Source organism: Erigeron canadensis, chromosome 8 (assembly GCF_010389155.1).
Source record: "Erigeron canadensis isolate Cc75 chromosome 8, C_canadensis_v1, whole genome shotgun sequence".
Taxonomy (NCBI): Eukaryota; Viridiplantae; Streptophyta; class Magnoliopsida; order Asterales; family Asteraceae; genus Erigeron; species Erigeron canadensis.
This window is the reverse complement of record NC_057768.1, coordinates 42,598,863-42,740,670: the sequence shown is the minus strand read 5'-3', so window position 1 is coordinate 42,740,670 and position 141,808 is coordinate 42,598,863. Positions and strand designations below refer to the sequence as shown.

Genomic DNA, 141,808 nt, shown 5'->3' with positions numbered 1-141,808 from the left:
AATGTGTACTTCCCTCTAATCTAGTTATGGGTGGCTTAGGTCAAGTCTTGTTAGACATTTTATTCAATAAATTTCGACTAATAGTTGTCTCTTCTTATTTCCATTCGCGACTTTATGAAACTTGGTGGTTGTTGCAGATGGGAAATAAGGGCGCTTTTATTCGGTTTGAAGCCCCTACCATGGAGCCCAAGATTGTCACATTTTCAGCTGTGGTTAGTCTTTTGTGCATATCTTTTATTTATACAATTCTTGTTGATGCATCACTATCTTTGGTATTGACTACAGGTGGATATTTTTATTTTGTTTTAATCTTGTACTTTGTGTAACATTCAGCCACATCCTGATGTGAAGCCAATGGCATACGCCAGCAATTTTCTCCGCATGTTTAATTAGTCTTTGTTGAATGTCGCATTTGGGTTCTACTTTTGCTGAAGATGTTGAAGTCGGGTGTTTTCTCTAATCTACAACTGCACATATCGCGTAAAATCCCGAGACATGTCCGCTGTTGCTTTTATGCTCAGACTTAATTTATTTATAGTTTTATGTAACCAGAACTGGAATCAGGGTGGCATAATTATAGTCCCCTGTAAAATGTAGTTGTCCTTTTGTTTTACTATGTATCTACCATTTTCTACACATTTTCTTAGAAATATGCTTTGTGTGCTTCTTCGTTTGAATCTGAAGACACCAACTTAATTGTGAAGAACAATAAAGAAATTATGAATTATACCTCTCTGAAACACTTGTTCCTCTAGAGTTGAGTGTCACCGGACACAGACAGGTTTTTGTTATCTTGCAAATCTCACTTTTTTTCCCCTTATAGACACCGAACAATAAAGTGTCATGTACTATAGACACGAAAATAAATGGAGGTCTCACGCTGTCCCTGACATGGTTCTCCGACAATGCCCCCACGAAATCAAACTTTCGTCTTCTTTAAAAGGGATTCCCAAATGCATCTTTGATGCCAAGTTCATGGTATGTCTGTGGTGATTTGGTAAATCATTATGGACTTGCATGTTTTATGCAAGTTGATGAAAGTTTGTTTATAGCGTATAAGTTAATGAGATACATTCTAAACTGAAAATTTAAGACCTTTTGTAAAATTAGTATAATTAGACATTTAATGCCTTTTTTTCCCCTTACAGAAATAAAGTGTCATGTACTATAAACACGAAAATAAATGGAGGTCTCACGCTGTCCCTCACATTGTTCTCCGACAATGCCCCCACGAAATCAAACTTTCGTCTTCTTTAAAAGGGATTCCCAAATGCATCTTTGATGCCAAATTCATGGTATGTCCGTGGTGATTTGGTAAATCATTATGGACTTGCATGTTTTATGAAAGTTTGTTTATGGCGTATAAGTTAATGAGATACATTCTAAACTGAAAATTTACGACCCTTTGTAAAATTAGTACAATTGGACATTTAATGTCTTTATGTTTTTCAGCAACGGTTGGTCATAGGGTTGAAACTTTATTGGGAAATCCTTGCCAATGAGATGGGGTATGAGAGTTTTCTCTAGCATTTAACTGGTTTCCTCCAGAATGATAGTGGGACTTCCACTATCAGTCATGTCCTCGGATTGACTGTGTTGGTGACGTGATCGATCTCTACCGGACGATGAAGAGACAATGCCACTGAGTTCAATCACCACTGCTATTAAAAAATAAAATAAACGATATAAAGAGAAAACTGGTGGATATAAACTTGTAATATCAGTATATCACAAAGGTTTTGAGATACGTTTTTTTAGATTTATTTTTTGAAAGGTATTATTTTTTATTATTATTTTATTATATGTACCTTTAAGGTCACATGATCTAATGTTACATGAAGTGATAAATACTAAAGGTGTCTAAAGTCATTATTTTAAAAAAACTTAAAAAATTTATTATTTAAAATGTTTAAAAAGTTTATGGTGAAATTTTAAAAGCTTAAAACTATACTATTCATTTCTTTTTATCTTGATATAGAAAGTAATGTTTAAATAGGCTCGCCTTAAATTAAAAATTAGTTTTGATTAATAAAGACAAGCATAATACATACGCGTTGCAACGGATACTATGTATAAGGTTTCTCATGTCACGATTATCTTGTTTTTGATTATTGATTTTTGGTCAGTTTATGTATTACTTCCTTAATTGTTTGCCAAAAAAAATAGTAGAGTGTTTTCCAAATAAAGAGAATTATAGAATATGGAAGAATATGGGTAGAGAATAATAGGTGTATATGGACAAATAAGTAATTCACATGTTTTGAAAATTTTAAATTTTCAATACCACCAGTAATTTTTATAAGGTAGGATATATGAAAGAAATTACTTCTTTTTTAATTTAAATCTCTTATATTAATAAAACAAAATTGTGATGATGTCATTTTACTTGAAAAGAAACTTTCATAACATGTTAATATATGATCTTGATATTTTTATGACAACAACAACAAGACCCAATCCCTGCGCGGGGTATGGGGGAGATAAGCTGTAGACAATCTTACCTCTACACAAAGGTAGAGAGACTGCTTCCATATGGACCTCTGGCTACAAAGGAGTGCAAGACGGAAAATGAGAAATGTATAGAAAATCATACCTGTCTGCCGAGAATCTAAAAAGAAGAAATACCTGTCTGGGCGACCTAGATAGTCTTCTTTTCCCATATTGCCTTGCCAAAGGAGGTGTGTGAGGGTTTGGCCTAGAGAAGTGGCTTAGCTACGCTACAGAGGACTTTGACGTGACAGGAAGAGTGGTAGGTAGATGGAGGTGGAAGTACGGAATTCCGTATGCGTTTGAGGAGCTTCCAGGTAGAGGTCAGTGGAATGCGAGGGTAAGGCATATGGGTTTTAGATTAAGTAGACTTTTTATTTAGACTTTGGTTCTCTTTGACCTTTCGTAGGGGTTTTTGGCCTTGAGTCTAGAGAGGCCTAAACCGAGGGGGGAGGTTACTCTTGTGTTTGTTTCCCCCAAGATGGCTGTCGAAGGACATGACCAATGAGAGTTTATCTAGAGGACTAGAGGTTTAGGACTAGTTTATTGGTTTTGAAGAGCAGGTGAGAGGATTAGGATTAGGATAGCTAGGTGGCGTAAGGTAATTTTTTCCCGAAGTTGTTTAGAAGTAGTTATGTTTAGAAGTAGTTACGGTGAATTCTTCAGAAAAAATTATGTCTTCCACAATGGAATCTGATAAGTGAGATTTCGAGTAAGTGTTTCCATAATCTTCTTATGTCCGAAGAAATAGTCTTGGCTCAATCGGGATCTTTTTAGGTTTTGTCATTTCTTATTTATTTGTATGTTTGTCTTGGTGTTTCCCACTACTTGTTCGAGTTAAGTATTAGTTTGCTACTTTTATGTTGTTTAATATGCCCAGTATGGTTGCTTTTGTATTTGTATTTGTATTATCAAACATGTTTCTAAGATATCGGTAGGACGCATGAGTGATGTTTTTATGACATTACCATAAGATAAAAAAATGAACAAAATAAAAAAAAAATACTTATTTCAAGATATTTTTTAATAGCTAATCATGAAAAGTTTCTATTAAAAACATTGTGTTATTATATATTAAAAATTTTTAAATTGTATTCGTCTGTACCCATATTATGGGGGTTAATTAGTTAGAATACGAGTAATAAATACGTTGCTTTACATATACGCGGGTTAACCGACTTAACTTCAACTTATATATACTGCTACTAATGCTGATGTGATATTACATTATTCCATACAACAATTCGCAAATACAGGATTCTCTTTTTATTTCGATTTTATAACTCTCTGCTTGCGTTTAGGGTTTTTCCTTCCTAAGAAATAATTGCATTTAGGGTTTGCGTTCTCCAATTTGGTTTCGTCAAGTAACTGTTTCTTTATTCTTTTTTATCTTAATTAAAATTTTTCATGATTTAGGGCTTGTTTCGTCTAAATTTTGTTTCTCAATCTTCATTCTTCACTCACCGTTTATGTTATATATATACATATAAACCATCATCGATGTGCAGCGGCGGCCGCCTTTAAATCTCAATAGCTTTCGATAGTTGATTGGTTATCTTGGAATAAGTGGCGGTATTTTTTTTATTTTTTTTTGTAAATCGGCCCTTTTTTTTAGCATGCTTTGATGTAAAATTGTAAAGTAATCGATCCTTCTGCGAATGAACTATTATATTTTATTTTTAACATATGGTAGGATATCCGTGTCCACATTCTGTTATTTTTGGCTTGTAAACCTTTTGTTAGTATGCTGTCCAATATAGTCTATGGACCCTTTATACCGGTATGCTTTTCGTGGCATTGATGGACCCTTTATACCGGTATGCTTTTCTGCCACATTCTGTTATTATGGACCCTTTTCGTCGTTATGCTTTCCGAAGTTGACCCTTTCCTGTCAGTATGCTTTACGAGGTAACTATTGTACCTTTCAGTCAGTATGCTTTTCGAGGTGACTATGGACCCTTTCCATAAGTATGCTTTCCAAGGTAACTATGGACCCTTTCAGTTAGTATGCTTTCCGAGGTAACTATGGACCCTTTCATTTAGTATGCTTTCCGAGGTAATGTGGACCCTTTCAGTCAGCATGCTTTCCGATGTAACTATGGACCCTTTCAGTCAGTTGCTTTTCGAGGTAACTATGGACCCTTTACATAAGTATGCTTTCCGAGGTACTGTGGAGTGTGGACCCTTTCAGTCAGTATGCTTTCCGAGGTAACTATGGACCCTTTCAGTCAGTAAAAGTAACTATGGACCCTTTACGTCAGTATGCTTTACTATGGACCCTTTCCGTGAGTATGCTTTCCGAGGTACTGTAGTCTACATATCTTAGACTCTATGAATATCATTATATCACCTCTTGCTGCGTGTTGTTTTTGCTCCTCAAACTAACATTATTTATTATTTAAGTTCAGAGTAATTTGCTAATTGTCTGATTTAGTCCTTGCCCACTGTGACTCTTAGAATTTGGCTTGATTGATTTCGGGATTGTAGAATGCTGTCAGATAGAGTAGCTGGTCATGTTTGGTCAGTGGCATTTTATGTAGTTCGTATAAGTTTGTGTCAAACGTTGATGCTTATGCATTTTAGGGACGGGAACAGGCTCATTATATCATTTCCCTTAGGTTAAAGCTGCAGCTGTGGCAGTAGCATTAGTGGCTATGTTGATGCTGGTGGTGGGTCCTATTGGCCACTTTGGTGGCATTTGAAGCACTAGCAATGTATTTGGTGGTCAAGAAGACTGCTTGGTGGGCTGGCTTTACTGATGGTTTCTTTATGAACATAGGTTTGAACTTAGCAAGGATCATAACGAATCACAGATCTAATTAAAATACGGGTATAGAAGCTCTTAAATTATTAAAAGTTACCGTATAAGAATAAGTAGCAAATGAAGTACGTGAATAAATTAGATGTTTTGAGAAATTTGTGGAGCTCATTGCTAAAGTTTTCTGCCATTTATCTGTTGCTCATGTTATTAAGAAGAAGATATTTGTGGTTCATGGGGGACTTTTCAGAAATGCCGTGGTGATTGAGCAATTGCACGACTTTGTGAACCCCCAGAAGAAGGTACGGATTGAGGGTCCGAGTTTTCTGGACTACTATTCACAAACCTGTAATTGTAGGTTTCATTAAATTTAATTTAATGGATGTGCTAAACCATAATATTAGTTTTATGTTTCAGGGTTAATGTGTGAGATATTATGACGTGATCCATTCCCTAATCCTGGTAGAGGACGAAGCAAGCATGGCGTGGTCTCTTTTGGCGGAGATGCTACCAAAAGGTTTCTGAAAGATAATAATCTAGGTAATATAATATTCTTCATCCCATAGATACCTTCCTATGATGACTAACAGGGGTGCCTGATGACCATGTCTGACTAGTCAATGCGTATAATAGCAAATTTAGTACCCTTCAACGGATTTTGTGGCTGTTTAATAACGTTGAGGACTTCCTTTTTTCTATATATGTGTTTGGCTGGTGTTACATTCTCATTGAATTTTGTGGTTCATTTTTCGTTTTTAGTTGTCTGATCTCATGAGGTCAAAGATGAAGGCTAGGAAATTGGGCATGATGGGAAATTTATCACTGTTTTCGATTTCCAAACTGATCGCAGAGGTCAAAGGTAACTAATTTGATTCCTTTTTAAGTGTATGGATCTTCAAAGTTTGTTAACTTGATTTATTGTTGTCAAATTTTCATCATTTAGGGCTTTTTTAGTCCAAATTTTCCTTTTTAACTGTTCCCTCACCATCTATGTGTTATAAGGAATGAGAATATGTGGTTGTCAGATACCAAAGCTTGGGTGTAGAACTCCTCACAACTTATTTTTTTAATCTGTAAAAAACATGGGGGGCCAATCATTTATATATTATACAATGAGTTTCAAACAATCAGTATGTGAGGGGTTCTACACCCAAGCTTAGATATCTATCATCCATATATGTATTCACTTTTTCATATATATATATACAAACCATCAAAATGTGTAGCAGCGTAGTCGCCAAATCTCCAAGGCTTTCGATAGTTGATTGGTTATTTTGAAGTTAATGGGGTATCTTGTTTTTATCGGTCCATTTGTAGTAGTCAGTATATGCTTTGTTATATATGCTTTGTGTATAACAGTCGACCCTTTTTTCTTGATGGTGTTTACTCCGTAATCACGCTAATGAAGTGTTATATTTTATTATTAACTGGTGGTATGGTATCTATGTCCAAATTCTGTTATATATGGCGTGTAAAAAATCGACCTTGTTGTCAGTATGCTGTCTAATACTCTAATATAGTATATGGACTCTTTATATCAGTATGCTTTTCCAAAGTATTTATGAACCCTTTCCATCAGTAACCTTTCCGGTGTAAATTGTTAACCCTTCCAGTCTTGTATGCTTTCTGATCTGCCCCTTTCGATGCTTTCTGGTGCAACTATGGACCCTTTTTGTCACTATGTTTTCCGATGTAATTGATGACCTCTTTCTGTTAGCACGCTTTTTCAATATAATCTATGAACGGCATCCTTTCCAATTTTTAACAGTGAACTGTTTCTGTTGGTATGCTTTCGTGAAAAAGGTTTGATGATTATACTGGTTATCACATTGATAATTTACTTGATACTGTTCCGATGGGTTCGTATACGCTTCAACCTTCTGCTAAACATTCGACTTGTAAATGATCACCCCTTTGGCGAGTATGTTTTATGATGTAAACGATACTCCCTTTTTGTCATATGCTTTATGATATAAGAATTGACCTCTTTTTCGCGAGCATGCTGTATGATGCAAAGATCCACCTTTTTCGTCAAAAAATGATCTTTACAGCATCATAATCAGAATGATGATTTATTTGAAATGATGGTATGGTAGCTTAGTCAAAGTTCTGAAAATTTGATCTGTGAATTATCTACTCTTTTTGCCATTATGCTTTCTGGTGTAAGTAGTCGTCCCTTTTTACCAGTATGCTTCTGATGTAAGCAGTTGACTCGAGACTGTCAACACTTCCTGCTAGTATACTTCTAAAGATCATATTTAATGGACTTTACACCATGTAATCACATTGATGATTCACCATATCTTTTTGACTATGTATATTGAAATTTGGAGATGTAAAATATTGACCCTTTCTACCTTTCTGATATTAAATATCGACCTTTTTTGCCAGTATGCATCTTGAGGCAATTATTCAATTCCTTGATAGTATACTCAACCGATGTTGTGGTTGTGGTCAAAGTTCAATTGGAAAATCTGGTACGAATATTTTCTGGTGTTTCATTTTCATCTTTTTTTGTTATGATATATAGACATGACTAGTTTCAGTGTTGTGTTCTTTGAAATGATGTAGGATATTTTTCATGAAACTACAAAGATAATATATACATGTCAGGAAAATTGAGTCGCCGTACCTGAGACTCTATCCTATTCCTCTTTGATTAGTTTCCTGGATTATTTTTCTACTTTTGCCAATGATAATCTCTTTAGCTTGGTTTACAAAGTTCTGTATTGTTTAGCCACATGATGCAATGTATGATTATTTTATATAATCTCTTGTGAAGTACTAGATGAAGAAGTAGTCTTATATGTGTACACATCTGAAAATCCCAAAGCCTTAATCATATGGTCTGGCTGGATGAGAATTGCACCACAAAAAGCCCTCTTTCTATAGTCGAGCTGCTTCTCTTTCTTTAGTCGAGCTGCTTCTGGTCCCCTATCGATAGATAGTTTATGGGGTCTCTGATATTCATGTCTTAGGACAACTGAACAAAACCCTTCTTTCCCTGCGGAGCTTGCTGGTGTTGTAACCTCGTTCTTTTAGACCTGTTTCCTTAAATTTGCAATAAGCTGACGTACTGATGTCCTAAAATGACCTTTTTTTTTTTAATTTGATACCATTCGGCTCAAGGCCCCTTGGTGCTTCTACTACAGATATGTTGCATTATACTTTTCTGCTCTGATGCTGTTCTTCTCGCTTCTAGTGCCTTCAACTTGGTGTTTGTTTGTGTATGAACAATACGAAAGACAAATTTGGCTCCTTCCTCATCAATATATATTATTTAACTTTCATTCTTGTTAATAGTTTTGTAATTCAAATTGTTACCTATGATTTCAATATTTTGATTTCTCCATTGCCTGAGCTGCAAAATTCCATAAGCAATTTGAATTGCACAGAGGGTGATTATTGTGAGCATGACTTGGATGGCAGTCAACAGAAGTCATTAACAATGACACTTTCTCGAATGGAATTTAAAATATGAAAATGTGTTTGGTCTCTACGATTGTTCAGAATTTCTTGGCTTGCCACCAATTATCACAAGGTTAGACATTACTTGATATAAATTGTCTGATATTTGGCATTCCAGTGAAATATTTATACAGATCTCTTATCGTGAATTTATTTTTATTTAAAGAAATAGGTTATCTGCATAGATGAATTGAGTAGTGGACACTCAAATGTCCGTTGGTGGCCTCCATCCTTTTACCTCCTCTGTTTCCCCTGGCACCGCTCAGAATTGCCTACCTCAAACATATTTGATCTGCTAAATATATGGAGATAGTTCTTATGATTATCTGTTAGAAAGGTGTTCTGGCTTAAAGGCGAATAGTAGAATATTTTGTAGGTCGTGTTTGGACTTTGAACAGAGTAGTCCCCTCTATAACTTTGAAACCTTTAAATCAACACTGGAAACATGTTATGGGACTGTACTACTATTACCTCATTTTGCAAAATTCGGATTTCTCTTATTAATTGTATTTTGATTTGAGGTGGATTGCTAGTTTTCTGAACTGAATCAATTGTGTGGGCGGTTCAGTAATAGTTGATCTTCCTTTTGTTTCTGTAAGCCTGGGTAGAGGTTCAATAAGAGAGCTCTCTTTGGTCGACTAATCATACCCACTAGGAAGGCTCTTTTCACTTGGGGTTTGTAATTACTAATGATGTCAATGTTTCTGACATGTCTATGTTGGATGACCAACAAAATTCAATACACATTGGAGACTAAATCTTCGAGTATTGCATTCAATGCACAAGTTTGGATTATGGATGTTAGCTCAGATACCTGTTTTCAGTGAAGTCAGTATCTCTTTATGGCATATGTTGATTGAGTAAAAATTCTAAGCTGTTACTAATCAATGAAGAACTATATTTTACCACAAATTATCTTTAAAAATTGACTTTAATTTATTATGTGGTTATATAAGGAGAATTTTAGTGTCTGAACCTCCGGTTAAAAATTATCGTTGGTCTTTAAAAATTGACGAGTTGGTATTTTATTTTATTTAGGTAATATTTTGTTGATAGGTATGGTCGTTATCTTAATTTTATATTTGGTGTTTTTTTTTTTAAGTATGGCTCAACCCGGTATTTGGGCAGGTAAGATTGTGTACATCGAACATTCGCGCCTCCTTCATTCCTTTCTCTAATAAGAGAATAGGATGTGAATGGTGAAAATTTTGTCTTTAGGAATTGAATGTGAACCGTAAAAAGTCAAAAAAAGCTTACGGAATGGATATGTATACAGTATAGCAAAATGCAAACAAAGTTCCCTTTGGTAGGGGTGGTAATTACCTTGCTTTTTATATTTATGATCAGAGAATAGGATGTGAATAGTGAAAATTTTGTTTTTTTTGTCTTCAAACATTCAGGATATATAATATATTCCTTTTTCTAATAGGGTGTGAATAGTGAAAATTGTCTTTTTGTGGTCTTCAAACATTCAGGATATATAATATATTTGCAAAAATATCAACATAATGTAGTGTAGATGAAATGGCTTGATTGTTATTTGTTATAGGGAAGGTGGAGAGTTCAAATCCCATTACTACCTTTTATCCCATTATTTTTTTCTTTCTTTAAATCAACTAATAAATCAATTTTCATTTATCCTCATTTTGGACCTACAAGATTTCATTGCTACATATGTTTTTTAGGCCCATGAGAAATTTGAACCAATTTTTTTTTTTTTTCTAAAAATATTCTTGGATGGTTTTGGTATTGCGTTTAGTTCGACTTATATATAGCAACACGGTGAAAACATTTAAAAATTACATTTTGATGCGTTAAAAGTTCATAAAACTAACATAGTGTATAACTAATTGTTATTATTTAAGTGTTTAACAACACATTGTTGTGTCAAAATCGAGAAAATCATGCTTTTTATCCATCTTGGATGCTATCAAAATGATGTTTTTAAGTGTTCTTACCGGAGTGTTATATATATTTTGGAACCTTTTATTTTACATTTCATGTTCTCTTATAAATAGCTTACCTGTTTGATTTTTCTATTTTATATTGCGTACTTATTAGTGTGATTGCTACAACTCATTTTGGTTTTTTTTTACATGTATTCAATATTACAAGCAATTCATTTATATATAGATAGTGTAGCGGGATCGCATCAATACAAATCATATATGACAGTTTTAAACCCCCTAGTTATAAATACAAGTCAGGTTTTGGTACAGTCGTAAATATTGAAGAACCAAATTTTCGAGAGTATGCTTAAAGAATATATATATATATATATATATATATATATATATATATATATATAGACTTCTTATTTTAAGAACTATTTTTTTGTAAGAACCAGGACTTTCAAATTATGTATTAGATCACATGTTTTTTTGTTCATTAACATGTGAAATAATATAAAAAAGTATCTTGTAAAAAAAACTTTTTTAAAAAACTTTTAAATAGCTTTTCATGAATTTGTGAATGAATATGTTTACGTTTTCGTTCACATGTTAACAAATGGGTATGTATATATAAGGTTTTAAAAAAACTTTCTTCTACAACATATATTTTTATAATGTTTCACATATAAATGAAAATAAAATAAAATGTGATCCAATACATAATTTTAGAGTTTTTAAAGTTCTTAAAAAAATTGGTTTTCAAAATAAGGTCCCATATATATATATATATAATATAATGTACTTTGTCGATGTACAACTATATTTCAATCTTTTGAATTTAGCATGTCACAAAATTAGTCTATTTATAAAAACCCCATGTTTTCACTAATAACGATATGTATTATAAAATTTTGTTAAAACAATGATTAATTTGATAGGTCTGAAAACATGTGTAAAAATTTACTGTTGATAAATGATATTATTCATTTTTTCTGGTAGTTTTACCTCTTGATATACTATGTCATATATATTTATATCACATTTAAATGGTGTTTGATAAACTCTTAATTAAAAAAACATGACTTAATTTTAATTGTCTTAATCCATTAAGTCAAAAAAATATGTTTGTTTTTGACTTAATAAATCAAAAAATAACTATATTGACTTAATCTATACATACATTGTATATCCATTCAGTCACTTTCTTCATTCAGTTACTTAAAACAAACAAGCCCTTAAACATTTATATCAGAATTAATATTAAATAATTGGTTGAATGGAACTAAATGTATTAATGTAATTAATTTTGTGTATTAAAGTATTTTTATCTGTTAGATTATATTTGGACAGAGATTGTAAAATCTTTGCATTTTCTCACATTTTGCCTCCTTTTTACTGTTTTTAATCACCCACGACCACGAGGCCACGATAGTACAATTATATTGGGCCAGTGCATATGTTTTGGTAATGAGAAGTTCAAATTTTCGACTTGAACAATATAGTACAATTCATGTATACAACCAATCCTTCACGGGATCTGAAGACACGCACACACACTATTCTTTGATGGGATGTTTCCACACAAGAAGTAAACTCCAACTTCTTGTGATTGAGGCCTATCAACATAACTCTCACTACCAAAACACCAAATATATAAAGTCACTCATTCCCCAATAAACACAAACACAGACACCCACTCTCTTGACCATAATGTTTATTTTCCTCTTATTCTTCCTCCTCTTAACATGCACTTTTCATCATGTCTCCACCACCACCAAGAACCACAACCAAACTCACCTTCAACCACCACATACCATGGATCCACTAGAGTTACAAACCCTTTATACCATCATGGAAACACTCTCTTCTGACCAAAAATGGAGACTCAACTATCCAAACCCATGTAAAGCCACAACTACTTGGGTTGGGATTGAATGCAAACAAGGTGTTCAAGACTCTCATTTTCATGTCACAAGACTAGATTTTGGTACACTACCAAACCCTACTTGCAAAAACAACATTGTCTCTTTCCCTTCACAAATCTTTCAACTTCCTTACCTTCAATCTATCTTCTTTTTTCAATGTTTTACCAAGAGCAAAACAACACTTTCTTTCCCAAAAAGCCCCAACAATCTTGTCACACCTTCTTCTTTGCAACAAATAAGTCTTAGATCAAACCCCAATCTTGTTGGCACAATTCCATCTCAACTTTTCACTCACTTGCCTTCACTTCAAATCCTTACATTGTCACAAAGCAAGCTCTCCGGTGAGATCCCACCAGAGATCTCGAAGTTGGGTTCACTTGTTCATCTAGACTTGAGCTATAACCACCTCACCGGTGACATACCCAGTGAACTATCCAACCTAAAGAACCTAGTGGGACTTGACTTAAGTTACAACTCACTCAAAGGCTCAATCCCAAACACAATTGGACAACTTAGTATGCTTCAAAAGCTAGACTTGAGTTCAAACTTGCTCACCGGAAGTATCCCCACCACCATTGAAAAGTTAACATCTTTGGTGTTTATAGAGCTAAGCAACAATGGCTTTCATGGAAAACTACCACTTGGGCTAGTAAACTTAAAGGGCTTAGAGTACTTCATCATGGAAAACAACCCAATGTCAATCCAACTTCCCATTTTGTTTGGCCAACTTCCAAAGTTACAAGAACTCCGGCTAGCGAACTCCGGCTACTCCGGCGAGATTCCGGCCAGTTTTTCACAGTTGTCAAATCTAACCACATTGTCCTTGCAAAACAACAAGCTAACAGGAAACATTCCGTTGGGGTTTGGAAATCTTTCACATATATATCACTTGAACTTGAGCAAGAATTTGTTGAGTGGAGAGGTACCATTTGATTCAAGTTTCTTGAAAAGACTAGGGAAGAATTTGGACTTGAGTGAAAACACACAGTTGTGTGTGAATCCAATGCAAGCATATGATAGTGCCAAACTTGGAGTTGACGTGTGTGATAAAAGAAGTACACGTGTGGGTAATAATAATAATATTAGTAGCAATTCGATGGTGAAGCCATTGAAGAAATCTAAAGGCCGGGTAGTTGGATTCAGCAGGCCAACTTTATTCTTTATGTTTCTTATTGCTTTGGGTGTGTACGTTAGAATTTAAAAGTTTATATATTTCTTTGTATTAATTTGTTATCCGTGATTATAATATTTCCTAGATCATATATATAAAATTTTGTTTTAATTGAGTTTATATATATAGTTGTGCATATATAATGAGTTTATATATATAGTTGTGCATATATAATTCAAATAAATATACATGCCTTCGTCAAAGATGGTAAGCTTATTTGGCTCATGGGTACTTTTCATTATAGCTCAATGGTTGAGCATCAATTTTTATTGCTAGAGTTTTTGTGTTTGAGACATGGAAATGACATTTGAAAGAATTTCATAATAAAGTCCTGCAGTGATGCAAGTTTGAGTCTTGCAAAGGGACAGAGTTTTGTTAGTAAAAATTTAAAATATATGGTAAGCTTTGTTTTAACCTAAAAAAATACAGTAATATATCCACATGCCTAACCCCTTCCATAAAATTCGAACATACCTTATTGTACGAATATGCCATTTTGAGTATACTTATCAGACAAGAGGTTATATTGATCAACTAACTTAGAAGGAGAGCTATCAAAGAATATAATATTAATCCTTGTGATGAAGACACGAAATATAAAAGTGGAGATTGAAATCTCAATTTCATGTCCTTTTGAAAATAATATTACAAGATTTTGAACTTTTAGCACTCGATCGGTAGTTGGTGTCCACAACATTATGATGCTCACAATTTATGCCAAAGCCGTATCAGTCATGTCCAATCCTTACATTTCATCAATTTGTTGAGTTTACATGGTTTTAATAAAGGAATCTTTAGTGTCCGGCTCTTGGCTCTTGCATTTCCATTTTTGATTAAGTTTCAAATACAAATTCCCACCTTCAAGTGAACTAGACTCAACATCACTACCACTAGATGTTTGAGCGATTTTGAGCTTATTAAAAAGTAAATTAGTTAGTCCCTTTGGAAACATTCGATAAAGTTGAAACGATACAAATCAAAAATATATCTTTATCTTTACTTCTTTATAAAGCATTTTGTGTTTTTATTTATGGTATGTCTTAAAAAATTAAACATATTTGTTTTTTTTTCCCAAAAAACCTCTTTCAACATATCTGTGGTTCTCAAAATGCCCCTTCATACAGTACAACACTAAATTACCGTATCTACCCTTATAACAAATTGTCACTCCTAAAACAAAATCATGTCGCGACGCACGAGTATTATGCTCGTTACTTAAATATGTTTTCAGTATTTATGTTTCACATTTTTAAATTTAATTAATTACAAGTTATCAGCTTCACATTGCTATTACACTAATTTGTCAATTACTCTAATATATACACTTGATCGACATACAAATTTTTTTATATTTATTGTATGATGAATAAATGATTGTGTTCCCATATTTTTTTATGGATTTAAAAAATTAAATTCTAGAAGCTCTATACCAAGTTTAAATATCTTGCAATCACATATTCTCATTGCAATCACATAAGGATTTTCATCTCGTGTTTCGTTTACTAGAAGAGTGTTCCCTGTTTATTTTATGTGCAATTATTAAATAGTTTTGAGATGAATCGAAGAAATATACATATCTGGAGAAACATTGTATTTACACAAAATTACGGTAACTAATTTTTACTTGAGTCTGGATAAAGAAGACCGAGAATCATATTTGAAAAGAAAAAAAGCGCGTAAGGCCTATCCTTATAACATCTCATTTGTAACCCACGTCTAACATTATTCATCAGTTTCTCTCTCTTGTAAACACACCAAGAATAACCCTCTCTTTATAACCTCCACTTCTAACTCACTTTTTTTTCCTATTCTTCCCCTCACATCATCTTTTCGGACCCCACTTTCCTTCACAAAGCAGACTTCTAATACTAGAACAAACCCTCTAGACGCGGGCTAGACACAGCAGCTATTTATAGCATCTTCGAGGATGGCTGCATCGGACGCGGGCTTGACAACCTATAAGGAGCGGCCTAAGCTTATGAAAGGTGAATAATGATATGATGTGACAAAAGAAGGCCTTGTTTGAGAACAAACTTACAATGAATACGAGATTTATATACTACTCAGTTTTTATTTTGTACATAACATCTGACTCTATATATTGGCATTATTTGATTGGACAGCACTACTAACCCATATAAATTACCCATATAAATTATTTGGTGTGGAAAGGAAACACCTTTTTTAGCTCATTTAATTTTTATAATGAAATTCTTTTTAAATGAACTATTATACGGTTCTAAATGGGACGTGCTATATGTACCCAATATACTATTTAAACACCTATATAATCATTAATAATGTCATTAAATACCTTTTTATTTTTCTTAATCATTAGATATCGTTTTAAAAACCCTCATATACTACCTTTTTCTCTCTAATTATTACATAAAATATTTTTTTATAATTTATTTCATTAACATAATATATCTCATAATAAATTTATTTTTCTTAATAGTTTATAGATATGTTAATCTATATATATAGTTGTGTTAGTGATATTATTAATAAAAAAAACTTATGTCTTTTATAAAAGTCTAACAATAAAATAAATAAAAATGAAATATTTCAAAAACAATAAAATAAATAAAAAAGCAATATTTCAAAAACAATAACAAATATAATGACATTAAAATATATAAGTGAAATATTTATTTGAATTGTTTTTGAAATATTTCTTTTTATTTATGTTATTATATGTTATTGTTTTTGAAATATTTCATTTCTATTTATTTTATTTTTGGATTATTATAAAAGACATAAGTGTTTTTTATTAATAATATCACTAACTCAACTATATATAAAAATTAACATATCTATAAACTATTAAGAAAAAAAAATTAGTATGTGATATATTGTGTTAATGAAATAAATTATAAAAAATGTTTATGTAACGATTAGAAAGAGAAAAAGCTAATAAATGAAGGTTTTTAAAGAGGGATTCATATCCCAACCAAGCTTTTTTGGTATCTAGAACACACCCACTATTTGCAGTGACAATCGCTGCAAATAGTGCAGGCCTACCTTTCTGTAATAACAAATCTGGCAAAAAAATAGCAGGCCCCCTATCAGTAATCGTTGCAAATAGTTGGATTTGGACAAAAACACCACTATTTGCAGCGATAATCGCTGCAAATAGTCTGGTTTAATTACCAAAAAAGTGGTCGGGATATCAGTCGCCTTTTAAAGAGATATTTAATGATTAAGAAGAATATAGAGGTATTTAATGACATTATTAATGATTATATAGATGTCTAAATAGTATATTGGGGTAATAGTTGTGTAAAATTGGAGATTAAAGGTCATTACATGGTTGAGAATGAGTAGTTTAGGATTAAAAGTCATGATAGTTTTAAAAGATTGGAAGCTGTGATAGATTAAAAAAATGAATATTATACTCACTGTTGTAAAACTTACTGAGTAGAGCCGAGTACTTTCCAAGTACTCGTTACAAGGTAGGATGTCGAGTAGACCCGAGTCGGCCGATTATTCCGAGTACTCTCCGACTTGGCCACTTTGACCCCCCGAGTACTCACCGCATTATACCCAATTACTCCCAACTCACTTGTTGACCGACCTGGGAACGATTAGCGTCTTCCGCAACCTTGATTATACTCGTATTTAATTTTAACACTTTTAGAATCTAACGGCTTAGATGATTATATATCTTGTTTAATTTCATATCTTAAATACATTAAAAATTAATAATTTTTAATTTCAAATCTTAAATACATTAAAAAAATTTTAAAAATTCTTTTAACTTTAGTAAATTACGTACATCAATTTTGTATACTCAGGTTCAAGTCTGAGGAGGCAGGGTTTACCCCTATTGATCGTTGTGCCTTCGAGCGGATTAGTAGGGGGTTTTCCCCATCGGGTATTTAAAATAGGCATTTCTACTTCGAGGGAGCTCTCTAACGCGGACCCGATTAAGACAACGTATGTTAGACCTCCCGTTGTCAAATCACGACACGATTATCCAAAGCGAAATTCATCTTTAAAAAAAAAACATACATCAATTTTGTCAGCAACTAAGACCGAAAATATTCATCAATTTTAAATTGCATGGTTAATATACTAGTTGTTAGTAGTTTCATTCTCGTTTTAATTTGAATGTTCATCCCAAGATAACATTATACTATATAGATAGAATACTTATTTACTTTTATGCGGATAATGCGGTAGTTGGTAGGATTTTATTTATTTATTTTTTTTGCAAAGGTCTTTAATTTGTTTTAGGGATAACTGCAGAAAATAGAAAACACTTTTCAACCAATTAACGAAAATAGCAGTCACCTTTAAAAGTTTTGTTTTTTAGAAATGAACTTTCATTTATTACCCAAAATAGCAACATTTGACACGTGGACAAGGTGACGTGGACATTTTTTTGATTATGTGACATTTTTAATGACGTGTCATTTTTTATAACACAGAAAATAGAAAGGACCTTTCAAATAATACGAAAATAGCAATGACATTTAAAAGTTAATTTTTAGCAATGAACTTTAATTTATAGTCGGATTACTAGAACACCTCGTCAGTATTGGATGTGGAGATGGTTTTTTCTTCGATTTCTTCAACTAACTTAGAAACCGTCGATAGTTTGTTCGAGTTCGAGAAAACCTCTGGACCTTCGCCATTTGGATCTATCTTATGTGCGGACAAACTCTTCTTAAACGAACCAAATATGGCCTATGAAACTCTCGTCTCACCTGAACATCCGCATGATCTCTCTCCGACGAAAACAAAGACGTTTTGACATCTAGTTTTAGAGATTTTAAAACTCGAGATAGACGAAGAAGATATAGATCTATGTCTCCTTTATGATCTTCATACACAATTTCTCAATGCTTGAAAATGGAAGAGACACAACAAAAATAAATAAAAAGAAGGTGAAATTAGCTTCAGAATATAATGACGAGAAAAAATACCTTGCCGGAACCGAAACTGAAACGAAACCATTTTGGGGGGAAATGACATGACTGATAAAAATTAAATAGTAAATAAATAAAATATAATGTCACGTCATTAAAAAATGCCACTTAATAAAAAATGTCCACGTCACCATGTCCACGTGTCAAATGTTGCTATTTTCAGTAATAAATGAAAGTTCATTTCTAAATAACAAAACTTTTTAAGGTCACTGCTATTTTCGTGAATTGGTCGAAAGATGTTTTCTATTTTCTGTAGTTATCCCTTTGTTTTATTGTTAAAGTTTTAGCATTATAAGTTATGTTTGTATATTGTTAAAAACTTTACACATTTTGAAAGTATTCTGAACTCAAATGTAAAATGTTTGTATAAACTAAAATAGAAAAAAGAATCTTTATAATTATTATGAGGTGGGGTTAGTGAAGCGACAACACCTAAAAATGGTACTAGATGTGGGTTGGACCCACCAACTTCTTTTACTTTCAGGTTTGAAATTACTTGTCAACTTTACTGCACAGTAATAATAGTACTAATTACCCCTTCCTTGCATACAAGATGCTTTTACTCATGTATCATCGTTCATACAAATTTGGTTTACAAATCCATTAATCGTTCTACATAATATAGTACAATGAAATTATAAAAGTAAATCTTGCAAATGTAATAAGCGTATATACTACGGAGAGTGATAAATCTGCTATAATTATTAGCCATTTACAACAAATATACATATTATATAACTGTATAAAATATATATTATTATAAATAGTTAAAATTTGTTGCAGGTTTATCATCTCCCATACACTACTGGGGTGGATAAAAAAGGATTAAGGAATCTTACATTCTGAATTCCTATTAAACATAAGATGTCATTGTCATAATTTAAGTGTATTAAATCTTTTGTTCACATACATATACACAGTACTATATATAGACACAGAAACAAACTTTTGAAATGGGACTTTCTTGATTTAATTATTGCATATTAAGATTAGATTTTACTAAAGTTTAGACATGTTTTTGGTTTAATTTTATAATAACTCACCTCATATTTAAAGTATAAATTATGGGAAGTGATTTCTCTACCATACTATACAACTTTTATAGCATACTGTACAAGTCAGTAATATACATGTGTGGTAGATATATCAACTGTTGTGGTATGAATATCACTTCCCATAAATTATCATGGTCGTCCGTCGTAACCATATATCTAAAAAGGAGACACAAAGATCTTATTCGATCGAGTTATAGACACAACCACCTAGGTGGATTGCTATCGAGCGTAGTGGTTTACCCTCATAGTGTGAAAACTGTATTTCTCCACCTCTTTCACTCCAAAAACACTACTTCACTTAGACTAAAACGTATTACTTCACTTAGACTGATTTGGTCATAGAAGGTTAAAATTAGTTTATGCATCATCGACAAGACCAAATACTTCAAATAATTAACTTGATAGTTTTATTATCATAAAACAAACAAGCTAGTTATTAAGCCTAAAGCCTAAGTAAGACAGGCCATTTTTTTTTTACTTTAATTTTTCTTGTTGATATCTTAGGTACGTAAATCGTAATTAAGCAGATCTCTAAGCAGTCTAATTTTCTTAACCAACGGAATTACAAAGTCCCAACAAGCGGAGTAGCTTGATTGATGGAGTGTTTGCATCCAAGAGGACTACATTTTTTAATTACATCAACCATCAATATATACCATACAAGTATATTAGAGATATTGGGGTTGAGTATTATAAAATAAGTATTAAAGTAAAATAAATAAGACAAGAACTTGACCCTTAGATCATGATTAGATTGATGCACGAAGATTCACGAAACAATTGATACAAAACGATTTTAATGATGCACGGTGATTTTCCGTGAATATAAACTTATTGTTTTATTTATTTTACTTTAATACTTGTTTTATTTTACCTAAAACCTAGAGATATATACTTCATAAGTTATATGTGATTTTTAGAAAGGGACTAGTCGGACTACTATAATGACAAAACACAGTTTTTAGACCATTTACATGACATATTTCATCAATTGAAGAGACAGTTACCGTGAGAAAATTGGAAAAAGGTCAGAGAGAATTTGGAGAATGATAAATTTCATTGACTTCAAAGTGAAACCATAAGTGGCTTAAATACAATGGAAAATAAACAAATTATAATCTAAGTCTAACAATTATTAGCTAATGATAAAAAGGACCCTACATTATGCATATAATATACAAACATATCTCTACAACCCCCCCCCCCCCCTTCAAGATGGAGGATGGGATTTTGACATCCCCAGCTTGGATAACAATTGTTGAAACTAGTTTAAAGGCAAAATCTTAGTAAGAACATCAGCCAGTTGATTTTGTGTTGGTAGGTAGGTGAGCTCGATTAATCATTCCATGACTTTTTCCCTTGTAAAGTGACAATCAAGCTCAATGTGTTTCGTATGTTCATGAAAAACAGGATTCTTCGCGATGTAAAGAGCAGACTGGTTATCACAATGAAGAGTGACTGGTTTTAAATTGGTTACACCCAACTCTTCCAATAAACGAACTAGCCATGTAAGTTCAGCAGCAACATTGGCCATGGCAAGATATTCAGCCTCTGAAGAAGAACGAGAAATGGTAGACTGCTTTTTGGACTTCCAACTAATTGGAGAACCTCCGAATAAAATAACATAGCCTGTGATGGAACGACGAGAAATAGGGCATGCTGCCCAATTAGAATCTGAGTAAGTATGAAGACTCGGGTTCGTTGAACCGTTAAGTAAAATACCTTGACCGCTAGTGCCCTTTAAGTATCTTAACAAATGGTGAACACCGTCCATGTGAATCTGTTGTGGATTTTGCATGAATTGACTTAAAGTCTGAACAGCGAAAGAGAAGTCTGGACGTGTGTGAGTCAAAAAATTAAGCTTACCTATCAATGATTGATAAGTAGACCGGTCTTTTAGATAAGGGCTACAAGGGTCAGAAAACTTCATATTTTGAGGAAGAGGAGTAACAACAGGTTTAGCATCCAAGAAACCTGTTTCAGCAAGCAATTCTTGAGTAAACTTCCTTTGAGTCAGAATGATCCCATCGTCAGGATAATGAACCTCCAAGCCTAGAAAAAAATTTTAGAAAACCCAAGTCTTTAATGGTAATTTGTTGATGTAGAAAATCCTTGAGTTAGGAAACAGAAGTAGAATCTGAACCAGTAACCAAGATGTCATCAACATACATTGCAACAATAGTCATTTGACCTTTAACGGTCTTGAGAAAAAGGCTATAATCAATTTTGGACTGTGTAAAACCTTGATCTTGAAGTGCAGTGGAAAGCTTCTGAAACCACTGTCGACTTGCTTGTTTGAGACCATAAAGAGATTTTCGAAGTCGACAAACCTTATTTTCAGGATTAGGAATACCAAGAGGCATCTTCATATAAATCTCTTTAGAAAGATCACCATGGAGAAAAGCATTGTTGACATCCATCTGATGTATTTTCCAATGCTTAGAAGCAACAATAGCAAGGATACTGCGAATAGTTGCCATTTTGACAATGGGAGAAAAAGTATCAAAATAATCAACGCCCTCGCGTTGATGGTTACCCTGAACGACCAATCTGCCTTTGAAACGTTCCAATGAACCATCAGATTTGAGCTTAACCTTGTAGACCCAACGATTACCCAATGCTTTCTTGGCGGGAGGAAGATCACATACTTCCCAAGTGCCATTAGCTTGAAGAGCATCAATTTCTTTATTAATTGCTTGTACCCAATCAGGATCTTTGGAAGCCTCATTGTAAGTTCTAGGTTCAGTGAAAGTGCTAGCATGAACTGAAAAGGCTTGATGTGAAACTGGCAAACTAGATAAAGAAACCAGATTACACCAATGTTTGGGAATGGTAGATTTGGGACAGACAAAATCTTTTAGATGAGCAGGTTGCATGAGAATTCGCTCAGAACGATGAACGGGAACTGGCTCAGCATTAGTTTGACTGAGTGGTGCAAAAGTAACAGGTTCAGAAGTAACAGGTGTGAAAGCATTTTTGGAATCTAAAGTAAATACAGCAGGATTATCTAAAACAACGGGTGCAGAAAGTTCATCTTGTAAAGGGGAATTATCGAATATTTGTGGTAAAACTGAATCAGAAGGTACAATAGGGGTAGTGCTTTTAGGGATAAAATTGTGAGAAAGGTCCTCAAGTTTGTATCGGGATGCTTTGGTAAATAGTGAAAAGGAAAGTGTTGTTCATGAAAAACAACATCACGGGTATAAACAATTTGACGTGTTTGAAGGTTAAGGCACTTGTAGGTTTTCTTACCGAAAGGATATCCCAAGAAAACGCATGGGATAAAACGAGACTCAAATTTAAGTCGGGCATGTTGAAGGGTAGAAACATAGCAAAGCCAACCGAAAGAGCGAATGTGCTCATAAGAAGGCACTTCGTTTGTTAACATCTCATAGGGTGTCTTGTTGTTTAGAACGGACAAAGGAAACCGGTTAATTAAATATGAAGCAGTCAGAATGCAATCTCCCCAATATGAGATGGGCAGGTTGGCCTGGAAGAAAAGAGCTCGTGCAGTTTCAAGAAGGTGTTTGTGTTTGCGCTCAACTACACCATTCTGTTGTGGTGTGACATTACATGAAGTTTGATGTATAATTCCCTTATTTGAATAAAATTCATTTGCTTTCGTATCTTTGAATTCAATTTCATTGTCTGTTCGAATGATTTTAACTGTTGTCTGAAAATGGTTCTCAATATAAGCAATGACACCAACAAGAGTCTGAAAAGCAGCGCTCTTTGTGGCAAGCATATGAGTCCAGGTGGAGCGAGAAAAATCATCAACAATGGTTATGAAATACCTAAAACCATTATGAGTAGGTCTAGAATAAGGACCCCATATGTCAACATGAATTAATTTGAATATAGCAGATGTTTTGATAGAACTGAAGGGGAACGAAAATCTGTTCATTTGTGCTTTCGGGAAAGTAGTACAAATATCTAAAGGCACAGAAGAAGAGTACTACAAAGAATCAATACATTTGATTCGATCAAAAGGCAGATGCCCAAGACGGCAATGCCAAAGTTGAGTTGAACACTTGGTGTTGGAAGCAACAAGAGAAAGCGCCGAAGTGGAGGTGACCTTGTCAGAAGGTGCTATAAAATATAACCCATGTTGAACATTCCCAAGAACAAGAGGTTGTTGCATCGTAGGAATATTAAGAACACAACAAGCAATAGTAAAGGTGATGGAAACATTATACTGATGTAAGACTTTGTATACAAACAAAAGATTGAATTGAAAGTCTGGAACATGAAACACATTTTTTAGAATGACATGTTCATTTAGACGAATAGAACTAATGTGATGAACTCTTGCCTTTTGACCATTCGACATTTCAATGTAACATGGTTCATCAAGAACTGTGTATTCAAGAAACATGTGAAGATCTGGTGTCATGTGATCAGTAGCACCACTATCAACAACCTAACTCTTTTCCAAATAAGATGAAACAAAACAGAATCGTTTACCAGCTAGATATGCAGCAGACAAATCTACTCCTGTGCCAGTCCTAGGAGTTAAATTATGTTGTGACATCATAGCAATTAATAGACGCATCTGCTCTTTGGTAAATACCGGAGCAGCAGGAGAAACAATTCCAGTAGCAGCGGGTGGTGTATCAACTAGAAGAGTAGAAACACATGGTGTATCTTTCTTTTCATGATTATTGGGATGAAGTTTGAAACATCTTTCAATACAGTGACCCCAAATACGACAATTTGTACAGAAAAACTTTGATGTCTTCACCATTGTGCATTATCTGACATATTGAACGAATTTTAACTCCACTGGGAATATAACTTCAATGCAATTAAGTCCAATGGATTAAGTTCAAAGAAAATTAAGTTCAACGGATTAACTCAAAGAGATTAACTTCAAGAGAAATAAGGTTTAATCAAGGATAGTGAATACAACCTCAACCAAGAGAATAAGGTCAATGAATATAACTCCAATGGAATTAAGGTCGATGGAAATAACTTCAATTGAGATAACGAATATGATAGAAATTAATCTCAATAGAAATTAAGGTCAATGAAATCACAATGGAATAAAGTCTACGAAATTAATTTCAACAGAAATTAAGTTCGAAGAAAATTAAGGTCAAAGGAAATTAAGATCAAAGGAATTAAGCTCAAAAGAAATTAAACGGGAACAACTTTAATGGAATTAAGTTCAATGAAATAATATCAAAGAATTAAGTTCAATGAAATAAGGATATAGGGTTACGAAAGTGACTGGTGGCTAAGAACAAATCATGATGGCTAGAATAAAAATCTGAAACAATCGAATCTAAGGTGATAGATAGTGGTTTAGTGTTGAATTAATTTGTATGCAAATGGTAGCAAGCAAATAAATAGAACCGAATAAGAAAAATAGATTGGAATAACAAAAATTGATGCATATAATTAATAATTTGGTCACAAGAATGAAAAAGATGAACAAAACAAATATACTAATGAATGGAATGAACAAGAAAAGGAATTAGTTTAGAAACAGGAATTGAGAATGAAATTGAAGTGATGAATTTAAGAAAAAAGGATGGATCAAAATTGTGGCTCTAATTCCATGAGAAAATTGGAAAAATGTCAGAGAGAATTTGGAGAATGATAAACTTCATTGACCTCAAAGTGAAACCATTAGTGGCTTAAATACAATGAAAAAAAAACTAATTATAATCTAAGTTTAACAATTATTAGCTAATGATAAAAAGACCTTACATTATGGATATAATATATATACAAACATATCTCTACATACCGTGCTGATGTCAATTATCTCATCAACGATCTTCACTTCCCACCTCTTAGCTTCCAATTAATAATTACAAAGATTCAAATACATAGTGTTTGACGAAAGGATTCTATCAGTTGTGTTGACTTCAATATTTATGGCTAGCAACCAAATACAAAAGGAAGGTGGAGTTTATAATCTATCCATGAACTCATGATCAAGATCCCCAAGCCAAACATGGAATTGGATACCTGAGGTTTACCTGCAAATGGGCACACATTGATTGAGTAAACACATACATTAATTGGTATTGTGTACCATATAGATAGAATACATAAGAGTTATAATATACAATGCTCATAACTTGATATAATATGGGTAAAATGGGGGGAACCCATATGATGAGCCACATGATGTTGGTATCACAATTGGATGGATACCTATTGACTCACCTATATGAGCCATATGATGTCAGTTCAATACCTCCATCCTAATCCCCACATGATAGGGCACCCCCAAGGATCGAACCCTGTCTTTAAAACTTCACATGTGCGCCTAGGATTCATTAGTAACAATTACCTTAAAGAAATTGTTTTTTTGTGTCAAACGGGGATCGAACTTGGGATCTTAAGGTGAGCAAGTGCTCTCTTTACCGCTAGGTTAACTCCTTGTTGGTATAACTTGATAATATATATATATTAGGGTTTCTTCCATAAAAAGGTAACCTATTTACACGAATTTCCTATTAAAGGTAACCAATTTTGTTTTCGTCTATTTAAAGGATCCTATTTTCAAAAAATTCATAATAAAGGGTATATCGTTAGTTTTTGACAGACGGAGCTCGTGAAGTGCCACGTCACCGATGTCACGTCATCAGTTTTGATGACGTGGCACTTGACTTTGACCGGCCTAATTTCGATATATATATATATGAGTCGGTCAAAGTCAAGTGCCACATCATCAAAATTGATGACGTGACATCGGTGACGTGGCACTTAACGAGTTCCGTCTGTCAAAAACTAACGATATACCCTTTATTAGGAATTTTTTAAAAATAAGATCCTTTAAATAGACGAAAACAAAATAGGTTACCTTTAATAGGAATTTCATGTAAATTGGTTACCTTTTTATTGAATTTTCCCTATATATTACTTACATACAAGTTTATACGCTACCCGAAATCGTATTTTGCCCATTGAAGTATGAGAATAACACGAGTATAATTTATTCGATCTTAAGTAGGTCACCAATAAGCACGACGGTATATAAACATGATTTTAATATAAATACAAGGTCTTTTTGTGAGTCAGTCATAAATACTTCAATCTCTAAGTAGTCAAGTTCAAATAGTATGTTTAAACATAACAAAAAATTAAAGTTTAGTGTTAAAAAGAGGGATGGATGACTTTTGGTGAAGAACCCCATTGGTTCATCATGTAATTAAGTTCAAGTAATTTAGGAGTTAACCATTTTAACTCAACTATTCATTCTTGCTTCTTGAGTTCTCATGTTGTGATTTTATTATAACATGTACAATGATGTATATACATTTTTTCTCTTGTGATATAGACTTTTTTTCCATTATCTATAATGTTTGCTTAAGGCAGTGTGCGCATTTACTAACATCACTTCAAGGACAACCAATAACACAAATGTCGTCATCAAGAGTGGCGCATGCGGGTATTTTTAAGCTGTTGTCTTCTTCAAATTCTCGACGTTCATGAGTAGGTACATTTTGTTTAATTTTTATGGCAAAACAAACTAAAGTTGCAAACATTATACTATTGTTGAGTTTAGCTTAATATTCTTAGCTAAATAATGGACCCTTGCTATACTGTCAGGGATTCCTCATAAAACTATGACGATTTGCGGCCCTTGTCACCCATTCATTGGGAAAAAGAGACCAACTATCATGCAAGATGTTGCATGGACAATGTGCAACCTCTGTAGAGGCAAGCTTCAGCGTTCTCTTGAGATGGTAAGTTACCAACAAGTACACGACAGTTGTATATAAGAAGTAAAAATGATTTTGTTATTATGCACCTATTAATAATTTACTCCTTGATATTATACTGGATTTTCAACTTCAACAACCAAGAACATAATATATGTTGATTTATTTTAATAGATAATACCAACACTAAATAAATTCCAACACCTTATCAACTGGGTGATATAGATATATTGGTCAATGCTTGTTAGGCACTCTCATATCTTTGAGAAAATATCAAACTTGAATTTTAAGATGTTATTGTTGCTAGTGTGTTGCTAGACTTGTTAAGGTACGAAACTTGAAGATCTCGAGGCACACCAATAACATATTATGTTTTTTGCTTGTTGAAGTCGAAAATCCGATATCAAATCAAAGAATAAACTATTATCAGGTGCATAATAACAAAATCATATTTATTTCATATATACAAGTGTGGTGCTTATTGCCTTATTGGTAACCTAACATCTCAAAAGCATGACAATGGTTTACTCTACAAAGTTGCACATTGTCCATTCTACCTTTTGCATGATAGATGGCCTCTGTTTTTCAATGAACTGGTGGCAAAGATAGCAAACGATCACGTTTTTTTGAGAAATCTCCAACAATATTGCCAAGGGCCCACACACCCTAAATTTGCATTATTTAGCAAAGAATATTCTGCTAAACTCGACAATAGTATGATGCTTGCAATTTAAGTTTGTTATACATATAAATTAAACAAAACACACCTTCTCACGGACACCAAGAATAGAAGAAGACAACAACCGCTGTTTAACAAGTATCCGCACCACACAACTCTCGATGACGACATTTATGTTATTGGTTGTCCCCGAAGCAATGCTAATAAATGCGCACGCTGCCATAAGTTACAAACATTATAGGATGAAGAAAAAAATCTATATAAAAATGGAAAAAAAGTATATACATCATTATACATGTTAGAATAAAATTACAACACAATAACTCAAGAAGCAAGAATGAATAACTGAATGAAAATGGTTCACTCACAGATTACTTGAACTCAATTACAAGATTAACTAATCAGGTTCGCTACTAAAAGTCACATAAACAACACTTCCTTTGAACACCTATGACAATAAAACCACAACTCATATAAACAAACACCAAAATTTCGCTTAATAAAACAACTATATCTATTACTTTATCCAAAATAAAAATAAAATTAACAAAACACTAGATCTTTAAAATACACAGAAACATATAATAGTTTTTTTCTAAAGCTTGGAATGTAAATAAATATTTGCAGCAATTAGAACAAAAAAGAGGTTGTCGAAGACTTTTATTGAATCTTCTTATATAAACAAAAGATAAATGTTTTTAAAAGATTTTTGTGAAAAAAATTCATTATGTGGCAAACTCACAATCTTTCCTACTAATGTTTTTATAAACCATGACATCATATTTTAATTTTAAGTAACCTTTTTTTTCAATTTTGATAGTCTTTATGAATTTACCATATAGTTGTATAAATTTTTTTTTAAGTCTTGATAAAATTGTCCTAAATATAAATCAATAACATCTCATATATCCATCTCCAAGTAAAATGAATATTATAAAGTTATACATAACTATATATTGTTTTTTTTTACATAACAAGTATTTGATAAAAAAAAAAAATCAAATACAAAGTAACTTGAATTAAGAATCAACCTTTATGGTTACCTATTTTATAATGGATCTTACTTGGGATAACTGGGATACTGGATCGTTGACCCGCTTTATAATGGTTAGTTGGATGTACGTTTTATGGTTACCTAGTTTCCCTTTAGATTGGTATTGTTCTTGGTTGCTTTGGGTGTCCCCGTAACTTGTTTGAGATTGCATCAAAAACATCACGAAGTGAAAACTGGTGGTTTTCGTTGATGAGGTTTTTTCTTGTGTCTTGTAATTGGCACAAGTTTTTTCAACCTATTTGCAATCTTATCAGTTAAAGTTACTGGCAGGTTCTAGATAAAGTTCTTTGTTATTTATCTAGAATGTTGTATCTTTGTTCTTTGTACTTTAACCTCTAGTATCTTACTAGTTGGTTGTTGTTTTAATATATAGATATTGTTTCTGTTGTTAAAAAAAAAAAACTTGAATTAAGAATCTTGAATTAAAAAAAAAGACTCATCATCAAATATATTTATGTTTGTTGTTTACTCAAACCAGGTATATTTGATACAAAAAGCTTGAAGTTAGCTATATGTATTTTGTTAATCAAAACTAAAAAATGCTTTAGTAAGTTATCAAATAGATATTTGGGAATACACTCACTCCATTTCGTCGCAACTTCAATGACGAAGATACGCTTTTACCAAACTTTTATTAATATGCCCGGGTTAATTAACTAGTGAATAAATAAAACAAAACAAGACATGAACATAAAGAAAACAACCAAGTCAAAATAAACCAGCTATTAACTTGCAAAGACTTTATAAGCAACGATGGTTTATTCAAATGACAAACTTAAACTCGCACATACATGCAATCCAAACTGTATCTTTAACTTTTGATTCAATCCAGATTTGGATTAAGGGATATATATAGAAATGGTGGAGTTTTTGTAACTTGTAATGGTGCATGTGTTGCCTTGTGTTTATTCTTGATAGGCCATTTAGAATATGATGGTGATGGATGAATGGTGATTTAATGGAGGAAGATAAGGTTTGAACACAAAAAACAGGAATAACCAAATTTAAGAAACCAGTGATCAAGCAAGTCTTTTTTTATACCCTCTTCATTTATCATTCTTAAAACTAGTTAGAGGTAGTAGGTGGATTGATATTAATTGATATATAAATTCAAAAAAAGATGGAGTTATGAATGAGTGAGAATGGGTAGTTGAATGTGTTTAAGACACCAATAAATACACACCAAGTTCATTCAATTCACTATATTTTTTTTGGAATTAATCACTGAATGACTAACGTACTTTCTTTCTTGTACATGGTTGCCCATTAAACCCTAAATATAGATGTGTATTACCAACAAACTTTTCAACTTTGTATATGGTTGACCAAATCTTCATGTCACCTTCAAAACTGCTTCTCTCTCTCATAGAAATCTTCAAAACCGCTTCTCTATCTTTTAAAAAAACCCAGAAATTAAAAGAAAACCCATAAAAAAATTTTAAATAAAAAAACCAACAATTAATCAACCCTTTTCCATAAATATGGTTACAAAGACCACTAAAAGTGTAGAAAAACTCGGTTATGGAAAACAATTATACATGTTACTTGAGCATATAAGAATGTACAGTAAATGGAAGATTTATAATACGGTAACCCCCTTCCTCTTTTCCCTCTTACAAAACTGAATTTTATCATCAAAGTTCAACTTCTCCATCTCAAATCTTGGTAAGGAATTGTTGGGGTTTTAACTTTAAACTCTTTTCTTTGTTATTACACATTTATATGCTTACAAAATCGGTTTAAACCGAAATATATATGCAAAATAAACATAAAAATCGGTAGATCTATGATAGATCTGAGTAGTAATTGTTTTATAAATCTCGAAAACATATGCATCTTCTTGTTTCGCTTCAGATCGAGCCATGGCAGCCTTTTACACGCCGGTCAACGACCGTGTTCTTCTTCTTATCTTTCTTTCAAAGTTATGGTTTCTGATTGGTCAAAGCTGGTCAATCTCGGTGTTGATGTTTCTTTCAAAGTTAGTCGTTTACATATAAAGGGGTAGTGGTCAGAATGGTGTTGGCGACAGTGGCTGGTATGTTGGCGTTGGGAATGGATATGAGTTGTGTACAACTATATATGTGTTTGACAACTGTTTGATCAAATAATTGCACTATGGCTCAACGGAGGTATGAGTTGGGTTGTGGGTGTTTATCGGCGGTTCCATTACGGTCAGAGGGTCGGAGAGACCGCTTTACGCCGGATGGTTTGATGACTAAGTCGATTCGTTCGACTTAGGGTTTTGATTAGGGTTTGTTTAGGGTTTATCCGGAGGTCGAATAAACTCGTGAGAGGGTTTTAGTGTATAGTTCGTACGATGTATACGAATTGTGTGGATGAATATGAATATGCCGTGAGGCTCCTCCTCTATTTATATAGAGGGTAGATAACTTGGAGAGGAGGGTAAGAGAATTAGGGTAAATCTCTTCCTCTTTTGTGAATATCTTGTTTCCTTCTTGAGGAGATTTGTGGTAATCTTGTTACCAAGCTGTGTCCGAGTATATCGGAGCTTCGATATATATTTAATAGATTAATTACGGAATAGATTGTATCCGTCCTTTGTTGTATATCTCCTCGGAGCTAGGTAATTATTTCCTTTAGAGCTCCAGAATGATTATGCTGAACGGAGGTCGAGCTCCGTTATGTATATAAATCACTTTACCTGTACGAAAATGACTTCGTATTCTGCTTCTGCTTCGGGTACGGAGCTAGAGCTCCGTATGGGTATATCATCAACAACAATGGCCGGAATCTGGGTATTTTTTAAGAGAGAGAAACGGTTTTGAAGACTTGTATATGAGAGAGAAACAATGACTTGAAGATTTGGTCAACCATGTATAAATCTGAAAAGTTTTTTGGTAATACACATCTATATTTTGGGTTTAATGGGCAACTATGTACGAATGAGAAAATACATTATTCATCTAGTGATTAATCCCTATTTTTTTGGTTGTCTTTGTTCAAGCTTTTGAATTTGAATGAACTATACTAAAATTACCATTGATAATTCAGGCAAGAGAAATGGTAATTTACAACTAAACTAAATAGTTTTATTATCGAGCAAGAGAAATTCAGGCACTTTGTTTTCTTTTGGTGTTATATATAACTTGGGGTTGAGTATTTATAAAACAAGTATTAAGGTAAAACAAATAAGATAAGATCTTGATCTTTAGATTATGGTTAAATTGATGTACGAAGATTCATGAAGTATTTGATGCACGATGACTTTCATGATGCACGGTGATTTTCAGTGAAGAGAAACCTATTGTTTTATTTGTTTTACTTTAATACTAGTTTTATTTTACCTAAAACCTATATAACTTATGTATCTTATTAATAAAAGATTCTTAATTAGTTGATTCGATAAGCATATGTATTGTTTCAAGTCGACTAACATGTTTAATTACTCATATTAATGTTGGTTTATCACAAGAGCTATAGATATAGGCTACGAAATCATTTAAGATCAATAATTATTATATATAAATACCTTTTGTTTTTTTATACCGTAAGTTTTTGTTATCGAAATTTCATAAATTATTGGGGTGCATATTGATTTCATTTTTTAAACGGAAATGGTATACTCAACGTCATTGACTCTTCATATATCTACCTTTAATGTCAAAGAAAATGCATTCTAAGAAAACCTATGTGTCCATCTATATATGTACAAATATATACAATGTGATATACTTAGAAATGTTAAGGGTCTATTTTTTTATTCGAAAATGTTAGCCAGATTGTCTCATATTTAAATATGTTTGGTGTTGGTACTTGGTACGGTGGATGCACAATTATCAACTATAGGTAAACACTTATTGTCGTCTTTTATAAGTTTTGGGTCTTAATACATCGATGATATATGAGGAAGGTTGAGATGTAGAAAATCTTACTTTTACCTAAATTAATAGACTATACTTCTAGTTTCTATCGAAATAGTAATACAAAAAGATCTCTAGCTTTTATATAGGGTGAGATTAAACTTTTAACTTGTGTCTTGGGAATAGGATTTAAAGAAAATAATAAAATAGTAGCCCAATAACCTATTGGGCCAAGTCCCAAATTTGTTTGTGATATCGGGTTGGCGCCTTCTTACGGTTTGCTCCAAATTGTGCCCCAATTCCAATACCCACATTTTCATTTTCATCTCTCTGCAATTTCAGCCCTCACACAAACATCCAATTTTATCGCTATTCATCCGTAATTTTTTAAAACCCTAATTAAATGAATTGTTAAGAATATAACCCAATAATAAAAATAATAATAATAATCTCTATGCTTTTCATATTCTTATCTGCAATTCCAACTTCCTTCACTCTCTTTCTGTATGTTTTCTCTACAACCTTTTTTATTTGTTTATATATAATTTATCTATTTATATATTGTGAATTGTTTGTATATGAATTATAATCATGCGTTTTGTTCATTATAAGTTCATCAATACTTCTTTAATTTCATATGGTAACCAGAAATCCGGATTTTTCGAATCGGACTTTTTTCTCAATTCTATTTTTAATAAGTTTGTATTTAATTAATTTTTTAAAAAAGCCCTTACCCGAGCTATCGGGTATTTTCGGATCCGGGTCGGGTCAAGATTTGGTTTCTAACATACTTGTCGGGTCAAGTTTGGGGCTTTAACATCTGGGTCGGTTCAAGTTTGGGTTTTAACATATGGGTCAGGTATTTCTTGGGTTTTTGGGGTTCTTACTCTTTCAAATTAGTTCTTTCCATTTTCTAATATGTGTTTTTTTAAGATATGTTATTAATGTTTATTATTTGCTTGTTAGATAATGCTGGTGAGTATGAGTTGGGATTAAAGTGTTTATGTTTTGTATAAATTTTAATCTTTCGCTTATATACATACATATATACTCAATCCAATGCAACATCTTTATAAATTTTACCATATTTTGATGGCCTTAATATTGAACCATACTTTGGTTTCATGGTAAGTAGAAGAGGTTATCTATTAGTGTTTCAATTTGCTGCATAAAATACCAACATACTTTTACAATTGCACACCTGTTTAAAGATGGCTATCTATTCCATTTGGGGTACTGTAACTGTGAATTTATCATTTATGTATAAGTTTGAACGTTTATATACTCCCAACAGTTCTATACATGGATTTACTGTCTTTTGAATTAAAGAGTAACATTTTCAAAACCAGCGCATTGTTAATAAAATGAACAAAAGCGTCAAATAATCTTTTAATGATTTGGACTTACACTAAAAAGTACAATGACTGTAATGAGACCAACGAGAAAGTAGTTTGTTATTTATGCAAACAACCTTCTATGTTGTCCATTGCTCTTTTTCTTTAGTGTACGGGATCTTTTTCTTTGACTGGTCGTTTATGTTATGAATAGTGGCAAAATAGCATCCCACTATTATCAATAAATAGAGTGGCATCTTCTAGAGTTCTAGGGTCAGTTGGATTATATTAAATATTCACATATGTGCTTTTATTTGGATGAATATGCAGTTTCAATGGAGTTGTCTGAGGAGACTATACTAATTGATTGTAGTAGATTGAAATCAGCAGTATGGAAAGATTTTGATCGTGTGAAAAGAGGTGATGCATGTGTTGCCGTTTGTAAGCATTGTAAGAAAAAACTCAGTGGTTCAAGTACCAGTGGAACATCACATCTAAGAAATCACTTAATCAGATGTCGCAGAAGAACAAATCATGACGTATCTCAAATGATACTATCAAAAGGAAAGAAAAAAGAAGCATCTTTAACCCCAGTAACTCTCACGTACGACCATGATCAAATAAAAACTGAAATCCCCAACCTGATTACTCCTAAATATGAACAAAGCCCATTAAAAGAGGGTCTTGTTAGTTTGGCAAGTGGTCACTTTGATTACAAAAGGAGTCGATATGATCTTGCTCGCATGATTATCTTACATGGGTATCCTCTGGCTATGGTGGAGCATGTTGGATTCAAAGTATTTGTTAGGAAACTTCAACCGTTGTTTGAGCTCACTACACTCGATGGAATAGCGGCTGACTGTAAGGAAATTTACATAAAAGAGAAACAAAAAGTGTGTGAAATGTTTGATAATCTTCCCGGAAAAATCAGTTTGAGTGTTGACACATGGGCTGCAAAAGGAGAGGCTAGGTACTTATGTTTGACAGCACATTCAGTTGATGATACTTGGGCTTTAAAAAAGAAGGTTTTGAGTTTTGTACAGGTTGACCCTTTTCAAACGGACGACATGGTCTCTGAAGCTATAATGTCAAGATTAATGGAATGGGATATCGACCGAAAGTTGTTTTCAATGACTTGTGATAGTTGTCCAGTTCATGACAATATTGTTTGTAAGATAAGAGAACACTTAGCAGAAAATCGCTTTCTTTTATGTAATGGTCAATTATTTGAAGTCAGATGTGCAGCAAATCTCATCAAAATAATGGTTAAAGATTGTCTAGAAGCTTTTAATTCAGTAATCTGCAAGGTCCGGGAAAGCATAAGGTACATTAGAAGCTCACAAGCAATCAACGAGAAGTTTAATGAAATGGTTCAAGAAGTTGGAGCTAACAGCCAAAAGCCACTATACCTGGATAATCCGCACCACTGGAATTCTACCTATATCATGCTTGGTGCTGCTGTGGAATACCGAGAGGCGTTTTCCCGTCTCCAAGAACAGGACACTTCTTACACAACTTGTCCATCTGATGATGAATGGAATCAAGCTAGCACCGTAACTAGTTTCTTGAAAGTTTTCGTTGATGCTGCTACAGTTTTTGCAGCAACCAAAATTCCAACTGCAAATATATATTTTCCAGAGGTTTGTTCTATCCATTTAAACTTGATTGACTGGTGTCAGAGCCGAGATGAATATATAAGCTCGTTATCAATGAAAATGAAAACTAAATTCGACGAGTACTGGAAGAAATGCAGCCTGGCATTAGCAGTTGCAGCAATTTTAGATCCTCGATTTAAAATGAAGCTAATAGAGTATTATTACCCGCAAATCTATGGGGGTGATTCTCCAGATTGTGTAGATATTGTTTCAAATTGTATGAGGGCACTTTACAATGGCCATGATGTGTACTCTACATTAGCTTCACACAGCCAGGTTGGGGGAAGTAACGGTGGGAAGGATACTCGAGATCGTTTGACGGGATTTGACCGTTTCCTTCATGAAACGTCACAAAGTCAAAATGTTAAATCAGACCTTGATAAGTACTTAGAGGAGCCATTATTTCCTCGTAATGTTGATTTTAATGTACTAAATTGGTGGAAAGTACACACTCCTCGCTATCCTGTGCTATCTACGATGGCGAGAAACATTTTAGGAATTCCAATGTCGAATGTTTCATTGGATTCGGTTTTTGATATCACTGATAGAGTTCTTGATCAGCATCGAAGCTCGTTAAGTGCAGATACCTTGCAATCATTGATTTGCACACAAGACTGGATAGGTTTAGAAGGTATGTGTTTATTCTTCTGTTTTCTCTCATTGTATGTGTTTGGTTACTCTGTTCTGGAGGGGTTAAAATGGGTGGGCTGAGGAATGTTAGGTAACAGGTCAAAACAGGTTAATGTTAGGACTGATAATTGTTTGGTACACTGTTGTGGTCTGTGTTGGGTTGTTCATAAACACTTCTCACATTTTATAAATAATTTGTGTGATATTACAAATTCTGTTATATTACATCAAATTGTCTAATTCTGTTGAATAGATCGAGTTTGGAGGTTGTATGCTTTGAAAATACACTTTAGGGAGACTCATAATCCATTAGACTCGATTGAATGACCTATTTGAGCTGTCCTTTTATAGCCGAATTTCTAAGTTTTACTTATTTGACCCTTTATAGATAGAACATATGACTATTAGTCAACTCATTGATGAGTAAATGACCTGAAATTGGCACTCATCTATTTAGAGGTTGACTAACAGGTGTTTGGTTGTTTTGTTTCAGACTCAAAATCGTGTTCAAGCTCCTCAGCTTTAGCCATCTGCTATGATGCAAGTTAGAATGAAGTTGGTAACTAGTTCCGCCTTTTTGATAGCCTCTGTTATAAGAATGACTCTATCATTTAACTGTTTTTTGGGACTTGTTCTTATATAGAGCTACATTTGGGATTTTGGGATATATATCAGCATGATGGATGCAGTAATTTTAGTTTTAGTTTTACTAATGTGTGGTTCACACTTAGTATCTGGGAATGGGAGCTTAAGAGAAGAAGAACCAGAGTGAAAGTTTGTCCTACTTTGGTTTCTTGCTTCACTTGAACAGGATCTATTGATACTCACACTTAAATCAGGTGATTTGATAACCTATGAAAGGAAATGTGATTTTCTTTACTCTTTATTTTGTAAGAATTACTTTTTGAGTTGATATAATTGATTGATTGCCAATATATTTGTATGGGTTCAGTTAATCGCCAGTTTAAAAGAGGTCGATGTTTCCCCTTTAGCCTTACGGCTTTGAGGGGATTCATCTCAAGTCTTTGATGCATGTAAATATTGCTATTTAATTACCGCATTACTAAACTATTGCTGAGTTACTAAAGGACTTGTTTTGTAAATCTTCTCCTGTCCCAACTCCCAACTCCCAAGTCTTTGGGGCATTGTTGGATGTTTTGATCTTACACATTGTCTTGCTTATGTATCGTTTCAAATCAATGTGAACTTGGGATTTAATGTGCAAGCCTGATAGCTAGGTGAAAATTATGTTTTGCCACGACTTCAAACACATCCAAGGGATGATTGTTTCAAGTCGAAACTAAAATGTGGGGAAATGCTGAAATTTAAGCAAATAGTTTGAAGACCTTGCACAACGATAAGAAAAGATCAAGTTTTATGTATAATTCGGATGCAATAAATGATTTGCTTTTATACGAAATCAATACAAAATGACCTAATAAAAATTTGGGGGAAAGATCAACAAGAAACACTCACCTCAAGATGGATCAGTCCACCCAACGAGTAAAAATTTGGAGGTGTGACTTGCTTTCGTGCTGGACTTCCCCTAAATGCCACTCACCTCTCTTTCCCTTGTTCGCTCCTCTTTCTCTTCTTCTTTTTCTAGCTTATGCTAGGATTTTGTCCCGATGGCACCGTGCTTGTTCAAGAAAGAGAGAGTACCCTTGACGGAGAGAAAGACTTCGAGGATAGATAGTCAATGACATGTGAGGAAGGCATCTCCTCTGTTTTATGTGACATTAGTTAGCGGCTCGTTTTGTTAGATAACCTGGACATCTAGATTTTATCTGTTTACGTAGTAGTTATATGAATTATTATCTAAAAAGATGAGTGTGATATATAATAAAGGTATATTGATTCATAATTACGATAAATATAATTAGTTTAATTATTTATAACACCCTCTTAATATATACAGTGTAATTTTAGTTAGAAAACGTTTAATGACTTTTGGTAAAGTTATAATTCAACCAAGTAGTTGTATGTATGTCAATTATGTAATCTATTAAACATTAGATTAAATATGTTTATTTATTCTTCTAAAAAAAGGTTAAATTGGAGGAACCCTTTGATCTCCGATACCGCATACCAACATGTACATGCCATACAACATATGTTCGAGTTAAGCACCTCCACCTAGTACTCCACACTTGAGCAAAAACTTGAATGTTTCTCAATCATGCTTGCAAGCAGTATAAAACCTGCGCCACTTAAATAGATATTTGTTTTTTAATGTGTACAAACTTCGGGGTAAATGCACATCAACGTTCTCCATATCAATGGTTGTGTTATAATTCAAAGTCGCTCCACAGTCACACGACTCATGTCTCCTTGTATAACTTATTGCCCATGCCCGAAGCCGTTGATTATGCTTCTATTAAACAATATGTATTGATTTTAAGTTATTTTTCTACACATTTTCATTTTAGGTGATTTCCGTTGCCTTTCTATCATATAAGAAAGATATATGTTGTTGATATATGGGGAAGAGAATATGAGGCTGTTAGGCATCTAAGTTGGGTGAAAAATCCCTCACATACCTACTTTTAAACCATAAAAGTCATAGGGGTCAAACATTTATTCAAAATATTAAAATATTGATATGTGAGGGGTTTTTCACCCAAGTTAGGTGTATAACAGCCCCATACTTACTTTTTTAATATATATATATGAAACAACATGTATCTTTAATGTCGTACTCAACATCTGTACAACACACACTGTTCCCATAATACGGATATAACTTATATGTTTATAGTAAGTTAGTAACATATAACTTGAGTGCATGCTTCCAAGACAAATTTATATAAAACAAAGTTAAAGCTATTTTAAACATACACATACGATCATTAATTTACCTTTAGAAGTACCTAAGTTATATGCTACTAGGTTATTCCTTTGTTTTTAATTAACATAAATAAAGAGATTCCACAAAAAAGAAATATGGTTACTGAACAAGAGATCCATAAAAAATCTTTTGCTATGTATATCCTAACTTAGAAGTCAGGACTCTCCTGATTTGTAGATCCCGTTGTTGTGGATCTTCCCTAGCTTTTTGTCATAACTTAGAGATTCCATGTCATTCACTTTACAGTATGCTTTATAATTAAACTGATACTATATTCTATTTATGCAGTTGCAACGGCTCACTTGCCTATACATTTTGTCCTAATAATTGTTGTAGGATCAGATTATGTATATATCTATATAATTAAAAAGAAAAGGCAAATGGGTGGTAACCTTCTGGTCAGCGCACACTGTATAGAACTTAACTAATTATACGGAACATGATGAAAAGGGAATATAAATTATGCCAAAAAAGATATTTTTATGACAGGTAACTAGTGTGGTCTTAGTCCTTAAAACCCAACATCTATATATATATATATATATATATATTCGAATAAAGTTTGAAAACACATATCAGGCCTAACTTCCAAATCTTTATCTATTATGGCCAGTAAAACCACATGTTCTCTATATATCAGTCTGCATCCCTTGAGAATCTATATTATATTATTGCTTTATGTTCAGTCACCATTTGTTAAACCTTTTGTTAACAGGTGGCTGATTGATGATAACTCAAAATTGATGATCTGATACTGATAGGAAAGTAGTTAATTCTAACTTTAAAGTAGCTAGTTTCATATTATGAGTTCAAGTTCACAAAGCAGTACAGGTGCTAATTATCAGATTTTGGAGAGATTTTTATAGGCATTCCTTTAGAAGGAAAGGGAAGAGGGTCCATAACTATTGGCTCGTCGGGGTAAACTAATGACCAATCATATCGTGTGACGACATAATGCATAAACACGAGAATAATTAGCTTTGCCAGTTGATACCCTGCACATAGCCTTGGCCCGCCGCCAAATGGTATAAAAGCATAAGCTTGAACCAGATCTGCAAATCTACTTGGATTAAAACTCATTGGATCCGGAAAATATTCTTCATCATAATGTGTTCCATATGTTGTCCAAAGCACCTTCCATCCTTTAGGAATAATAAAACCTTCAAACTCAATGTCGGTTGTGGCTTTTCTGAATGAGCCGAAAATGGGAGGGCAGAGTCGCATAGTTTCACGTGCTACTTGCCAGGTATACTCCATTTTCTTCACATCTTCAAGATTTAAAGTTTCACCTGGTCTTTTTGCTCTAGCAATTTCTTCATGTTCTGGTAATTAATCATGAGGATAAAACATTAAGCAGTTAATGAGATATTATATATACATACTAAAGTATTGCTATTAGTTTGAGACTTTGAGGTATGAATTGGAATGCTACCTTTTAGGAGAACAGAATAGCAATCCGGGTGGTTAGCTAGCATCTTGAAAGTCATTGAGATCGCATAAGAAGTTGTATCGTGAGCTGCAAAAACTAACAAAACAACGTTATCAACAACTTCTGCTTCTGTAATTTCACCTCTGATCAAAGCTGCAACTAAATTAGAAAGTAGCATGCCGTTTTCTTCATCTTTTCCACTTTCCATGGCTTCCTGCTTCCTTCTGACCTCATCAACGAGTACCTTCTCTATATCCGCTCTAGCTTTCTTAGCTCTTGAGAATTTAGTCCACGGGAGATTGATTGGAGCAGCTAAAACACCTTCTAGAACACACTCAAAGATTCCAATCATCGTCTCTTGCTCTATCCCAATCCCAAACAAGCATTCAAGAACTATAGTGAAAGTAAGTCTTTTGGTAGACCGATGTAGACTAATTTCTTCATTGTTTTCCCAGTTCTTTTGTAGGTGTTTCTGAATTGAGATGCACGTTTTTGGCATCATCATTTGCATGCCAGTAGGGCCGAGCATTGAAGCAATGATCCCACGAAGACAATGGTGTGCATCTCCTTGTTTCTCCATAATGGAGTTCTTCCCCATCATTTCTACTGATGAAGTTGGCCATGAGCTAACCACCAATTTAAACTCGTTCGACATGAAGAACTTATTGGCCGCAGCCCCATTTACCACCACGGTCGGTGATCCCATCAATTTAGTCTTAAAGATTTTACCATGTTTTTTTATTCTTGGCTGAAAAAAGTTAACGAAAAGTTGGTTTTTTCGTTGAGCTCTATAGAACAGGATTGTTTCTCCTATCCAAGGGAGACCCATTTGGCCCGATGGTAGTTTGGTGTCCTGTTTTGGTTTATAGAAAATTATGTAAATGAGAATGATGATAAAGAAAAATGAAGGTAATAGTGAGTATATGAAGGTTGCCATTGATGAATGGTTACTTAATTGGTTTATAAATTAAAGGGAGAGTTATAATTAAGAGTTTATATAGACACACATATAAAAAACAAAGAGAGAATTTGTGTAATTGGTCCTATCGAGTCAAGTTGTGTGGAGTCAACTAATTGTTTATGCATACAAATAGCTGTTTTTTTGGGGTGGCGGATGTAATCTGCAAGTCGGGCCGACTAAAAGATTCATGTTAATACGTCATAATAAGCAACATGTGCTCCTTTCTTTGGGGAAAACTATTTTTCTACATACCTATTTGCTGGCTTTGTTCCACTTCCACTCCCTCACTTTTTACAAACATTTTTAGTTTTTCAACTTTCATGTGTATAGGGTTTGGACTAGGCATTTTGGTCCAGACCTAAGTGGACTTTCTTTTGGTCTGGGCCTTCAAAAGACCGTCTGAGACCCGACCGATCTTTAATCCAAAAAATAGGCTTTTTTGAAGCCCATTGAGACAAACCTAGCTTGGGCGTGGTTCTTTTTGAACCTAGTTTAGGTTAACATTTAATTAATTACTTTGCATTTGTTGAAAGATAAATATTATATATAGAATTAACACTTAAAGACCAATTAACAAATCATACTAGGCTAGGACCGATCCCAGGCTTTGCCTGTTCTGTCATCTCTAAACTAAAGTTTTAAGGTTTACTCATTAGCTATTCTAAATAAAAAAGTTCAAATCAAATCAACCTCAGAATCTTATGAAATTACGTCGATCATAATGGTTGTTGTTATTGATGTTGTTGTTGTTGTGATTAGAGATATTTTAGGTATGTTATCATAAGAGATAAGAGATCTTTTAGGTACGAGTATTTGTTATCATGAGAGATATTATAGGTATCTAAACTATAATATAAACATGATTGGCATCTTTAATGATAACAACAATACATATTTAGACTAAGTCACTAAAATGCTACTGTAATAAGTATTTTGTTATCTGTTGCATCAAGGCTTCAAGCACATGGGGTTATGTATGGAGTTGACATCAATTATATATATGTTATCATAGCAAAGTTAAGCTAATTAAATTCAAATGATCAACTAACACAAATTAACCACGTCAAGACTCAAGATTTTTCCAAGTGTTTCCAGTTAACTGAAATCCTAAGAATCTTATTCAGACAAATGAATTATGAGTCTTGAACCCCATCTCCATCGTATTAGTGACTAGGCTAAAGACTTTTCATTGGCAATAAGAGCATCTCAAGATCTGAGCATATGGATTATCTGTTTTATCAACTGTTAAGTATCTTCATCACTAAAAATATATTCTTTTGAGTCATGATAATGACAACCTCAAGGTTATGTTTAAAATGATAGTACATTATTTAAAATGATAGTACCACCATTCTTAACATATACACTAATAACTTCTGTGATAGTCTTAAAAACAACTGTCATTAATGAAATCCTACTTCTTTTTTTCGTTCCTGGAAAGTGTCTGATTAGGCATAATTACGTACTCAAAATGTAACTAATAATAAATATACTTGTGGCATCCATAGGAAATTTCAGTTTCTAAAAGAATTATAACATATATAACTTCAAAAAGAATAATAATGGATCTTTACAATGGGGGTAAATGGGTTAATTATCTGATTATTTTGGAGAAATTTTTATAGGCATCCCTTTCGAGGGAAAGGGTAGCGGATCCATGAGTATTGGCTCATCGGGGTAGACCAACGACCAGTTATATCGTGTCACAACATAATGCACAAGTACTAGAATGTTGAGCTTTGCTAACTGGTAGCCTGCACACAACCTTGGTCCTCCACCAAAGGGTATATAAGAGTAAGATTGAACTGGATCTGCAAATCGGCTGGGGTTGAAACTCATCGGATCTGGAAAGTAATTTTCATCATAATGTGTTCCATATGTGGTCCAAAGCACCTACACAAAACAACATTAAGATTATTGAATGAGTGCAAGTTGGATAATGGTTGTGAAGAGATGATCGATCCTTCAACTTGTGTTTGTAAATTAATTGAAGTATAAATTAATTTTGTTATCATTAGTACCTTCCAGCCTCTGGGAATAGTAATCCCTTCGAATTCAATGTCATTTGTGGCTTTTCTGAAGGATCCGAAGATAGGAGGGTTTAGTCGCATGGTCTCACGAGCTACCTGCCAGGTATACTCCATTTTTTTCACATCTTCGAACGTCAAAGCCTCACCTGGCCTTTTGTTGCTAGCAATACCTTCATGTTCTGCAAGTGAGTTAAGATCATTTTAGTGTTAAAAATTGTTAAATCCGTGTTTGTTACTTGGGAATTGCAACTTAACTTGATGGTACTATACCTTTTAGTATTACTAACAGCTAGCATTTGCAGTTGAAAAAAAACCTCTAAAATTAATAAAAACAGAAAAAAAAACCCGCATATATACCTTTAAGTAACAGAGAGTAACAGTCAGGGTGATTTGCGAGCATCTTGAAAGTCATTGTGATGGCGTAAGATGTCGTATCATGAGCTGCAAACACCAGCAAGACGACGTTATCAACAACTTCGTCCTCAGTGATTTCACCTTTGATCAAAGCAGCCACCAATTTAGAAAACAGCATGTTGTCTTCTTCATCTGTCCCGCATTCCATGGCCTCCCTCTTGCTTCTGACTTCAGCCACCAATATCTTCTCTATCTCCGCTCTTGCTTTCTTTGCCCTCGAGAATTTAGTCCCTGGGAAATTCACCGGAGGAGACAAAACGCCTTCCAAAACACGCTCAAAAACACCAAACAACGTCTCCGGCTCAATCCCAATCCCAAACAAGCATTCAAGGACAATAGTGAAGGTAAGCATTTTGGTAGACCTATATAGACTGATTTCTTCACGGTCGTCCCAGTTTCTCTCCAAATGTTTTTGAATGGAGCCGCACATTTTAGGCACCATAGCCTGGAGGCCTGAAACGTTGACCGTGGAAGTAATGATGCCACGTAGGCAACGATGTGAGTCTCCTTGTTTCTCCATGATGGAATTCTTTCCCATCAATTCAACCGAGGAAGTCGGCCACGAGCTTACCACCAATTTAAACTCATTCGACATAAAGAACTTATTAGCGTTCGCCCCATTCACCACCACAGTTGGCGAACCCATCAATTTTGTCTTGAAGACATTGCCATATTTATTGATTCTGGGTTGGAAAAAGTTTTCATACAGCTGATTCATGCGTTGAGCATTGTAGAACTCGATCGTTTCTCCGATCCAAGGAAGACCCATGTCCCCAGATGGTAGTCTGATCACCTTGTTGGTTCGCCTTTTCGAGTTTTTGTAGATACAGAGTATGATTAATAAGACAATAGTAAGAATGTAGGTGGCCATGTTGATGAATTTGTTGTTGTCGTTGTTTGTATATATTTGTGGGTTGTGAAGATGATTGAATAGAGTGGAGTGTCCAAGTGTACATATAGAGATTGAAAGAGGAAAGATTGAACGAATTTAGTCAGATGGAAAAGTCAACTAATATAAAAATGAAACAGTTAGTTGTTTTTATTTGGGGGGTGGCTGATGAAATCTTAAAGTCGGGCCGACTAAAAGATTCAAGTTTTATTGGCTTTGCATGTGACCAAACGTCTGCGTACGCTGACTTTGTTCCAACCCCTTTCAAAAAGATTCCCCCAGCCCCCAAAAGTTTATTGTTCTTTTTCTTTTTTTTCTTTTTTTCCAATATACACTGTAGTATCAAATCACCAATCCATGCGCCATTCCTTTTCCTTTTTTAAAATACATTAGATATCGATTTTACAAATATATTCGGTTTATTACATATAACTATAACTTAAAAAGTTTATAGTTTAAAAACAAATTCCTAAGGGCTTTCGTTAAGCTGTATTAAATAGTTGTACATTTATCATAAAAATCAAGAGGTGGGCTTTTAATATGGAAACGTACAACCTTTTTTATGCATGTTAAGTAAAGCCCTAAGAACTTTATTTAGCATTTTCTTTTAAAAAATAAAAGTACTGTGGAAAAACTTTAGAAACCCGAAAAGGCAACTATTCATTCCTTTTGCTTTAAATAGAAGACGATTATTCACTTCATCCTCTTTGAAAAGATGAGTGTGAATAGAAAAAAATTTTCCGTTAGGAAAAAAAAAGAGTGATACTTTTCCAGAAGCTAGCATATTATGTCACAATATTGAAAACGTGTGTGTTACATGCTAGCATTTCATTCATTTCAAGTACAATGGGCCCAAGTAGCCATAAATGTTGCTTCATGTATTATCTTATGTTGTAATCTTTCAAAAAGTGATCATGGTAGCTAATTTATCGAAAGTGATCAACATGTAACTTGTAGATCTTAATTTCTTGAATCCGTAGAAAGTTGAATCGTCTCGATCGTAGTCCGAATGAATAAATTACGGCCAAACAATGAAGAACTTTTTTATTGTCTTTTTTAGTGCATTTTCTCATCAATTTAACAATGTAACCTATAAAAACACTTATGAAAGTAATAAGTAACTAAAATGCATTAATTTACATTCAAATGGGTAATATATATACGCTAAATGACACAAAAACGCTCAAACAAATATGCATAATTTGAGCGTTATCACCAAACATTGGAAACATTATCATTTCTTTTATTTACTTTTCTTTATTAAATATTCTTTAAGACAATGGTGTCAATATATATATATATATAGGGTAGAGATCCGAGAAGAAGATGTCTTAGGGAGAGAAGGTCCTATAGGCCAATTAGAACGCGACATGTGTCAAAATGAAAAAAAATGCGCGGTGGCATTTTAGTAAATAAATCAAACTTTTTTGAAGCTTGATCAGCCTGGAATCTGGGTCAGCTTGGGTCTGGGTCAGCTTAGGTTCTGATCAGTTTGGTAGGTCAGCTTGGTCAGCTTAGTTTGGTCAGCTTGAGTTCTGGGTTAGCTTGGTTGGTCAACTTGGTCTGGGTCAGCTTGGGATCTGATCAGCTTAGTTGGTCAGCATGATCAGTTTGTTAAGATTGGGGTCAGGGTCTGATTGGGTCAGGTTGGGTTAGCTTGGGTTGGGTCAGCTTGGGGTCAGGTTGTGTCAGCTTGGGGTATGGGTCAGGTTGGGTCAGCTTGGTTAGCTTGGGTTGGGTCAACTTGACACAATCTACACAAATGTAGATTATGGGTGTTGAATCTGCTTGGGGTCAGGTTGGGGTTGGATTGAGTCAGCTTGGGGTCTGGTTCAGGTTGGGTCAGCTTGGTTAGCTTGGGTTGGGTCAGCTTTATACAATCTATACAAATGTAGATTATGGGTTTTGGGTCAGCTTGGGGTTGGGTCAGGTTGGGTCAGCTTGGTAAGCTTGGGTTGGGTCAGCTTGACACAATCTACACAAATGTAGATTATGGGTTTTGGGTCAACTTGTGGTCAGGTTAGGTCAGCTTGGGGTTGGGTTGTGTTAGCTTGGAGTCTGGGTCAGGTTGGGTCATGTTGGTTAGCTTGACACAAAACTACACATAATCTACACAAATGTAGATCCCAAGCTGACCCAAATTGCAGGCTGACTAAGCTGACCCATAACGCAGGCTGACCAATCTGACCCAACGAAGCTGACCAACCAAGCATATCAAAACCCAAGCTGACCCAGAACCCGAGCTGACCAACCAAGCTGACCTAGAACCCAGGCTGACCAAGCTGATCATAACCCAAGCTGATTCAGACCCAAGCTGACCTAGAACCAGGCTGACAAAAGTTTGATTTATTTACAGAAATGCCACCGCGTTTTTTTTTTTAAAAAAAATCCACATGTCACGTTCTGATTGGTTCATAAGACCTTTCCCTTCTCTCCTTAAGACCCCTTCTTATTTGATCTCTCTCATATATATATATATATATATATAGTCAGTATGAGCTTGTTTTTTTGGTTCGATTCGATCTATTAAGGTGTTGTTTACAATTAAAAAAGATAATATGTAAAAGCATAAAAAAATATCTGTGTTGACAGGTCAACTTGAAAACCCAAAAGTCAAGTCAAAACCGACTTGAAAAGATAAAGTTGATGGATTGACATGTTAAAAATCTTTGACTCTAACTCTGTTTGTTCAGGACGATTATGATCAGGTGGGATTTCAAGTAGGGTTTAGTATTGACGGTCTAGACAATTCTAGTTGGAACATGATTATATCTCTAAAATTCTTAGTTCAGAGAAAAAATGAATTTTAGAAAGATGGTTAGAGACTTAGAGATAGTCTTACAACTGGGAAGCACAGTCAGCAAATAGGGAAAGGGTGGGGATCACATGCTGCGAATAAATATGAATCTTTTAGTCGGGCCGACTTTCGATTACATCCGCCATCCCAACAATTTACATTAACAAGTGTATTTGTTAATTTATTTATTTCTAATAGATAATAATCAGTTGACTTTGGTAACTGACTAAATTCAACTAACCTTTTCCTTATGCATACCTATATATACTCTTTCAATTCTTTCCATCTTAACACATCCATCTCACAAACACACGTTACCAAATAAAATACTCGTACAAAGACTCAAACTCCATCAATGGATTCTTTCATGACTCTTCTTTTTACACTAACCCTCACCATCTTCTCTATTATACTCTGTATCTACAAAAACTCGAAAAGGCGAACCAACAAGGTGATCAGACTACCATCTGGGGACATGGGTCTTCCTTGGATCGGAGAAACGATCGAGTTCTACAATGCTCAACGCATGAATCAGCTGTATGAAAACTTTTTCCAACCCAGAATCAATAAATATGGCAATGTCTTCAAGACAAAATTGATGGGTTCGCCAACTGTGGTGGTGAATGGGGCGAACGCTAATAAGTTCTTTATGTCGAATGAGTTTAAATTGGTGGTAAGCTCGTGGCCGACTTCCTCGGTTGAATTGATGGGAAAGAATTCCATCATGGAGAAACAAGGAGACTCACATCGTTGCCTACGTGGCATCATTACTTCCACGGTCAACGTTTCAGGCCTCCAGGCTATGGTGCCTAAAATGTGCGGCTCCATTCAAAAACATTTGGAGAGAAACTGGGACGACCGTGAAGAAATCAGTCTATATAGGTCTACCAAAATGCTTACCTTCACTATTGTCCTTGAATGCTTGTTTGGGATTGGGATTGAGCCGGAGACGTTGTTTGGTGTTTTTGAGCGTGTTTTGGAAGGCGTTTTGTCTCCTCCGGTGAATTTCCCAGGGACTAAATTCTCGAGGGCAAAGAAAGCAAGAGCGGAGATAGAGAAGATATTGGTGGCTGAAGTCAGAAGCAAGAGGGAGGCCATGGAATGCGGGACAGATGAAGAAGACAACATGCTGTTTTCTAAATTGGTGGCTGCTTTGATCAAAGGTGAAATCACTGAGGACGAAGTTGTTGATAACGTCGTCTTGCTGGTGTTTGCAGCTCATGATACGACATCTTACGCCATCACAATGACTTTCAAGATGCTCGCAAATCACCCTGACTGTTACTCTCTGTTACTTAAAGGTATATATGCGGGTTTTTTTTCTGTTTTTATTAATTTTAGAGGTTTTTTTTCAACTGCAAATGCTAGCTGTTAGTAATACTAAAAGGTATAGTACCATCAAGTTAAGTTGCAATTCCCCAAGTAACAAACACGGATTTAACAATTTTTAACACTAAAATGATCTTAACTCACTTGCAGAACATGAAGGTATTGCTAGCAACAAAAGGCCAGGTGAGGCTTTGACGTTCGAAGATGTGAAAAAAATGGAGTATACCTGGCAGGTAGCTCGTGAGACCATGCGACTAAACCCTCCTATCTTCGGATCCTTCAGAAAAGCCACAAATGACATTGAATTCGAAGGGATTACTATTCCCAGAGGCTGGAAGGTACTAATGATAACAAAATTAATTTATACTTCAATTAATTTACAAACACAAGTTGAAGGATCGATCATCTCTTCACAACCATTATCCAACTTGCACTCATTCAATAATCTTAATGTTGTTTTGTGTAGGTGCTTTGGACCACATATGGAACACATTATGATGAAAATTACTTTCCAGATCCGATGAGTTTCAACCCCAGCCGATTTGCAGATCCAGTTCAATCTTACTCTTATATACCCTTTGGTGGAGGACCAAGGTTGTGTGCAGGCTACCAGTTAGCAAAGCTCAACATTCTAGTACTTGTGCATTATGTTGTGACACGATATAACTGGTCGTTGGTCTACCCCGATGAGCCAATACTCATGGATCCGCTACCCTTTCCCTCGAAAGGGATGCCTATAAAAATTTCTCCAAAATAATCAGATAATTAACCCATTTACCCCCATTGTTTACATCAATTTAATTTTTTCCCCTGTAGTCAGTCCTGTTCAATTTTAACATAAATTCATTTCTTTTTCAGTCAAATAATTAATTAGCCACTACTGGACCAAATGCAATATACTCACCATGATCGAATTGCCAGCTTTTCATGTTTGAGCACACCGGCCTTAAATGTATTTATGTAGAATTGTAGATCGATTCAAAAAGAACAAAACCAATTAATGTTATATATATATATTCTGAAGTTTGTTAAAGGTGTTATTTGCTTAAAATGTTTAGACAGTACGTATAAATTGGGTATATTATTGTCCTTGTGTTTTATCAAATATGTGCCCGAAAGTTGAAGCCTTGAAACGTACGAGTAATATTAATGTTAAGCAGTAAAGGCTTGAGCCAGCCAACCTATACTATGAAGGTATGCTTAATATTATTTATATGTCAATTTGTTCAACAAATACATATTTCTCCGGTTTTATTATTGTAATTTTTTATATCCCCATGTTTGTTTGTCTCAACTTTCACAAAAACATATTCAATTAATACATGCACATGTACAAGGATTATATCCTTAATTATTTACTCGTAAATTATTGCAATCTCTCATGTCAATTATAAACTAGATTTAAGGATAAAAGTGATTTACTATCCCCTAATAACTTAAGTTTTTACACGTTCTAATTTCTATTATTTGTTTGTGGACTATAGAGTAGTATCTATAAGATAACATGCTTCTTATATATAATTTAGATTAGTATAATGATACTATTAAAGTTAAAACTATAATCAAGTGCACAAACCATAAGTTAGTGAGTATATAATTGTTAAGGGCAGGGGAGTATCCCTAAAAATCTGGGTTTGAGAAAAAATTAAGTGAAACAAAGGCTGCTGCAAGTCAACAAGGTGGAATCTAAGTATACCGCCCACGGTTGCTTCTTTCGTGCGCCGTCATAATCTAAGAAGAAGAAAAAAAGTTAACCAAAAGGCGTTAATTAAAGATGATATATATATATACAACGTTCTTTTTTCTTTTTTCTTCCCCATAAAATGCTTTAACAAAATCACAACGCCCGAGCATTGAAAGCCAAAATCGCAATATGAAATACAAAATCAAATGTGAAAATCCAAAATCTTAATGTAAACATTCAAAATCACAGTATGAAAGCCAAAATTGCAATGAGAAACTCAACAATACATCTTTCTCAAGTTAATTATCTTCATATGTATCCAACTCAACAATACATCCTTTATATTATGTTTTTTAATATTTTATTAGCTCATAGAATCATATGACTCATATAGAATAAGTTAATGGGTATCCAATATATTACATGGTTTGGATTCCTCATTATTTTTTATTTTTTATGAACCTTGATTTATATATTAAAATTTGAGAAATTTCATATCTAATTTTAGATGTCCAAGTCTTAGGCCTAGTTTGTTTTCACCTCTAAACTCTCTTACAGTGCATTCTTGAGTTTTATTTTGAAGAGATAAGAAAAGAAAGGGTAAGAAACTTTTAATTTTTGTATTCTTGAGTTTTTGTTTTAAAAGAAAGGGAAGAGAAATAAAGGGAAAAATATGATGTTTTGATCCCAAAACTTTCTTGCCACTTTTGGCAAAATTTAGAAGGAAAAGTGATGAAATTATTATTATACCCCTTAAATTTATATAAAGGTTTTAATTACTACAAGATTATAAATGTAAAATTGTATCTTTTTATCCTTTTCTTTTTTTCCCTTCTAACGCAAGAATACATTTAACTATCAACTTTCTTTTCTTTTCTTTCAACTCGAGAATGCCTCTTTATTTATGTAATTATTTATTCTTTTTTTTCCTATCTAATCTTCTCCTTTCTTTTTTTTTCTTCAATAAAAACTCGAGAATATAGTGTTATCAACCTCTCGTCTCTTTTTCACTCATAAGTTTTCAAAGTTTGAGGTGTTTGTTTTTTACTCAGATCCAGAGCCATAAACTTCTTAACATACTCTTTTTCGGTCAGACTTGGAATTACCCCTTTTTTACATCTGAGTATATGACTTCTTCATTTTTGTTAAAGGAAAACATTACTTCGGTGGTAACACCAACAACCACTGTCGAGACAGTCGATCGAAGTCACGGTTCAGCCACCAACCACCTATCGAGTTCAACCCCTTGCTGCTCAGGGTTTACCCACCCACTTACCATCGATCGAGTTCAGCCACCAACCATCATAGACGGTCGATCGAAGTCGGGATTGTTTGAGGGATTTTTGTTTCTCTGGGTGTCTAACAAAAAAAGATTTGACATTTAATAAAATCGAATTAATAACAATCAAAGTGTTTGTATGTGGATTTTGATGGGCGAAGTGGTTTTCATATGTGTTTGTCTGACCGTGGAGTGGATTTCGATGGAGGATATGAGAAATAAAGATAAGCACGTGGGAGTAATGTAGGGGAAGAAAAAGAAGAAATTGAGATAGGATCAAATGGGTTTTTGGTTTTTGAGAACAAAAGAATGTGAACAAAACAAACGTAAACTTGTTTGGATATTTAATTAATATTAATTTTTTCTTATTATTTTTTTGCTATATTACGGTTTTACACTATTTATCTCCTAATACTACTTCAGGAAATTAGAGCATGACCTCACAAAAGTGAGGTGTCAAAGCAACTAGCCTAGCCACATTAGTGTAAAGTGCATTTTTAATGACATAAGATTTTAGTTAGAACTTAGTTAAGAGGTTAGTTTGGTTTAAACTATTTAATTAGCTTGGTTTTTGTAATAAGTTTTGAAAATGTTGACTTTTTTTGTCGTTGAAGTAAGCGATAAGTACACCTGTATATGTTTGTATATTTGAATCCTTCCTCCATAAGCTTTCCTATTTTTAGATTTGTATAAACATAAGTCATTTCAATCAAACTAAGAATTCAAACTTTAAAACATGGCTTCTCCACATCCCACAATTTTATTTTTCAGGTCTATTTTTTAATTTCTTAATAAAGTTTGCTTAATTTTAGTTTTGAATCTGTTGGGTATGTATGAATAAAAGAAGTTTCAATATTACCTTAGTATCTATTCGGTACATTACACGAATGTGAATATGGTTAAACCACATTAACTTAGAGCTTGGTTTTTGATTTCACAGGTTTATCATCATTATCATTATCATCGTCGTCTTCAATAACAATCTCGGAAAAAAGTCACAAACGGGTTTTTGATTCTTGTACTCGGGTTTTATTATTTCTATTTGAATCCATTCGTCTCGGTTAGCTTTCTCTTTTATTATTAATATTATTAGTTAAATAATTATTATAATTAATAATATATATATATATATAGCTTACGGTTAACCAAAATCTCTTTATGAAAATCAAAACCGATGAATTTGGGTTTTGGTATTTTAGGGGCTTTATTTACTTTCTAATATGGTTTCTCTTCAATCTCTTTCTTTATATACATACACATATTTGTTTGATACATGTGATGATATTTACTTTTGTTTTATCAAAGTTTATTAGGGTTTTTTTTTCGATCCACAATGGAGGAAGCAACATTACAAATTCACAATATCAACAACTTAAGCAACATCACAAAACCTTTTACAGAGTCACAGGTGTCTTTCACCTCTCCTAAGTTTCAATAAAATTTCCACTTTTAACCCCCAAAGTCTTGATTTTGTCTATTTTAGCTATTATATTTATATAATTTTAACATTCTCTTTAAATGATTATATAAACTTATAAAATTTATTATTTTTATTATCACCGTTATACCGCCGCTATAACCGATATCTCAAATACCGGTCCTCAACCGTTATAACCGATATTTAAGTATTAACAACATAGCTTTAGATAATGATGATTTTTGCTATGTTAAGTGTTTGATATATTGTTTTTATTGAAATAATTGATTTCTTATTAGCTTATGTATTTTTGATAAATTCTCTTTTCTTCTTCCATTATATTGACTTCAACAAGACTTCAAGGCCAACAAAGAAACCCAAAGAGACATTAGAAAATGGATAAAAACCGGCTGGAAAAAATAATTGCAAAGAAAAAGGACATTAGGAAAGAAGAGAGCAGTCCATGATGAAGATGATGAAAAGATATACTATATTTTATAGTTTCATATGGTTTGATGTTATGTCTCAAAGATTTTTGTAGAAAAATTTTAATTTTAGATGTACCCAAGTTATATTATGTTGATTAATGGTAATAGTAGCTACAAATAAGCCTTTTTTCATTTATTATTGAAACATATACAAAAAATATACATAATAATTTAAAACTTAAATCTGGATCAATGAACATATGAATATTGTAAATCTTTCTTGAATATACGAACATATGAATGCTAATCTTTTTCGGTTTACAATTTGTTGCAGGAAGTATATGTGGATTATTGCTAGATTTTAGCTTGAAGTTTGAGGATGATAGAGAATATAAATTAAAGGTGCTCTTTTTTAGTCTATCAACTTTATTATATTGGTCAAGTTTTAATTCAAGGTTTTTCCTTATATGGGTATTTTAGATCTTGCTTGAATCTATGATATGAATGCTAAATTATTTCGGTTTACAATTTGTTATAGGAAGTAGATATGGATTATCATGATGGATCATAGCTTGAAGTTTGAAGATGATAGAGAATATAAGTTAAAGGTGCTTTTTAATCTACTTATTTTTCAATATGATTATATTGGTCATGTTTTAATTCAAGGTTGTTCCTTATATGGATATTGTAGATCTTGCTTGAATCTATTAAAAAAAATGAATGTTAAATTGTTTCAGTTTACAATTTGTTTAAGGGTAGGGAACTTATTGATCAGATCATTGCTATCTACTAATAATTCTACTAAATAAAACTATATGATGACCTAAGAAAATTATGTTGTCAAGCAAGTAGGACTATGATAAGAAAAAAGATGATTCAGGTGAGAAGATTGATGTTGTTGTCAAACAACTTAGTACAACAGGTTTCTAGGTTCATTTTCCTAAATTTTTCCTCATTTATTCTTAAGCTTTCATATGTGTTATCTTGATGATTTGACTTTTTAGAGTCAAAGAATATGGTTCTGAAGTACAATGTCTATAAAAATTCTATCTCATGTGTGTGTTGTAAATGAAAATCCTGTTATACTATGTAAAAAATGATGATACAAGGTTTACTATAAACTCTATAACTATCAATTTAAATTTTGAGTTTTGTAAGTACTATGCATGAAGTTAAAATCGAGTACAAGATGGCAGTGTATTTGTTGTGCATTGATTTTGCTTGAACCATTTGAATGTGTGTAACAAGGAGTGTATAACTTGGGGAAAAGGGTAAGCATGGAATTCTATTATTAATCCCAACTAAATGTATGCTCCAATGTTGGAGACCAACTCTCAATAATGCTTACTACATATATATTTTATTTTTAGATGTTAGTCCGTTTGAAAATTAATTATTTGATTTTTTTTTTGTTGATTGTTCTTTGTAGATTAGTTAGCTTATGTAACAAACATTTATAAAGATCATTTAGTCTCCAGGAACAATATTCAAATTTTATGTTTTATGAAATAGTTGATATTAAAATGTTATATTGTATTGCCATTTCTGCTCAAATAGTTGATATTAAAATGTTATATTTTAGGGTTTAGGGGTGGTTTAATGGATAGCTTCAAGACATTGATATTAATATTACGTATTTTTTAATTTGTTGCAACAATGGTTTTTATGTTTAGACCGTCCGGAGTAGCCCATTACTTTTCGAAATTACCATCCGGAACGCCCCCGGAACGCTTGACATCGGTCCCGGGGGGGCGTTCCCTAGGCGTTCCAAACGTTAGAAATTGAAGCCTTCGGATTTTGAACGGGCTCTTTTATTTGTTTTTTTCCTCCTTTTCACCTTCCCAATGCCACCATAAAGGTTTTTTTTTTTTTTAAACTCTAATATAAACAATATATATACATACACATACCACTATCAAACCAATTCTCATTTTATCTCCAAAAACTTCTTATTTCTTTCATTCATTCTTCTAATATTTATACACTCATACAACAAATGGCTAGACCTTGGACAGCAGATGAGACTATGAATTTAGCGAGAGTTTGGCTTGACGTAGCCGAAGATCTAAATGTAGAGGCTTTCCAACAACAAAGAACTTTTTGGAGCCGTGTAAGGGAGGTATTTATTAATCTCCAAAATCGTCAAGGCGAGCAAAGGAGCCTTGAGAATGTGCAAGGAAAATGGCGGAAGATGCGCCACTCTATTCACGAGTTCGAGCACATCTATGCTCGTTTGCACAATGAAGAAAATCCGAGGCGTGCCGAACTTGCTTTAGAGGAGTATCGTATGACGCATCCTGATTTTCTCTACCTCTCGGAGTGGCACTTGCTACGAGCTAGTGCAAGATTTATGATGTGATTTTATTGAATATGTCTTAGTTTCATATCTATCTATGTGTATTCGGTTTTACGTTTTATGTGTCTTTTAAAATAAATGTATGTTTTATGTGTGTTTAATCTATGTTTAATGTTTAAAATAAAATAAATGTGTGTTTAATGTATGTTTAATGTTTTATTTGTTTTTATTTGATTAAATATGTCACCAATTAAACACCAAAAAAATTAAAACATTACATTTATTTTAAAATCCAAACATTACATTTATTTTAAAAACACAACACACGAAATTAAAACATTACTTAACACGAATACATTAAATAAAAATTAAACATCAGGAGAGAGTGACGGGTAAAGCCAGCCATAAAGGGAATCGGTTGAGGAAATGTCACTGTTACCGTCATTACGGCGCTGGTACTCGTAGTGATATTCCTCTTCCGATTGGAAATCGTTCACGTACTCTTCACCAGGATTAGTCTCGTATCCTTCGGGCCTTTCGTCATTGTGAATGCGGTTCTGCCCTGGAATGCATGGCCTAAGTTGTCCGCTTTCGATTTGAGCCATGGTAGAATCCCATACCGCGTTCAATTCTTCATCAGTGAAGTCGTCTGTTGATTGCAGGTTTACGCGGGTTGAAAACTGCGCCGTCATCCTGAACTCCAGACGACGAGGATGCAGTCCTTCAGGTTCACCTCGGCGTTGAACAGGTGGTGGAATGGGTGACTGAACAGGGGCACGAGTTGCTCCGCCTCGTGCTCTTCCTCGTCCTCTGCCTCGTGTGGGTTGCGGTTGTCCAATAGGACGAGTTGCTTCATCTCGTGCTCTTCCTCGCCCAAAGTTCATCTCCTCTGTGTGTGTTTTTGAATTTTTTGAAATTTTTAATTGTGTTTTGAGAATGAGAGGATGATGGGGTATTTATAGATGAAAATTAAGAATTTGAAAAGTAGTCGTTACTGTTCAATATATCCATTAATATTCAAATTCTGTATTTATTTTTATATTTAAATTCAGTTTTTTAAAAAAATAAAAAAAAAAAAGAATGCCCTTGGAGGAAATGCCTCCACTCCAAGGGAATGCCCCAAAAGCAAATGAATGCCTTCAATCATTGTAAAGTGCCACGTATCATGCTCTGAGTGGTGAAAGGGCATTCCCAAAAGCATGGGAGTGCCTCCACTCCTAATAGTCTTAGGTTCCGTGATATATGGTCAATGAACTTGAAGGTTTTATTTCAATATATGTGTAGGTTGTAGGTTATGAGTATATATGTCTGTGTCAATCTGTGTATGTACTACCTATATATCTATATCTATAAAATATATATAAATCTGTGTATAATCTATACATATATGGGCATGATTTTTAAAGGCATGGGTGGGAGTTTGTACCATTTAGTATTGGGTGGTTTTACTATTTGGAAATTGGAAGAAAAAGTGGCTAAAAGTTGGCTGTGCAGGTTTCATGACTAGGGGAAAAGAGTTGAATGTAGTGCTAGGGAATCATATGGTGGATATTGGAGGGAAATAGGACTTTATTGTTTTTCAAGGATTCTGAAAGCACAATTGGGATAAAGTTGTGTTAGGTGTATCGACAATACAATGGTACTTGAGATTTACTATGGTTTTGTAATATGGGATGTACACTACAAAGAATTTAATGATATAGTTATCTTAAAATGCAATCTTACTTCTGCTCAAATTTAGATTATTTGTATGCTATTTATCTATTTCACATGGAAAAAGGTATTTGGTTCAGGTATAGTAACTGTTAGAAGTGGAAATTTCACCCATCTACTTAGCAATGTATTTATTTGGGTTATCTTTGTGATGAGTTAAACCGGTGTTAAAACTTATTGTACATATGTGAGTTAATGGTTAAGGTTTTGGGGTAAAATATATATATATATATATATATATATATATATATATATATATATATACTAGGATTTTTTTACCCGCACGATGTGCGGCTGCTTTAAAAGGGTGCTCGATAAAGTGAGATTTGAGTTAAACTTGCTTAAAAAAACATTTAATGGAACGCTTAATATGTGAACAAATGTGTTAATGGAATGAATCAATAATGATCGTAAAAAAAACATATGGACGAACAATCTATTTAGTTTCACTTAATTAAATTAGCAATAACGTATTCATTATCCAATCATTAAACTAATTGTTATATACACTTGTTTTGAACTAACTCTTCGTCTACCATCATAATATTTTTCTCATCATCACAATGAAAAATTGCATTGTTAAAAAACAAAAGAAAAAAGAGTTTATATTAACCATTATCATAAAATTCAAAAAAAAGATAAAAGAATTAAACCAAAAATTGTACATAATTTCCATAGTGATATGAACGAAAGAATTAACATAACTCTTTCAGAAAGTTATGATATTATACAAAACTCTTAACTCATATAAGATGAATATAATTTAGTGGTGATAAAAAAGCTTATAAACTTTAAATATTGCCACTAATGATTAATGCGATGAGAGTTCCAACTAACCAACGGCTTGAGCAAACTTTCATATAATCACCATAAAAAAAACGAAATGAACCTCATATAAATGTTGAATAAAAAAGATAATGAAATATCATTAGGTATATTCATCTTATTTTTTAAACTAAATAAAATATATCATTTTATCTAATGAAAAGATGTTAGATTCTTACAATATATATATATATATATATATATATTTATTTTAACATATATACGTTCATTTGTTTTTTAAATATATAGTTTATTTAAAGAAAAATATGGAGTTGACACATAGGATAAAATCTTATGTGGCAATTTTTTAAGTTAGTTTTAGATTGCAAGAGGGCTTTAAAATGCTTGATTAACTATTGTTTTATAAGAGTTATAGATAGATAGATATATATTAAGAGTTAATTATTATCTTCCCTCTCAGTTAGTTATTATTATTCATCGTCATATTTCAATCCGATGTTCATGAATTTTCCATTTAATTTATAGAAGGTGTATTGATTGTCCATGTTTTTACATATACAAATGGAGGCCCAAAAGTTCTGTAACCTAAAATTATTCAACAAAGTATAAATTATAATTAAAGTCTATACATGGTATTTTTATGTGTGTGTAAATAGTGAATGATTTTTTGTAAGTATGTAACAAAGAAAATAGCAACAAACAAGTTCATGAACAAAATAAAAAGTAAAAACGAACAACTGAAAACAGTAAAAAGTAAAAACTGTGGATGATGGTTGATGAGAAAGAAAACAGAAAATTTATAGAGACGAATTGAAGATATGGAGTTTCATTCTCTGACGCTTGTCATCAGTCTTTGTCAAGTCATTAGCGTACTCTAGTACTCTAGCTGTGTGGACCGATGAGATGCTTAGATAATAAGGTTCAATGTTACAATCTATATTTACTATATATGTTTAGCATTTACGATCAGGTCATAGTTGTTATACTTTTACAAGTCATTAGTTAGACTCTTACGAGTCAAGTATATTTGTTACATTTTAAGTTATAAGTTACCTTATAATTTTCAACATTTTTTTTTCATAACAAATGATTAATATAACCAATACATGTAAGTAATTAAATTTATTTTGTACATCGTTAGCTAAATATGTAACCTTAACAAAAATTTATACCAATGCCTATCAATTGTCCGTGTTTTTATACGGGTCTAAAACTAATAATTAATGAAAGGAAAAATCTTATATGATGTTAACTTTATGGTGATGCACTCACATCAATTTCCCACATGTTAAATTGCCCCTCATAAATTTTATAGTTTTGTAAGGGAAACATCATCTAACTAGATGATGTTAACATCATATAAGTTATCCTCTTAATGAAATTGTAAAATTGGAGTGTATAACGTTAAGACGTTTCTAAAAAACAATTAACTGTAGTTATTCAGATTTCAGGTATTTAAACCACCTCTTAACATTCAGAAATGATATTCAGATTCGGATATAAATCTCTTGCAGAAAACGACCCCTTATATTCTCATTCCCACTTAGTAAATAAATAAACACAATATCTATGCATGTGGGCACGAAGCCCACGATCAACCTCTCCATCCCCTTCATCATCTATCAAAGGCCAACATGGTTCATAATGGGCCTCTTTTGCTACCCATTAGACATTGGGCTTGAAATATGACATGTCTAATCACGTCCGTGTAAACCATTAATGGATTTTACTTTATCATAAAAACTAGTGTTGTAAGCTATATTCTTATAAAATGCTAGCTAGTATAGCTTTTTCTAAGATCTTCTTGAACAAAATAACCAAATGCGATTGCTAGTTTGCCACAACTAAGGTGGCCGAGAACGGCTCATATATGTGTGGGTTATCTTTGTTTCGAGCTGTATATGTGACCGAATTGAAGATCGATCATGTTAAGCTTAGAGAATAGAATTAAGTAGACATTTAAATGATTAGTATCACCATTCATAGATTAATTATTAATAGTTCTAGCTTAGTACGTATCTTTTTCGCATTCGTAATTTCGTATTAATTTTCAAGTATATATATGCATGCGCGCGTGTGTAGTTGGGGATAGGGGCTTCCATTAAATACAGTAAATGCTTGAATTGTATTTTTTTTAATATATATATCTATATCTATATAATTATTAAAACAGTAAGAATCCGAATAATTTTAGAGGGTCTAAAAACTAAAACCTATTTTATAAAATTGCCACATAGGATTATAATCTATGTGGCATCCTCTTACTTTTTCTGATTATATTTATCTTATTTATTCATATTTAAGGAAAATATTACAATGAAAACTTTAAATAATTTTTAAGTTCGGCAATCTATATTGTCTTTGCGATATATATGCCAAAAAAATTTAGTTTCATATTTTATCATCTTATTTCAAATCTTTCTTGAATAATAACACAATATTTACTTATTTATATGATTTACAACATGACGAGGTATTCAAGCACAAACCATCTCTTTGGCAAATACATACCATCATGACTTATTTCACCATTTATTAAACATTAAATTAAATATACTATTGTGGTATCTATTTTCTTTTCATTCTGAATGAATCTTAAATCTCCTTTCCAAAAGTTTTTTTTAGGCCTCTTATATTATCTTCTGATGACAGATCCATTCTCTGTACTATTAATAAGATCAATTATAACAAGTCACGGTATAGCTTTTGTGGATTTGTCAATGTTTGGTTATCAACGTAATAGTGATAACTGATGATATTGTTGACATTTTGATTAAAGATACGTTTCATAGTTAGTTTATGTTGATGTTAATGATAAGATATAATATAAATTAAGTCAAAATAATAGTGATTCTTAATGAGATATTAGAAGAGTGTCCGCGCGTTGCAGCAGCAACGATTTATAACGTGTGAGATGCTGTAATGGTAGTACAAGTTGTTTAGGTTACTTTCATGAAATGCGACGATGATGCGTCTAACCGTGGTTATCATTCTAAATATAAGTCGAGGATTGGATGCAAAAAGTAATTAGGTGAAAAAATTGACAACTTTAAATATATTTGTTAGGGTTATTTAGAGGTAGTTTGGAGATATTGAAAAAAGTACTGAATTTCCTAAAATAGGAAGGCCAATTTGTTTTATAAGGGATTATTGATATGTTTCATTTTTAATTTATGTAAATATTGGTGATAAAATGTAATATAATGTAATTCAAAGTAATATTGATCTAGGAATTGAACATGAACTACATATCAATATTTACATAACAATAAACTTATAGAATAATTCATTAAGCAATTATTAACTTTTTTTCCCCAACAAACCTTTTCTATGTATTAAACAATTTTTTTAATTGCCGCACATCGTGCGGGTAAGATACCTAGTGTATATATATATATATATATATATATATATATAGGGTGACAATCAAATAAGAACGAAATTAAAATGAAAACACTTGAAAACTATGTTTTGATGCATTAAAGGTCCATAAAACTGATATAATGCATAACTAATTATCATTATTTAAGTGTTTAACAACACATTGATCCGTAAAAATCGAAAAAATCTCGTTTTTTGTTGGATGCATCATATTGATGAATATGCATCCAACAAAAAACATCTTGTATTTTGATGCATTAAAAGTCCATAAAACACTGTGTTAATTTTATGAACTTTTAATGCATCAAAATGATGTTTTTAAGTAATCTCACTATTCTTATTTTTAAAGTGTTCTCACCGGAGTGATATATATATATATATATATATGGGGGATGAGAATATAAGACTGTCAGGTTTCTAAGCTTAGGTATGGAACACTCACATATTGTTTTTTTAATCCATAAATATCATGGGGCCCATACATTTATTCATTAAACAAGAAATAATAAAATATTAGTATGTAAGGGGTTCCACACCTAAACTTAAGTGTCGGACAGCCTTATATATATATATATATATATATATATATATATATATATATATATGAGGGACCTCTTCAAGAGCAAGAGAGATCTTGTATTTCAACATTAAAACTGTTACAGCAAAAGTAGTTCGGTTACAGAGAGCCATTATATATAGATCAGTTGGCACATGAAATTTCCAGCAATAGTAATAATGCCAATGCCAGCATGCATACACTCCTTGCAATCTGCCATATCTAACATCTTTTAAAACCGGCTTTGAAATTTTTGTGATTAAATTTATTTCTCACGAGACACGACTCCTAAGAGATCAACTTGACTACGCCAACTGAGTTTTAGTATTTTGAGTGAGTTTTAGTATTTTGAGCCGAAAGCAAAATGAGTTCAGTGTATTGGTTTAGTGTGCTATAACAAAAATAATTAATTAATTTAATAATGAACCTAACAATATAATGATGACATTTGACATAATTAAAGAAAGAGATTAAAAGAAAGCACGAATGAATTATACTTTTAAATTAATCAATTATTAGGTTGATTACTAGGTTTATTCATAATTTTGTATTTGTCATTGAATTGAAGATAGCATAGACTCTAGAGTCTAGAGTCTAGACTATGCATTTCTTTTTCGTTCTTCCAATCTCCGTACTACAATTTTAACTTGCTTGGTTGGACAGCTGTGCAAACTTATTAATTTACCATTACAACATTGTTGGTAAATTAATCTTTACTCGGGTAATTTGTCCATGTACGTCTTCAATCCAATAAACCCAACATTTATGGTTTGTCTAACAATCGACTTACCAAGGGACCACTCAATGTTTACCTTCATTCGAGACCTACAATTTTAGACTCTTCATTTACATTCATATATCTAATCTAATTTAAAGAATAATATATATTGTTTCAACTAAATAGAGATCGAGTAGCTGTCGGTGATTGTTTTCTCTTTACAATTACACTGTACGTGTCTTTGTGTATAATCTGATCATAAAGCAAGCAGTCCTATTATATATGTGAATATGTCTACATTGTTACTGTTAAAATTGTTAATCATTGATCTATTTTCCTTCATTTTGCATATATACATGATCGATACAACTAGCTACGAAGTTAACTACATACAAAGGCCTACTATATACCATCTCATATTATATGTGTACGTAATATATTTTGACTTTTCAAAATCTTATTTTTTTATTTTTAACCATAGATATTTTTGTTTGTGCTTTATAATAGTTGATAGAAATTATATCAATGAACATCATATTTAAAATTCAACCTGTTCATATATTTATATATGAAGTGTTATATAATACGTACCAACAAGAAAAATTACGGTCAAAATTGAAATCATAAGACACTACAAATAATGTTGCATTTGTTTACACTTTTAATTAGCGTGAATAAATTACTCATAAAAATTGTCACGTTTTTATGTGTATAAAAATATGTAGAATTAAAAGTGTGTAAAAAGTTATTCACACTAAAAAGTGTGTAGAAAAGTTCACACTTTTTAATGTAAACATTCATGATTAATTTGTAACACCCTATTTGTTCATACTGTTAGTGTGAACAAATGAAAATTTAAATTAAAAAGTGTGAACTTTTAATTATATACACTTTTTAGTGTTAATAAATTTGTTAACACGTAGGGACCGACCAACAATGTTTATATATCTATACCAAATCCCATATAATAAATGAAACGTTTGTCAAGTCTTCATATGGTAAAGTTTGTTTTGATCTAATTAGTATCATATACGAGTACTTGTAATGTAATTTGGTTAATTATGTTATTTCAAATGCAAGTTCTGAAAAAAATTAATATATCTACATAAATATTCTTAATTAGAGAATGTAAAATGTTTTTAAATAAAAAAGCGTTAGAAATTCGTCTGAAAAATAACATATGTAATTTCATTAATCTTTCAAAGTTAACATAACATCCAAAATGCTTTTAAAAAATAACAAATGATCCAAAGTTTCGATGAGCCAAATCGTTTAGTGTTTAAAAAGAAAAATTGGAGTACTTCTTTTCTAATTAATTAAATTATGCTTTTTATTCAAATATATTTTATACACGTTTGTATTATTATTATATATTTTAAAGTTTTGCTAGTAGAATATTTGGTGTATAGAATAATAAGCTTTTTTTTTTTAAAACAAAATTAAAAAAAAAAAAAGAAAAAGAAAAAAAGAAATTGCCTAGTTTTTCTGTGTAGATTCAAACATTTCCATGCATTGGAACCCGATATTTTCTAAATATATACACATAATAATATATTACAGAAACTATTCGATAGTGGTAGCATATAAATGTGCATCCATCATGCAAGTACCAAGATCAAACATATCTAGATATGAAATAATTTTGACTCAAACAGATGTGTAAACATTTCCGAACCGAAAAGTAGACCCCTAACATTTCTAAATATATCACAATGCACATATATATCAATTACAGTAATACACTGGCACGTACCCCCATAATTTTTATAAAATTACGATAACAAAAACTAACACTAAAAAAAAAGCAACAAGTAATACTCTCTCTCTCTATAAAATAAATTGATCTCTGTCTATATATATAGCTCTTGTAATAACCCAACAATTAATAAAAACGATAATTTAATATATGTACCATATTATACCTTAATTACATATTTACTCAACTTAAATTAATAATTACATATTGACACTACCTTAAACATGTAATCAGTAGGCAGTACTTGAGAGTTGATCGAGAGGATACATTATTTTAATCAGCTAATAAGATCAAATTAATCTGTAATTGAGTAATTGGTGAAGAATGAGCATCATGACCTGTACATATTGAGTTATATAACACACTACAAAAAAATGTCAGGCACACAAAAAGTGTCACTAAATATCACAAAAATGTAACTAAAGTACTGTTGAGTAATGGATGACAGAAAAAAAAGTGTCACTAACAATGATGCCACTAAAAGGTTTTAGTGGTGTACACCAAAAGAATTCGAACAGCCTGATCGAATTTCTCTTGAGCTTTATTCAGTAATATATAAACTAAATAGTTTAATGGTAATTAAATCTTCCCATGTATCAGTACTCTGCTTCATTCAAATTAAAATTTAAAAAAAAATGAACAAAGACAGCCAAGAGAAGTATTAGTGAATTGAATGAATTGTGTTGTGTGAATTAGAGAGAATTGGAAAAATGGAGATCGAGCAATGAATGAATTAGAGAGTCTTAAATGCATACTGCAAAACATCACCTACCCATCCAGCATAATTAACTCCCATCTTTTTTTTCTATATATCAATATCAATCCAAAACCTTACTCCCTCATTACTACTAGCTTATTCTACCATATCATCTCTACTACTACGGTACTACCTGTAGCTAGCTTGCAGCTAGTAATTTCAAAAATGGAGAGATCAGTAATAGAAACAAGAAGAAGTTGTTTGATGCTTATTTGTGTTGCATCTTTGCTTTCTCAAAACTTGGTGTTTTGTGCTAATTCAAACAACAATAACCATGATGAAGATCAAAAGAACATCTACCTTCCTCCTTTCTTCCCTAGCTTTGGATCTCCTCCTCCACTTGTCCTCACTCCCCCTGTTGACCCTTCTACCCCTATTGTCCCTTCTCCACCCATTGGTAAAATTTACTCATATCATAAACTACAATATGTAAGTATTAATTTGTACATATATGTCTATATTTGCATGCTTTAATTAGTTAATCTTGATTACATATGCAGGTTACTACACTAGCCCACCACCGAGTTATGGAGGTACACCACCTAGTCATGGCTCAGGAGGAAGCACACCACCGGTTCACCACACACCAACACCATCTCATGGTAGTGGCGGTGGCCATCACCATGCGAAAACCCCACCAACTAACTGTGGTAACCCCCCAAAACCTCGTTCACCACCCAAGCGTAGTCCTGTAGACCCATCTCCACCTCCAACATACCACTACAGCCCCCCAATCGGTGGCAGCACACCACTTCCTCCCATCACCCCTGGCGTCCCATTTCCATCACCTCCAACTGACCCTAACTCGCCTCCCATTGGTGGTCCTTGCGAGTAAGTCACTACGTACTCGTTTAATTTCCGTACTACTACTACAACGTACAATTAATTATGCGAAATATTCGTTGATTACGCAAAGAAATGAATATTTGTCGCACTTATAAATGCGTACAAGTACTGTTAGGTGTAGTATACTGTTACATTATTAATTACACCTTTCCATACGTATGAAATACGAGTAATTAATCATAGTAGTACGTACTGATGGAGATTAATTGAGACAATGTACGTAATTTGTGTGTAGAAATTAACTAATTATATAATATAAAATAAAAAATTTGTATGTATATATGGTTCCATTAATTAACCGGATTTTTTTATGTGTTCAAAAATCTAGCTAGATCTAGTTTAACACACACCTATATACCATATATGTTTGCAGTAGTATACAGTACTGTTAATTAAGTGCAAGTAGGTAAGCTTAAATATCCTTAGATTTTTTTTTTTAAAAAAAACAATGAATATATATATATATAGATCGAGAAAAACTACATCTGAAAATTAACCTATTTTGTTTTAAATATATATAAATATATATAGTTTCTGGAGGAACCACCCAACGATTATATGGGGACTATTTGGATGGTACGGGACGACTCTCGGCTCAGCCTTTGGCATAGGTACTCTTCCCGGATCCGGAGCAAGTCTCAACTTAGTGCAAGCACTATCAAACACCAGAAGCGATGGGATCGGTGCACTCTATAGGGAAGGAACCGCCTCCCTACTAAACTCAATGGTTAACAAGCACTTTCCATACACAACCACCCACGTGAAAGATAGTTTCTTGGCTGCAGTTGGGTCAAACAAGGCTGCCGCGGCTCAGGCTAGGGTGTTCAAGCTAGCCAACGAGGGTCATATGAAGCTTCGAGTTTAATTAATTAATTATTAATTAAGATATATATAGATTATTTAATTTGTGTAAGTCTTTATTTGAAGTTTAAATCGTTGTTAATTAGTATCATATGCATGCACTACTTGTTTTATGTTGAGTCGATCGTCATTTAAGTTTGTAAGGTACGTACGTTGTTATGCAGAATTTTCTTAATTGTTTATTGTGTTTGTTCGAGGGTTTGATTTCCTCATTATTTGTGGTCACTTCAATTATACCATATATATTATATATTATATATATATGTCATGAAAGGTATGCGCGTTTTGATTAATTAATCTCTGCACATATAGTATTTCTTCCGTCCTATTAAATATAATAATATATAGTGCAACCGCGGCTCAAAGCGTGAACCCAAGGTGCAGACGGTTTTCTGTAACTATATATGTTCCACCAATTAATTCATCAATAAATAGAAAACTTGTTAGTAATTAAGACCATTTTTTTGGATGAAAATCCACACCGGTAATTAACCACACTACCACGTACAGCTACATATATATATAACTAACCCGTTATAACACAATCTTACCCAATCCGTAATGTATAAATTATGGAAAGGTTAGATATAGACAGTCATAGCTAGACTTAATTAACCCCCGTTATAAAAAGATATATCAAAGTAAAGATATTAAAACAAACCGTGTCAAGGGTAGCACGCCTACCAACCCATCCAACATGAATTAATGCTTTTGATGGTATTTTATATATCAACCATGCATGTCATCATGTTAAAATGGAAACCGGTTCTAATTTCTAATTGCTCTTATAACCTGTTGAACTACGTACAAACCGTGGCCACTAAACCGATTTAACATTTAATCCGGTTCTGCAAGCATTGATTTAATTAAGGACTAGCTAGCATTTAATTTGATCATAGACATACTTAAGCTGATCAAGATACCTGCAATACAAATATCTAGATATACTACCTATATATATATTTTATGTAAGTCTGATAGTATTCTGTCAGCATCTTCATTTTCATTTGTTAATATTATTATAAATAAAGCTTAAGTAGATAGCTCAAATTCTTTGGGAAAAAAAAATGTAGATAGCTCAAATGATTAATCGAAGGAAGAAGCCAAAATAAATTAACACATTAACAAAAGTTCGGTGAGCTTTAATTTGTCGTCAAACTAAAATAATCTATGTATATGCATGATTAAGATTGAAACACTACTTTATGTTTTAATGAGTGACCTTTAGCATGACATTAAATCTGAATCTAAGTGTCACATCATTTGTAGCTAGCCATATATATCCCCTAACCTCGAACATAATATAAGATCAAATAATATGCATATGCTTTCATAAACATAGATCCGATTGAGCTAGCTATATATATAATTCATATAATATAGAAGAAGTAAATGCATTGAAAGCTGCTAGTTGATGAAATAATAGATATATCAAATATTGAGTGACATTTATAACAAATAGCTAGCTTGAACATGTCTTTGTCGACTCATCATGCTTATATAATTATCATATTATATTTACATGGAGTACGTATCATATAACAACTCTTTATATATAAAATATAAATATACTCGATCCATATATTATCAGATCGAAAGCTTTATGTTTATGTAGTTGGAGGTTGTCATGGGTTTGACTAAATTGGTTGACTATATGCATTTAAAGGTGTTATAAATAAATGTTGTCTTGTTCAGTGCCAATTTTCTGATGGTTTGGTAGAATAACAACTAAAGGGTAAATGTCACCATGCATTTTTGCAGTAGCACTACTGTCAATATAATAATGCTGTTGCCAAAGCTAGCTATCTATCTGGCATATATAACATTCTTTTATGAACCATTTTTATTTTTCTTTTTATATACTTTTATTTATATTTTTATTTCTAAAAACTATAGTATATATATGTTATACGGTCATAAAGTAATATTAGTATGTCCATCGATATTTCACTATCATGATCGTAATCAGTAAATTTCTTACTAGATTTAGTTATCTGTACCTCTTCTTTTCAACTGTACTAATGTTTGAAGAAACTTGAATTTCTGTTTACAACTAATATAACTAAACTTATTATTAAAAGCTGTCTATCTTATGTATAGCAATAACGTTTCTCCATAAACAATGAGATGCATGGCACTATGGCATGTGAATGATCAATGAAATATCATATCATATCATATATTGGAATATATTACTCGTTTTGCGGTTTTTTATTTCCTTGTTGTCAATAACATATAACTGATTGAATTAAAATTAATTTGTAGTTTATTGTTAGAAAATTTAGGATATTGATGTTTTTAGTTGTATTACTACACACATCAGATAACATGATGTCATCGCATGACCATTAAATTCGAATTTGTCACCAGTCGCAAAGTTTCTAACTAATTATATACAGACTGTAAAATTTAAGGAATTTACTTTGATCTGAAAATATACAAATTTTTTGAACACGTTAAGTAAAACCCTAACAGTTTCGTTAAATATTTTCCTTGATTTTAATCTTTGATGTGATGATTACGTTTTCAATATCATATTTAATAATCTTATCTCTGCAATTTTCTATATATACATAGCTAGATGTGCACAAAAAAATCGGTTAATTAATCTAACCGACTCGTATTCAAAAACCGGTTAACCTAACCGGTTACAAGCCAATTTATATATAGCAAACACCACACTGTCTTGTTTCCATGTTTCTGCTAGGTTTTTGTTTCGTAATGCTACTGTTGTTAGGTTCTGCGTGTTTATGTTTTTGGACCAATTAGCTTTCTCTTTAATTCCTGTCTTGTTTTTGTTAGTTTGACGCTACTCCTGCTACTTTTTCTAGGACCAAGAGGCCTGACAAGCCCCTGCAACTCAAATATTTTCGATCAAAAATTCCGATTATCGTCATTTGATTCTTAGTTTATGTAATAGAAGTTTAAAGCAATTTACAGTTCGTCATTTGGTTGATTATAGCTCTTGTTTTATATCTTGTATAGAAACTTTAAATCCGTTGTTCGTGAAATCCTTACGTCGAAATCTCATTCTGAAAGTTGTTACAAGTTTACTATTGATTCATCTAGTATTGTGCTAAGTTTCATAGCGATTCGTTACCTTTCATTTTTGGTGATTTAGTTAGCTATTAGTTTCATCGTAAGGTTTTCGATATAGTTTACTGGTCAATCATTAAGGTTATTAAGTTGTTACAATAGTTACATTAGTAGATTGAGGTACAAAGAATTCGGGTGTGACAACCGATTCATTGGATCTCGTTTCGGTTATAAGTTATTCGCACTCAAAGTTGCCAGTTCGTACAAGTTCCATGCTAGTTTGTTGAGTTTTTTGGTCAACTAAGTCTTGGTTACAATTTCATTTACGATGCTTTTCATTAATATTTCATGAAATATCGGCATTTTAAGATTGTTTTTGGTTAGGATTTGTACGGAAATTAATTTTGAGAAGTTTGGTGGTGGTTTCATGGTCTAATTCGAAGAAACGAGTGAGATATCGGTATTTTAAGTTTTCTGGCGAATTTTCCGACGAAAGTCAGCCGAAAAAGATGAAGATGATGACAACAGAAAAGTAAATTTCAGTTTTAGTCCTTTAGCTCATTTTTTGCAGTTTCGGTCCCTCACGTGTCTGACTTAACGGCTAAAACTTAACGACATTTGGCGAGGGACGATGATTGAAAAAATCTGCCAACTTTAAGGTCAAAATTATAATTTTTTCACTTAAGGGACGAAAAGTGAAAAACGTGCCAACTTCAGAGACGAAAAGTGTAATTTACTCTAAAAATTATATTCTCATGTTGAAAGTTAAAAAAATAAAACATGCGAATTGACCAAACTGCCTTGATGAATCAAATTTCCACCATCTCTTAATATTAAATTACACTATTAGTCTCTTATATTGTAAAATATCTATACTATTCTCTTTAACTTAAATACCTTCATATTAATTACCCACACTATTTGATGACTCTACCACCATCATTATCCGTCTCTGTCATCACAACTCCGTTATCGCCGTTATCTACTCATGTATATGGTATTTTTTGTTTCAAAATAAGAAGATATTTATTTTGCAATGACAAATTATTTAGTTTCTAATTTTAAACAATTTTGAAAGTGAAAAATTGAGCCCAAAACTTTTTAGATATGTGAAATTTGAAGCCGGATGGTTGATGATATAAAAACATAAGAAAGAAGCGGCCGTCATGACGTGTCTCTCTCTTTTTCTGTGTGTTTCCTCGGCGGACGAATTGTTGTCTTTGTTTTATACTTTCTCCACGTTTTTTTAATCGACCAACAACCAAACAAAGAGAGAAAAGCCGGCGGCCAGTCCTCTTCTTTGATCTGATATCTGATAACATGGCAGCGGCTACCAGTGAACGAGATGTTTTTGTTTACACTGCTAAGCTCGCCGAGCAAGCCGAACGTTATGACGGTAATCACTCCGTTCTTTTTCTTTTATTTTATTTTTACTTTTCAAAACTACAGATCCATCCATCCATCCAACTCCTTTTACTTTGATCATCCTTAGTCCATCCGTAACCATGCCGCCGGCGTATTCACCTCCAACACGCCGACGGTCTCTACTTATCATAATCAACGCTACAATTGGTAAAATACTAGTTGAAAATCCTAATTTTTTTATAATCGATTTATCTACTACATAAATAAGCTAATATAAAAAATTGAAAGCTACTAAAATTTTTTTAATCCAAATTCACATATGAGCACGGCAATTTTCACATAGGTGTTGACTTAACCATACCTTCTATCTAGTAAAAATTTGGATATTTTAGTTTTTGTGTTGCATTAATTGTTGTGTGTCGCCACCACAAACCTTCTCGCCCTTATGAGTTTAGATCAAACTTAACCTGGAAATAAGGGGGGGGAAATGGAAATAGAAAATAATAGGAAGGGCTAAAAGCGGATGATCAAAAATGAACAATCAGTCAATCACATGCGAAGAGATTGGTCATGTGATTACTAACCATCTGTTTTGCATTCTCATGGTGTTCATGTTTTGTTGGTTTAATTTCTTTGTTCTTGTGATTGACAGAAATGGTGGAAGCAATGAAGAAGGTTGCAAAGCTAGGCGAGGAACTGACTGTGGAAGAGAGGAATTTGCTCTCGGTTGGGTATAAAAATGTGATTGGGGCTAGGAGAGCTTCATGGAGGATCTTGTCATCAATAGAGCAAAAGGAGGAGTCGAGAGGGAATGATGAGAATGCAAAACGTATCAAGGAGTATCGAAAGAAGGTTGAATCAGAGCTCGATACTATATGCAATGATATCATGAATGTGATTGATGAGCATCTCATACCTTCCTGTGGTGGTTCTGGCGAATCAAATGTCTTCTACTACAAGATGTGAGTTCGGCAATTATATAACTTAGCGTGTCATATATAGGTCCCTTATCCAACTAACTGATGCATAAAATCCATGTTCTTGACTGGAATTGCAAATATTTGCGTCTACGAGAATTAATTAATATATCTTATATGAAGAAATGAAATATATGATGTTGTCCTTTTGGGATTTGTGAAGGCCAAAATGGGATTAAAAAGGCAAAAAAATATTTCATTAGTTTTAGAAAACTATAACTGCTGTGTATCTTTGACAATACTACTTCTGTACCTCTGGTTTAATGAGTTTGTAATTTAATTGTTTGGGTAATACTTTTATGCAGGAAAGGGGATTACTACAGATATTTGGCAGAGTTTAAGTCTGGTAATGACAAGAAAGATGTTGCCGATCTTTCAATGAAAGCATATGAGGTACACTAGACACACGTTGCTTTGTTTCTCACTTAAATTCTGAAATTTTATTACTTGTGCTAACTGAAAGATCGGGACATTATACTTGTACTCTTGGTCTGAATATAGCCTATTGATCGCTTATCACTTATGTGGTGTACTATGATGCACTTTGATTTAGATATCATTATGATTGTCTTTAGGTTGCATCCATTTTGGTACATGACTTACACCATTTGAAGTTTAGCTTGTTTCCTACCTTAGGTTACATCAATTATGTTGCTTCCTACACTAGTCATTGTGTATTGTTAGTTTTTACTTGTATAGGTCACTGCCTTTGAAAATTTCCAACAAACCAGATTTGGATGCTAAAATTCTCTCTGCCGTACTTTTCTCTGATTTCTGCATTATCTTGTTAACGCTTTCAGGCAGCTACAAAAACAGCAGACGCTGAATTACCTTCTACACATCCCATTCGGCTGGGACTTGCTTTGAATTTCTCTGTATTCTATTATGAAATCATGAATTCAGTTGAAAGGTTTGCTCTTAATGTTATATTATGCAGAATTTACACCAACATAAAATTTGAATATTAGTTAATAGGTTCTCTTCTTTTTTAGGGCCTGTCACTTGGCCAAACAAGCTTTTGATGATGCAATCTCAGAACTTGATACCTTGAACGAGGAGTCCTACAAAGACAGTACATTGATTATGCAACTTCTGAGGGACAATCTCACCTTGTGGACCTCCGACATTCCAGAAGAAGGAGGTATGTGTTCTTTTATATGACCTCGTTAAACATTAATGTTTAAAGTCATTTGAAGTTGCAGAAATTCCACATTATACTTTAATAGCTTCAACGATTAATCTATGTTTATGGCGTGTATAGATTTAGCAACTCCTGATTTTGGTATCTATGTATTCAGTTTTCATTCTTGGATGCTGGCATATTAAAGTTGTACTTGATCATGTTCTCAGGCACGCCAAATCTGTACCCTAATGCTACATTTGCTTAATTTTATTTTACAGAAGATTCACACAAGCCGGATGGAGGTAAAGCTGGTGGTGAGATTGAGAATGCAGAGGTAAGTGCCCTTCACTGTCTCTGTTATATTCATTTTCCCCTGTTGCTAAAAAGTCAAATGTCATTTGACTTTATGAAGTCCATATGGATACTTAAATCTCAAATTATATATGAGAAACCCTTGGATTGTGCTTATTTTGATGCAAGTGTTTTAACTATTCGTCAAAGATATATATAATGCATCTCAATAACCAGAAAACAGATAAAGCTGATTTGAAAAGTGAATCACTTATATCAGTAAATAATAGTGTTTTTTTTTACCAGTGTGTACATGTCCATCTGTAATTTTACATTCCTGTAATTTGTTATCGTAAAGTACATAATAAAACCAATAGATGATGACTCCCGTATTACAAAAACCGCATACTATTTTAGTTGTAAAACATATCAAATTGACAATATCGAATATTATTGTAAAGTATATTAAATAATTAATGAATGTTGAAAACTATAAATATAGTAGTATTAACAGTATAACTAAAATCAAATAGATATACTGATGACGTGCCACCCTATAAGCTCCGGACTCTCCGGCAATGGCAGTTCGGAGACTGAAACAAGACTAATAACAGGCTCCGAACCCTACGACAGCCTATCCGACAAACAGTACAATGAATCACGTGCATTGGTACGCACGACTCGTGCTCGTGTCTCCAAGCCAACGATTTCCATACAGCTGTCTAACGGTAACAATCTCCTGTCGGAGGCTGCCGTTAAGTTGACCGTTAGGCCCAACTTCTAGACATTTCGGCCCATCTCATGAAACCCTTCGTGGGAGGCTTATAAATACCCTCTCACAACAACTTTGAGAGGGCAATGCATTCATACTCACACTTAGCATATTTACTTCAACACTTGGTGGCGTGAGGCTAATCCTTCACACCATTAGGGAACCGCCAGCAAGTACAAAACCCTCTATTCTCACCCTCCAACCACTTATTATCATTCTCTCACACAAGATTAAACCCTTATTAATTTAAGAGTAACCTTACCCTTAAACATATACTAATATACTACTATCAAAAAGTTGGATTTGGTTAAATGTCATGTAATACCCCTTTACGTAGAAGTCAGGAAAGTAAGAAGTGACGTATGCATATTAAACTGCACCAGTGTTGAACCTTTGAAATATACACATGTCACGAAAACTAATGAGATGGAAAAATGATGAGCTGTATGTATGTATGTATGCATGTATGTATGATTACTTGGTATATGTTATATGATTGGTCTTGAATCTGATCCATGATTCTTAACAATTTCAGTGAAGGGGTTTGATGTAAAGATTAAAGAAGTTGATGTTGCTTCCGGAGAAGCCGTTGGTAATGGGCTTGTGAATGCATGCTTTTTTTTTTTTTATTATGGATGTTATGGTTTTCGTGTGTTATTAGACTTTTTAGAGGTTGGTTTAATCTTTTCAATGACTGTCCATTTCCAACTCAATCTCTTGTCAATTTTTATTTAGAGTTTTAATGCTTTTTGTTTCTTTTGATTCTCGATTTATTGGAATTGCTATGAAGAGTGATTGAAATGTTTGGATTGTAGTTTACTAGTTTACCAAGTTTGAATCTGATGGGAGTGTTTATAAAGGCATTGGCAAATCCCAAATTTATGAGTTTTTGTTTATTAATAACAATCCTAGGTATAATGAGGGATGGTAAGAATAGTTTTAGTTCTCCTCCATCCAGTGGGAAAGGTGTAAATCTATGACGTCGCAAGTTAAACCATCTGGTGTTGAATTTGAAGCTCAACACAACTTGTATTCGCGTGTTGAAAAATAAGAATTTAGCTGCCCACTGCAGTCGGCACACAACTTGTATTCGCGTGATAAATAGTGTTAACTCATTGTTACTGTTGCTGCATGGTGGGTCTGAAGTTTAATCAACAATTCTTAATTTCATTGATAGGAAGTGATGAATAGGGAAGTCGGTAGCTGTTAGCTAAAAACTTTGGTTTTAGTATATTAGTTGAAAAAGGAGAAAAATGTGAAAAAACCAAATTGCGATACATAATAGTACATGATATGGTCACATAAAAAGTCGCAATTGGTTAGAAACTGTAAAGAAAAAATTGGGTAAAAAGCTAATAATTAACCTTGCAATATATAAGTTAGAAACCTCAAAGGAAAAAAAAATTGCAAAAAATCAATAATTAACCTGTAATTGAAAATCCAAACAGAATTTGATATGACAAAATCCGAATAATAGATTAGGGTGTATCATGGACGAATAGTAACTCGCTGCGTAGGCGAGGTTTCATTTAATAGTATATATAATATCAAGGGAAATGAGATGATGAATAGTAATTCGCTGCATGGCGAGTTACTATTCATTAACCGTACATCCTGAACCACTATCTGTTCGGGTTTTCAAACACAAGTTAGTTGTTAGTTTTTTGTATATTTTTACCATTTTGGGCTTCCAACTAATATATTGTAATTTTATCGTTATCATATGTCGTACAATTATATACCACACATCATTATGTACCAGTACTATTTTGTTTTTAATCACATTTTTCTCCTTTTGTGGTTCAAAATATTTTCTTAATTTTTTACTTTTGGTTTATTGCACATATGAACTATATGTATTCGTTATTATAAACTTTTAAAAATGTTTGTAACATTGACTTTAAACAAACATGTATTTCATGTCAAAACTTTTAGCTAACATATATAGTGATATATCATCGATGACAAAACTTAATCACAATAGTTAAAATTCTACAAAACATAGACGTAACTTAGTATGGTTTAGCCATTAAATATACAAAACAAACTTATCAATATTCAAGAACAATTTCACCCCGCAACGTGGGGCAAATTTTACCAATTAATAACAAAGAGGTTAATATGACATTATATATTACATTATTATGGTGACTAATAAATCAAAAAGTTCGATAAATTTATCGTATTTTATTTTCAGAACCTAAAAATATGGATCAAATGTTGATTTCCCAATAATAATAATTTGAAATAACTTTACCAATCTTATAAAATATCTATACTATTTTTACACATAACTATTAATAATTAATTTATAGTTTATTTAAAGATTTATTAATTAATTTTACATAACATACATTATTAACTTGGAAAAATATATTGTTTATAAAATTAGATATAAGATGAAATAATAAAATATTTTAATATAAGGAATGTTATTAAGGTTAAAAGAGATATATAAACATTAGAATTAGAAAGGAAGAGCGGCCGTGACGACGTCTGTCTCTTTTCTGTCTGTCTCCGCTGACAAATTGTTGTCTTTGTTTCTTTTGGTCTCCAAGTTACCAACAACCAAACAACCATAAAAGAGAAGCCGGCCAGTCGGAAAATATCGAATGGCAGCTGCTACGAGTGAACGGGAGGCATTTTTTTACACTGCTAAGCTCGCCAAGCAAGCCGAACGTTGTGAAGGTAATCCCTCCCTCCATTCCTTTTTTCTATCCAACGTACTGTTGCTTTTACTTTGATGATCATCCTTAGAGTTATTAGTCCATCCGTACCATCACCTCAACATAATGCCAAGGCCTCCTTGGCTGGTTGGCCGGCGTGTTGGTTTAACTTGGTGGCACCCGCGGTGGAGCCAGGAATTAACGTTAAGGGGGCTCAACCGTATTTTTTCGCCGTTCGTTGTATACAATATAAGGTGAAAGACATAATCTTTTAATAATATGTTAGTAAAATAGAACTAATTTTATTACGAAGGTTTACTGTTATGGGCCCAATGTAAAATACTCATGACTAAAAATTAAACATTTATAGATTAGGGGTGACTCGGTTCAAAGAAAACCTTTGTATTATTTGGCTACGATGAACTATCATTATTTGGCTATAATGGAAAACATGGTCGGTTGACAGGGCCCAGTCCCCTCCGGCCCTGCCTGCGTTGGATGAGTAGGCTTAGCTTATATTTTATATAATTTTTTTTACTATTATTATTATTAATGTAGATGATGAACTACAAGGAAAGATACATCATATAAAAGCTTCATCTCTCCACCACAAAAAAAAAATTTCATTTATTCACACTTCCTTTAAAGAAGTGTGAAGAAATTTCTTAAATTATTCACGCTTAAAAATGTTTAAAATGTAAACACACATAAAAGTGTGAAAAATTTTGAAAAAATATAATTTTTTCACACTTATATATGTGGAAAGAAAAAATTAAAAGTATGAAAGTCAAATTGTAACACCTAATTTCTCCACACCTTCCTTGTGTGAAGAAATTTGGTGTTACAAATTATTCCTTACACTTCTAAATGTGAATAATTGAGATATTTTTACACACTTGGAAGTGTGAACTTTTTTTTCTCACATATATAAGTGTGAAAAATTTATGATTTTTCAAATTTCTTTACACTTTTAAATATGAATACTTTTTAAACATTTTTAAGTGTGAACAAATTAAGAAATTTCTTCATACTTCTTTAAAGTAAGTGTGAATAAATGACATTTTTATTGTCGAGATCTCTATTTATTTATGCAATAAATTAGTAGAATACTAGTTGAAAATCTTAACTATTAATTGATCTATATGCCACCTTATATATGTCTAGCTAAATTTGAAATAAAAATTTGGAAGCTACAAAAAATTTCTTTTAAATTCACATGTGAACATAAATACCTAGGGCAATGTTGTTCTTACCCTTTCTTACCCCCGAAATAGTAAAAATGCGGAAATTCATAAAAACGGGTATGAAGGATACTCCAACGATCCCACGTATGCTAAGTACAGGATTGGTTGGTGACTTAAGTCTAGGTGTTCTCTCCATCTTTCAGGTGGAGGGAGTTCTGTACCTAGCTTATGGCTTGATTCGGGCCTAGTATGAGATTCGTTCATATAACATTCTAGTGTTGACAGTGTTGTTTTTGTGAATTATAACAAAATGTGCTTCATAAAAGTTTTGTACATCATATGTTGACAAGTCATGATCATTCAAATATTTTACTTGTGTTGTTGCACTAATTGTTGTTGTGTGTTGGCACCACAAGCTTTCTCACCCTTATGAATTGGATGATCACATGTGAAAAAATGAACAATCAATTCCATGGGAAGAGAGGCATACACGTGGGATCTATTATCGTATGCGATTACTAACCATCAATTTTGCATTCTCATCATGTTCATGTTTTGTTGGTTTAACTTTTTTGTTTTTGTGATCTGATATTGACAGAAATGGTGGAAGCAATGAAGAAAGTTGCAAAGCTAGGTGAGGAGTTGACTGTGAAAGAGAGAAATTTGCTCTTGGATGGGTATCAAAAAGTGGTTGGGGCTAGGAGAGCTTCATGGAGAATGTTGTCATGGATAGAGCAGAAGGAGGAGTCGAGAGGGAATGATGAGAATGCAAAACGTATCAAGGAGTATCGAAAGAAGGTTGAATCAGAGATCGATACTATATGCAATGATATTTTGAATGTGATTGATGATCATCTCATTCCTTCCTCTGATGGTTCTGGTGAATCAAATGTTCTCTACTACAGGATGTGAGTTCGGAAATTACATAACTTAGCGTGTCATATATAAGTTTTTTATCCAACTAACTGATGCACGACAACTGAGCATAGACACCAAGTTCTTGACTGGAATTACAGTAATTGGCCTATACGAGAATTAATATGTTTTATATCACGAAATGAAATATGTGATGTTGTGCGTTTGGGATTCGTGAAGGCCAAAATCGATTAAATATGCAAAAAAGTATTTCATTGGTTTTAGATTACTATAACCACTGTGTATCTTTGACAATACTATTTCCGTACCTCCTGCTTAATGAGTTTGTAATATAACTGTGTGGGTATTAATTTCTGCAGGAAAGGGGATTACTACAGATATGTAGCAGAGTTTAAGTCTGGTAATGACAAGAAAGACGTTGCTGATCTTTCATTGAAAGCATACGAGGTACACTAGACAAATGTCGATTTTGTTTCTCACTTAAATTCTGAAATTTTGTTACTTGTGCTCACTGAATATCGGAGATTATACTTGTACACTTGGTCTAAAAATAGCGTATTGATAGCTTATCACTTATGTGTTATACTATGATGCACTTTGACTTAGATATCATTATGATTGTCTTTGGGTTGCACTCGTTTTGGCACATGTTTTATATTATTTGAGATTTAGCGTGTTTCCTACCTTAGGTTACATCAATTAGCTTGCTGTTGCTTCCTACACTAGTCATTGTGTATTGTTAGTTTTACTTGTATAAGTCACTGCCTCAGAAAATTTCTAACAAACCAGATTTGGATGCTAAAATTCTTTCTGCCATACTTTTCTCTGATTTCTGCATTATCTTATTAACGCTTTCAGGCAGCTACAAAAACAGCAAACGCTGAATTACCTTCCACACATCTCATTCGGCTGGGACTTGCTTTGAATTTCTCTGTATTCTATTATGAAATCATGAATTCAGTTGAAAGGTTTGCTCTTAATGTTAGTTTATGCAGAATTTGTACCAACATATAAATTTTGGATATTAGTTAATAGTCACTCTTCTTTTATTAGGGCCTGTCACTTGGCTAAACAAGCTTTTAATAATGCGATCTTAGAGGATAATACCTTAAATGAGAAGTCCTGCAAAGAAATTATAGGTCGTATGCAACTTCTGAGGGACAACCTTACCGCGTGGACCTCCGAGATTCCAAAAGGAGGTATGTGTTCTTTTATATGACCTCGGTAACCATTAACTTTAAAAATCATTTGAAGTTGCAGAAATCCCACATTATACTTTAAAAGTTTCAATGATTAATCTATGTGTATGTGTGTATAGATTTGTCTGCTTATATGCATTTAATACCTGAATGTCTTAGCAACTCCCGGTTTTGGTACCTTTGTAATCACTTGTCATTCTCTGATGTTGGCATGTTAAAATTGTACTTGGTCATGTTCGCAGGCAGGCCAAAACTGTATCCTAACTCCACATTTGTTTATTTTTTTAACAGAAGATTCACACAAGTTGGATGCAGGTACTAAAGCTGGTGGTGAGATTGAGAATGCAGAAGTAGGTGGGTTACTTTCATGACCTTTATTATCTCTGTTCTATTCATCTTCTCTTGTTGCTAAAAAGGCTATATTCATTTGACTTTATGAGGTCAATATGGATGCTTAAATCTAAAGTTATATATTAATCACCGCTATCCCACCGGGATCTCTGATACTCCTGACCGATATTTGATTTTGGACCGCTATAACTACATAATTGTAAAGTACTACAAAATCGCATACTATTTTAGTTATAATTTTATAAACATATCAAATTGACAATGTTGAATGTTATCGTAAAGTATATTAAAAAAACTAATGATATATTGGAAACTATAAATATAGTAGTATTAACATACCAGTATAACATAAAAGTATTTTATAAATCAAATAGATATACTACTATCAAAAGGTTGACTTTACATAAAAGTCAGGAAAGTAAGAACTGAAGTATATATAGTAAACTGCACCCAGTGTTGACCTTTGATATATACACATGTCAAGAAAACTAATGAGATGGAAAAATGATGAGTTGTATAGTCTAATTAAATGACATGTCAATCTCTCCTTCAATTTTGTCACTCCTTTATTAGTATGTATGTATGATTACTTGGTATATTTTTCGTGATTGGTCTTGAATCTGATCCATGATTCTTAATAATTTCAGTGAAGGGGTTTCTGATCAATGATTCTTACTAATTTTAGTGAAGGGGTTGATGTAATGATTAAAGAAGTTGATGTTGCTTCCGGAGAAGCCGTTGGTAATGGGCTTATGAATGCATGCTTTGTATTATGCGATGTTATGGTTTCGTTTGTGATTAGAGGTTCGTTTTATCTTTTTAATGTCTGCCCATTTCCAACTCAATCTCTCGTAAATTTAAAAAAAAATAAAATTTTAATGCTCTTTGTTTCTTTTGATTCTCGGTTCACTGGAAGTGCTATTAAGAGTGATTGAAATGTTTGGATTGTAGTTTACCAAGTTTGAATCTGATGGGAATGTTTAGAAAGGCATTGGGCAAATCCCAGATTTAGGAGTCTTTGTTTATTCAAAACAATCCTAGGTGTATTAAGGGATGGTAAAAGCAGTTTTGGTTCTCCTTCATGCACTGTGAAAGATATAAATCTATGACGTCGTAAGTTACACGGTCCGGTTTTGTGGGAGTGTTTAGAAAATTAAATAAGAATGTAGTCGCCGGCTGCACACAGCTTGTGCTTGCATGAATGCATGATAAATGTTGTATCAATTCATTGTTACTGTTGCTGCATACGGGTCTGAAATTTAATCAACGATTCTTAATCTCATTGAAGGGGAGTAATGAATAGAGAAGTCAGCGGATGTGCCTGATGAGGGATTGTGAATTCTTGTTTATGTGACGATATGGTTGTGTGTGATTAGAGTTTTAGATCATAGGTTTGGCCATTAGATAGTTTTACTTTTCAATGACTCCCCATTAGTAACTTTTTTTCAAAAAAAATATATAATAAATTTTGTCAATATTTATGTTTAAAGCCTTTGTTTTTCTCTGTTTATTGGATCCTTATAAGAGCCACTGAGTTGTTTGAATCAAGGTTTGATCAATTGTTTTTCTCTGTTAAGTTTGATAAATAACTAAGTGTCGGAAAACCCAACTCCCTTCACCGGTGACACCACTAATCCTCTTTGATGTGCTGGTCATCTAAACTTCCAGACCCCAAAACCAATAGTTGAAAAGAATAGTGGGTGATATAAGTAAGGATAAACGAGAGGGATGAAGAGTGCCAAAAGACTTGTAACTTGTAAGACAGATATCTACATATAAGTGCAAAATCGGCAAGCCAGGTAAGATTGCCTTCCACAAGAGACACACCAGCCATAAATGTTATAGCCATTGATGTAAGAGGAAGTCACAACAGCGGTAGTGCAAACCTATGGGGGTTGAGAACTGATGTTGGATGACTTGGATCACCTAGTTGTGCCCATATGAGAGTGACTGCACCCATGATGGCACTATACAAAGCTATAGTATCACATTATCACAAAAGTCTGCAACAAGGTTGCCTGGCCTTAGGTTCAGAATTGCTATACCCACCAGGCATGGTGAAGCCAGCAACAAATGTTACAGTTGCCACCAGCAACAAAGTATTCGCTCTCTCCTTGGGAGTATTCTATGTTTTATCGTTCATCTTTTCCAAAGAAATCATGGTTCTTGGATGATATTCTATACTTATTCCCAGATCTTGGAACACTGACAGAGATCAAAACAGACCATGTCAATGTCTGCAGTAAGAACAGCTCAAGTTGCTGAGGATTATACTTTTACGAAAGGACTAACGACTACCTATATATCTCTATCTCTATCTCTATCTCTACTGCATTATAAAAGATTTGTTCTCGTCAAATTTTTTCAACTTTTCAAATTAGAGAAAATCTCAATCACTCATTTTCATCACTCTCCTCAAATATCAACCACTTATTTTTTTTTCCCTTTCCTTCATAAATCAAAATCTTTTATCTTAAAAACCGTACATCGATAAATTATAAAAATTATATGGGTGTTCTTAAAATTTCATGTTCTTTATTAGAGAGGTCATTCGATATACTTTCGACGAATGTTTAAATCCGATGGCGGAACCCATACGGCTAAGACATTTGGCTATCACACTCTATGACCTTTCACCTCTTATGACCTATCACACTTGATGACCTTTCATCCCACCATCTCATCGCCGCAACGCGTGGGTACTTTCTATTGTATGTTATAAATTTGATCAAACCTGTTGGAAGTCACTGGTTTCATGTAGCACGCGGCAGCATCAAGGGCTGTTAACTCCTTTTATTTACCAAGGTTAGATGACCCATGGTTCTAAGTAAGACAACTCAATGTTCTGATGGCAGTTTACGGTTGCCAAATGCAGAGTATTGTCATCATTGTTTATCACTTGTCATCATTGTTTATCGCATGTATGAGAAACTATTTATTTTCCATACATGCGGCGACGTGAAAAATGTTCTGACATTTGCGAATTCTAGACCACCAGGAACAGTCTGCATCAACTTCTGAACGTTCTAGACCACCATAAAAGTACACCACGAAAAGTGGATGTACCACCCAAGGATGAACTCCACTAGTTATACTCGTATTTAGCACGGTTCAGCATTTGCTACAACCATTTTTTGGGGTTTAGACTTGGAACCTAGTACCAATGACATGGTTTCAACGAAAGCCATAACAAAACCAACCAATTATATGATGAGTGAATACCAACTACAAAACCACAAGGCCTGATAACTTTATTAATACAAAATACCAAATTCAACAGTCTATCACAAAATTTATAAGAAGCACATCCTAAATAAACATTCTGCAGAACACCATGGCAAAGTAGACTAAAAGCTTGTTTTGCCCCGAGATAGACGCAAGACTCATAATTAGTTACTAGCTTGACGCAACTCGGGTCTGACAAAATCAGCATCAGCCGGCACTGAGATGTCAACAGTAGGTCTCAACTCTGCACAAACTTTGACAGCTTCATGAACTGGATCTTCGAAGAAATTGCTAATGAGATCCTGGTTAAGTGGGGTACCGTTGTCCACAGCAACTAAAGCTTGTTGAGTAAGAATATAATCAAAACGTGGAGCCCATTTCCTTGATCCCAACCTTGCAGTTGTGGAGCAGTTGTCCACCATAAACGACACACCTCGAGCATGCATGAAGGGGTTCAATGAATCCACTGACTCGATCAAACTCTCATTGATAATCTCAGAGTAAGAATGTCCTTTCTTCCTCAACACCTCAATCTGTCATTTTTTAACAAACTTCCATTGTAAGATTCATGTGATTGCTATCCATTACTATTTGATCAGTTTACAATTTATAACTGCACAGCTCACCTGGGCCATCATCAGTGCAACATAGACACCAGCTGTGAAAGGATATAACGGACCTAAATCACCTGCTGGTCGGGTAGAACGTACCCGCTCACCTACTTTCCACATCCTAGTTTGATCAATCTTACCCATAGGGAAGGCTGGCAGACCCTCCTTTTCCTGGAAAAGGAAAATCAAGTTATAACTTTAACCATCATTTCTTTATTATAATGTACTGTATTACATACTATAAAAACTTGATAGAAGACGCCCCCCCACCCCCCTTTCCCAAAAAAAAGAAGAATTATAATATAACTTTCACCATCAATTCTTGCTTAACAATTTAACTTAATTGACCAAAAACTTACGTAAAATCGTCGACCAGCCAACACAACACTTCTTATCTCGCTGCCACTGGCGACATCCTCATAACACTCATACAAGATGTCCATACAAGGATAGAAGGAGGCACTATATGCTGTCAAAAACTCTTTCTTGCCTTCTTCTGTTAATGACTCGTATACAGCCTTCATGCCCTGTTTAGATAGAAGTACAAGGAAAGACACAATTAGCATACTGATCTGGGAATAGATAGCTACAAAAGAAACTGAATCAAACCTTTGCGGATATTGTCCTTGATATCGTCCCTGTAATACACTCGACAGTATTTTTGTAAGCCAACTCTTCGCTCATACCACCTTCAGTATACCTTCTAAACAGAGACTCGACAATACCATGCACCGCACCAAGTAGAATACCTAGTGATTGCCACAGAGAAAAAATTCAATAATACTGAAGAGGAAAAGCCTATGAAAGGCAATGAAGAGAAATGATTACCTCGCTCCCCAAATATATCACTCTTGTACTCTTGCTCGAGTGTAGTGGCAAATGTAAAGGGTGAACCAAGAGCAACTGACCATCCAAGTGCAACATCAGTGGCTCTTCCATCAACATCCTGCAAATATATTTGACGATGTAATAGATACTAAAGAAAAACCATATGCAGGACATCTAATAAATACACCAAGGCAACAAACCTGATGGACAGCAAAACTTGCATTGATTCCAGCTCCATTGACCTCCTTTCCTTGCACATACAGCCTTCTCACTGATGGACCCATTCCTTTGGGGCATACAGCAACCACGCTAATGTTTTTGGGGAAGTCAAGGCCAACTGATTGCAGATGACCAAGAAGGAACCCATGAGAAAGTCCAAGGATGCTGTTTGGCTTCATGTGTGAGAAGATCTTCTCATAATTATCAGCCTGAAACAAAAACAAATTAACTTAGTCATTGCATATTCAAAACCTATAAGTACCAAGATAATTAAGGAATCAACGGTCGAATCCAGCCCAATCGACTAACCTGAGCTGAATCAGAAATTAAGAGCAAGACCAAGTCACTGCCAGATATAGTCTCATAAATATCTCCAAGAGTCCCGGTTTCTTCAGAGAAGCCAGCAGCACGAGCCTCATTGAACGAACTTGAACCCTTCCGTAGCCCAATCTATTTCACAACAATAAATAAAAAAATATCAGCAAGATTACAATCTTAGTCCACAACTACCAGTCATAAAAAAAAATCATAATACGAGCTATTCACCTTCACAACAATATCAGATTTTGCTTCAGCAAGAGAATCCCTGAAATTCTGTGCTTGAGCAGGACCCTGCATAACACCCCAAACATTAAATTTATCAACTTTATCTAAAAATAACATCCAACAACTTGTAGCTTATTTTACTCTGTGGAAACTTAACTTACTTTATATAACTTAATAATACTCCGTAATAATTAAAGATTCAATTTTAAATCTATTATATCAACAGATTCGCTTCAAATTAATCATCCATCCATGATACCCATATCACAAAAATTAAATTAAAAAGATATAAAAAGAAATAATATTTATAAATAACAAACCTGAGAGCCCCAACCAATAACACCAATCTGCTTGATACCTTTAAAAGCATCAGGTAACAAAGGAAACAAGTCTCTTCCTCCTCTCACAATGTACTACACACATAAACAAATCATTAGATACAGATATATATATATATAAATATATAGGATTATTAAGTTCATTCAAGCTTGTGACAGCACCTAAACCACGTATTATACCACGTGAAAAGTTACCGGCATTCAATCGATATAATCATCATAATATAGAAAATTGAAAGATAGAAAGATTGAAACTTTATTCGCATCTGAATATTCCGGGTCATTAATTGACTTACCAACATATCAAATATAATGTTATTCTATTTGTTTTCAGCTACATTTTGTATTAATTTATTTTCATTTGAGCATTTTTTTTTTCAGCTTTTACATGTAAATGGACTTTACCTGACTTATAACTCTTGGCAAATACATACACACACATATACATATATAGACATATATATATATATATAGGGAATATATACACACAAAAGAATAGTAGAAATAAACCTCTTCATAACCAGCAAGATTAATCTTTTCTTTATTAAAAACCGAAGTTTCAAAATCAAGAAAAGTTGGCGGTCTAGTAATCGCCGGCGTCGACACCATACGAGCACCAAGGGCCGATCCAGAACCACTTCCATGACGCTGAGCTTTCAATGATTTCGATAAGCTTTTTGAAGAAACAAACCCCAAATTAAACCCTAGGGTTTTCGGGGAAGCTTTCAGAGATGGCGCCGCCGCTGTCGACGATGAGGTCGTCGGTGCTAAGAAGGAGGTTGGTGTGGCAGCCGCCATTTTTGACTGGAAATATGAAAAGATACGGCGGTTGGAGAATTAAGTGGTAGTAGTGTGTGTGTGGCAATGTATTTGTAACCCTAAATTTATATATATTTGAATTTGGGGGTTATTAGTGGAATGATGACCGTTCGATTGGATATGGTTTGATATCGTGGTCCATAATTCGTGTTTTTTTAATGTTATTATTATTTGGTGTTACCTACTAACTTATACTAATTTTTTTTATTAATGAATTGGTAATGGTGAAACTTTTGATTTATTCTACTACTTTCATACAGTATTTTTTATAACATTTATTACTTATATATTATGGAAAATATAAGAAAACAGGGGTGAACGGAATATATAATAATGGCTTGAAAGCTCTATCAAAAGACAATTGTAAATGGGAAAATGCCAAATACGTTTACAATGAAAGGTCGTGTGAATGTATGGTGAAGACCATCTCTACTAATTTAATATTAAAATTATTTTTCATATTTCAAATGGTTGCATGGTATTGGTAGGTGGGTTATCTATATATAATTTGAAGATTATTTAGTAAGGGATTAGAAAAGAATATTAATTTTTAGTTGGTCTTAGAGAAATCTTTATCTTTATATATAATAAAAAAGAATTATTTTTTAAAAGTATTTTTAGAAAGATTATGATGTGTCATTATCACACATTTTTTAAAAGGTTTTTTCTTTCATTTATGATGTCATATTTGACAAAAAAAAAACAACCTCACTTAATGCTTATTTAAAATTCTTAATCTTTTATTTGAAACAAATAAATCTTAATTTTTTCTATAAAATATTATGAAATGTCTTTTTATATTTTGTTAACGCAACATGTACTCTTATTTTACGTATCATTGTGTTAGTCGATTCACTATCTTCATATCAAGTTATGATATATTGATAAGAAAAATTACATACATTCTTTTACATTTTTTTGGTTTTAAAATTTTGATTACAATGTCCGGGTTGAACCCGGGTTGCTTAGCTAGTTGTAAGAGTAATAACAAAATACTATGGGAAAAATGTCCGTACTGCAGACTTTACCTAAGCTTAGGTACTGTCACTTTAAAAAAAGTTACAAATTAAACCTTTGAATATGATAATTATACATAGCCCCCCTGAATTTTACATAACATCCCCTGAATTTTACATAATCTCCCTCTGTTTTACCTAAAATAGGTACTGTATGTTTTATCTAATCTTGTGGTTATGGTTTTAATCTATGGTAAACCTTGTATCATGTTCAAAACATTATAGTTAATTTAAAAGAACAACATAAGGATGTTTAAAACATTATAGTTAGTTTAAAAGAATAACATGAGGATTTTCAAATTATAGAAATTCGTATAAATGGTGGAGGAATCACTTGACATGTGGTAGTATGTGTGATCAAAGATGAAGCTATGATTTCAAGTTAACAGGTATCGCTTGAAAAATATAACTCGAATAATATAAGAAAGTATTATGAACTATAAAGACAAAATAGTCAAACTTATGGTAAAGCAAGATAACATGGAGGTAATGAAGGTTGAAGATTTAATGTTACTCAGTGAAACATGTAGGTGAAGCGGTGAAGGTGGAGTCGGTAAATCCTTTCACGAGTGAAATGGATTCAAATGATAGTATCATGTTTTTGTCTTTTTTTTTTTTCCAAATATGGCAAAAAGTAGTCTGGTGATACTCAAATATGTATTATCCTTTTGTTTTTCAAAAGATTTCACTAGTGTTTTTCAAATATGATTTATATTATTTTTAATATAAATAAATATATTATGTTTTAATTAAATAAATGTAAGTCTGAATGGTATGTGAATGGTTAAAGAGAAAAGAGAAGATGAAAGATGTGAGCAATTGAAACTGATGTAACATAAAAAAGTGTGTATAAAGAAAATAAATGGTCAAGAATGATCTAAGTAGTCAAAACTTACCAGCTAAAACAGATAATAATTGTGCATTTTTTATATAATGCAAGTATGCTTTTGTTTGGGCTATTCCACATTTCGATGGATGGTGGGTCATCCGAATATATAAGTTAACTTTCAAAATAGTTGTGCAATGTTAGATGTTAAAAAGTATGCCAATGCGATAGCCCAAATGTAACAAGCAAAGGTGACGTCCAAAATACCAAGTTCTTTTTTTGTTTTTGTTTCTTTTACATTACCATTTCTTTTTAATTTGATTTATAAATTTATAATGATATTAAAGCTTTGTTTTAATTATTCTTATTTCTTTTGACGCTAAGAAATAGTTTTATTTGTTTCTCGTTAAAATATAACTTTTATTTTGTTTTAAATAATTAATATTATATTAAATTTAGATACATTATTCACATAAAAGTTAATTAAAATGTGTTTAAAATTTAAATCTCGTTCACTCGGTATTTTTGGTTCACAAAATGTTTTTAGAATGAATGAATTTTGTCAAATGAATTTTTTTAATATATATTTGAAGATTGAGTAACATAAATAATAAAAATCTTTCTCATATAGTAAATGTTTACATCGAACGTTTTCAAAAAACAAACACAAACACAAACATTAAAATTCAATTTTAATTTTCATCTAACTCTGGCAAAATCTATAAACCAAACATGATTTAAAAGTATAAAGTTCAATTTCAATTTTCTCACATTATATTAAATTTTATGGACCAAACATGAATCTATAGATTTGATTCAAGAAAATAATGTAATAATTTTACATTGTCACATAAATAAAAGTGTTAATTACTGAAATGGTATCTCACGTTTGCGCCATATTACTGGTTTCATACCTTTCCTTTCAAAATTACGCTGATCATACCCAACGTATGCAAATCTCCACTCGGACCATACTGGAGTCTAACGCCGTCAGCTGGCCGTTAAAACCTCTCCCACGTGACTTGCACGTGAGGGGTAAATATGTAATATCGCGTTTCCTAATTACTAAAATGGTACCTAACGTTTGCACGATATTGTTGGTTTCATACCTATATGTTTCTTAATTACTTAAATGGTACCTAATGTTTAGTTATTATTTTATTTATTTTTTTAATTTGTTTTATTTTTCTTTTATAAAAATTCTCCAAAACTTGTTACAATTTAATGAAAATAGTCAGAATACACTTATAATTCACTCAAAAATAATACCAAATAGCTATTTCATTACAAAATATAAGTTTTAAAGTTCAAGAATAACCAAAAATAGCAATAAAGTATCATAAAACAATTTTTTAAAAATTTGCGAGGAAATTTTTTTTTTTTTGAAAAAATTTCGGAAATACCGCAATGGTAATATTAGAAATACAAGTCAGTATTTACTGCGACACGAAGCTTAAATCAATTTTTTAAATACCCGTAAATACCGGTTGATATTTCTGGTATTCCTGGATATTTTTGGTATTACCGTTGCGGTATTTCCGAAATTTTTAAAAAAGAAAAATTTATTTAAAAAAAATAATATATTTTTATGATACTTTATTACTATTTTTGGTTATTCGTGAACTTTAAAACTTATATTTTGTTATGAAATAACTATTTGGTATTATTTTTTAGTGGATTATAGGTGCATTTTGACTATTTTCATTAAATTATAACAAGTTTTGGAGAATTTTTATAAAAGAAAAATAAAACAAATTAAAAAAAATATAAAAAAATTAATAACTAAACATTATGTACCATTTAAGTAATTAAGAAACATATAGGTATGAAACCAACAATATCATGCAAATATTAGGTACCATTTCAGTAATTAGGAAACGCGATATTACATATTTACCCCTCACGTGCAAGTCATGTGGGGGAGGTTCTAACGGTCAACTGACGGCGTTAGCCTCCAGTATGGTCCGAGTGGAGATTTGCATACATTAGGTATGATCAGCGTAATTTCGAAAGAAAAAATATAAAACCAATAATATGACGCAAACGTGAGGTACCATTTCAGTATTTAACTAAAAATAAACCCTAAAATAAACCAGAACAAAAAAGCAAAATAGTCTACAAAAATACTTTCCCTCATTTACATATTCCATTTGTTCGGACTGACTGCCACCCCACTCCCCACATATATAAATTTCGTCCTCAACAAAATCAATAAATCCAGATCTCCAAAACCACCCGTTTTCTCCAAAAACTTAAAAAAAAAAATAAAAAAAATAAAAATGGGTGCATACAGAGCAGACGATGATTACGATTACTTGTTTAAAGTAGTTCTAATAGGGGATTCTGGTGTTGGCAAATCAAATCTGTTGTCTCGATTCACTAGAAACGAGTTCAGCCTTGAGTCAAAGTCAACTATCGGCGTTGAATTCGCTACTCGTAGTATTAAAGTCGATGATAAAGTTGTCAAAGCTCAGATTTGGGATACTGCTGGTCAAGAACGGTATATTTATATTTTTACTTTTCATATACTTACAGATCTTTGTGTGTGTGTGTATATATATATTGCTTAATGTATGTTTAGCAATGCATCACTTTGAAGATATATTTTAGGGTTTATGTGTGAATATATATATGTGATATGGGTTTCTGATTTGTTAGGGTTTTAGATCTAGGGTCTTATGGTTGTGGAATTGTTTAGATCTGGGGTTTTGTAATGTTGCATTGTAGTGTAGATTAGTTGGTTTGGGAGATGGGGGTGTTTTCGATTCTCTGCCGGGTTTGATCCACGGAGCCTGATTTGTTAGGGTTTATTTAATTTAATTTTTTCAAATAATTTTGTAGTGAAGATGTTTTAGTAATTGGATCTGGGCCGGCGGTTAGGTGATCTTGATTTAGCTGGCATTTGATGGAATGGGAGTGAGAATGTCTGTTGTGGGCCGGTTGGGTGGCGTTGAAATTTACTAACCTGCCTAATTAAAAACCAGTTTAGGTAATAATAATGGCACTTAGGTTTAAGATTGCATAATCTTTAAACTGCTTATATCTAGAGTTTGCAATGTTGCATCGTAGTATATCCTGGTTTCGGAGGTGTGGGCATTCTTGAAAGCGTCGTTGGTTTAATCATCCTGCAGATTTAATGAGGAATCTGATTTATTAGCAATTTCTCAATTTTTCTTGGATGGATCAGTTGGTTGAGTCATGAGTGGGCCACTAGGTGATCTTGATTTACGTATAATGTGGTGGAACTGGGGAGATTTCCTGTGCGGTCTCAAAATAAATGCCTGCAGTGATTCAGACACACTGATAATAAGAATGTATAATCGTTGAATTAGATAACCGTGTTGTCCTTTTGTGCAAACATGTAGTAATCAAGTTTTGTGAAAATAAGTTTAAAGAGCAGAATATTAAAAACATTTTAGATGTGGATACTTATTTTTGGACAAACTAAACTAGAAGTGTGAACATTTTGTATTAATTTTGGGCAAAAGAAGTATTGTTCCTGTGTAAGTGACGTGGGGCTGGTACTTGTACTATATATGGAAATTTGAGTTTGAGATGTGTGGCGAGGTTGCTGTTTGGTAACTAGATATTTAAGTTTTTTACTTCATAGCCTGAAAGTTCTTTGATGTTCAAATTGCTGTAAATGGTTAACCTTTTTATATACAAGATAGGTTATGTGTGAGAAAAAAAAAATTGGAAAGTGGCTGTTTTTGCAAAACTTTCCCGTATTATTTTCTAGTTTGTTAGTTAGTATTTGTTTATTGAAAGCAATGTATGATTCACATAATTTATAACATGTTGAACTTCTATTTGCCTTTTTGCCATAATCTCTCTTTTTATTTTTGAATAAATTTGCTTAAAATACCACCTCTTCTCATTTTATCTAATTTTTTCATTGTAAAAGATACCGTGCCATTACAAGTGCATACTACCGAGGCGCAGTTGGTGCATTGCTTGTCTATGATGTAACACGACATGTCACCTTTGAGAACGTAGAGAGGTGGTTAAAGGAGCTTCGTGATCATACCGATTCCAACATTGTCATCATGCTTGTGGGAAACAAATCTGATCTGCGCCATTTAAGGGCTGTGACAACCGAGGATGCCAAAACATTTGCCGAAAAAGAAAACACTTACTTTATGGAAACATCTGCACTTGAATCACTCAATGTTGAAAATGCCTTCACAGAAGTTCTAACTCAAATCCATCAAGTGGTCAGCAGAAAAGCTCTTGACATCGGTGATGATTCAGCCGCTTTGCCCAAAGGAGAGACAATTAATGTTGGCAACAAGGATGATGTGTCGGCCCTGAAAAAAGCTGGCTGCTGTTCTACTTAGATGGAGAAACAGCTGCATTCTTTGTAAGTTTAATTTACTATGTGAAATACTGAATATTTCAGTTCATCATATTTAAGCCCGTTTGATTAATACTAAGTACGGGGTTTTATGAGATTATCGGGAACTACATCATTAAGCTTGAGCCAAAACTGCGACTGAAGAACTGTTTTTATGCTTTGATTTTAATGTTATAGTTGTGAGTAACTTCATAGTGTAGGTGAATATTTGACTATCTAAGTGGTGAATGTGGTTTTTGGCATTCGAAATGTATCAAATATTTAATTTCGATTCAAGTACTTTTGTTTGTTAGACTTGACATCTGTGAACAAAGTGAAGCTTTACCAAATTCTGAAAAGTGTTATGCTTTGTCTTATGAGTAGGTATATCGTGGAATGAACGTTTGAACTTATTGCATAAAAGGAGTAATGCCAAAAAAGTTATTTGTGTATGATACTTTCAGTTATCATTATTGAAAAATGACCGGTTAGGGTAATGAATTAATTTGACTTTTGTCTTACGGGCTGATTGGTCAAAGACTCAAAGATGTGAAACTTGAGAGAACAGATCAGAATATGTATCCTTTTCAATCTAATTATGACATCATTACTGTAGCAAATAACAGTTATTTGGAAATAAGAAATAAAGATGAGTTTATACAAGTATGCCTAGACGCGTGCATCTTTCGGGTTCAACCCAATTCGGTTTTTGGTCAAAGATTTAAAACCAGGTTTGAGGTTAACTTGGGTTGGGTTCAACCCAAATTGAAGGGCGTAAAAACCCAACCCACCAAATCGAAGATACACCACACCTTCAGGTTTCGATTTGTAGTTAATACTCAAATGACCGTTTTACTTTGTTCATTCGAAGAAGAACCAACCGGTGGAAGCTTGAGAACGTTGTGTTGTTATGTTTTGAGACTTTGAGTGAATGATTTGAGGGTTTTTGCTTGTTTTTATACTGCCTGAAACATTTTATATTTTTATAACTAAACCAAGCTGAGTTTATATCAAATTTAGGATGGCAAAATAAAAAAGGTGAAAAAAGGACTAGAAAAACCATTCTAACGTTCTGATCTTTCAGATCTTTTTCTACACAAAAACGGGTTCAAATCCGGGTTCTCAAACAAGGTTAGGAGAATCTGGGTCCAACCCAAAGTTAACGGCTATATATCTAAACCAGGAACTACCTGTTGGTTTTCAAGAACCTCGAATCGGGTTGGGTCAAACCCGAGTGTTGACTAGTTTCGGTTTCAGGTTATCTTTCAGGTTCAAGTTTGAGTTCGGGGTTTTTTGTACACGACTACTTATATACCTACTATAAGGGTCAATAGCGTCTCTTTACACAAAGAAAGTACAAGTTTATGGAAGTGTGTGAAACTCTTCTCGGTTGTCAAAGAATCAGTATGTTTGGTCTGGTGCCCGGTTTTAGCTTTGGCCAAGAATACTTAATGGTTTCAAGTTGCATCCATATTAATGTTGATTGGTATCTTGTTTCATATATTTTTTTAGTGGTTTGAATTTAACAATTTATGATTAAACCACATACTCCAATTGAAGTCCGTTTGAAGTTATAGTTTTAAACTACCACATTTTTTTTAACATTCAAAAAACTTTTATTAATCAAAAGAGCGAGTTGCTAGGGGAACAAGTCCAGATACAAAAATAGATACAAAAACAGAGAAAAGTATAAGAGACATTTGTCCAGAGGTGCTAAACATTAAAACTACTCCAATTTTTCCACTCTACGTGGTACTTTTCGGATCTATTCACTAAGAAGCTTATGTTTTTAATTTCCTTTGTTGCGGAGAGAGTCGAGGGATGCTTGTCTGAGAACATACAATCGTTTCGGTATTTCCATTTAACCCAACAATAAGCAAGGGTTACAAGGTTAAGGAGCTTTCATTTTGATGGAGAGATCCATGTTTGTTTGTGTATCCCAAAGAGCTCTCTGAGATCAGCTGGGGTGTAAGATGGGAGCTAATACCAAGTTGATTAATAATTAAATTTTTGTAAGCTTATATTTTTAAAATTATAATTATAATAATAGCAAAAGTCAAAATTAAAAGAAAAAGTCACTTTGATAAATTGAAAGCTTTGATTAGTCGATAAATCATAGAACAATTGTCTTTTAGTTTATAAAAAAATTATGTTATTACGAAAACTTGATATATTTATCTTATTACACGCATATAACGGGGGAAAATAATGGAGTAGTAATAATAAGGATTTTGTAAATGATGTAATTTTTATATATAACTTATTTTGGTATACGTTTTAACTTATTTTACTAATCGAGAATTTAAAGGGTATTTTTAATAGGGCTTATATTCTTTGCTGTTGACGATAGCTATACTGCTAAGTAACATGAAAATCAAGGAGATTTTGTATCATTTAAAAATTGAAAAGGTTGCTGTCCAAAAAAAATAATAATTAAAAAGGTTAATTTATAAAAATTTGTTTTTGCTAAAGATGTTTTCCCTTTTTTATATGGAAAGTATTAGTGTATTACTTTACATGCTCGTAATAATAATTAGTAATGCATGCTTTCAAGGTTATAAAAGAACGAAAGAAAGCCATCTAATAAATAAAAACCCTCCCTCAAAAAAAAGAAGAAAATAATAAAACCTTCGTACCAATTCTCCAGTTTCGTCACTCCTTCTTCCGTCGACTTTGTACATCTCAACGCTAACGACCAGATGGGCGATGTTACAACCAGCGCCGGAGACGGCGATAATCGGCCGAAAACGCCAAAACTTCCGGTTCCAGGAAAACGAAACATCCTTATTACTAGTGCCTTGCCGTACGTGAATAACGTACCGCATCTTGGTAACCTTATTGGATGTAAGTTGCTACACGCCTGAGTGGGAGGCGTGGTGGAAGAATCCTGAAAATGTGGAGCTTTATCAGTTTATGGGCAAGGATAATGTTCCATTTTACACTGTAAGTGAATTAATTTTTTTATTTTTATAAGTTGTATGACTTGTATCCTGTCTGTGCACAATACCCTAATATATATACTAAAAGTCATGTACGAAAATACTGATGTAGTTATGAAATTTTATTACTGGGACTCATCATCGCTACAAAGTTGCACACGTCTACCAGCACATACATCATACACCATACCTACTCTACATGTGAATTATCAAATCAGTTCTATAAATACACTTAACTTAATTGAGTCAACAAAATATCAGTTGAACTTTTGGAAAGTTCTATGCTACTAGTTTATGAAGTTACCTTCCCCTTTCTACAACAATACCCAATCCCACTAGTGCGTGGAGTATGGGTGATTTATGATGTAGACAATTCATACCCCTACTAATGGGTAGTGAGACTCTTTTGAGAAAGTCTAGAGGTCTTTTTCTATCTTAAATAGAACATGGAACTATGGAAGCAGTTTCTCTACCTTAGGTAGGGATAAGATATCTCAACCTCCCTCTTACACCGTTGTGGAATTGGGACCTAAAACCCGTGAAAAACAACTTTGATTGTTACTTACATTTTTACTGCTTTGAGAAAGGCATCCGGCTTATAAAGTGCCATGCTATCTTAACTTTCCCGTTCATACTCTATATATGTATATATGTTGATTGAGGTAACCAAAATTTTTTAAGGTGCACGTACAAAATCTCTCTCAATTGTTCTCTCATTCTCTCCAAGTTACTAATTAGATTTTTGCATTGTTACAATTGGTATGACTAATCCTGGTTTCAAGTCTAGATTATGACTCATCTCAGGACTCCTAAAGTGGATAATTATCAAAAGGATGTTGTTGATTAAGTCCATTGTCTACCCATGAATGATCAATCTGGCCTAAAGTTCCTCTCAAAATTTCCTGGTCTTTAGATGATCAATATGCCAAGAAAAAAAAATGAAGATTGTTACCGGATAATTTCATGAACCGTCAACTTATAGGTATCAATACAGTTAATAGAGTGTGAGTAACAACTTAAACAACATTCATAGATTATCAATAGAAATAAATACATGTAACTCCTTTAAAGTGTTGGTGGTAGAACGATTGAAATTTAGGCTGTTACTTACGTTGTTTGTGGTTTTATTGATGATCCATGAGATGACAGGGTCATTGTTCCCGTTAATTGTAATTTTAATGAATGAGATGATGTCTGTTTTGGAAAACTTTTCAGATTTAGGGCCTTTTAACAGTGATTCCATGCACAAGTTTTCGTTTTCAGTTCTAGTTTTTTTCTTGAAATCAGGAATGGGCAAGAGAAATGAATTCCACATAACTTAATTGACATCAACTTTTTGTAGTTTTATCCACTTTGAGTGTCTCAATAGGAGAGTCATCTAATGATTTGAAACAATGATTCATCAGATCATGTGTGGTGATTTAGAATGGGCTCTGATACCATAGGATCAATGGGGGATTGTAATTAATATAAAATTTCGAGTCACAAAGAGAATGAGAGAATAATTGAGAGAGCAAATATATATTAAGAATAAGAACTTCTGGTTACGTTAAACATACATAAATACACATGAAGGGAAAATCAGCTTATATGAAACATTGATCATGTCACAACTTAGGCTTGCCATATGTTTGGTAGACTTATAGTTGCAGCTTTGTGTCGATGATGTGCCCCAATCTTCTGGGTAAAATGCATATGAATTTCTTGACTTGGATCATAATTCTTTCTGTGTCAGTTTTGATCATATATTTGCTAAGTGATTAAATATTGATATGTTTCAGATAATGTTTCCTTCTACACTTATTGGAACTGCAAAGAGTTGGACTATGATGAAGACAATCAGTGTTACAGAATACTTTAATTATGAATAAGGTTTTGTTCAATATCCGTTGAATTTATTTTGGCTCTAGAAGTGTCCCTCAGATCTTTTGGCTTTTGGCTTCTTAGTTATACATGTGCTTACTAGTATTTATGGTTCTAATAATGTGCATAGGCAAGTTCTCAAAGAGTAGGGGTATCGGAGTCTTTGGAACTGATGCAAGGAGACGGAGATTCTCGTAGATGTATGGAGATATTATTTGTTAACCAATAGACCAGAGGTAGGAAATTTGTTTAATATTTGATCATTTATGTGATATATCCTCGTTCTCTGTTATTTCCAATTGTTTCTTATTTTTCTTTTCTTCGTTACCTCAATGTTTCTTAATGTCTAGGTATCAGACACGTTGTTTACATGGGCAGATTTGCAAATGAAGCTAAAGAAAGAATTGAAAAATAATTTAGGCAATTTCATCTACCGTGTCTTGAGCTTTATTGCTCATGATCCAGGTTTGTAGATGGATCTGTTGGAATTTAACTTTTGTCAACAGTAGCACTTGTTTAATGCGTCATTGTCTTCTTCTGATTTGCATCTTATGATATCTCAAATTCATTGACAGAGTCAGTAAAAGGGAAGGGTTTAGGATACAATTCCTTAATTCCTGATGCTCCCGATGCAGAGTCACACGCCTTGACAAAAGGATTGGCAGACAAGATTGGTAACTATGCTGACCAATATGTGGAGGCCATGGAGAAGGCAAGTGATTCTGTTGAATATATAAACATTTTGTTGTACTTCTCTATTTTATAAGAAAATATATAAATGTCTGTTCGGCAATTGATACAGGTGAAACTAAAGCAAGGATTGAAAATTGCAATGTGTAACAACCTTTATAGAAATGTTTTAAATAAATTCCTCGAATCGTATTGTCGCCATGAGAACGATCAGACGGCTCAATTTAACTTAAATTCTAGGTATATTTTAGTCCTCATTTATGTGTTTACATGAAGGCCCATTTGATCTTAAATCTTGATTTAAATGACGAGTTTATAATTTAATACGATAAAATACTAGAATTCGACCCATAAACGTTTGTGTTCATAAAAGTTCTAGTCCGAAATGTTCGCAAATGGTCCTTGTATTTATTGAGTTCATTAATTATGAGAAAGGTATATAAAGAAAAGATTGGAAACCCTTGAGAGAGAAACTCCTATTCACCTTCTTCTCCACCTTTCTTCTCTCTCTCTTTCTAAAACACACACTTGCAGCCTCTTTTTTTTTCACACACAAAAATCACCTCTTAATTTTGGGTTGTTAAACCAATAATTATTTGTACTTTTAGCTTCCTTGTGATAATCAAAACATATTTCTAGCATCAAATTTCAGGTAACAACAACAAATTTTGAGTTTTTGATCAAATTAAAAGTGTACTTTTTTAAGTTTATGTTCTTGATGATTTGGTCCAATTTTTGAATGAAAAACGTGTTAATAGCTAATGGGTTTGTGTCTAAATGTGTTTAGTAATCTTTTTGTGAACAAATTTGGGTCATAACATGTTTTAATCTATAAAACCCATTTTTGAAAATAAGGGAAAACTTGTTCTTGATGTGCCACACCTTGTTCATGTTATAGGTGGTCTTGAAATCGTTAAAAGTGTTAATGGTTAGTGTTATTATGTATATATGTACTAGTTTTATGTTGTGATGTGTTGGTACATTTAATGGGTAACTGATCCTTTGGATTGGTTTAGCTCAAACACACGTTCTTGATCTAGGAATGATCTTGTACTCGTGCTCTTATGATAGAATATTAGAACGATCTTGTGTCATAAAAGCCTAAGACGATCTTAAACCATGGTAGTGAAACGATCTTAAGCTCTTGAACACTTGAAACGATCTTGTTGTAGGTTGAAGGATGGGACGATCTTGACCTAGCTTAGAACATTAGGGCGATCTTGAAGCTGGTCAGTAGGACGTTCTTGAGGCTAGCAGTAGGACGATCTTGGCTAGCAGTAGGACGATCTTGGCTAGCTGAAACCCTAGGACGATTCTGAACATGTCCAGTGGGACGATCTTGCAACCAAAACCCTAAAACAACTTCGTGCAATCATAAAACAACATGTACATGTTCTATAACACACCATACTTGATCATTTAACACCAAACAAAGTACAAAACATCATTATCATTCGATTAAACACTTTAAGGGCTACTTATTAACATCAAGCTAATTCATGAGTCGATCTAGAACAACAATTATAATGCAAACCCTAATTGAGTACATTAAGGATATGTTCTATCTTGATCATTAAAGTATGAGTTCCATAAACAACTAAAACGAGTTCTTAAGGCTAAAATTCATTATTAAAGACATGTTCAACTCATTAACACAATAAGTACTTATGTGTGAGTTCCAAGACGTTCAGTTCGAGTCCAGTTCATGTACTTAAAGTTTATTCAAACACTTTTGAGTCAAAACGTTCAAAGATCTTTAAGGGACCAAATCATCAGTTCATCAAGGACAACTCAGTGAATAATTAATCACAAGAACTAATACATGTATTCATCTATGCTCAATGACTTGTGATTAGGTTGACATCAAGACATACTTGGATTCAAATAGATATATCCTACTTATATCTGTGCTTGTTCTCTGTGCTTGTAAACTACGTTTGTACCAGATCACTGTGAGTCTTCGTAGCCCCTTTTTCTTTACTTATGTTTTGGGGTGAAAGGAATACTACACATGCTTTTATATATGCCGTATCTACTTTTATTATTCTATGGCTGTTTGACTACTTTGTGACATACTTGCAGGTCATGTTGATGACTGTGAGTGCACGATTTATACATATTAGCCGGTCATGTTGATGACTGTGAGTGCTCGATTGATATATACTTGCCGGTCATATTGTTAACTGTGTGTGCACGATTGATCTATTCTAGCCAGGTACCGTAAGTGCATGATTATACACATACTTGTGTGCAAAGTTAGTCTCTAGCCACAACATATAACTTTATTCTCGAATTCGATTGACGGCATAAAACATATTTATACAACTTGTTTATGTACTCAAACCTACGAACTCACCAACCTTTGTGTTGACACGTTTAAGTATTCCTTTCAGGTAATCAAGCAAATCGTGGCTAGGATTGGTAGCATGGGACTCATAACAGACTTCAGGATTTAGGGTTGGAGTTTGCACGCTTTTGTTTATGATTGATGGCAATATGCCTAACCGTTTCCCCTGCGTGGGAACTTATCTTACTTGATATGGATATCTATGTTGAACTTATGTGTGTTGACCTCTCTTTTACTAAACTGACTATGTAATCGACTATTTATGCTTAAACTATGCATTCACTTAGTATTCCTATGTAACATCCATGTGCGCGTGTGTTTTATCCTACATCCCGAGTTTTCTGCCGTAGTCGGGGTGTTAGACAATGAGTATTTCTGGCGAGGGAAATGCTTATCTACAAGTAAGTCCACTAATTTAGGCTAGAGTTAATTTTCTCACATCAAAAGGAAAAAGGGGTAAATTCATCAACCCTCACCCTTTTCAATCCACAACAAATGTGATTTTGTATTTTTTATGTAGGCCTGCCAATTCTGGAAGCTATACAAGGAAGATCTCCTTTCTTGTTCCATGGTCATGAGAACTTCTGTTGGAGTAGTTTATCTTCTTGCATGCCTTTTAGAACCTTTTATGCCATCGTTTTCACTTCAGGCTAGTAAAGTTTCACCTTCTGTTTTGAAGTTTTTTGTGGCATACGCATGATATTTCTGTAAGAGCCTAAGAGGTCATCTTTTGGTTCCTTAAACACTCTTTTCAATGTGTTGATACAGGTACTCAAGCAGCTTAACATGTCCGTTGATGAACTATCCCTCTCGGATGATGAAGGGGGTGTTTTAAAGGGCAAAACTCTTTGGGAGATCATTCCCGTTGGTCACAGAATTGGGACACCTAATAAGGATTTATTCTCGGAATTGGTAAATTTATGTTCTTGTGTTTATTGTAGACATTTCTTTAGCTCGTTTTGTGTGGTCTGGTCTAGTGGCAGCATTTGCTTGAACATCTCTCTTATTATGTGCAGATGGATGACGAATTAGTTAAACTTAGGAAAAGTTTGTTGGAAGTCAAGCTGATCGTGCTGGTCCGACTGTAAACTGATGAAAAGTTTGTAAAAACTTAAAAACTTTACCAAGTCAAACTTAAGAACTTTACCAAGTCAAACTTTTAAAAACTTAATTTGACTATAAATTTTTTTATTTTTATTATATATATAATAGTTGGATAAAAGTTATATTAATGAAACATACATCTAAAATACAATTAATTTATATAGCTTTCATCAAATATTATATAACATAAATAAAAATATTTATAGTAAAGTTCGTAAAATTTGAATTTAAAAATTATAAAGCGTACAAGTTTAGATATGGTAATTATTACCACGAACGACTTATAATTTCCCATGTGCATGTTACAAACATATAATAATGCAATAGATAGACAAAAATATATTAATTTGGCCATGAATTATTCGGTCATATATATATATAGGTGCAAAATATATTAACATGGAAGCATGCGTATGTACTTGCTTAATTCGTGTTTTCCTTTTCGTTTAAAATATTGGCGTAGTTTGGTACCACTTGGATCCAACTTTATTAATACGTACTAATCTATACGAGTATATAGCTAGCTAGCTAGCTTGTTAAAAGTAGTGTTTTTTTATTTATTTATTTATATACGAATTTAATAAATAATTGACTAACTTCTTAATTTGTCATTCATTATATTAAAAAAAAATAGTGACGTTGAATTCGGTTTTGCATGCCTTCTTTTTTTTTTTTTCTTTCTTTTTCGACACGTCTTACACGTAATTGTAAACTTATATTAATTTCATATGACTAAGAAGAAATCGATCTCCTTTTAGTTTGTTTTGTGGATTAAATTAGCTAGATGCATGATCAACATATGTGAACACATGCACTATATATTAGTCTATTACATAGTAGTATTAATTTACACATGTTCTCACATGAAAAAGGTTCTCTTCCCTAATATATATATGTAGTTATTTTGAATAGATTTAATGCACATTTCATGATCATATTCATAACCATATAACAATAAATATTTCAACAATAATGAAAAACAAAGTAGTGATTATGGTTCCCTATCCAGCACAAGGCCATGTGACGCCCATGCTTAACCTGGCTTCAGCCTTGAGCCATCTCGGCCTCTCTCCGGTGGTCGTAACACCGGAGTTCATCCACCACACCATTGTTCAGACAACCCATAACATCACATGCATGTCCATTCCTGACGGCCTGGACGAAGAAACACCACGTGATTTTTTCGCGGTTGAGTTTGCCATGGAGAACAACATGCCAATGCATTTGGACCGCCTAGTTCGTAAGCTTATAAATAATAGTGATGAAGTTGCGTTCATGGTTATGGATTTATTGGCTTCGTGGGCACTAAAAGTTGGCGATGATTGTGGGGTTCGTGTGGTCGGATATTGGCCGGTTATGTTTGTTGCTTATCAACTCATTGCTGCCATCCCAGAAATGTTCTCTCTCGGCATCATCTCCGAAACTGGTAACTTAAGTAACACTACTATGTCTATGTACATTTTTTTTTAAAGTTAGTTTCGATTAAGACGTGCTGAAGGTAATTTTAACCAGCGATTTGCTGGACCTCTAACCCCCTCCTCATAGAAAATATCTTGAGATGAGGGAAAAACTCACCTCCGAGGCCTACATAGTCGATTTAAAAGATACCAACCCACCTAAATAAAGTTGGTTGACTACTTGACTTAATTATATATTGAAGTACTAATTTCTTCTTTATGTATCTATGAGTACCATATATAATACAAGTACTACAAATAAGTAGGAGTAGATCGATCGACATGATGGATTCATCATATGTTTGTCTCTTTATGAAGTTCACCATTCATTTCAACTTTAAAGGATTTTGCTAACAATAATATATAGTGGAGTAATAGCTAATACATAGCTAGTTTGCCTAGTTAGATAAATGAGAATTTCTAGATATAAACTATTTTTTATGTATTTACATATATCTTCAATCAAATAATATATAGAAAAGAAACTTTCATAGCACGGTTTGGGATACGACTAACATTTTATGCATAGATGATAGATCGATATATACGAGTAAAATATTTTGTATGTTCTCATATCCTGAATGCAATACTTTGAAACTCATATTTTTCATGATTCAAACATTGAATCATATTCAACTAAACACACAAAAAAACCCAGTTGGTCACTACTATGTTATCAGTAATCTTATATTAGAAATTAAACACGGTTTTCATACAAAAATATACTCTTATATATATTAATAAATTTAAAAATAAAAACTCTAGCTAGCATGGCGTCCCTTTTTATGTAGTTGTTGACGATCTATATAAATGGTTTGCAACACACATTTTTATAAGGATGCATGAATGGGTTGTATATTTGAAAAAAATTAATGTGTTTCAAAAAACTTGTAGGTATCCCACAAAATGAAGGCCCAATATACTTGGGGTATGACCAACCTCCTTTGACCACACAAGATTTACCATGGCTTATTGGAGATTTAGCATCAAGAAGGTCAAGATTTAAGTTTTGGACAAGGACATTGGCCCGGACCAGAAGCCTTTCACACATCCTTGTAAATACCTTTCCGGAGGAACACCGGATTGAATTAATTAGTAATCTTCAAAAACACTACTACTCCACGAGTAACGCAACTATAATTCCAGTGGGACCACTAACGCAACATACAAGATATGGAAATCCCCATTTCCCAGAAGAAGAGCCGAGTTGTTTGGATTGGCTTGATCAACAGAGTGAACGGTCCGTGGTCTACATATCTTTTGGGACTTGGGTTAGCCCTATTGGCAAAGAAAAGGTGAGAAATCTAGCTATAGCCTTGGAGTCAACCAAGTATCCATTTATTTGGGTTTTGGGCCCAAAATGGCGCGACGGGCTCCCAAAAGGTTATGTGGAGAGAATGATGGATCGAGGAAGAGTGGTTTCATGGGCTCCGCAAAGTAAAGTGCTACAACACGCAGCAGTTGGGTGTTATCTAACACACTGTGGGTGGAACTCCACTATTGAAGCTATACAAAGCAAAGTGAGTTTGTTGTGCTACCCAATTGCCGGCGATCAGTTTGTAAACTGTGATTACATTGTCAACATATGGCGGATTGGAATCAGGATGGACGATTTTGGGGAAGAAAATGTTCATAGAAGCTTACAAAAGGTGATGGAGGATATGGAGATGGAACAAAGACTAGTTAAGATGAATCAAAGAGTTTTCGGGATGGAAACAAGTTTAAGAGTGACTACTAATTTGACAAACTTTGTTGATAACTACACTAGCTGATGTAACGTACGTAATTGAGTGAGTATCAATTAAGTGTTTAAGAATAAGCTTCTCGATCGATCTTTAAGATTGCAATTTTATTAATTTGCCATTTCCAAATTAGGTGTCAATTGGTGGTTGAAGGTGGTGATATAGAGTGCGAGAGAGTGACATATCATATATCATTTTGTTTAGGAGATGATAAAGTGATGTTTGACATTTTTATTTTGCAGCTAAAAATAAATTGAGTGAGTTATATGTAATATGTTTGTGAGGTGGTCCATGAGATCATACATCACATTTTGATTCATCGTATGGAATACACAATTATACACAAGTGTATGACGCCTTATATTGCAACTTTTTTTAAGTCTTTTAAGACTCTACTTATTATCTATATCTATATCATATAAAGTATTTTGTCTCTTTTTAAAATTTTAAAAAATGATTTAAACTATCTAAATTACTCTCTTTCTTTATTCACTAATTTAAATATCTCTACCTAATTATAATACCTTTAAATCCCAACCACTCAGTTTTTTTTATATATCTTTCATAAATCATCTTATTCATCTAATTTATTCAAAATCTTTTATCTCAAAAATCGTATATCGATAAATTATAAAAATTGTATGGACGTTCTTAAAATTTCATGTTATTTCATTAAAGATATCATTCAATATACTTTCGACGAATTTTTAAATCCGAGTACGGAGCCCGTACGGCTAAGGCATTTGGTTATCACACACTATGACTTATCACCTCCTATGACCTATCACCCTCACGATCTCACCGCCGCATTGCGCAGGTACTGTTGCTCGTCATCCAAAATGCTGCTTATAATATCTCACCTACATATTGTAATCCAAAATGCTGTTTATAATATCTCACCGTTCCGTAATTATCCGTTGTTATAGATTAATGAACATTTCCAGGTTATCCGAATTATTGGATAAGGATAAAGATTTTGACTCAAATATTACGCAATGAAATTCTAAGACATCATTTCTTCATTACTCATTAGGCCATGGTGATTGGGAGTTACAACTTACAATATACTGTAAATAACTTTACTCCTTAATAATGTACATTGTGAATAGTGTAGGGGGTTCATAGTAAATGATGATGAATGAATACATCTCGGTGCCGTAACTTTTTTGCACAAAAGGGTTTAACATTCTTCATTACTCATACACTCTTTCAGCCGATCCAATTCCAAAAAAATCAGTCATCATTTAGAAAAAGAAAATGTCCGGTGCCGCCATCGCCGCCGTTAGGTCATTTACACGGTCAACTTCCGTCCGTAGTGCCGCCGCCAGACTATCCTCCGGGACCAGAACCCCCATCTTTCGTTTGCCATCCACAAGACCTCGCATCTTCAGGTATTGCACAAAACAAACCCTCACAATCACAAATCTTAAAAATGTGAAAAGTCATTTTATGAATTAATGTTTGTTATGTGGAAGGCGGCCAGTTGAGCTGAGTGCTTGTTTGGAGACGGTGCTGCCATTTCATACAGTTACTGCCTCTGCTTTGATGACTTCTATGCTCCATCTTTCTCACCCTATTTACGCTTCCCTTCCTGAAGGTATATATATATATATATAATCAATAATCCCTTTCATACATCTTGCACTTTTTTCTAACTCATTGTAAAGGTTAAGGTATTTATGTGGGTTTTCTTAGTATGCATATGTTTTAGAACACAAATGAAATATTTTCTATAAAAATAAAAATCAGATAACCAACTTTTGTAACAGACTTGTCCCCTTTTTCAGATGTGGTATAATTGCAGTCGAAAAAATTTTTATTCCATGTATTTTTTAAGCTTGCAAACTTCAAAAAATATAAGCTTCTTTTGAAGAAATGCATCGTTGACATTTACTTAGAAAGTTCCCTTTTTTGTTTCTCTACAATGTTGTTAAGCTTCTTACTCCCCTGATCTTTACATCTGAGAAGGCTTGTGTATAGTGAACTTTTAAAAATTTTAAAATTTGGTTACTGGTATAACTTTATCTTCTCAGTAATATTATATGTGGGATTTTTATCTTGTATGCATGTTTGAAACTCATGTGCTCACTAAATTCGTGTCCTTTACTTTAACAAAACACAAAGTTGTTTTGCCCACTCATATTATTAAAGGTAAATGCAATTGAAACAGAACACAATCCCCAGTATATTTGGTAGGAAAATGAGATTGGATTCAAAGACCTTTTGATGTTCGAGGAGATACTTGTGCTTTCGCTTAACTACCCTAGTTTGTTGTTAGAAATTCATGACGTGGCTTATTTTCATATAGTTTAAAAGCATTAGCTGAGTATGGTTTGCTGTTTGTTGTTGAATTGAGCTTTGACCATAGATGAGAAAGTTTGAATAAGACTGAAGGTATTGCTTTTACAGCAACTAAGTTCGTTCACATTGCTCTACTAAAACATAAAGAATCTCGTATAATATTCTATTTCCAATACTTACAGATTTATGTAAAATTAGTAATCGACCTATCCACATGATTTGATAAATTCAAGTACAGAGGGTCACTAGGACCAGAGTTGTGAGTATGTTCTTACCTATGTATTAGGAATGCCAAAGTTCATTAAAGACAACTGGTCCAACACTTGGAGATTATTTAGAGATTCCCTAACTGAATATGAGATTTAGTAAAGGGATTATCCTGTCCCAGACAAATTGGTATCGACTAATATGGAATGATTCAACAAGATACTTTAAACATAAAAAAAAACATTACTTATGGGATCATTTAAATAGAGCAATAAGCTAAAAAAATCAACATAGAAGAAATGAAGAATCATGCAATTTGCTTTTTATAATTGGTTGATTACATCATGACACCATCATCTCTATTTATATAGGTAGCTAACTAGCTCTTTATCAACGGAATTTTGATGGAATTGTGGTATCGAGTTACTGAGGCTGTTGAGTGGCTGAGCCGTAGAAGTAGCTGTGTATGCCAACATGTTAATTTTTTTGGTGTTTTCGGATATGGATGCATTTAACCATTTGTTGTTTTCGAGTTTGCTAAGTTATTTCAGACATTGTTTGAGGATCTGATAACATTATTTCTTCCATACAAATATGTTCTCTTTAGTATCAATTGTAATAAAGCTGTATGGGACATAATTGGTTCAGTTAGTTTATGTGTCATGGAGAACTCAGACTACTTGGTGTGTCTACTAACGTTGATATGAACTCCGTATCAAGTTTAAACATTAGAAGTAACAAAGTATCCAATATAGCCAGTGTGGTTCTATATTTTGCATGGTTGAGCTATCTGTTTGAGCCTGAGAAGTTAGTACTCTTGCTTTTAAATGAAAAATGTCATCTTTATTAACTTTTTGGTTGGAAAAAGTGCTTCGATGTCTTCTCGTAGATAGCTGGCAGAACTCAGTAAAGTATCTAGGAACAGATGATAGTTGAAAATTGTTTTGTTCAGAAGATTTTGATTAGTAGGAATGGCAAGAGTCTGCTTGGGTGTCAATTACCCAGGCAATAAGGAAATAGGCAAGCTTAAGTTGGCAAAGATCTGTTAATCCTGACTGTGTATGCTTGGCTACTGCAGCTATAGTACAAGATTAAGAAATTTTTTCTTCTGTCCTTGTTTATCGGTGTCTCGTTCTAGATGTGTGCTGTATACTGGTACCTTAGAAAGCGATATTCACTTTCTTTAACATCAAAAGTTATGCCAAATATTGGGATGCACATGTTTAGCACATTCCTGAAAAATGAAATTATAAATTTTTTTCAAGACTGATGAATTCATGTTAGTTTTGAAAGCCATTGAATTTCCTTTATAGTGGTACTATCTAATGTTTGTGTCTGCTGCTATTAGTATATCTTATTTTCTGCTACTTGGCCTTTTTTAGGTTCATGAGGACACGATTCCATTCTCATCTATCACCTTGCAACTTAAGACTAGAGTTCTAAGGAGAACATGTGGAGGGGTGGATTAATGTAGCGAGTTGTGAACTCCGTTTTGCTATTTTGATTAGAATATAGCCATCAAAATTGCTGGTCTTTGACATCGTTAGTGCTTTAAACTAAGCAGTTAGAGAGCCAAAATTTGTCATTGATAATATTTCTTTTCCTTTTTCTTTCATGTTTACTATTCGCTATGTATGTTTACAAATCGTACCCATGGATCTTGTCATAGGTTCCTTATTATGATAGCCAATTGTTGCATATCTAGTTATGTATTGCCAGATTATTATTTTAAATCCTTGATGCATTCAACTTAAAGTCATGTGTTGCGTATGTGACTGTTTAGTACTCATTTAGGCACTTGCCTACCAAATACATACAATATTATTTCTTATATTAGATTGATGATACAAACTTGGGGATATTTGCTTGGAACTTAAAAGTCCAGTGAGGCTTATTTTCTAAGCACTTCTTTACCCCAAATATTATTCAGTAAGCCAGAAAAGGCCCGTGCTCTACTTACCCCTGTTCTCTTTCAAATTCATGTTTCAAACACGAACACCTCTACATACACTGCATGACCGTTGGCCGATGTCACAACACTGTGGCCCTTGCTGCTTCGGCTTCCACCAGAATACCACCATTATATTTGCACAAAATCTGTAAGATAGAAAGCTGAAAAGTGAAAACAAATAGTTTGCCTGTTGACTACACTATCATATTGGAACATTGATTTTACTACCAAGCAGTACTTCACAGATAAAATGTTAACAAGCCCTCCTAAATAACTGTTAGCAATCACTCCATGTTATACATACAGTTGGGCTTACATCCAACTCCAACGTAGGTGAGAGATCATCTGAATGCAACATAAACCTAATCTTTTAGAAGAATTGATGATCAAAATTATTGAAAGACAACCGTTATCACTTAGGGGAGGGTATGAACACTGCAGGCAAACACTATATATTCCTTTGTTCCGGAATTAAAAAGATATAAAACGATCTATTTTATTATATATAAGATATAAGATATGTTTTATTTTACATGGAATACAGAATAGGAATACAACTTTTTTAGTCAGCTGTTGTGCTTTCAACCAAAGTCAACGTCTTCTCTTGTGATTGACCTTTCTCTTCTCCTTCTACTTTCGATGGCAACTGTTGACCTTTCTCTTCTCCTTCGACTTTCCATGGCAACTGTCCTTTACACCGCCGAAAGATCACTAAGCATATGAACGCTGAACACAAACAAACAATTACACTGATTTTGGGTTTTAATGTCAAATAAGTTATAGTAACAATAAGTTCAAAAACTAAAAGTTAGTTGGATCAACTAACTTTAATAACCTAGTATTGAGGAAGCTACCTGCAAAAATGCGCGTTTTGATGGAAGTCAGATTCCAAAAGGCCGTGACTACTGATGCTGCAACGATTTTCTTGTGAGAACAACCTCCCCATGCTTCCAGTATCCGTGCTTTCACACTTTCACCTGACAGTTTAAAGTAAAATTTAGATGTTAGTATGCAGTTCTTTTGATTTATGGATCATAAAACAATCTCTTTTGGCAGTTCCTTTCTATATAGTAGCATCATCAGTTCAGCTAGTTCTGATTAATCTTACCTTTCTTGCATATTTGAGTTGAGTACATTGAGTACAGTTTTGGGCCTGTAAAGCCGATAAAGAACACTGCAAGATAAACATACACAGAACATAAGATCTCACTATTGATACATGAGTTTAAGTGTTGTATCCGGTCCAGGTCAAAAACGCATATTTATAGTTAGCAATTATCATACCTAGTGCGCAAAGCCTCTTGAATGTTACAATATGACCATAATCGGATCCAAGAAGTAACAACGGTGCCACCTGAAATTCATACACGCCACGGTATATAAGTAATGTGAAGTGTAGATTAAGGTGAATGATTTAGTAGTAACATGAATTTACTTTAAGGGTCATGGATGGATCTCCTGAAAACAGCTCTCGAGCTTTTGAAATTGCAAAATTTAGTGCAGGAAGTACTACTCTTGCAGCTCTCAAAATGTCATCTTCTTTAAGTTTAATGTCTCTCTTGTTTTCAGTGCCATTCCTGTAAGTTTGTGACATCAACAAGTTAAATAAAAACTGAAAATTTCCAACAAAAATTAAACAGATTCGTTGGAATCAATCTTTCTGACCTTTGAGCAATCATATTGGAGAAAAATGAAACACCCAAACACAAAAGGCCCAATTGAGATATCAAAGAAAGCATGCTGAAAACAAATATCAACACATTGTAAAAGCCTATAAACATGAATTTTCATAAGAAATCCCAAGGGGGAGAAGCAGATTACTTACCTAAAACTAATGCCTGATGTAAAACAGGATGATAAGAAACACAGTGACCCAAACCCGAACCAAAGTGTGGATTTTGCAACATCATTCCACATTATTAGATCATTCACCAGTAACCCGATTCGATCAAAACTCTGCCCATAATCTTCATCCTCACTACCTTCTGAAAATCGCAACACATTAAATTAAAGATTCAAGATAAACAAGAAACCAAAAAAACCCAAAATCAAAACCAATAAAAGATTCAATCTTTCTTACTTGGGGAAGGAATGGAATGACAAGAACTCGATTTATCCTTTTTCGATCTTCCACTATGTCTCCTTTTCTTAACCTTATTATTACCACCAACCAGATCATCAGCCAAAACCAATTCTTTATCTTCTCGAATCTCTAGTTCAATCCGTCTCCTCGATCTCCTAACATTTCGAGGTGAACCCAGATTTACAAACCGGTTCTTGCACCGTCTACGAGAGCCATGAGGGTCAGAACCCTCGTCGAATCCGTCAAGTCGGGTTCTTGATTTTTTAGCAGGGGAAGGGGAAAGAAGAAGCAAATCATGTAATGAAAGTGGGTTTTGGGGTTTTGGAGAAACACTGTTTTTTGGTGAGTAAGAAACTAGATCAAGAGACAATGTTGGTGGTGGATCTTGGCTACTCGTTCGAGCCAAACGAGAACCCGATTTGGTTCGGCTTCTAGGGTTCGATAATGGGGATGTTCTGTACGGTGGTGGTGGCGAATCCATAGTCATATGATTGAGTGAAGAAAGAAAGAAAGAAAGATTTGTGGGTTTGTTATATAATAAAGGGTTTGATACAAGGGTTTTGGTTGCAGGTAGCCGTTAGGGAATAATTTGAAGAAAAAAAAGAGGGGAAAATGATGATGATGATGATGTCGATCATGTGGGTATGGGTTTGGGAGTTTGTGCAAATCAAACGGTAAGAAACCTTTGACTAAAGGTATCAATTTTAGGGAATAGTGGGGTAATTGTGTCCGTCCATGTGATTGATTGATAGATTCTTTAACTTTTCCGATTGGTCTGCTTTGAAACTAGAATTGCATATTTGCCAAGTTGTATTCGTACCATGAAAGTTGATATATGTACCATATAGTACAATTATTGCAGCATGCTATACAAGTTAGTAAAATATGTTAGTGGTAGATTAATTAAAAATTATGGTACCAATATCACCTTCTATATTTGCTAACTTTTACGAGTAAGTTTTAGCAACTGCTAGCAAAAATTTTAAGAAAATAATATGCTACTAATAGCATCTAGCGATAAATTACCAAACTAATCTAATATTTGTGAGCCAGTGTGGGTTTTAGACTCCTATCTTATAAGTTGGAGATGAAGTAATTTAATATTATTTGGTGTAATTTTTCTTTTTTGAATGGTATGAATTACTCGTAAATATCAGGAGGTTTAGTTTACATTGTTTTAATCAAGCACGCGTTAGAGAGCCACTTCATCGAATGGATCTCCACTTTAAACTTCTTGACGAGAAACCTCTATCACCTAGAGATTTGGAAAGGTAAACTCACCCAGACATATCATAAGTAAAAATCTCATCATAGGTGAAAATTAAATATATGTGGTCACCCAAGTATACTCAACTTAAATCTCTTACCTCTTGTGAGGAAAAAAACCTCCATACAACTAGACCATCTGGAGGTAGGTAGTTGGTTTAATTTACTAGTATAGTATATTTGACATTCAAGAAAACCAACAATTGTAAGGTGACACCTTAAATTTAGCGATTAAAAATTAATGTTTAGATTTAAACTTGAGACATTAGTAGAGACAAAAACCTAAGTTATTTAACAAAATTATTTTCTGAAAGTTTACCTTAATAACACCTAAGTTGAGTACTTATATAGGATATGTTACCCCTAAAATCTATCCATACAAACACACAAGATGTGCAAAAGGAGGTTGAATAATATAAGTTGTAGTTTTTTACATTTCGTTAATTATAACTTTTTTTTTTGTTTCACAAGATTTAAAAACGTCATAGAAAACTACTCCGTATTTCAGTAAATTGAATCACGAGAATGTACGTTTGTATTGATTAATATAAATCGAGTTCTGTATCGAATGAAAGATATATGTGATAATAGATTCGGGACATTCATGTACCATGAATGTGAGAAGCATTTGCTATATTACGAGTATAAAGGTAAAAACATAAATACGCGAGAGCCTGAGGGTTGCCTTAAGACAATTAACTTCGTGGCTATGAGATAGAGGGTGTCCAAATGATATGATTGTGTCGGTGGCTTGACTTGGCATCAATGGCTATTAGAAATAGGCAGTTAATGGAGGTTTGTGCCAATGGCATGTAGGTCTTTTGGTAACGTGTGAGGCATATTGCCATAAATAGTACAAGGTTTTGAGTGCAGTAAATATAGCCTGAACACCCCATCGTCACAATCACTAAGTGAGTCCACGTATACATGTCACATTATGGATAAATAGGTTATTATGAGCTGATTTAAGTTGCCGGTGGGTGGTTTTGCATATTATTCTTGAGGACCGCATGAGTTTTGGAACTTTTAGGAGTGGTTGTTAATTGTTTATGGGTTTTTGGTTTTTGCATTGTTTTTAGTGGGAGACTTGATTTTTAAAATGAAAGAATTCAAGTTCGAATATCACAAAATATCTAAAGAAAGGGAAAGACTACGGGAGGTTCGATTAGTCTTTCTAAATAAAATATTAATGACCTTAATCACCTTATTCTCTCATTGTTTTAGCCGACTGTGGGCCTGTGGGGAGCAGGGGAGGTATCATATGGGGTAGAATTGGAATTCTTTGGCAAACACAGATAGGTTTAGATTCCCATATATGCGAGTTTTGTCATGCCATTTTTTTTTTACTTAGTTGGACCCAAATAACGTATGTTAATTTGGTTGTATACGCTGAGGCAACTTTCATGTCGTTTTATTATAAAATAAATATTAAAATAAAATATGAATGTTATAAATTTTGTCTGGATATGACATGTATCTCTATTACTATTAATATCATAATGAAGTAGTTAATGGCGGGGTTACCATTACCCTTTTTATAGATCATTACTCTTAATAGGGGAGGTCTAAAGGGTGTGCAAACCCGATTTTCGGCCGGGGCATAAATTTTAAAGGAGCATAAATTTTTGAAATTTATATGTATAATATGTTAAAAGATGTGTTAAAAGTTATTGAAATCTTATTTTCGATCAACAATGTCTCAAGAAAGACTTAGTGGATTAGCCATGATAGTTATTGATAACAAAAACATAGAGAACATAAATTGTGAAGAGCTAATTAACCAACTTGATATGAAGAATGCTAGGAGAGCTTCACGGATCATCGGGTAAATAAGTAACTATTATAGTATGTAATTCTAAAATTATGATTTTATTATGCATACATAGTTTTCTATTATAGTGCTAATTATCGTTTATAAAAAAAATTATTTATATATTTGAATTCGGTTAAAATTAGGGACATAATTTTCTTTGTTCGGCTGGGGTGTTAAAATTCTCAGGGCCGCCACTGCTCTTAAATCATGATAAAATTAATGAAAATAGATTCATAAAACACGCGCGCGCGCACACACACACACACACACATATATATATATATTGGGAAAGGAATATAAGGCTGTTAGGCACCTAAGTTGGGTGAAAAATCCCTCACATACCTTTTTTTAGAACATAAAAATCACGGAGACCAAACATTTATTCAAAATATTAAAATATTAGTATGTGGGGAGTTTTTCACCCAAGTTGGATGCATAACGGTATCATACTTACTTTTCTCATATATATATATATATATTATATATATTGATGGGGGTGGGTTAGATTAGGGACTCCTTATTTTTGGGACTCGATCTAGACCGTCCATTTTAATCAGATCTAATCACCACTGATCATCTCCGGCGAGACTTACACATGTGTAAGTTAACTTACACAAAGTTAACTTTCCGGCGAGAATCAGGTTCATTTTCAGATGGATACGGTACGGGCCAAAGGCCCTTATCCATTCTAAACTGACCGTCATAGGACACATATGGGAATCGTATGGATTTGATGGGTGACGATTCAAGAGATGGTGACCGTTTGCTACGGTACGGGTGAAGCCCTACTAAAAAAGTTGTTCTTGCACATGTGTAAGTCTCGCCGGAGATGGTCGCCGTCGCCGGAGGATCATGGTGGTGGTCGGAGATGATCATGTCGTGGTTGGGGTGGTCAGAGATGATGGTGGTGGTGGCCAGAGAAAGAGGTAGAAGCCTAGAAGGAGTCCCTAATTTAACTTTTCCCTATATTGATACACGATAATTTTCATAATATACGGTGATCTTCATTGGAAAAAAATATTATTTTATTTATTTTACTCTAATACCTATGGCCTACATATATTTACAAAAAATATACTCCGTATATAACAGGTTGACTTGTATTATCTCATTTGGGTGACAGATGTGTATGTTTTCAATGATAAAGATTCGTTATGATCCTTTAAAAAAAATATAATCAGCTTTTATAGATACACTATAAAAGTTTTGCACTTGCGAACAAACAGACCAAATGCATTATGATAGAATTCTTTTTTCTTTTCATTTCAGGATTATTGAATGCGTAAGAAACTGTATTCATCTTGACTTGCGTGACCAATCTACTCTTATTGGAGGCCAAGTTATAATTGTGTTATATATATATTTACTATTCCCAATACCCGTGCGTGATGCACGGGTTAATTTAGTATATTTATAATATGTAAATTAAAATTTTCATATATAATTAATAAAATCAACAACTGTTTTGTAAAGTAATAAAGTTTAACCTTAAAGATTGAAGGCCATTCGTTAGCTTGATACAACAAATTTGTAACCTTATGTCGTTTCATAGTAAAAACATACAAAGACGAATAAAAAGACATTTTTTCTTTCTCTCCATTGTTTTTTGGTTATGTTTAGTTTCATGTAGTATATTTATATGTAGTATATTTATAACTAACTGGTGAATAATGATTCTTGACAAAAATAATATAATGAGATTTTGGTCCTAATATAATGCTCAAATAGGAAAATCATAGCCTACAGTTAGTTTTAGATCATATTATATGCTTTATAAGGGGGTTGTCAACGGTAGCATTATAGGCGAGTGGTCATTGTGACACCACGACGGAACACCGCCGCCAACGCCTGACCACGCGTGGCGGGGTGAAAACGAGTGGTCACACCACGCGGTTCACCACTCCATTTTCGTTCCTTGTTTCTCGTGCAACGGCTAGTTAACGGCTAGCTTTGTATTTTTTTATTTATTTTTTTTAGTACTTTATTACTTATATATACATACAACTCACAACACAATACACACACTACAACTACAAAACACACATACCACATTCACTTTCTCTTTCAAAAAACACACTACAACTCAAACAAACACACACTAAAAAAAATGCAAAAACATATTGGTTCCACCATAATCATCGACGAACCGTTCGAATGGTCCGACGATAGTAGTTTAGAGGTGTTTGCGAACGCCATTGAGTCTGAAGAAGCCGAAAGTTCCACGGCCCGTTCACGTGCGAAACGTAAAGTCGTGAACCGTAACCGTTGGACTACTTCTGAAAGGTTACACCGCGACTACTTTTGTGAAGAACCGAAATACGACGATGATTTCTTTGAAGATAGGTATCGTATGCCTAAAAGACTCTTTCTAAAGATCGTGCAAGATCTTGAGTCGAGATACACATATTTTCAGGACTCGTATGATGCCCGGTTGGCCAAGAGTTTTACACCGATAAAGAAGTGCACATCTGCCATCCGGCAACTTGCAACCGGTAATCCTCCTGATGAGTACGACGAGTATTTAGAGATGGCTGGGAGAACATCACGTGAATGTTTTCAAATTTTTTGTGACGCTATCGTTGACACTTACAAGACCGAATATCTGCGTAAACCAACAACACATGATCTCCATCGTTTGTTTGAAGCACACGAAGAAAGGCATCACTTGCCTGGAATGATCGGTAGTCTAGATTGTACACATCTTGTTTGGAAGATGTGTCCAATGGAGTGGAGGGGTCAATACAAAAGGGGTGATCATGAATACCCCACTATTATGTTGGAAGCAACGGCGTCTCAAGATTTATGGATATGGCACGCCTTTTTTGGTCCTCCGGGTGCTCTAAACGACATCAATGTGCTGCAACAATCTCCCTTGTTCCTCCCCGAGCATATGGGCACTGCTCCTTATGTTCCATTTAGTGTAAATGGGCGTACTTATAGACGTGGCTACTATCTAGTCGATGGCATATATCTTACATGGTCTACGTTTGTTAAAGCGTACAAATACCCGACAAACGAGAAAGAAAAAATTTTCAAAACGGCACAAAAGGCAGCTCGCAAAGATATTGAACGGGCATTTGGTGTTCTCAAAGGAAAATGGCATATCATTGATCGACCTTTTCGACAACGGTCACTAGGAACAATTAGGAACTTGGTGTATGCGTGTGTGATTTTGCATAACATGATCATTCAGGATAGTGGTCGTGCGATTTGCCCAGTTCATATAGGAGATCCAGTTGTCCGCCCAAGTAGTCATCAGGACGCCTTACCGGAGATACAGGACGAGGAGACACATTTCCGTCTCCGGTATGATCTGACAGAGCATCTAGCGGGTCTAAACTTACCACACCTCTAGCCGAACGGTGATGAGGAGTAGTCGTATTTCTATTATTTATGTTATATCTTTTAAGTATTTTTAGTATGTTGTTTTTTTATTTGTTTTAATTCCAAGAATTATTTATGTAATGTTTATGTATTTGAATATTTTTAGTTTAATGAAATTTAATGTTTAAATAAAATGAAAATTGTAGAATGAGTGGTGAGTGAGTGGTCGGATGCCAATAAAATTTGAATGAGTGGTGGAGTTGAGGTGACATGTTGTGATTGGTTAGAAATGAGTGGTGAGAAAAATGGTAAAAGGTGGGTTGCCCTCTAAATAAATATGGTATCAAGTTTTAACTATGAATACTGTAATACGGACGAATAGGTATTTCAAAATTAAGATAATGATTAATTTAAGAGTTTGAATTGTGTTATGATTGGTAAATATCGGGATTAATTAATCATAACTAAATATGACACATATCGTTCAAATATAATGCCACACGAAACCACAATCCTGTTTTAGTTTATTGGTAGATCTCATAGCAAATATTAATAAGAATATTTGAATAAATAATATCATATTTAAATTAACTCCACAAATTAATATACTTATTCGAATTTCCTACCATTTTTAGTTTTTTAGTTCTTAATTACACAAAAAAAAATCATAATTACATAAAATAAGCCAATCTGTTAATTGATTAGTCATAAATTAATCAAATAATTAAAAGTTTAATGGATTAATTAGGCCATGAACTGTGTTTACCGAGACGTCGTGGTTGAAAAGATTCGATCGTAACGCCAACAACTCTGACCCGAACACATGGAGTCTGTAGAAGGTATATATATACACATTCATATTATAAGTTTGTACGTACTTTTAATTTGGTGCAAATTATTGATTAATTAATTAATGGGATCAATGAAGAAAGAGCACTACTGGAAATTCAGACCGAATGCTGATTTAGAAACTGCATCCACTTTTTCAATCAAACGTGTTATTGATGTTGTGAAGACGAACCTTAACCAAAACGACGAAAGGGCCCTTATACCTCTCAGCTACGGAGATCCTTCCGCATTTTCATGCTTCCGTACGGCTCAAGTCGCAGAAGACGCTGTGGTTGAAGCTCTTGCCTCTGCTAAATGCAATGCTTATGCTCCCAAAGGCGGTATTGTTCAAGCTCGAAGGTGCGTAGTTTTAGTAGTTTTTATCACATATAGTATAAGACATTTTTCATGCATGAACTCTTATAGTAACAGACTATTATTATGTGTAATAACAACTGCAGGTCTTTAGCTGGGTACCTATCTCGCAATCTACCTTATAAACTATCAGCAGACGATGTATATGTCACACTCGGTGCTTATCAAGCGATTCAAGTTTTATTAGCTGCATTGAGACGCCCAGGTGCAAATATTTTGCTTCCTAAACCTGGCTATCCAGCATACGAAGCTCTCTCCCTTGTAAACCATCTTGAAGTTCGCCATTTTGATCTTCTTCAAGAACAAGGTTGGGAGGTTGACTTGAATGGGCTTGAAACCTTGGCAGATGATAAAACCGTTGCTATGGTCATTATCAATCCTGGGAATCCTTGTGGCAATGTATTTACGCGTGATCATTTACATAAGGTATGCAAATTAAGTCGTAATTGTATTATTATCTTTATCTTGGCAGTTTCTTCTCTAGTTTGTCTATATATATTTTCGTCCCTAAATTTTTTGAAGATTGCTGAGACTGCTAGAAGATTCGGAATACCTGTGATAGCGGATGAAGCCTATGCACATTTGACTTTTGGAAGTAACTCATTTGTGCCAATGGGGATCTTTGGCATGATTACACCTGTTTTCACTGTTGGTTCTCTATCAAAGAGGTGGATGGTTCCCGGATGGAGACTCGGTTGGATAGCAAGGAATGATCCCAATGACATCTTCAGTGAACACAAGGTATAGAGAATTAGAGATCCAAATATATATATATATGTATGTATGCCGAGTTTCAAACCGTAGATAGCTGTAAACAAAATGGAATTGCTTTGGAACATTTCTTATTGCTATATTTATATTAAGCCCGAGATAGTAAGATTATTATACAGTTTATTCCTCAAATTAAGTTAGTTATAAAATTTAGTTTCCTCTACCATTGGATTTTTATATTTTAAGCTAAGCCTAATACAGATTTATGGTTAGACTATTGAGAAAAGTGAAACTTATCCTTTTGCTTTCAGATTGTTGAGTGCATCAGTAGATGTCTTGATTCCAATGCATCGGCTACAACATTCATACAGGTATGCAATAGTTTTTCTACATAAAGTATTACTTCAGATCTGAAGTTCTGAAAAAACCAACATCGTATACAATATTTCTTAATATAAGGCCGCCCTTCCGCAAATTCTTGAGAAGACAACAGATGATTTCTTTATCAAGACTTTAAACATACTGAAAAAAGATGCTGATATGTGTTACGAAGCGCTGAAGGGGATTCCGTGCTTTACATGCCTAGAAAAGCCTCAGGGATCTCTCTTTCTAATGGTAAAAGTTCGCAAATCTAATGATACTAAACTATGATTGTACAGATGTTTGATGTGGCAAAATGTCTAATGCAGGTGAAGTTAGACTTTTCAAAGCTCAAAGGTATAAATGATGATATGGAATTTTGTTCCGAACTTGCTAAAGAGGAGTCTGTCATTCTTCTGCCTGGTAAATTATGTTTTGTAAGAACAATATACTTTTGACTTTTGAGGTCAAATACACACACACACACACACACACACATATATATATATATCACGCTTTTGACTTTCGAGGTCAAATATACTTCATGTTGACCAATAGCCATCCGTAAATACATGTTCATTGTACCCGTTTTAAAGCTATGCTGAAGTGATATTTGCTTGGTGGCCCAATTGAAGAAATGAGATATCATTACAGGAACTTTGAAAGCTCATCTAGTTGACCTTAAAGTCAAACTTGACCTCATTTTATTACTGTTGGAAAAATGAAACATACATTTGACTATTTGAGAATTATCATATATTGAGGTGTGTTATCAAATAATGAGGATTAAATTTGATGATTGTAATGTATAGAAGTTTATTTGTAAATGCACTTAACCGTTGATTTAGTTATCATCTATTGAGGTGTTTTATCAAGTTTAAGTAGGTCGATTTTTTTTTTAAATTTTATGCAGGGTATGTATTCAAAATGAAGAATTGGGTGCGTGTAACATTCGGCATCGACCCATTGCTTCTTGAAGACGGGCTTGCCAGGATTAAAACATTTTGCCTAAGGCATACAGCCACCAAAGTTTGCTGAATTGTAACTATAAGTTCTCGAGCAACATATTATGCATGTATTTTCAGAGTGTTAAAAAAAATAAAAGGCAACATTGTTTATTGTTGTTTAGAGAAAAGTGTTTATATCTGTACATGCATAATATCATCTTCAAATCCATCATTATAAGACCTAAGTATAACACGTCCTACAATATGTGTTTTTTACTTTTTAGGACTCCACAAAGAGATGTCCTATGTAAGCATCCTAAAAGGCTAAAACCCTTTTGCTGTGGTGTATCCGTGTCTTTAGACGTCAGTTGCTCCGCATTTTTGCAAATTGACAGACATCTCTAGTGGCTAATTGCATGCCTCGAGCAGAAGGCTTTGATTCTCACAAGCCCATCTTCAAGAGCCGATGGTTCAATACCAAATGTTACACGTACCCAGTTCTTCATTCCCAACACAAATCCTGTAAATATATAATCCCTGTTTATGATTTCAATAGTACACTACTTGATATACCACTATTAATATTAGGTTATGACTTAAATACTTAAGCTTGTGAGGTCAAATGGATTAGCTCTCACAATTGGCCCACAAGTCCACAACAGCCAAAGCAATATATTTGACCTAAAAGTCAAACGATATTCAATTACGAAAACAGAACAGGCTTACCAGGCAAAATGATGACAGACTCTTCTTTAGCAAGTTTTGAGCAAAAGTCCATATCATCGTTTATGTCTTGCAACCGCGACAAGTCTAACTTGACCTGCATAGGCATTTTTCAAAGTCAAACATTAACAGATTAAGACCTTTGAATTGATATAATCAGAAAATTTATGTACCATTAGAAAGAGACATCCTTGAGGCTCTTGTATGCCTGTGAAGCACGGAATCTCCTTCAGCCGTTCATAGCACATGGCAGCATCTTTTCTCAGTATGTTAAGAGTACTCACAAAGAAATCATCTGTTGTCTTCTCAAAAATTTGAGGAAGGGCCGCCTGGTCCCATAAACCACAAGCATTATAGTCGGTGGAAGTAACTAAACATTTCCCTTTATACTTCCATGAAGATATTTGAATTATGTAAAGAATATTACAGTCACTTAAATGATATTTCCAGTTTTTGTGATATTCACAGTCACTTAAACTGAATTCAAAGATTAGTTTTTTTTTTTGGAAGGCAACTACGCAATATTCACATACATATTTACAAGGCGTCCACCATATTAAGATATATATGTGGCACATATATCTCTATTCTTAGTAGGAATATCATTAAGGAAAATAACTGAACTTTTCAAGAGAAATCATATTAAGCTATATACCTGTATGAATGTTGCGGCTTCTGTATTGGTACTAAGAGATCTCTTGATGCAGTCAACAATCTGAAGGCAAAGTATAAATATCACTGTAATATATATCTTATCATCCAATATTATAATCATATTATTTTGTCAAAAGAATAACAAAATATCAAAATAATTGAGCTGCATTAAAATCAAGTACTCTATATTTTCAAAAAACTTCAGAACAGTTGTCCATATCGTTATTAACTAGAAGTCCAGGAAAAATGTGAGATTTGACTTGCGTGGTCAAACTGATACCATCAAGCAAAACGGCATTTGTGGTAACATAAACATAACGTCTGTATCTTATGTTTTATCTAGTTTTATATGATATTTGGTTTACATCTTAACATATGGTTAATCCATCACAGAAGTCAAGATGAGACTTTTTGGCACATGACCAAGTGACTTAAACCTCTCGAGGTCTAAATACTAAATATATCTATCAGATGCGTTCCATACATCATATCACATTATATACTATGTCCAAGTGCATTTATGGAGAAATTGTACTCGTAATATTTTATTAGAAAAGAAAGACAGGAAATACCCCTTGATCTTCAAAAAGGCCATCTGGATCATTTGTTGCTATCCAACCAATCCTCCATCCGGAACCATCCACCTCTTTGATAGAGACCCAAGAGTTAGAACAGGTACAATAGAGCCAAAGATCCCCATTGGCACAAATGAGTTACTTCCAAAAGTCAAATGGGCATAGGCTTCATCCGCTATCACCATTATTCCCAGCCTTCTAGCAGTCTCGGCAATCTTTAAACGGGTAAACAAATACAAAAATGCAAAAAAGAAATAACTAATAAGAAATTAAGACATAACTTCATAAGATCAAAAAAATGTACATTTGGCACCTTTTGTAAATGATGACGAGTGTATACATTTCCACAAGGATTGCCGGGATTGATAATAACCATAGCTACGGTTCTATCATCCACCAAGGTATTAGCACCATTCAAGTCAACCTCCCAACCTTTCTCTTGAAGAAGATCAAAATGACGAACTTCAAGTTGATTAATAGTGGCAAGAGCTTCGTACGCTGGATAACCAGGTCTAGGAAGCAAAACATTTGCACCTGGGCGTCTCAGTGCAGAAAATACAACTTCAATCGCTTGCTTAGCACCAAGTGTTACATAAACATCATCAGCTGATAGTTTATAAGGGAGGTTGCTAGAAAGATGCTCTGCTAATGACCTGTTGTTACAAAAGATTTACTACTTGATTAACTATGGGGGCATATAAGATTTGCTTCAATGTCTTGTCAAATAATCATCACTTAAAATCCATCTTATATGTTGTCAAGATTAAACTTCTGGATTTTACTTTCTCCATTCTAAAATAAGCGTCCATCTTTCTATCTTCCGATATTGCTTTAAATAAGTATCAACTTCCAAAAAAATAATATGTTATTTTTACCATTCCATTTGTAATCCTTTTTTATAAACTGATTCATATCTATGAAAAAACAATGGTAATATTGTCATTTTTGTGCCAATGGGTTGGTGGCCCATTGGTAAGGTCTTAGACCTTGGAGAAATCCACCAGGGTTTGAATTGCACTTCCTACATTTGTAGGAGTGGATTATTGGGAGGGTTTCATACCAGGCATGCGTGGTTCGAGCTCCGCATACTGCCTAATTGGATGTCACTGTGGTGTCTCGAATGCTAACTACTAACTACTAACTCGATGTTAAATATATATATATATACATATATATATATATATTGTCATTTTTGCGGACGCTTATTTTGGGACTACAACAAAAACAATAGCGGGGTATGGAGGAGGTCGGATGTAGATGGGCTGCTTCCATAAAGCAAGCCAAAACGTATTAAACTTGTCTCCATATTACTTGTACTATTATACGTTACAAAATCTCTATTTTTGTTTGATGTATCAAAGTGTCAAGTCATTAAGGGTCAGCTATATAAGTTATCACATTCTATCAAACTACGTTACATCAGCAGAATACAAAATTTTTATTATATTAATAAAACACGGTTGGATTAAAATTCAATTTACCAATCCGAAGCCTCAATTTATTAAAATATATCAAAGTTTTTAACCACTAAAACTATGTAAGAAAATATTAACTAGACTAGACTAGATAGGTAGAATTGTAGAAAGAATACCTTCTGGGTTGAAGAAGACCTCCTTTGGGTGCATAACCGTTGAAGTTAGCAGAAGTTAAAGCATCGAGTACTGCATCTTGTGCTGCTTGAGCTGTTCGGAAACACGAGAAAACAGAAGGATCTCCGACACTCAGTGGTATTATCGGTCTACTACTTTTGATGTCGTCGATGATGTTTGTTTTCACTTCATCGATCACACGTTTGATTGAAAACTCGGATGCTGTTTTTATATCACGGTTTCCTCGGAATTTCCACTCATTTTTCATCCTTATTTATTTTCTTTGATATTTCGGACAACTTCAACTCAAACACGATGTTAGTACTTACATGAGAGATAAAAGAGAATTTGCGTGGTTTTTGTCAATCATTTGTCATTTTAATATATTATATAACTTATGTCATTTTAATATATTATATAACTTATTTAAAGAAAATTTGCGAACGGTGGTTTTTGTCATCATCTTCCATTTTAATATAAATATAATACTTGCCAACAATTAAATATAACCAATTATTGTTGTAAATGGTTTGTGTTTTGGACTTTGAGATAAACCTCTTCCCCACCCTTTTTTTCTTTTTCATTTTTGACCCCTCTTTTTTTTCCTTTTTTTTTTGCCCCCCTCTTTTTTCCCTTTTTTCTTTTTTGACCCTTCTGTTTGATTTTAATTATTTCTACCTCTTAACTTTATATAACTTTTTTTTAACATTTATTTTTGAAGCATTTTTCTATACTTTACATTTTGTTTTTTTATAAGTTTTTAAAATGCTATAACCTATTTAAAGAGAACTCGCGTGAACAGTGTTTTTTGTCATCATCTTCCGTTTTAATATAAATACAATACTTGTCAACTATTAAACACAACCTATTTTTGGTGCAATGGTTTGTGTCTTTGAGGTAGGAGGTCACGCGTTCAAACCCCTCCCCCTACCCTTTTCTTTTCTTTTTTTCTCCTTTTCATTTTTTCTCCCTCTTTTTTTCTTTTTTGCCCCCTCTTTTTTCCCTTTTTCTTTTTTGATGTTCCTGTTTGACTTTAATTATTTCTACCCAACTTTATATAACTTCTTTTTTTAACATTTATTTTTTTAAACCTTTTTCTACATTTTACATTTTGTTCTTTTATAAGTTTTTAAAATGCTATATATTTTGCTTTTTATCCTTTTTTTTGCATTATATTTCGTTTTTATTTTTTAAACATTTGGTTTTTATAACATTTTCACATGTAGCATTTGTGTTTTTTTTAATAATTTTTTCATATGGTTTCGTATTCCTTTTTGTTTTTTTTGTTTACTTTTTTATTTTTGGTTTTAATATATTCCTTATGTATTTTTTTTTTAACATTTGTTTTTAATACTTTTTACTTAACTCCGCTCATAAAGGCAAACGCTTTCAAAATTCAACATCATTTCTTCCTTTTTATTATTATTATTATTTATTTGGTGGGCCTTGATGAAGCAAGATTATATATTTTAAATAATTTTTCCTTATTTGAATTTTAAATTCAAAATATAATTATTATATATAGTTTTTTGTATTGTATTAGTGTAACAATGTCGTATTGGCTAACAGGTTGACGTTCTTTTCAAATAAAAAAACAGTTAATTTTTATTATCTCCGGCCGGGTATAATCCTAATTGTGAATGAAAAACAGGAAGTTGCCTATTTGTTGGAACAAACATCATTTACCCCATAGGTAATAGTTAGTTTTTGTATGATAAAAAAGTAATACGGTTATTTAGAAATAATATAATTATACGGAGTATGGAGTATGGACCATGGTTCCATAACTTTGGGGTTGTCAACCGGGTTCGGTTCAGGTCCACAAGTCAAATTGATGAATTCGAGTTGGCGAAATAAAATATATTTAATCTTAGCTCAACTCACAAAAAGTTCAAGGTAAACTTTCAATCATAACCTCAATTTGCTTCTCCTTACTCGACCCATTAACCCTGATATATGTACATGGGTTAACGGGTTAAAAACAAATGTTAAAAACCCATTAACTTGATATATTTCAAGTGGATCTTTTTGAAGACCTAGATGAGATTTGTGCTACGAGAGGGTTCTTCATGAGAATGGTGAACTCCACCTTCTCAGCAAGATCAACATGATAACCGTTTGGAGTAGTCCAATAGAAATACCAAATCAAGTTCGCAACAAAATACTCCAAGTGAAGCAGGGCTAAATCAACGGCAGGACATATTCTTCTTCCAGCACCAAATGGCATCATCTTGATCTCTTTGCTTCCACTTAAATCAAAGTCAAACACACCATTACTTTTATCATTTGAAAAAAACCTCTCTGGTTTGAACTCCATGGGATTATCCCAGACCTTCGGATCCAAACCCATCTCACCCAACAAGAAATTGAGTGTGGCACCCTGTGGAATCACATAACCTTGCACCTCTACCTCCTTTGTGACCTTATGGGGCAGCCCAAAATGGCTCGGTGGGTGCCTCCTCAGCCCTTCCAAAACCACTGCTTTTAGGTATGGCATTTTCTTTAGGTTCTCTTCATTTATAAGTACTGGCTCGGCCCCATGTGGTGGAAGTGGATATGGTTGTCCAACGACCTCAATTATTTCATCATAGAGTTTGTTTTGAATGTGAGGGTGCTTAACAAGATTCGCCATGATCCATTGTAGAGATGTTGAGGTGGTGTATGTGCCACCATTAAGAAACTCACTACACAAACTTACCATCTCCTTGTGTGTCAGCTTTCTAACATTTCCATTATAATTAGCTTCTTTAGGAAGCTTTAGATTCACCAATGTGTCAACATAAGCCACTGATTGGCGTCCAGTAGTTCTAATTGATTCGATTCGAGATTTGATTATTGGAATAAATAGTTGTTCTTTATTATTGAGTAATTTCTCAAATTGCTTCCACCAATTTCTACACAGTATCTTACTCATCCTTGGAAACAAATTGTGCGTCATAAACCGTCCAGAGCCTACTATCAACAACATATCACGTTGTACCTTGGCGATCTCATTGACTTGGCGTTCATCAAACTTTTCTCCAAAGCACATCGCCATCATCAGGCATGACACTACATAATGGAAATGGTCGACCACCTTGATTCCTTCACCCTTTTTTTGTTCTTGAAGGCGGTCGATCAAGATATGAAGAACCCATTTGCGAGCCCACGAGTATGACTTGATGCGTTCAGGGTGCATCATCTCAGATGCCAGGTTCCTTCGGAAAAGTCTCCAAGTATGGCCGTAGGAGGCTGAGGAGATGTTTAGCATGGGGAGGGATTTTGGACGATCAGAGAAGATTGTGCCTTTTTTGATGAGGATCTGGTGGGCGAGATCGTGGCTACCAACAAATATAAAAGGCTGAAAAGCAAGGGAGAGAGTGAAGAGTGGCCCGTACTTGGCTTTAAGGTTTATGAGAACGGCTCCTTCCCAATTTAGGGGATGAGTGGTTAGCTGTATGAAGATGTTGTACATGATAGATGGTCCTGGAAGTAGCATTTTCTTGTTATTTCTTCTGTTGATAATTATGGATCTGATTAGGGCAGCAACACATAGTGAACTTATTATGATGAACCATGTGTCCATTATCCACATATGAAGATGAATGTTGAGTCCATTGCTACTCATGGTATCTATATATAATATCATTGAAATTTAACTCAGAAGTCAATGTTTATTTAGTATGACACCGACCCACCCAAAAATCATCATTTCTTTGTATACATTCACACCCACAAGTTGATCACATATATCCCCATGCCTATTTACCCACCCACCCAAAAATCATTATCCACATTTTTTTTTGTTGTATATAGATACCCACCCACTCAACTCACAAATTGGTCAAAAGATTATCATTTTATTTCATACTAATTAATCGGTGGTGGACTCTCGCGACGGTGGTGTTTCCTTTCTCTTACGACAACATAGACGTTGGTCTTTTTAGCACAATAATCGGTCTCGATTTCTTCTAAGCCGTCAGTGGTTACCAACAATTAGATGTCAAACAGCCGTTTTAAACATTTTTTTTATATAACTTTCATCGAATGTAATATAACAAGGCTTTTGTTTACGTTATATGACACCTAATATAAAATATATGAATAGACTAAGTTTTAAATGTACATTGATATAACTCTTATCAACTATTTTAAGAGTATAATATACACAAAAATATATACAGTCATAGTTAAAGAAAAAACATTTAAAAAGTCAAACTGGACATTTAATATAAAACGAATGGAATATCTTGTCATTCAAAAACAGCTTGTAAAAAAACCATTTCACATTATTTTGTCAAGCTTTTCTTCAAAATGTTCCGAATTTTTATAGTTTACCGATAATTTATTTTTTTCTGATAATTAGTCGGAATACGACATCAAGAAATCTCATTATAAAGCTTTGCACAAAATTCCTAAACAACGAGTCTTAATTCAATTCACCATTAATTAAGAGGAAGACATGGAAACATTTTACTTTTCTAGTTCATAAGTTAATGTCTTATTTTTTATCAAAGAAAAGAAAGATTTTATGAAACTATTTATGTATACAAAATTACAACTTCGATATGATATATTCCCCTTTATATATTTGAACAGTTAAACCATGCTAGTTGGTTTTGGTTGGGGAAAGTAATAATTAATTTGCATTATTATATATTATACATGCCTTATTAATAAAAGTTAAATATATAAAACAGGCTCAAATCACTTCATATTTATGTTACGTTGGTATTATATTCTGATGCATATTTGCAATTTGTAACAATGTATATCAATGAATTCCCGAGCAATTCTCAACCAACAATGTATGTTTTGCAGAATTATAAATTACGTTTTATACAATTATAGGTTATGTAATAAAACATGTACCTTTATTATATTGTAACTACCCAAAATAATGCAATTAAAAACCTCATTAATCTCATTATTCCCCTCTTATTTCATTTCTAACTAGTAATAAGATCAACCCGTTTATCCATTGACATTTGACCCGCCAACATGATTTTTATCAATTTGGTAAGTTGTTTATGAATTAACGGGTTCAAGGTTGCAATTTCATATTCTACTTGATTATGATATCAGGATGGGTTTAGATTGCGGTTATTTCAAAATTGCAACCCTAAACACATTAACGACATCACTACAATTTACTAACAGTTTGTGCAGCTAATCCGGTTACCTAGAACGGTGAACGGGGTGAATGTGGTTGTAATATGGCGGTTCCCTTTTCGGTAAGGCAGAGAGCCTCTTGTACGCCAAATATGTATGTGTGTAATCCTCCCTTGGTTTAGCCATCATTCTCTCTATTTATAGGTGGTTCGTGAATTTTTCCCCAAGTAGGGATTTCAATATAGAGCATATCATTTCCGAGAATAAGGAATACGATATTATCACTTTCCCTAAAATATGGAATTCTTAATAAGCACGTATCATTTCCTTATTTATCGAAGGTGGAGCTTATCTTTGGATGTACCTGCGTGCCAGCGTCTGAGTGGGTACGTTATCAGTAACCACGATAAAAATAAAAATAAAAAGTCATAAACTTTCCATGTGGGTAACTTTGTTTTGGACATATACATATGAAAGTCAGGGTATGAAGAATCCACAGAAAAAAAAAAGACCATGTTGCATGAATCACAAGAAATAACAAAACCCAAAATAGATGACGATGACGAGAATAAAAACAAAACAACCAAACCACTTTAAACATCAAAAATATAAATAAAATAAAACATAAGAAATAGAGTATGGGTTTGCATGCAGTACACTCTCTATTTATCTGCCACATACACCATCTTGCATGCATTCTCCTTACAAAATTTAGCCACGCACACCCAAACTATCCTCGTCATCATCTTCATTTTTCTCACTATATATCTATACATCTTTCCCATTCATATTCTTTAAATCTCTCCGTTTTCACATATATACCCACATATACACTATTATATACTATAATGGCAAGTAGTTGCCTTGAACAACAACAACACAAGTCTTTTCATCCTTCTCACCACCTTTACAAGAAATCTACACTAAGGGACATAGATATCCCTCCCCGGAAACTTCTCAACCGCCGTGCCTCCGCCACCTCGCCGGAAGCTTATATGGCGGACACCATGTACCAAAATGAGTCTCCTAGGGTCATGCCTGAAGAAACCTTGTTCAAGAAATTCCTTCCTTACAATACTGGAGTTGATTCTGATGATGAAGAGGGTGATCCTTATGCTGCTGATCATTTCCGTATTTACGAATTTAAGGTTCGTAAATGTACTCGCAGCCGGTCCCATGACTGGACCGACTGTCCCTTCGCGCACCCCGGCGAAAAAGCTCGCCGTAGGTGTCCGCGAAGGTACAACTATTTGGGAACCGTGTGTGCGGATTTTCGTCGGGGGAGTTGTAGCCGTGGAGATTTATGTGAGTTTGCACATGGGGTTTTTGAGTGTTGGCTTCATCCGTCTCGTTATCGGACTGAAGCATGTAAAGATGGGAAAAACTGTCAGCGAAAAATATGCTTTTTCGCTCACACGCAACGCCAGCTGCGTGTGGTCCCACCGGAACCGGTGAAAAAGTATCATTCAGAATCATCCTCTCATTCTCGTTGTTGCGCCCATTGTAGGTGTCATTTAGATATTCATCATACAAATTCACCTACTTCAACTTTGAACATTGATCTTGATAGCCTTTCACCGCCGGCATCACCGCCTTTCTCTCCGGCTAGATCAGCCGTGTATTCGCCGATATCTCGATTTGCTGATAGGTTAGCTAGAACCGAATCTTTTGGTATGACCCAGATGGGTCAAAGTGCAGCCAATAATAGCTCTATAATTAGTCACAAAGATTGCATGAATGAGATGATGAGCAACCATGCTATAAATGAACTCATGAGGTCAATGGAAGCAATGAGTGTTGTTGATGATCAAAACCCTCGGTGGATGGATTCTTGCTACATTAATGGAAGCAGTAGTACTGGTGGATATGGTGGTGATCAGTTTGATCTGTCTACTGTCATGAATAACCCGAGCCCGTGTGGGACTGAGATGGGTCGGGTTTTTGGTAGTGAGTCAAGGCAGAATGTGTGTACTAATAATAGTAATAATGAGGTCAGCTCTAGTGTGATCAATGGTCCAGATCTTGGATGGGTGAATGACCTGCTGACATAAGATGCATGCATACATGACATATTATATGGAGAAATCAAGATGTAAAGATGATGATGATATGAAGAAGAAGAAAGAGTACGTAAGTGAAGGGATCATTATTTGAAGTTAATTATTATTATGAATTAATATGTGTATTTTTCGTGCATTATTATTGTTATTATTAATATTTTGATTTTGAGATTGTATTTGGTTAAGTGTTGCCTTTTGATGAGGTTGCAAATGTGTTCAAATTGTATGAAAATGGATGATTTGTAATAATAATATATAGTTGCTCTTTGGGCTAGCTTTCTTAATTTGTGTGTTTTTTTTTTAATATTCAAAAACTTCTTTGGAAGGATGGCATTGGATCTAACGATGTACGTACTAATCAAATAGGATAGAGATATTTGGAATGATATGATGGCAATTCGCCACATTTTCTGTCCCAACCGAATTTAATTAGCTTTTGATGTTTTCGTGTTCAACTCATTTTATCTGATCTTTTACATCAGGCCATCTCCGATGTTTTCCTGATCATCGAGTTATTTGGGGTTTTCTGTTGTTAATTGGATCCAATTTCCGATTTTATACTGAGCTAATACTGTATGATTCCGCTATAGTTACTTAAAAGATAACTGTTAAAATTAGAAAATAAACATAATGAGTTTTCGTAAATATAGTATTACGGGCTATAAAGTTAAAATACTACTCGTAAATACTTAAGAGAAAAGGGATAAAACAAAACGAGAATCAAATTTGTCAATCAATTCCTCTTGGGTGGTGTGGGCCTAAGGTTTACCTTTGATGTTTGTAGTCATGAGTTCAAAACTGGTACTTGTATATATTTAATTTATTATAATAGGTATTATAAAATATCTTTTTTGTTTATTAGACTAAATATTTTTAGCTAGTTTTAGAAACGGTAATTTTAAATAAATATTTTTTTTATTTTTACAAGTGAATTTTACTTCATATATGATGTATGCTAATTGTCTTGCACTAAGCGGATTTTAAATAGTCTTTTTCACCATATCACCTCCTTAATTGGAAAATACCGTCGAAGAGAACCTACCAAGGCTCGAACTCGAAACCTTGAAGTAAACTCCTTCAGGATCCCGCATAACAGATTTAGTAAAAACACCTTTGACCACTGGGGTTTAACTTAATATATTTTCATGACATTCACAGATTAATATGTAAGTTAGCTTGAATGAAATAATTTTCAGAAGATAACAAAGAATATGATTTTATGTGTAACTAGATTTTTAACATAGGATAAAAAAAATTATTTCTTTAGCATTGACTTTTAACGTGTACATGTAAGACCGAGCAGTCCAAGCACACAAATTAACTATATGTAGAAATTTTCAACTACTAATTGCCTTGAATTTCAGTTTTAAAAAAATTGCCTTAGAATTTATATCACTCACAAATAACGCATGTATTTCTCCATTTTATTTTTTTTAGCAAGTGAACTTTATCTATGATGTATGATGTATGTTAATCGCACAACAAAAGGATCCCGCATTAAGCAGATTTTAAATAACTTTTCTTACCATACTACCTCCTTTATTGGAAAATACCGTCGAGGAAAACCTACCAAGACTCGAACTTCCATTTTATTGAATAAGTAAACTAGTTTGAGAGATGTATATTTCATGATTAAATCATACTAAACACAAGGATATACAAATATATATAAAAAAATACATAATATACATTTTATTTTCTTTACTTTTTAATGTTCAATTGAAATGATACACAAATATATAAACAAACTATAAATGTATTTGTTTACTTGTTTAAAGATTGATGCGACTGAGTGTGGATGAGGCCTACATATGCGCATTTGACTTTTGGAAGTAACTTATTTGTCCTCTCTTTATTTTCTAACTTCCAAACGGAGATCAAAATGATCTTCAATAGATGAATGTTGAACAACGACCACAGTTTATAGTAGGATATGTACCTATGGAACACATATTAGCTAATTACTTGAAAAGTCTCTTAATCTGTTACTCAAATTTTTTTTAGGGCTCGAACAAAATAAGGTTCTATTTGAATCAAAGAAAACGGCTAAAATACCTATTACGAGGCCGCGACCGATTTAAGCTTATGTGAACAATTATTAGCCAGCACACCCTAAAAAAAATTCTACTGTGTACATCATCACTTTCAAAGATTGAAAAATCCCAGATCTATAGAGACATTCACCATCACATATACATACAAAATTGTATTTCTCTCTCTCATTGTATTTAAAGATCAAATAAAAACACACACTTGTTTTTGTCTTTCTTTTTTTCCATGAGCCAGATTATTAAATCCTTCTCCAATCAAAGACTTTGAACCAAAATTATCCGTGATCTTAATTAGCTGGTCCAATGATAACGATGGTGATTTAATCGTCAAATGATTTTGAGGAACCCCATTTTTTGCAGCTCCACCGGTCCTTGGCTCTCTAATACTAGCTACATCATACAATTATATCAGATTCCATATGGGTAATAATTAATATCCACCATCCCAAAATCCAGAAAATAACAGTGGAAGCAAAAACACTAGCAGATTCCGGCAACCATTAGCAGATTCCGGCAACCACCAGCAGATTCCGGCAGCAGCTATACCCAACGATTTCAACATCATCATAACCGGGATGTCACCTCCACCATTCATCCAACGATTTTATCATTTGAATGTTATTGAAGATGTTAGCAGCACTGCAGTAGCAACGTGCATATATATATGTATGCTTGATTCTTTTGGAATGGCTATATATATATATATATAATATTATATATATATATAATCGGTGGCTGAATATGTTGTTGAGTGTATTTGTAATTGATATGTTGATTATCATATACATAGATCTATACACACATACATATACATATTCCTATTCATATACACATACATATACATATGTAAAAATCGTTGCCGGAAATGAAGCTCGTCGGAATCTCCCACACACTATCATCTCTGGCGGTAATTGTGTGGCGGTTGTGGGATTTGTAAAACAAGAAGCAGTAGCAGCAACATCAGTTTTTGTTTTGTATTTTCATCCGGTGCCACAACAACACCACCACTATCAGCGATCGCCGGATTCGGGTTGGGATTGTGGTGGTGTGATTAGGGTTTATTGATTTTAGGGGTTTTTTTTTATTGATTTTGATGTTACATGGTGATACCATTGTTCTAGATATATACATCATTATAGATTACAGATAAGGTATAGATTTTGAATTATGGATCGAAGATGATGATGATGATAAGGGTAGCAATTAGATATACAGATGGTGGAATATAGATGGTGGAATATACAGATACACACTATTAACATAGATGGTGGAATATCTATGTGGAAATTATCAGATTATTAACTAATGACGTGGAATATCCATGTAATTATTAAATGAGTTAAATAAAAATGGAAATGTGTTTCAAAAATATTTTCAACGGGCTATTTGTACGGAATCTCATAAAAGATGTTTTAATCAGTTTTATTCCTTCTAATAGAACTTTTTTTGGTTCGAGCCCCAGAAAAGGTCTGAGTGACAAGTTGAAAGACTTTCTAAGTAATTAGCCCTATTATGAATTAATATGTGTATTATTCGTGCATTATTAATATTATTATTATTATTGTTATTATTAATATTTTGATTTTGAGATTGTATTTGGTTAAGTGTTGCCTTTTGATGAGGTTGCAAATGTTCAAATTGTATGAAAATGGATGATTTGTAATAATAATATATAGTTGCTCTTTGGGCTAGCTTTCTTAATTTGTGTGTTTTTTTTTTAATATTCAAAAACTTCTTTGGAAGGATGGCATTGGATCTAACGATGTACGTACTAATCAAATAGGATAGAGATATTTGGAATGATATGATGGCAATTCGCCACATTTTCTGTCCCAACCGAATTTAATTAGCTTTTGATGTTTTTGTGTTCAACTCATTTTATCTGATCTTTTACATCAGGCCATCTCCGATGTTTTCCTGATCATCGAGTTATTTGGGGTTTTCTGTTGTTAATTTGGATCCAATTACCGATTTTATACTGAGCTAATACTGTATGATTCCGCTATAGTTACTTAAAAGATAACTGTTAAAATTAGAAAATAAATATAAAGAGTTTTCATAAATATAGTATGACGGGCTATAAAATTTATATACTACTCGTAAATACTTAGGGGCAGTTTGGTTCGCAGAATGTTTTTGAAGGAATTGGAATTTGTTAAAGGAATTGGAATTTAAAGGAATTGGAATCTGAAAGTTATAAAATCTGTGTTGTGTTTGGTTGACAGAATTCAATGGAGTTGATTTAATGGAATTCAAAGATAAAATATATAAAATGTCCAAATTAACCTTTGGTATACTTTTATAATATAAATCATTTTTATTTTAATAACTTATTTATATACATAGACTATAATAATAATAACAATAATATAAACAATAATAATATACATAGATATATACGACATAATCACACAAACAAATTAAACAAATAAGTAACAAACACCTCACTTTCTTTTCACTGTAAAAGTAAAACCTCCATGACTTCATATCCGATATCCCCCTTCTCTGCACACACTCTATCTATTACACACATGGAGTTTTTGTTCCAGCATACAAACAAAATTGATTCATCTCTTCGCTTGGCACATGCTATTTTCTACACATACATCTTTTGTTTTTCAAGCCGCCGTTTCCGTCTGTCTAAAAGTAAGGTTTTTCCGGCAGATCTATGTCTATAACAAAGATTCATGGGCTGTTTCCATCTTGTCCTTAGAGTGTAACGAAGATCTATGGTTATTTGCATCAATTGTTAAGGTATCTCCGACAGTCAACGACGGTCAACGACGTTGGATGTTGATGGTGGTTTTTCTATGATGGTGGTAGATGGTGATGAATTTCAATATCGGTGGTATAAGACCAGGCATGACTAATCCTATCATGTCTTATTATTTTGTTTTTTATTGTTTGATGGGTATTTTAGTAAAAATGAGCCAATTCAATTGGAATGTAAAACTTTCCTTGGCTATATAGAAGGAATTCCAAATTCAATGTTTTAAGGAATTTGTTGGAAGGTTTGAGATTCCAATTCCATCATGTATCCCAACCAAACATGGTTATGAATGGAATTCACATTCCAATTTCAAGGAATTTTTGAGAATTTCATGAACCAAACACCCCCTTAGAGAAAAGGGATAAAAGAAAACGAGAATCAAATTTGTCATTAATTCATCTTGGGTGGTGTGTCCCTAAGGTTTACCTTGATGTTTGTAGTCATGAGTTCAAAACTGGGAATTGATATTTAGATAGGTACTTGTGTATATTTAATTTATTATAAGAGTCTCTCTAAGGATATTTGTATATATTTAATTTATTATTATTATAAGACACTCCTCTCTAAGGTATTACAAAATACCTTTTTTGTTTATTAGACTAAATATTTTTAGCTAGTTTTAAGGAAGTTAATTTTAAATAAATATTAACTTTTTTTTTTTCTTTCTTTTTTTACAAGTGAATTTTACCTTAGACGCGTATGATGTGTGCTAATCGCATAACGAAAGAGTCCCGCACTAAGCGGATCTTAAATAGTCTTTCTCACCATACCACCTCCTTAATTGGAAAATGCCGTCGAGGAGAACGTACCAAGGCTCGAACTCGAGAACTTGGAGTAAACTCTCTTGGGACCCCGCATAGCAGATTTAGTAAAACACCCCTGACCACTAGAAGTTTAACGTAATATATTTTCATGACATTCACAGATTAATATGTAAGTTAGCTTGAATGAAATTATTTTCAGAAGATAACAAAGAATATGATTTTATGTGTAACTAGATTTTTAACATAGGATAAAAAAAAATTTATTTCTATAGCATTGACTTTTAACGTGTTCATGTAAGACCGTGCAGTCCAAGCACACAAATTAACTATAATGTATGTAGAAATTTTCAACTACTAATTGCCTTGAATTTCAGTTTTAAAAAAATTGCCTTGAATTTATATCACTCACAAATAACGCATGTATTTCTCCATTTTATTTTTTTTAACAAGTGAATTTTATCTCTCATGCGTATGATGTGTGCTAATCGAACAACGAATGAGTCCCGCACTAAACAGATTTTAAATAGCCTTTCTCACCATACTACCCCCTTTATTGGAAAATACCGTTGAAGAGAACCTACCAAGGCTCAAACTTCCATTTTATTGATCAGCGAAGTTTGAGAGATATATATTTCATGATTAAATCATACTAAACACAAGGATATATTATAAATCAGATTCCTCTTGTTTAAATTTTAAATTTCAACATTTACTTTCTCAAAATACCCCTCATATCTATTCTATATTTACCTAAAATAACTATATTACCATTTCTCTCTCCTCATATATCAACCAATTATATTCTTTCTCTCTCCTCCATAAATCATTTATCCCTCCAATTCATTCAAAATCTTTTATCTCAAAAACCGTACGTCGATAAATTATAAAAATTATATGGGTGTTCATAAAATTTCGTGCTCTTTCATTAGAAAATGTCATTCGATATACTTTTGATGAATTTTTAAATATGATGGTGGAGCCTGTACGGCTAAGACATTTGGCTATGACTCTCTATGACCTATCACTCCACCATCTCACTCACCATCTTACCGCCGCAACGCGCGGGTACTTGCTCTTGTAAAAAAAAAATACATAATATACATTTTATTTTCTTGTTTACTTTTTAATGTTCAATTCAAATGATACAAAAATATATAAACAAAATAAAAATGTATTTGTGTACTTGTTTAAAGATTGCTGCGACTGAGTGTGGATGAGGCCTACATATGCGCATTTGACTTTTGGAAGTAACTTATTTGTCCTCTCTTTATTTTCTAACTTCCAAACGGAGATCAAGATGATCTTCAAGAGATGAATGTTGAACAACGACCACAGTTTATAGTAGGATATGTACCTATGGAACACATCTGATAAATGTAGTTGCATTCTAGACCTACTGATTGAAGAGGGTTGGTTAAGTCACTTTGGGCCGCCTTGATCACTTCTATGACGGACTGACCGGATTAGCTATAGATCATGAATAACATGTAAAGATAGAAAACCAAATACGAGTATCATATAATGCAGCTCAACCATGTCTCTTATTACTTGATCTAAATGTCAGCTCAACCATGTCTCTAAATTAAGCTAGCTACTTGGGGTTATAAATAGTTACATGGCCATGGAAGTGTATGATAAGCCAGATATTGTCGTTCTCTCTCAACTTGCTCTTTAACTTAAATTCAAGCAAGGTTTGTGGTCAATCATCATACAAGTAAATGTATGATTTCTCTTGAAACTATTCAGTTATTTCCCTCCCTTAAGTGATGCTACAAAACTGGAAATATAAATTAAGTGGTTGAAGTAGTATCTTAACAAAATTTAAAATATCAAGTCATGGAAATAGAAAGCGATATGTGTTGAATAAATATTATGAAATGTGACTTAGTGCTCAATAATGACAAATGTGCGATCACATATTTTGCCAATATGGGTCAGCAGTATCTTGTGACAAAATTTGACTGTTGCAAATATGTAATCCAAATGCCCATGATGGATATCAGTTAGTGTGACCACCATTTTTGTTCATAAAAGGACATCAAACACCGAAGTTAACCATGCAGATATATCAGTGATGATTATGATAACTTATTAGTGGCAGTTTTTAGTGACCAGGGAGCCATTATTGGTCTGCAAGTCATCTATTACTTATCGGTCATTCATGACCATATAGTTGTCGCGAACAAAACAATACAATCAATTGAATTCTACATTGTACCTTTGCTTTCACAAACAAAATGCCATCCAGTGTATTAGTATAATCAAGAGGGAATACTTGAACACATCACAACCTCTCGTAAATGCATTCAGTCTAGTTAGTGATGTACATGAGATGGTGTTAACACTTGTTCTATAGTTACCGCATGCTTGAAGCTACAATTGAAGTTGCTGTGGCCACGACCATTTTTCTTCGTCCGTCCTTCCAAATACGAACATTTGATCTTGGTGATATGGATTTTGTGACCCCTTTTGAAGACCTTTTTATATGCATTTTAAAATTCATGATCAGGACTTGGAAACAAAGAAAATAGAAACAGGCACATTTTTTCATTAATTAATATAGAAAGGAGCTTTGATAACCAGCACCTGTACTTTTTCGGTAAGAAAGGCAGTTTAAAACTAGGCACTACCCCAGGATGAGGTATCGAATTCTCTTCCTGCACCTGCGGACCATACCATCTCAAGGTAGATAAAAATCCCCTAACAATCAATAACACCACTTTATGTGACAAATATCATGTAAAGGTACCATTGTTGAAGTTTCTTTCTCCTTAAATTTTTTGTGAAATTCTGTTTTACCAATGGCGGCTCTCTGTTCTACATGTAGATTTGATTCCTGAACATCAGTCAGAGGTCTGCGAACCCTTACCAGAATAGTATCCCTGCAAAATTTGGTTATGCAAAA

General features: G+C 33.5%; 20 protein-coding genes, 1 long non-coding RNA gene and 1 pseudogene across 30 annotated transcripts in view; 15 read left to right on the top strand and 7 right to left on the bottom strand.

Moving 5' to 3' along the window:
* Positions 1-742, top strand: part of LOC122611224 (serine/threonine-protein phosphatase 5) — a 7,626-nt gene extending 6,884 nt beyond the window's left edge. For both annotated transcript variants that reach the window (XM_043784209.1, XM_043784208.1), the window contains 2 exons: positions 138-212; positions 334-742. In XM_043784209.1, coding sequence (XP_043640144.1) covers positions 138-212; positions 334-393 — 135 coding nt within the window. In that variant the 3' untranslated portion in view covers positions 394-742. The remainder of the gene's footprint in view (positions 1-137; positions 213-333) is intronic.
* Positions 743-3,870: 3,128 nt separating this feature from the next.
* On the top strand, positions 3,871-9,198 carry LOC122578484. 8 transcript variants are annotated; one of them, XR_006320513.1, is made up of 8 exons: positions 3,871-4,304; positions 4,383-4,790; positions 5,461-5,547; positions 5,663-5,785; positions 6,005-6,104; positions 7,637-7,722; positions 8,641-8,786; positions 8,880-9,198. It is a non-coding gene; the product is annotated as an uncharacterized LOC122578484 (long non-coding RNA). The 8 variants fall into 8 exon arrangements; XR_006320515.1 differs by having other exon boundaries at positions 3,898-4,790; positions 5,464-5,547; XR_006320512.1 differs by having other exon boundaries at positions 3,899-4,790.
* A 3,080-nt stretch (positions 9,199-12,278) lies between these two features.
* On the top strand, positions 12,279-13,825 carry LOC122578426 (receptor like protein 29). The gene has a single exon (XM_043750386.1). The coding sequence runs from the start codon at positions 12,316-12,318 to the stop codon at positions 13,729-13,731; it is 1,416 nt and encodes a 471-aa protein (XP_043606321.1). The 5' UTR covers positions 12,279-12,315; the 3' UTR covers positions 13,732-13,825.
* Positions 13,826-33,299: 19,474 nt separating this feature from the next.
* On the top strand, positions 33,300-37,477 carry LOC122578420 (zinc finger BED domain-containing protein RICESLEEPER 1-like). The gene is made up of 3 exons (XM_043750379.1): positions 33,300-33,427; positions 34,588-36,543; positions 37,036-37,477. Exons 2-3 carry the CDS (start codon positions 34,593-34,595, stop codon positions 37,089-37,091), a joined length of 2,007 nt encoding a protein of 668 aa, XP_043606314.1. The 5' UTR covers positions 33,300-33,427; positions 34,588-34,592; the 3' UTR covers positions 37,092-37,477.
* Positions 37,478-40,224: 2,747 nt separating this feature from the next.
* LOC122610917 (taxadiene 5-alpha hydroxylase-like) lies at positions 40,225-41,756 on the bottom strand. The gene is made up of 2 exons (XM_043783870.1): positions 40,823-41,756; positions 40,225-40,712 (listed from the first exon to the last, which is right to left on the bottom strand). Exons 1-2 carry the CDS (start codon positions 41,754-41,756, stop codon positions 40,225-40,227), a joined length of 1,422 nt encoding a protein of 473 aa, XP_043639805.1.
* A 1,609-nt stretch (positions 41,757-43,365) lies between these two features.
* LOC122580666 (taxadiene 5-alpha hydroxylase-like) lies at positions 43,366-45,118 on the bottom strand. Its single transcript, XM_043752936.1, has 3 exons — positions 44,168-45,118; positions 43,802-43,989; positions 43,366-43,673 (listed from the first exon to the last, which is right to left on the bottom strand). Exons 1-3 carry the CDS (start codon positions 45,093-45,095, stop codon positions 43,383-43,385), a joined length of 1,407 nt encoding a protein of 468 aa, XP_043608871.1. The 5' UTR covers positions 45,096-45,118; the 3' UTR covers positions 43,366-43,382.
* Positions 45,119-48,370: 3,252 nt separating this feature from the next.
* Positions 48,371-50,117, top strand: LOC122580669 (taxadiene 5-alpha hydroxylase-like). The gene is made up of 3 exons (XM_043752937.1): positions 48,371-49,211; positions 49,390-49,577; positions 49,706-50,117. The coding sequence occupies exons 1-3, from the start codon at positions 48,386-48,388 to the stop codon at positions 49,994-49,996; spliced, it is 1,305 nt and encodes a 434-aa protein (XP_043608872.1). The 5' UTR covers positions 48,371-48,385; the 3' UTR covers positions 49,997-50,117.
* Positions 50,118-66,107: 15,990 nt separating this feature from the next.
* On the top strand, positions 66,108-67,899 carry LOC122579391 (protodermal factor 1). Its single transcript, XM_043751561.1, has 3 exons — positions 66,108-66,407; positions 66,511-66,841; positions 67,388-67,899. The coding sequence occupies exons 1-3, from the start codon at positions 66,176-66,178 to the stop codon at positions 67,719-67,721; spliced, it is 897 nt and encodes a 298-aa protein (XP_043607496.1). The 5' UTR covers positions 66,108-66,175; the 3' UTR covers positions 67,722-67,899.
* Positions 67,900-71,902: 4,003 nt separating this feature from the next.
* On the top strand, positions 71,903-76,037 carry LOC122609789 (14-3-3 protein 9-like). The gene is made up of 7 exons (XM_043782733.1): positions 71,903-72,149; positions 72,771-73,080; positions 73,401-73,488; positions 73,896-74,005; positions 74,088-74,236; positions 74,497-74,552; positions 75,817-76,037. Exons 1-7 carry the CDS (start codon positions 72,074-72,076, stop codon positions 75,817-75,819), a joined length of 792 nt encoding a protein of 263 aa, XP_043638668.1. The 5' UTR covers positions 71,903-72,073; the 3' UTR covers positions 75,820-76,037.
* Positions 76,038-77,857: 1,820 nt separating this feature from the next.
* On the top strand, positions 77,858-81,577 carry LOC122610916 (14-3-3 protein 9-like). The gene is made up of 7 exons (XM_043783869.1): positions 77,858-77,969; positions 79,730-80,039; positions 80,367-80,454; positions 80,866-80,975; positions 81,061-81,206; positions 81,326-81,415; positions 81,498-81,577. The coding sequence occupies exons 1-7, from the start codon at positions 77,894-77,896 to the stop codon at positions 81,575-81,577; spliced, it is 900 nt and encodes a 299-aa protein (XP_043639804.1). The 5' UTR covers positions 77,858-77,893.
* Positions 81,578-84,787: 3,210 nt separating this feature from the next.
* On the bottom strand, positions 84,788-88,187 carry LOC122578356 (ketol-acid reductoisomerase, chloroplastic-like). Its single transcript, XM_043750305.1, has 10 exons — positions 87,835-88,187; positions 87,307-87,399; positions 86,987-87,052; positions 86,750-86,890; positions 86,422-86,649; positions 86,222-86,339; positions 86,003-86,142; positions 85,753-85,920; positions 85,409-85,564; positions 84,788-85,315 (listed from the first exon to the last, which is right to left on the bottom strand). Exons 1-10 carry the CDS (start codon positions 88,120-88,122, stop codon positions 84,947-84,949), a joined length of 1,767 nt encoding a protein of 588 aa, XP_043606240.1. The 5' UTR covers positions 88,123-88,187; the 3' UTR covers positions 84,788-84,946.
* A 3,967-nt stretch (positions 88,188-92,154) lies between these two features.
* LOC122578359 (ras-related protein RABA1f) lies at positions 92,155-94,668 on the top strand. The gene is made up of 2 exons (XM_043750307.1): positions 92,155-92,485; positions 93,890-94,668. Exons 1-2 carry the CDS (start codon positions 92,265-92,267, stop codon positions 94,320-94,322), a joined length of 654 nt encoding a protein of 217 aa, XP_043606242.1. The 5' UTR covers positions 92,155-92,264; the 3' UTR covers positions 94,323-94,668.
* Positions 94,669-97,017: 2,349 nt separating this feature from the next.
* LOC122610915 (probable methionine--tRNA ligase) lies at positions 97,018-103,245 on the top strand. Its single transcript, XM_043783868.1, has 9 exons — positions 97,018-97,121; positions 97,168-97,261; positions 99,039-99,101; positions 99,471-99,585; positions 99,696-99,832; positions 101,893-101,907; positions 102,678-102,806; positions 102,926-103,069; positions 103,174-103,245. Exons 1-9 carry the CDS (start codon positions 97,018-97,020, stop codon positions 103,243-103,245), a joined length of 873 nt encoding a protein of 290 aa, XP_043639803.1.
* A 988-nt stretch (positions 103,246-104,233) lies between these two features.
* LOC122610913 (UDP-glycosyltransferase 82A1) lies at positions 104,234-106,490 on the top strand. Its single transcript, XM_043783867.1, has 2 exons — positions 104,234-104,687; positions 105,613-106,490. Exons 1-2 carry the CDS (start codon positions 104,234-104,236, stop codon positions 106,488-106,490), a joined length of 1,332 nt encoding a protein of 443 aa, XP_043639802.1.
* A 1,130-nt stretch (positions 106,491-107,620) lies between these two features.
* On the top strand, positions 107,621-110,672 carry LOC122579406 (protein NUCLEAR FUSION DEFECTIVE 6, mitochondrial-like). Of its 2 annotated transcripts, none has more exons than XM_043751578.1 (3): positions 107,621-107,851; positions 107,936-108,057; positions 110,351-110,672. In XM_043751578.1, exons 1-3 carry the CDS (start codon positions 107,718-107,720, stop codon positions 110,356-110,358), a joined length of 264 nt encoding a protein of 87 aa, XP_043607513.1. In that variant the 5' UTR covers positions 107,621-107,717; the 3' UTR covers positions 110,359-110,672. The 2 variants fall into 2 exon arrangements, with proteins under 2 accessions (XP_043607513.1, XP_043607512.1); XM_043751577.1 differs by lacking the exon at positions 110,351-110,672 and adding an exon at positions 109,340-109,739.
* Positions 110,673-111,397: 725 nt separating this feature from the next.
* On the bottom strand, positions 111,398-113,738 carry LOC122579571 (reticulon-like protein B17). Its single transcript, XM_043751760.1, has 8 exons — positions 113,000-113,738; positions 112,745-112,904; positions 112,585-112,659; positions 112,355-112,496; positions 112,204-112,273; positions 112,028-112,093; positions 111,774-111,896; positions 111,398-111,645 (listed from the first exon to the last, which is right to left on the bottom strand). The coding sequence occupies exons 1-8, from the start codon at positions 113,487-113,489 to the stop codon at positions 111,482-111,484; spliced, it is 1,290 nt and encodes a 429-aa protein (XP_043607695.1). The 5' UTR covers positions 113,490-113,738; the 3' UTR covers positions 111,398-111,481.
* A 4,450-nt stretch (positions 113,739-118,188) lies between these two features.
* Positions 118,189-119,436, top strand: LOC122610912 (protein ANTAGONIST OF LIKE HETEROCHROMATIN PROTEIN 1-like). Its single transcript, XM_043783866.1, has one exon. The coding sequence runs from the start codon at positions 118,189-118,191 to the stop codon at positions 119,434-119,436; it is 1,248 nt and encodes a 415-aa protein (XP_043639801.1).
* Positions 119,437-120,318: 882 nt separating this feature from the next.
* LOC122610911 (probable aminotransferase TAT2) lies at positions 120,319-122,717 on the top strand. Its single transcript, XM_043783865.1, has 7 exons — positions 120,319-120,593; positions 120,695-121,034; positions 121,131-121,349; positions 121,631-121,690; positions 121,779-121,934; positions 122,009-122,102; positions 122,593-122,717. The coding sequence occupies exons 1-7, from the start codon at positions 120,319-120,321 to the stop codon at positions 122,715-122,717; spliced, it is 1,269 nt and encodes a 422-aa protein (XP_043639800.1).
* A 51-nt stretch (positions 122,718-122,768) lies between these two features.
* LOC122578086 lies at positions 122,769-126,494 on the bottom strand (annotated as a pseudogene).
* A 1,367-nt stretch (positions 126,495-127,861) lies between these two features.
* LOC122580240 (cytochrome P450 89A2-like) lies at positions 127,862-129,732 on the bottom strand. Its single transcript, XM_043752518.1, has one exon. The coding sequence runs from the start codon at positions 129,730-129,732 to the stop codon at positions 128,182-128,184; it is 1,551 nt and encodes a 516-aa protein (XP_043608453.1). The 3' UTR covers positions 127,862-128,181.
* A 2,374-nt stretch (positions 129,733-132,106) lies between these two features.
* On the top strand, positions 132,107-133,309 carry LOC122609821 (zinc finger CCCH domain-containing protein 2-like). Its single transcript, XM_043782764.1, has 2 exons — positions 132,107-133,137; positions 133,216-133,309. Exons 1-2 carry the CDS (start codon positions 132,107-132,109, stop codon positions 133,307-133,309), a joined length of 1,125 nt encoding a protein of 374 aa, XP_043638699.1.
* A 7,719-nt stretch (positions 133,310-141,028) lies between these two features.
* The window catches only part of LOC122579334 (protein TPX2-like), a 3,685-nt gene continuing 2,905 nt past the window's right edge, over positions 141,029-141,808 (bottom strand). The window contains exons 8-10 of the mRNA XM_043751488.1: positions 141,653-141,785; positions 141,490-141,566; positions 141,029-141,380 (exon numbers count right to left, since the gene is read on the bottom strand). Coding sequence (XP_043607423.1) covers positions 141,260-141,380; positions 141,490-141,566; positions 141,653-141,785 — 331 coding nt within the window. The 3' untranslated portion in view covers positions 141,029-141,259. The remainder of the gene's footprint in view (positions 141,381-141,489; positions 141,567-141,652; positions 141,786-141,808) is intronic.

Coding starts and splice junctions, on each gene's coding strand:
- LOC122578426 (XM_043750386.1), top strand. CDS start 12,316: ATGTTTATTTTCCTCTTATTCTTCCTCCTCTTAACATGCACTTTTCAT.
- LOC122578420 (XM_043750379.1), top strand. CDS start 34,593: ATGGAGTTGTCTGAGGAGACTATACTAATTGATTGTAGTAGATTGAAA. Junction 36,544..37,035: donor AGACTGGATAGGTTTAGAAG/GTATGTGTTTAT, acceptor GTTTTGTTTCAG/ACTCAAAATCGTGTTCAAGC.
- LOC122610917 (XM_043783870.1), bottom strand. CDS start 41,756: ATGGCAACCTTCATATACTCACTATTACCTTCATTTTTCTTTATCATC. Junction 40,713..40,822: donor CTATTCTGTTCTCCTAAAAG/GTAGCATTCCAA, acceptor ATTAATTACCAG/AACATGAAGAAATTGCTAGA.
- LOC122580666 (XM_043752936.1), bottom strand. CDS start 45,095: ATGGCCACCTACATTCTTACTATTGTCTTATTAATCATACTCTGTATC. Junction 43,990..44,167: donor TTACTCTCTGTTACTTAAAG/GTATATATGCGG, acceptor ACTCACTTGCAG/AACATGAAGGTATTGCTAGC. Junction 43,674..43,801: donor CTATTCCCAGAGGCTGGAAG/GTACTAATGATA, acceptor TGTTTTGTGTAG/GTGCTTTGGACCACATATGG.
- LOC122580669 (XM_043752937.1), top strand. CDS start 48,386: ATGGGTCTTCCTTGGATCGGAGAAACGATCGAGTTCTACAATGCTCAA. Junction 49,212..49,389: donor TTACTCTCTGTTACTTAAAG/GTATATATGCGG, acceptor ACTCACTTGCAG/AACATGAAGGTATTGCTAGC. Junction 49,578..49,705: donor CTATTCCCAGAGGCTGGAAG/GTACTAATGATA, acceptor TGTTTTGTGTAG/GTGCTTTGGACCACATATGG.
- LOC122579391 (XM_043751561.1), top strand. CDS start 66,176: ATGGAGAGATCAGTAATAGAAACAAGAAGAAGTTGTTTGATGCTTATT. Junction 66,408..66,510: donor TGTCCCTTCTCCACCCATTG/GTAAAATTTACT, acceptor TTACATATGCAG/GTTACTACACTAGCCCACCA. Junction 66,842..67,387: donor CCCATTGGTGGTCCTTGCGA/GTAAGTCACTAC, acceptor AAATATATATAG/TTTCTGGAGGAACCACCCAA.
- LOC122609789 (XM_043782733.1), top strand. CDS start 72,074: ATGGCAGCGGCTACCAGTGAACGAGATGTTTTTGTTTACACTGCTAAG. Junction 73,081..73,400: donor AATGTCTTCTACTACAAGAT/GTGAGTTCGGCA, acceptor ACTTTTATGCAG/GAAAGGGGATTACTACAGAT. Junction 73,489..73,895: donor TTTCAATGAAAGCATATGAG/GTACACTAGACA, acceptor TAACGCTTTCAG/GCAGCTACAAAAACAGCAGA.
- LOC122610916 (XM_043783869.1), top strand. CDS start 77,894: ATGGCAGCTGCTACGAGTGAACGGGAGGCATTTTTTTACACTGCTAAG. Junction 77,970..79,729: donor GCAAGCCGAACGTTGTGAAG/GTAATCCCTCCC, acceptor TGATATTGACAG/AAATGGTGGAAGCAATGAAG. Junction 80,455..80,865: donor TTTCATTGAAAGCATACGAG/GTACACTAGACA, acceptor TAACGCTTTCAG/GCAGCTACAAAAACAGCAAA.
- LOC122578356 (XM_043750305.1), bottom strand. CDS start 88,122: ATGGCGGCTGCCACACCAACCTCCTTCTTAGCACCGACGACCTCATCG. Junction 87,053..87,306: donor TTATTGGTTGGGGCTCTCAG/GTTTGTTATTTA, acceptor GGTGTTATGCAG/GGTCCTGCTCAAGCACAGAA. Junction 86,891..86,986: donor AATCTGATATTGTTGTGAAG/GTGAATAGCTCG, acceptor GTTGTGAAATAG/ATTGGGCTACGGAAGGGTTC.
- LOC122578359 (XM_043750307.1), top strand. CDS start 92,265: ATGGGTGCATACAGAGCAGACGATGATTACGATTACTTGTTTAAAGTA. Junction 92,486..93,889: donor GATACTGCTGGTCAAGAACG/GTATATTTATAT, acceptor TCATTGTAAAAG/ATACCGTGCCATTACAAGTG.
- LOC122610915 (XM_043783868.1), top strand. CDS start 97,018: ATGGGCGATGTTACAACCAGCGCCGGAGACGGCGATAATCGGCCGAAA. Junction 97,262..99,038: donor ATAATGTTCCATTTTACACT/GTAAGTGAATTA, acceptor GATATGTTTCAG/ATAATGTTTCCTTCTACACT. Junction 102,807..102,925: donor TGCCATCGTTTTCACTTCAG/GCTAGTAAAGTT, acceptor GTGTTGATACAG/GTACTCAAGCAGCTTAACAT.
- LOC122610913 (XM_043783867.1), top strand. CDS start 104,234: ATGAAAAACAAAGTAGTGATTATGGTTCCCTATCCAGCACAAGGCCAT. Junction 104,688..105,612: donor CGGCATCATCTCCGAAACTG/GTAACTTAAGTA, acceptor AAAAACTTGTAG/GTATCCCACAAAATGAAGGC.
- LOC122579406 (XM_043751578.1), top strand. CDS start 107,718: ATGTCCGGTGCCGCCATCGCCGCCGTTAGGTCATTTACACGGTCAACT. Junction 107,852..107,935: donor ACAAGACCTCGCATCTTCAG/GTATTGCACAAA, acceptor GTTATGTGGAAG/GCGGCCAGTTGAGCTGAGTG.
- LOC122579571 (XM_043751760.1), bottom strand. CDS start 113,489: ATGACTATGGATTCGCCACCACCACCGTACAGAACATCCCCATTATCG. Junction 112,660..112,744: donor ACATCAGGCATTAGTTTTAG/GTAAGTAATCTG, acceptor ATTTGTTTTCAG/CATGCTTTCTTTGATATCTC. Junction 112,497..112,584: donor TCCAATATGATTGCTCAAAG/GTCAGAAAGATT, acceptor ACAAACTTACAG/GAATGGCACTGAAAACAAGA.
- LOC122610912 (XM_043783866.1), top strand. CDS start 118,189: ATGCAAAAACATATTGGTTCCACCATAATCATCGACGAACCGTTCGAA.
- LOC122610911 (XM_043783865.1), top strand. CDS start 120,319: ATGGGATCAATGAAGAAAGAGCACTACTGGAAATTCAGACCGAATGCT. Junction 120,594..120,694: donor GGTATTGTTCAAGCTCGAAG/GTGCGTAGTTTT, acceptor TAACAACTGCAG/GTCTTTAGCTGGGTACCTAT. Junction 122,103..122,592: donor GTCTGTCATTCTTCTGCCTG/GTAAATTATGTT, acceptor AATTTTATGCAG/GGTATGTATTCAAAATGAAG.
- LOC122580240 (XM_043752518.1), bottom strand. CDS start 129,732: ATGGACACATGGTTCATCATAATAAGTTCACTATGTGTTGCTGCCCTA.
- LOC122609821 (XM_043782764.1), top strand. CDS start 132,107: ATGGCAAGTAGTTGCCTTGAACAACAACAACACAAGTCTTTTCATCCT. Junction 133,138..133,215: donor GGTGGATATGGTGGTGATCA/GTTTGATCTGTC, acceptor TAGTGAGTCAAG/GCAGAATGTGTGTACTAATA.